Raw genomic sequence first — 144,179 nt, forward strand, 5'->3', positions numbered from 1 at the left:
GGACATACTGGTGCAAATTGACGTCCCAATACACCTGACCTGTTACAGTTCCTCTGTCAAAGACATGCAAGGGGTGTGCGTGTATTAATCATAATCTCACTCTACACCATCAAACCACGACCTCCACACAGGTCCCTTCGAAGGACATTAAGGGGTCGATATCTGCTTCCTGGTTCACGCCAGATGAAAACCTGGCGAGAATCAGTGTTCAGTCTATACCTCGACTTCTCCGTGAACATAACCTGAGACCACTATTCCAATGACCATGTACTGTGTTCTTGACACCAGGCTTTACGGGCTCTCCTGTGACCAGGGTCAGTGGAATGCCCCTTTCAGGTCTCCGGACGAATAAACCATGTCTGTTCAGTCGTCTGTAGAGTGTGTATTTGGAGAAAACTGTTCCAGTGGCTGCGGTAAGGTCCCGAGCAAGGCTGCCTGCAGTACTCCGTGGCCGTCTGCTGGCACTGATGGTGATATATCGGTCGTAAACTGTGGACGTCCAGTACTGTAGCGCCTACACACGTTTCCTGTCTGCTGGAATCGTTGCCATAATCTTATGTCTGTGTAATGTGCTGCGAACTCATAGATAGAAAGATACTTTGTCATTTAGCTACATTATAGCAAGTCATCAACTGGAAGCAGTTAATTGCTTATATTATCTGGGAGTAGGCATCAGGATTTTGTTCAGAAACTAAATGCTGCTTTATTTACCACTAGAACAGTATCTGAGATAAGTGACAGTTCAACACGAAAAGTAGTCTACTTCGCATATTTTCATACACTTATGTCATATGGTATTATTTTTTGGGGTAATTCTTCTCATTCAAAAAGGGTATTTTTGGCTCAAAAACGGGCTGTTCGAGCTTTATGTGATGTAAATTCGAGAACCTCTTGTCGACCCCTATCCAATAGTCTGGGAATTCTGACATTGCCCTCACAGTATATATTTTCTTTAATGTCATTTGTTGTTAGCAATATTAGCTTATTCCCAAGAGTTAGCAGCTTTCACTCAGTTAATACTAGGCAGAAATCAAATCTACATGTGGAATGCACTTCCTTGCCTCTTGTGCAGAAGGGAGTGCACTATTCTGCTGCATCCATTTTCAATACGCTACCACAAGAACTCAAAAGTCTTAGCAGTAGCCCAAACGCTTGTAAGTCTAAACTGAAGAGTTTCCTCATGGCTCACTCCTTCTATTCTGTCGAGGAGCTCCTGGAAGAGCCGAAAAATTAAGCAAATTTCAGAGTTACATTGTTGATTTTCTGTATTTTAACTTAGTAATTGTCGCCTGAATACGTTTCTTGTATTTCATTTAATCTGTTTCTACTATCGTGTTATATTTTCATGTATTGACTCATTCCATGACCATGGAGACTTATCCTTGATTAGGTCCCACGGAGCAATAAATAAATAAATAAAAAGTAATAAAAGAGTGATTTAAAATGGAATGACGATATGAAATTAATCGTCGGTGAAGCAGATGCCACACTGAGATTCATTGGAAGAATCCTAAGTAAATGCAGTCCGAAAACAAAGGAAGCAGGTTACAGTACACTTGTTCGCCCACTGCTTGAATACTGCTCACCGGTATGGGATCCATACCAGATAGGGTTGATAGAAGAGAGAGAGAAGATCCAACGGAGAGCAGCGCGCTTCGTTACAGGATCATTTAGTAATCACGAAAGCGTAACGGAGATGATATATAAACTCCAGTGGAAAACTCTGCAAGAGAGACGCTCAGTAGCTCGGTACGGGCTTTTGTTGAAATTTCGAGAACATACCTTCACCGAGGAGTCAAGCAGTATATTACTCCCTCCTACGTATATCTCGTGAAGAGACCATGAGGATAAAATCAGAGTGATTATAGCATACACAGAGGCATGCCGACAGTCTTTCTTTCCACGAACAATACGCGACTGGAATAGAAGGGGGAAACGTTAGAGGTACTCAAGGTACCCTCCACCACACACCGTCAGGTGGCTTGCGGAGTAAGGATGTAGATGTAGATGTAGATCTTCAGATCACACTTTGTGGCACAAGGAGGGCCCGTGCTATGGCCTGCTGTGTTTGACCAGCCTCCAGTCGCCCTAGTATTCCACCCCTCATAACGTCATCAATATGTGTTTTTTGAGCCATTTTCAACACACAGTCACCATTAGCACGTCCGAAAACGTGTGCAGGCTTACTCGCTGCATCGTACTCTGACGTGCACCAACACACCTCTGCGTATGTGGACTGTTGCCAGCGCCACCGTGCGACGACCGCAGGTCAAATCCACCTCATGCTCTTACCCCGAGATGATTTAAACCCGCAAACTGCCCACCAGAGCGTTGTTTCACCATGTACCAGCTTTATCCTTCATTTATGAGTATGGTTGTACGTTAAATGTCTATGAGAATTTGTTAAACGTACATGAAATAGCAGATATTGCTTAACGAAATCAGAATGAAGGTCTTTATAATTATAGCGACTGTATTGTAATACGATATTTGAAATTATATTTTACTTTTGACAAAGCAAAGAGCAAAGTCGGGAATCTACTCTGGGTTTTCAACCGGAGGTTTTGAGGATAACCTGGGAGCTATGTGGCGCAGAATGGATGGAAGGAAACGAAAAGGAAGCAGGTGCATGCATGTTAGTGGGTTGGTTGGGGGGAGGGGGCCAAACAGCGAGGTCGTCGGTCCCAACGGATTGTGGAAGGACGGAGAAGGAATTCGCCATGCCCTTTCAAAGGAACCATCACGGCAATTGCTTAAAGCGATGCAGAGCAACAACAGAATACCGAAATCATGATCGCCGTACGCGGGTTTTGAAACGTCCCCTTTGAACAATTATACAAGACTGTGCTTAAACTGACACACAATATTTTGTTAGCGCAACGCAATCTGACTTTCAAAATTCCCTACAAAAGAATGGCCCTGACTAACATTAAACTATACCTTTCACAAATCACTTACCTCACAAAAATCTTCGCTGCTCAAGCTACTGCAATACAGCGAGCGCCACTACTGCCAGCTAAATAAAAGATTCAAACTATGGAAGGCACTAACTACTGATAGGGATAGTTAGCAAATGAAAGATATTAATAGAGAACAAACAATGTATTTACTTTGATATCATCATATATAAATATAGCAGTTCATGACAAATTTCAAAACTCCGCCATCTCTCTCTCCACATCCACCACTGCTGGCGGCTCACCTTCAACTGCGCAACGCTACGCGCTGTTCACAGCCAGCTGCCTAACACTACAATGGCGAGTATTACAACAATGCAAAGCAGCCACAGACTGCACACAGCACAGCCAGTGATTTTCATATTGAGTGCTACGTAACGTTGCCAATAAGAAAACATAAACAGCCTACTTACATAGAGAAAACATAAACAGCCTACTTACATAGCCCCCATGCTCCCCACAAAAAATTTTTACAAATTGGATTGGGCAGTGGCCAATACAGATTTGAAAAAAATTTTTCATAATTGCAATAACAAAGAAATCAAATGCACACACTTATTGATACAATGTTGGTCAAAAGCTAAAAATTTCTCACAGTCCATAAAGACAGTCCTCATCATTCATTACGGTAAAATAGTGGTGTTTTTCTCAAAGTCTGAGCAGTAGAAGAAAATGCACACGGAAGTAGTGGATTTCCATGCAGTCTTGAAGAAGTAGTGTTGTCCTTCCAAAGGAAAGACAGTGCTGACTCTCGACATGCAGACGGGTAATGGGCCACAACAGAGCAAACCCGCAGTGGAGTCAGTCGAAATTTTGAAGCATATTGGTAGGTAGGTCATCACAGAGCAGACCCACTGTAGTCCTGGTAGAGATTACGGTATTGGTGGGCCACCAGAGGTGCAGACCCACTGTAGTCCTTGTAGAGATAATGGTAATGGTGGGCCATCAAAGATGCAGACCCACTGTAGTCCTTGTAGAGATGGCCAGCAGCCATCTGTTGCGATTGTGCAGGTGCACATTCACCATCGAAGAGTCTTGCGGAGAATATAGCAAGTCCATAAACCACCACTTGTGCACTCACAAAGTTTTTGAAATTGTCCTTAGATCCAGCAATGCTGTTATCCAGTCCCTTGCTGAATCATTAACACACGTGCAAACACTATCAGTCCCTACTTCTCACATATTGTCCATATACTATGACCAACAGAAACGTGTGCAGTGAAATGTAACTTACAAGTTAATAATAAGATGAACTGGTGTCAATTACAATTTTATAACATAAGAATTCAATAACAAAGGTACAAAACACATCATTAAAAACATAATAATACAGATAACGTTTGTAGTAATAGGGGTTTTACAAAAGAACAGAAATAAACATATACATCAGTGTTACAGGAATTATGGCATAAGTAAATACATAAAAGATCAGAATAACTTTTGAAACATCAACTTTACACATGAGCATTAAAACAAAACAGAATTAATAATATCTAACATCTTTACAAAGTAAATAACATATTATTAACGCCAATTGTATTTGAGGATAACAGTATTCCTCATCATAGTGAATGTAACTTAGTATTAGAAGAGAAAAAAGTTCTATGAAACAGTACACAGAGACAGGAAGAAAACAAATACACAAGGGTACACAAACATATAGTGGGATAACACAAAAGGGAAAGGACAGGGTTTGTTTTCAGTGTAACATTTGGTACTGCAGTCCAACCCAAAACTTCATATATCTTTCCTCTTATTTCATCCTTTGTTTCCACCAAAAAAAATTCTATCTAAGCATGCTTTCTGTACTTATATGTTCACACATTTCTTACCCCAACATTTATTTCCAAGAAAATCCTACCTAAACCTGTTTTCTGTACTTTTTTTTCGTATAACGTCTCTATGCATTTCTTCCAATTCATCGAAACTCAATCTCTTAGAGGCTACCCCCTCTTAAGCTAACTTAAATCTACTGAGCTCAGATGCTAAACTAAGGAACGAGGCAGTGCAACAGCACAAAATAAGTAACACAAACAACAATGACCAAAAAAAATGGAAAATTGCAAACCAAGTTACAGTAAATCTAAATTACCAAGCAATGCAACATTACAACTAATATGAGCCAATGTGCAGCAACAAGAAAAATGAATGAGTAGTAACATTGGCTTAGCAGAGTAACACAAAGTCAAATTCAGTAACACTATGCCTGGCAAACAGCAGCAGAAAATGAAATACCTAAACATGACAAAGCTCAAGCAGAAAAAATATTACACTAAAAATGGCCATGTCTAATACCTATGTCACATCTTAACACTAAGGTGATGCATCACGATAACTTACTCTATGAAAAAAATTACCAAGTATTGTAAAGAAAATTATGTATGCAGTTCCTGTGAAGGGAAATATCTTTTTGTGCTCCCTCATATTTTTGAAATATTTCACAAAACTATTATTTACTGGATCTGTAGACAGAAAATATTTATATTAGTACATCTATAAAATTTTATTTGAACCAATGCAGCAGTGCAGCTAGAAACTAGATATCAAATGAAATAAGCAACTATGTACACAGCAAAGCATAAGAACATCGTTCAATAGCCATGTGGCATTTCATAAGTTAGTAGAAAAATCTCTCAACTAGAGAGACAGTAGTCATAATCAGGTGTATAGACATAAAAATATTTCTCGTCATTTCATTAGGCATCCAGTGTAATCATATGTTTTCAAGTTCGACTGTGTCGTTTTTGCGATGCTTTCTACAAGGGAATGTCAGAAGCGAGGTTAATGGCGTCTTTTTTATATTTTTTTTTCTACCTGTGCCGCTGAAAAGGGCTCGCAATAATGGCTTTTCCTCCAGGCAACTGGCACACCTGGCCGCTCGCAACGCATTACGTCACGGTCACTTACCTTTCTTACCGACATATTTACGACAGCAGTTTCCGCTACAGTGACAGTCTCATATAAACATTTCACAGGTCGAAAATTTGCGTAACAAATGTGTAGAAAAAAAATCCTGTAAATATAACAGTGTTCAAAAAATTTTCGCCAGCATTGTGATACAGTCACGCATTTACACACACATTTCATAACTCTTAAAGTACGATTCTCGGTTTCCAACATCCTTTTTCACAAGTCAGCGTCCCTAACCACTATTCATTACTCCTTACCTTATTCGTCGACACTTCTTCAATATTGCATCATAACAGATAAGTATCATAATCAAATAACTCATATAGCATCAGCCTATTAATCATAAACATACCTCAGCAGCATAATACACATCGTCATCGTAAAAATAACATCATAACACCTCAGTCAAATCTCAAAATCGTCATAGCTTCCTCCAATAATTAAAAAAATTCTCTGCTCATGTCAAAAGTGTCATCTGCCTCAAACGTACTTTAAAAATCATGAATCCATACCAAATACATCATTCAAAGCTCTCGTAGTATCACAATGGTTCCGAAAAAATATGAAGAGTTCACACAGTACAGACAAAATACAATTTCGTAAGTGTGAAGTTATCCAACGGTATAATTACGTAAACATCTGTCACTGATATAGTAAAATAAATGTTTGTCTCTCTCAGTTAAATGATCAGATAGCTGTGTTATTTGTGTGTTAGAGAAATATGGTACCGATGTGTAAAGTTGTATAAGCAAATCCCATATTAGCTAGGGTTCCTTGTGGTTGCCACACACATGGTACACAAAGTAAGCGTGTACCCCCCTGAGGATTAATATAATTATACCCTCAGGTGTTACAGATTACAGCAATGGAATGAAATGTATCACGGAAAACTTTCTTTGTAATTCAAAAATCTTTAAAAATAAATGTTTTAAGTAAGAATTAATCACTCAAATACGTGTCCTGTAGCGCTAAATATGCGTCTTGCTGTAAGATAATCTCTGTGGAAGTGTCGTAGTTATCGTCCTCCGAAAGCTAAGTTCTGCAGAAGACAATGAACTCACCACATTGTAACCCGTCTGAACGGATTATGAAAGAAATCAATAAGCTTTGCAGACTTTATTGTCACAGAAAGCATCAGCATTGGGACAGATATTTACACTTATTTCAAAATGTGCTGAATGAAATGCCTCATGATTCCACTGCTTTACCACCTACTCTTGTACTAAAGAATGAAGAACCACCGAACAGAATCAGAGAGCTTGTACCTTTCCCAAATACACGTAAACTTCGACACAAAGACATAATTGATTTGGCTCTTAAAAATATAAAATCTGCAGCAAACAAAAGGAGAAAACTACACGGTAAAGCAAATGCAAAGAAATTGTATATTGGTCAGAAAGTTCTCATTAAAGCTCATTCATTGTCACATAAGAAGAAACACTTGAGTCACAAATTCTTTCTAGTTTACAATGGACCTTACAGAATCTGACGTATACCACATGATAATTGCGTTGAAGATGAAACTCTGCGTACTAGGAAGAGTAAAGGTTTACACCACATTTCACATGTAAAACCATTTATTGAAAGATAATCTGCTTTTTAACTTAGTCTTTGCCATAAAATTTTTCACTTCACATTTCTAATATGCATTGTCAGACTTAGAATCTGTTAACATACAACTATGTAAGTAGGCTGTTTATGTTTTCTCTATGTAAGTAGGCTGTTTATGTTTTCTTATTGGCAACGTTACGTAGCACTCAATATGAAAATCACTGGCTGTGCTGTGTGCAGTCTGTGGCTGCTTTGCATTGTTGTAATACTCGCCATTGTAGTGTTAGGCAGCTGGCTGTGAACAGCGCGTAGCGTTGCGCAGTTGAAGGTGAGCCGCCAGCAGTGGTGGATGTGGAGAGAGAGATGGCGGAGTTTTGAAATTTGTCATGAACTGCTATATTTATATATGATGATATCAAGGTAAATACATTGTTTGTTCTCTTTGTTGGCGCGCGTCATTATTGGGGTTTGGAGACCTAACTTCTACAAATTCACCGTGACGAGAGGGCCCTGCTCTGTTTGAATCCCGCCAGTTCTGATGCAATTCAGGTCTGTCGTTACGATCACATCGTCTGTCGTTATGTCGGTAGTTCCTGTAGTTTCTTTCTTGTCGGTTAAGTGGTGGAGAATTTCTCCCTGAATCGTAACTGCGCGCTGGACCGTTGCGTCTCAAGTTATTCTGTCTCCCGTAATAATAATTGTTTTGGTTCCCATATTGTCTGTTTCTCTGATTGTCTCTGTGATAGTCATTACCGCGGAGAGGTGATCTTTCCCTGTAATTATTACTACTCTGCCAACGGTTGTCATACGGGTGGTGTCTGTTTTGGTCACGATTTGTGTTGTGAGAATAGCCTTGTCGCGTCCAGTTATTATCGAGGAATTCTGACGGATGTGACCTGTAATTGTTGTGTTCCTGTTTCCGCATTCCGCGATTGTCAGTGTCAATTTCCAATTCTTGTAACAGTCCCTGAAAAGCTTCAATGTCGTCTTTGCAACGTCCTGCCAAAATAATGTGTCGTAAATGTTCAGTCAATTTGATTAAGCAAATGCGGATAAGTTCTGAGGGGCTGTATGGGTTTGTCAGGTACTGATTCTTGTGCAACATGTCTTCAAAATATTTCACAAGACTGGAGAATTCAGATTGTTCGAAATGTTTCATCATTATGATGCCATGTTTTACGCGGTCTTGTGTGGCTTGAGACCAATATGCTGAGAGGAAGGCATGGTAAAATTCTCCTTCACTGTGGCAATCGTGAATGACCGATCGCATTCTTACAGCTGGTTCATTCTCTAAGTAGCCACACATAAATCCTAATCTGTGTTCCAACGACCAGTTGGGAGGAAAGCAATGAGAGAATTGATGGAGCCATGCTTGTGGATGAATGTCGTTGCCTGAATTCTTAAATGTTTTGAATTTACGTGCAGTAATGCACAGCTTGTAGTCAAAATCATCATGTCGGCGAGTCGCATATCGGTCATTGTTAGGTCGTGTCGGCCGTTCCATCTCAAAATTCGGTGCACATTGCCAATTTCTTTCATAACTTCCGAAATGCCCTGTGTTATTATTTTGTGGCTGTTCCGTATTTCTATGTCCCTCTTCCCGTATTGTGGAGCGAGTGTCCTCTGAAATACGTAATTCTTGTACTACTTGTGCCAACTGATCTTGTACTTCCCGGATTTCTCTTTTGTACTGTGTATTGATTTGATTTTGATTTTGTTTGAATTTTCTTATTTGTTCATACACTTCTGTGTCAGTGAAGGCTACGGGTCTTGTGTCATTCAGATCATCATCTACCTTTGTAGATAAGTTAGTGACCTGATCCGAAAGTTCGGCTACTTTCTCTGATAGTGTTCTTATTTCCTCCATGTGTCTCTCTGAACCAATTTTCAGGGTATCTACTGTGTCCTTTAAGTTTTCCTGAGTTCTTGCAAGTTACGTAACCGAATCGGTAGATGCAACTGAGTCAATTTTAGCCCACAAGGCCTCATGATTTTCATGAACAATGGTTTGCAGTTCTTTTATGGCTGCTTCGTGATTCTGTAATGCATTTTCATGCCGCGAAAAAATAGGTTGAAAATGCTCACAAATTTGTGTTTTTACGTCATTACAGACTTTTTGACATTTCGATTCAATGTTATGTAACTCAGTAGTTAAATCTTCGCGTGTTTGTTCAAGTGTGGTGGCTAACTTTTGAAGATTTAGTTCCATTGCGTCTAACTGTTGCTGTGTTTGTCTCTGGTGTTGTTCCATTGTGTCTAACTTTTCAAGCTTTTGTCCCATTTGTTGCATTAATTGTAATAACAATGCACTGGTGTCTGAAACATGTTCCTCAGTGCTTTTCGGCAGTGAAGTTGCACCGGCAACATTCACATTTTGACAAGCGGAAAATGTGTCTTGACTCATTTGAGAAAACGGTGAGAACCCAAAACCTGAGTCTGCAGTATTTGCAATATTGTGTTCTGTCATTCCCGATTCCTGAGGCGAGCTGTTGCCGACCAATCGATCGATAACGCCTCCCTGTTCACTACCTGTTTCACTGTCTACACCATTGTTTGCCGCCCGCTCCATTTCCCTATGCGCAATTACCAAATTACTACTTTGAACATTAGTTAATTCATTACTCTGCGGCGCTAACACACTGCTTTCGTCTTCACTGTCATTTCTCAGTTTACTTTGGAGCCAAGTATTACGTTTTTCACACGCCATTATTGTCACAGTATTTCACACGACAACACAGAAAAACACAATTTGAAGAGAAAAAATAAGAGAACACATTAACATAGCACTGAAAATAATATTTAGTTAATTGCAAGCGCAGCTGCGAAAAACTTGCTGCAAATCTACATGCATGCCACAACTGTTTTACTGTACAACAATGAAAAACTACAACTACAAAGGAAATTCTCTCTATGATTACGCGCTATCAATAAACAAAATCTACACTAATTACACAAACTACAAGAAAAAAAATCATAAGATTCCAGTGAGGTATCCACGGTTAAGGGTCGACATATGAAACGTCCCCTTTGAACAATTATACAAGACTGTGCTTAAACTGACACACAATATTTTGTTAGCGCAACGCAATCTGACTTTCAAAATTCCCTACAAAAGAATGGCCCTGACTAACATTAAACTATACCTTTCACAAATCACTTACCTCACAAAAATCTTCGCTGCTCAAGCTACTGCAATACAGCGAGCGCCACTACTGCCAGCTAAATAAAAGATTCAAACTATGGAAGGCACTAACTACTGATAGGGATGGTTAGCAAATGAAAGATATTAATAGAGAACAAACAATGTATTTACCTTGATATCATCATATATAAATATAGCAGTTCATGACAAATTTCAAAACTCCGCCATCTCTCTCTCCACATCCACCACTGCTGGCGGCTCACCTTCAACTGCGCAACGCTACGCGCTGTTCACAGCCAGCTGCCTAACACTACAATGGCGAGTATTACAACAATGCAAAGCAGCCACAGACTGCACACAGCACAGCCAGTGATTTTCATATTGAGTGCTACGTAACGTTGCCAATAAGAAAACATAAACAGCCTACTTACATAGAGAAAACATAAACAGCCTACTTACAGTTTGAACCGTCGTCCTCCCGAATGCTACTCCAGTCTGCTGACCACTACGTCAGCTCGCTCGGTTTGTAAGCAGTGTCGCCTGGTGTGTTTACGTAGCTGTGCCATATCTGACGACGTCAAAATTTTGTGGGTGCTAAAACCATAAACGAGCGAAAGTTGATGTGGCAGTAGTAAAAAAGGAAATTTTTGGTATGGACTATGGGACCTAACTGCTTAGGTCATTGGTCCCTAGGCTTACGCACTACTTAATTTAACTTAGGGGGTAGGACGTCAAACGGGCCGACTTGGAGCAGGAGAGGCACCACAGGACATTTTAATTTCCACTGTCTAAACTTTTACAAGTAAATTCATAAAACTTCGTCAGCACGACCAGGAAGGATTCCGGATTCACACTCGTAGCAGCGGAAGTTCAAATACATAACAAAATAATTTTTTTTACATGTGAAATTTCATAATCTTTCCACTTACTATTATCTGCATTTGTTGCTATAGGTACACTTTTCTTCATAAGTAGGAGAGACTGTTCGATGAATTTTGCACAGCATACAAACCATACTTACAGGTGTCTGAAACTCTAGAATCTATTTAATTTATGAAAAAATGAATGAGCTGTTACGTTATAAACTTTATGTTTAGAAAAAAATTAAATTTTGTAGTTAATTATCTCAATTTTGACCACAGTTTTTTATAGCTTTGGAAACTTCTAGAGTTTCATACACCTGTAAGCATGGTATGTTTGCTGTGCAAAATTCATCGAACAGTCTGGCGGTGGTATTTGGTCGTAAAGTCGTCTCCAGAAATTTCGGTTTTTGAAAGCCTGAAATGTCCCACATTCATCTACGATGCTGCCAAGTATTGGAATGAAGCACTTGCGAAACGGTTTGAATTTACGAAATGCAGGGAGATATGGCACTGTATGGCTTTATTTTGAGAAATGTATTTGGGGCTTGGAAATGGCATAGTGGATTGCTGAAACTGGTTGTCGTCAGAATAAAATAAAATAACATCTTAGTTACACGGATGTTGCAGAATTTCATTGATACTCATAATTGCTTAAGCAGCTGATGTCGCCGGTCCGTGATAGACCAACAGAAATTAAATTACCTGGTCGCTTGCTTAATTCACTTAATGCTGAAGTTTTTGCAATTACTTTCACTTAAGCTTTAGTTATTGAATTTTCATTCACTCATAATGGCAAATTTTAAAGATGGCAGCAACTGAGCTATGACAAAATCCTACAGTTAGCATCCATCTTGATTGAAAACTAGCATAAATACGTTTCAGTAACGGTTAAATAACTTCTGACTGAATGATTTAATTTGCTTCTTCAGAGCTTACGTCTGCAACTTTCGTAGAACTAAAATCTTTTTCAGACGGACTATCGTAATTTAATATAATACCAGTCTACAATCCGTTAGCAATTACAATGAGAATAAACCTACAATGTTGGCAGTGAACTGTTCATTCACAGTAATAGCCTTTATTGCGTGCCAAAATAATTATAAATCGAGGTACAAAAAAATTAGTTGCTCAAAATTAATTAGATTCCTGTTGGCTATACATGGTCTACTCAGTAATTAAATATACATGGTCTACTCAGTAATTAAATATTTTTTAGTAACAGCAAAATAGCGACACTTGTATAGTGCAAATTAAATGTCAATTTCAGCAGAGCGAAAGGAAGGCTTTCGTTGTCTGGGAAGGGAGAGAGAGAAAGAGAATGGCGAGTAATAAGGTACTTTCCAGTAACGTACAACAGTATTCTCTACCATATTAAACATCAAAGAAAGCAAACACAGCTATTACAATAGCTAAAAATGGCTAGTTTTGTAGTTAAAGAAAAGAAATATTTTTCTTGCTACGTAAACATTGGAAAGTACGATTTCACTGCTTCTTGTACTTTAAATAAAACATCGAATCGTTCACACGTGGAATATGTGGTTTGAATTACAAACTAAAAAATGCAATGCTAACTTCTACTGTATTGTCTTTGTTATACTTTTCAATATATTCGTCTGGTTATGACTAATAGCCACTGGAAATATATATCTCCTTTTAAGTTCATTGCTTCAAACACTGCAGCAATTAAGATGATCAACCATTCCAGGTAGACTTTCCTCGGATTAAAAATGAATCCCAGTGAGCAGTGGGAACGTATCGTGAAGGTAGCCCTGATCTCTAGTATTCTGATTGCACCTTTCGTGGGAAAGATTACACGAAGTCTGATTGTATACATTGTGCGTGTCCCGAGGAACCTAAAGAAGACGACAAATGACCTAATTAAATACACATTATTAAACATAGATAATATTTGTGGAATGTCCATTGGTACTTGAAGGAACATAAATATATTAGGAACAAAAATACACCAGATTGATGTTCCACAACAATAGTTACTTAATAGTTCGTTATGAACCAATTAGCTTTCGAATTTGTAGGTCATCCTCAAATAACTGACTACTGAACAGGTAGTACATATAATAGTCAAAATTCTAAGGTGTACAAACATTGTTCTACCACAATTAGAGGAATTTGTACAGATATATGCTGCTACAAACACACAAGCATAATGAAACTCACAAAACTGCTCAGAGTAAATAAATCTTATAATATAAGATTAAAAGTACAGGAATGTACGAGATAAAAACATTGTACAAATGAATTATGACGCAGACTAAACAAACAGGCCGAGAAATAGTGGGACGGGAGAAGATGGGACAAAGTAATCTATGTCGTGTCTGTGTGGAATAGTTATAACATGCGTATTATCTAGTGGCGAAAAAAGCATTAACTGCCTTATGTTACTTAGTAAGGGTGATTAATGAACCTGTGGTCACTGAGGCTCAGCTGAGGATTCTTTGGTTGGTTTTTATTAATAATCGAAATTTCGAGGTATCTCACTTCTGTCTTTATTTCCTCTATGGAGAACATCACATTTAGTGTTATAGCAATGTCATTCATTCACAGCATGTTCCGTAAACTTGTAATATTTCTTTTACAGTCTCCAAGTGCCTTATATGGTCCGCGAGTCTTATAATTACAGCTGTTTACTGACTTACAACTTGCCACAAAGATTGGAGGAAATCTCATAAATTCCACTCTGTTCTAATGGTGGAATCTTACGTTTACTATTGAAGAGAATGTGAACAATAGTATTCCTAGTATAAATAGTCAGAGTATATTTCCTGGATTTCAGTTTCCTGGCAAGTACCTCTGAAGTCCTACCGATATTGCTCTAGAAGGCATTTGTTATTAAAGTGGTGTCCGCCCCCGGTAGCTGAGTGGTCAGCGCGACGGAATGTCAATCCTAAGTGCCTGGGTTCGATTCCCGGCTGGGTCGGAGACTTTCTCCGCTCAGGGGCTGGGTTTTGTTTTGTACTAATCGTCATCATTTCATCCTCATCGACGCGTAAGTGGCGTCAAATCGAAAGACTTGCACCCAGCGAAAGGTCTACCCGACGGGAGGCCCTAATCACACGAAATTATTATTAGAGTAGTTTAGTGCTTTGTGAGTAGGATACAGAAGTGCTGTTATGCTCTGCCTCTTCTTTCCACTGAGTCTTTTATCTGTAAGGGAAGAACTATGACTGTTGCTGTATGCTACTTTTAACCTATTTTTAATTAATTTTAAAAATCTGATTTTGTGTGTGGTATAGACTGGAAGCCTTTATGTTGGTATGTTACGAGATGCTGGACATTGGCAGGTATTACAGTGTCTTTAGAAGTTACTTCTCTCAATATATCTTAAATAAATGCTTTTGCTTGCTTATGTCACTGGTGAGTCTCCTTCTAACTACATTGTAAGTTTAAAGTTATTGTGGGGTGAATTTAAATATTGAGAAAATATAATTACCAGATCGTTGTATCTGTCTACAAGCAGAGTAAATCGTCCATACACCTATTCCAGACCTGAAGTTTAGAACTTAGAGACTATTTATCTAAAACTGTTTGTTCATAACTATCCGTAAACACCTCAGCTAATAAGAGGCTCGGAATGGGTTGCCAAGCTAACCCATCTGTACACAGATTGTTGAAACTGGAAATAGTTTTCGCTTAAGCACGTCTCAGTTGACAGTCTTAAATCCTCTGTCTCCACTCGATTTGTTTTGATTTTTTATAACAATTCCGTTAATATTTTCATAGCCTCTCCAACAGAAATAGTAGGAAAAAATGCATAAATCAAATGAGATTAGCTTACCACAACGTGGAATTTTTTTGCTTATTCACTAATGCAATCGAATTGGGGATTCCAAATATTGTCTGACATTTAGTTTTTGTTTTATTTAATGAATCTAATTGCTTGGCTAATTTTTAACGAGGTGCTGAAACTGAAGAACTGTAGGCATTATTGGAATACCTCCTTTGTGATGCTATGGTAACACATACAATGTGGGTGATAATGCGTTCATATTTCTGTGGTATCCGGAATCACTATCAGTAAATATGAAGCGCGAGGTTTTAATACCGCTCTGCACTTTGATACCATATTTCATTGTTAGATCATTAAGTAACTGGGGAAATTCTACGGGTTTGGGGTTGCAGAATACAAACACTTTTTCTGTGCATTCTTTCTTATTAAGTAACATTAAACTGTTCTCCTTGTCAGCCTTCGTGACAATAACCTCTAGAGAAGGGAGTTTTTTTTCTGTTAAAGTGATCGGCATTCTCTGTTCCCTTCAGCTAGTCTAGGATACGTTTGCAGTTATAGTTTTTGGTTTACAAGTAACAGTTCCATTCACATTGCAGATTAAATACAAGGGGGTATTTCAAACAAAAATAGTGTCAGAATGAAGCTTTCACACAACATCGGAGTGTGAGCTGTTTTAGAGCATAGTGACAGATGAGGACAGTTATCAGTTAGCATAGTCCCCCACTGAGCTTCTCAATACTCATGATGCATCCTCACGGCTTCTTCTTGCAACCTTTCTTCCAGGTGTTGTAGTTTAGCCCAATGTGTGGTTGGAAATAAGACACAGCTTTAGGAAACTGTAAAAGGAGACTGATGGAGCTAAAACTGCGAAGACTAGTATATGTTTGTACCTGGATAGCTCAGACAATAATGGTGTTGCCCGGAAAAGGCAAGATTCCAGATTGCGAGCCTCAGTCTGGTGCACCATTTTAAGCTGCATGGAAGTTAATAGGGAAAGTCAGTTTCTAATGGAAGTAAAAGTTTATTATTCGGGATCTGTTTCTAACGAAGCAACTGAAAAATGCAAGTTTTGTTTTAAAATTAATAATTACTGATTCACACCCATTGAGAGTTGAAGCTAACTGAGAAGATGGCAGAGAGTTCCCGTTGAGCAGCTGTGCAGGTACGGCCTGTTTTCCTCGTGGTGTTTAAAACAGCACGTTTCATCACACGTCACAATACGGGGTTATAAAGCAGTTATTATTTATGACGGGAAGTCACATACTCGTACATGTGCAGCGCGTGGATCCTCTGAATCAGCTACATGTATAATAGCTGACAGTGATAAATAGGACACGAATGGTCCTCGATTGGACAGAAAGCCGACTAGGCGTAATATCGAATGACAAAACACATGCTGTAAGGGCACGCACAAAAGACTGACGCCAAACAAATTGTGGAGGGCGTGCGCAAACAACTTTACATTATTAATGTTTCATACAAACTCGGTGGTAAAATAAATTCGATTCAAAACTTATCCTGATAGTAGTGTGTCTCTGGAAGTTTCTCTTCTGGTTAAAGAGAATCAATACGTTTTTCTTCAGTCACAGAGCAAAAAACCGAGATGATATTCACAATCTTTCCAAAGCTTTTACAACAGGTCGGTCGTGATAGATTCGACCTCAGCTGCGGTAAGGATTGTGAGGCAAATTCCCTGTTTCACATAAAACCGTTAATAAGTCACAATGGTTGAGGTCTGGTGATGATGGTGGGCATCTGCACCACATGTCATTATCAGGGTCTGCACAGCCGCTTCATCGTCCTCGCAGTTGAATGTTTACTTGTTATGTGTAGGGAAGTGGATATGAGGAGGTGCATTAGCTTATTGTAAGATGATGTTTTTGGAGATTCTTGAAAATAAGGAAGAAGCCACAATGAAATCATGTCGAGGTAGCAAATGCCTATGACTGTTTTCTCCATGAAAATGAAGTGATCGTAAATCTTGTCCCTCGCCACTGAGCAGAACACACGCTTCGAATCTCGTTTGTGTTCCATGGAGAAGTGAGGGTTTTATTTTCCCCAACTTGTGAAATGTTGCTTCGTCGCTAAACATTAACCTCTTGGATTATCGTTTTCTTTGTCCATCCTGTCAGTGCAGAAGTCAGGTAGCGCAGTATGACCTTCTGGAGGGAGTACCTAGACCAACTGCTACCTGTGTGGCTTCATGTACAGGCGTTAAGACAGGGTTATGGAAATGGTTATTTGTTGATCTGGAGCTCATGAACTGCTTGAAGTGTTGACTGGAGTGGGATTAGCAGTAACGTTGCTCCGCTGCAATGTTGCTCGAAACTGATCACTATTTGCTCCGACACAAAAGGCCGGCCAGGACTTTGGCCTTTCCAAATGCAGGCCTACTCTTCTAACTGTTTGTAACAGGCATAAACTGAGACTCTGCTGGGTGGCTGCTGGTGAAAGCGTCTACGAAATGCTCCTTGAGCAGCAATTACCTTCTTTGAACCAGATGGACACATCAGCTCTTCTGTGGGGGTGTCTTTGCCATTTTACTCTTTAGTACTCTACAACGGCGGCAGCCTGAAAGAAAAGAAATGCACCGATACTTAAAAAACTTCGAGATAAACTGAGTTAACGTGTTACGATAGCGAGCGAGGTGGTGCGGTGATTAGGACACTGGAAATGGATTCGGGAGTACGATGGTTCAAACGCTCGTCCGGTCATCCTGATTTAGGTTATCCGTGATTTCCCTAAGTCATTGCAGGCAAATTCCGGGATGGTTTCGAAAAGACACAGCCGATTTCCTTCCCCATCCTCCCGAAATCCGAGCATGTACTCCGCCTCTAATGACCTCGTTGTCAGCGGGACGTTAAACGCTAATCTCCTTCTCCACCACAGCACAGTTTGAAGCGAGTGGGCTGTATCGTTTCGTTTGTATGTAACTGCAGATTTCTTTTTTGCTCATGCAAACTGGTGTTACTCGTTGTGTAACCAGACGGAACTGCTGTGATCTGAGAGAAATAATCAAGGCAATTAGAATACCACAGTCACGCTACTTTTAGAAGAATCGAAGGGAAAAGAAAAGATAGACCATTCAGACAAACATTAACATACCTGAGACACACATGACCGAAAGCCTTTAGCGGACTTCCGTAGAGTCACAGTGCGTGAGCAACGATCTACTCTGAGTCAGGTGGTCCTCTGTTTGAATTGGGCGGGGGGGTGTCGGGAATTCATTTTCGCCAGGAATGTACGAAGGCAAATGTATCTCACTGCCTTTCAGTATCCGACTGCCTACCCTCGTGTCTTTGCTGACATGTCGATATGGGAGGCCAACAGTGGATCAATGATCAGTGCCTGTGTGTAGCATGATTCGTGAATCCTGGATTCATGTGCATGTTCGGTAGAGAGTGTGTAACGAATGCACAGTGAAACTATGGGTCCTGCAAGCAAACAAGGTAGTGTTCAGGCATGTGGTGCTTCTGCTTTGGCCTCTGCTATGATTACTTGATCGCAGTTAGTCATTATTTTCCAAAACCAGAGACAAATAAAACACTGTACTACCTTTGTTGCTGACCATCTGAGTCCCGTTCCGGAATTAGAGTGCCCCGACAGAGGTGCTATGCCGCAACAGTTCACCGCTCTTTGATTGAACAGACAGGTTTTTATTGATACTCCCAATAGCTCACTACCGTCTACATCTACATCTCCTGGATACTCGGTAGAGTATTGGTCCAAGTTTTGATATCCCTTATTGTAAGCATCAACTAAATTTTTTCGCATTCAGAGGACAAAGTTGGTCAGTCAAGTTTCGTGAGGAGATCCCACGGCAACGAGACACGTCTTTATTTTAATGATGTCCACACCAAATAATGTATCGCATCCGTTGACACTCTCTGTTCGACATCTCGATAGTAAAAAACGTGCAGCTCTTCTTTGAACTTTCTCTAAGTGCTCCGTTAAGCCTATCTGGTAAAGATCCCACACCGCACAGCAGTACTCCAAAAGAGGACGGGCAAGCGTAGTGTAGGCAGTCTGTTTGGGAGACCTGTTGCATTTTCTAAGTGCTCTGCCAATAAAACGCAGGCTTTGGTTCACCTCCCCCACAACATTTTCTATGTGTTCTTTCCGATTTAAGTAGTTCGAAATTGTAATTCCTAAAAATGTAGTTGAATTTAGCTCATTTATATTTGACTGATTTACCGTGCAACCGAAGTTTAACGGATTCCTTTTACCACTCATGTGGGTGACCTCACACTTTTCATTATTTAGGATCAGTTGTCAATTTTCGTATCATAAATATGTTGTTGTTGTTGTTGTGGTCTTCAGTCCTGAGACTGGTTTGATGCAGCTCTCCATGCTACTCTATCCTGTGCAAGCTTTTTCATCTCCCGGTACATACCGCAGCCTACATCCTTCTGAATCTGCTTAGTGTATTCATCTCTTGGTCTCCCTCTACGATTTTTACCCTCCACGCTGCCCTCCAATACTAAATTGGTGATCCCTTGATGCCTCATAACATGTCCTACCAACCGATCCCTTCTTCTGGTCAAGTTGTGCCACAAACTTCTCTTCTCCCCAATCCTATTCAATACTTCCTCATTAGTTATGTGATCTACCCATCTGATCTTCTGCATTCTTCTGTAGCACCACATTTCGAAAGCTTCTATTCTCTTCTTGTCCAAACTATTTATCGTCCATCTTTCACTTCCATACATGGCTACACTCCATACGAATACTTTCAGAAATGACTTCCTGACACTTAAATCTATACTCGATGTTAACAAATTTCTCTTCTTCAGAAACGCTTTCCTTGCCATTGCCAGCCTACATTTTATATCCTCTCTACTTCGACCATCATCAGTTATTTTGCTCCCCAAATAGCAAAACTCCTTTACTACTTTAAGTGCCTCATTTCCTAATCTAATTCCCTCAGCATCACCCGACTTAATTAGACTACATTCCATTATCCTTGTTTTGCTTTTATTGATGTTCATCTTATATCCTCCTTTCAAGACACTGTCCATTCCATTCAACTGCTCTTCCAAGTCCTTTGCTGTCCCTGACGGAATTACAATGTCATCGGCGAACCTCAAAGTATTTATTTCTTCTCCATGAATTTTAATACCTACTCCGAATTTTTCTTTAGTTTCCTTTACTGCTTGCTCAATATACAGATTGAACAACATCGGGGAGAGGCTACAACCTTGTCTTACTCCCTTCCCAACCACTGTTTCCCTTTCATGTCCCTCGACTCTTATAACTGCTATCTGGTTTCTGTACAAATTGTAAATAGCCTTTCGCTCCCTGTATTTTACCCCTGCCACCTTTAGAATTTGAAAGAGAATATTCCAGTCAACATTGTCAAAAGCTTTCTCTAAGTCTACAAATGTTAGAAACGTAGGTTTGCCTTTCCTTAATCTTTCTTCTAAGATAAGTCGTAAGGTCAGTATTGCCTCACGTGTTCCAGTGTTTCTACGGAATCCAAACTGATCTTCCCCGAGGTTGGCTTCTACTAGTTTTTCCATTCGTCTGTAAAGAATTCGTGTTAGTATTTTGCAGCTGTGACTTATTAAGCTGATAGTTCGGTAATTTTCACATCTGTCAACACCTGCTCTCTTTGGGATTGGAATTATTATATTCTTCTTGAAGTCTGAGGGTATTTCGCCTGTTTCATACATCTTGCTCACCAGATAGTAGAGTTTTGTCAGGACTGGCTCTCCCACGGCCGTCAGTAGTTCCAATGGAATATTGTCTACTCCGGGGGCCTTGTTTCGACTCAGGTCTTTCAGTGCTCTGTCAAACTCTTCACGCAGTATCGTATCTCCTATTTCATCTTCATCTACATCCTCTTCCATTTCCATAATATTGTCCTCAAGTACATCGCCCTTGTATAGACCCTCTATATACTTCTTCCACCTTTCTGCTTTCCCTTCTTTGCTTAGAACTGGGTTTCCATCTGAGCTCTTGATATTCATACAAGTCGTTCTCCTATCTCCAAAGGTCTCTTTAATTTTCCTGTAGGCGGTATCTATCTTACCCCTAGTGAGATAGGCCTCTATATCCTTACATTTGTCCTCTAGCCATCCCTGCTTAGCCATTTTGCACTTCCAGTCGATCTCATTTTTGAGACGTTTGTATTCCTTTTTGCCTGTTTCACTTACTGCATTTTTATATTTTCTCCTTTCATCAATTAAATTCAATATTTCTTCTGTTACCCAAGGATTTCCACTAGCCCTCGTCTTTTTACCTACTTGATCCTCTGCTGCCTTCATCATAAATATAGCTTATCTAAATCTCTTTCCGATGTCTTTTAACTTCTAATGCTTTACTAGACGATAAACGACAGTATCGTCTGCTAATAACCTAATAAGACTGCTCACATTGTCTCCTAAATCGTTTATAAAGATGAGGAGCAGCCGAGGGTCTATAACATTATCTTGCAGAACGTCATAAATCACTTCTGTTGTACTCGATGATTTTTCGTTAGTTATGCGGATTGTGACGTATCTGACAGGAAATAACGAATCTAGTGTCCAAACTGAGACGATGTCCCGTACGCACGCCATTTCATTGCAAGCCGCTTCTGAGGTACAGTGTCAAAAGCCTTCTGGAAATTAAGAGACACGGAATCAATACTTCCCCTTCAATATGACGTGACTATATGTACGATCACTGAGCCCTGAGCAAATTACACAAGAAAACTGAGAGTAGTTCTGCTAGATACGTGTGAATATAATCTCTCCAGATCGATTACAACTTCTCGTAGCGGCCACGTCTCAACTGGTTGCTGCAGTTCTGAATGATCGACCATGCGCGGCTGATTATTAACGCTACATCCAGTGCATTAGCATGACTTTTGGTCGCTGCACGTACAGCGGTTTCTATGAGGACGAGGTTTTGCAGTATTTATTTGTCTGATTATTTTGCTGGATCCCTGATGAGACACCGACAATACATACATACGTGACGTGAGTTGCTGCAGCTATGGCTAGCTACCAACTATTCCTCTGGAGCTCACAGGGAAACATTACCACCTTTAACTCATTTTATAAGGAGAGAAAAGCACGCTGGAAACATACCAGCTAAAGCAGTCGATTTTGCACAAAAATATGGCCCATAATTCTAACAGTTCATAGTTACGACTTTCTGAATGTACAGATTTTGAAGATGTGTGCACACCGTTTGTTTGTCATTCACTCTGCCCCACAAAAGCCGCTTCTTTGGCATCTCCAAGAGAGGGGTGCGGGGGAGAGCACTAGGGCTGCTGAGGGGAGAGGCGGGGTGAGGAGAGGAAAAGCTCTGCTTCCATGTACCGCAAGAGCGCATTACAAGCAACAGAAACGTGTCTCTCAAACTTCAACAAAAGCAGCTGTGTGTAGGCCAGGGTTAATCGTCAGTTAAATACTTCGTGCTATTGAAATTAAGACCACTGTCTTTATTGACACATTAAATAAAGACATTAACGTCCTACTTTATCAGTTACCTTATCAAAATGAATGCGTAATTAGAAGTAGGTTAAAGAACAATTTACGACAATAAGAATGGAAAATAACTTACTGTTTATTTTTTTATTTTACTGGATGCCACACATTTCAGCAAAGCTGTAAAACATTCAACACAAACGTGTAATAAAACAAAACTGAAACAGACGAATTTTGCTGAAGCTTCAGATAATTCCGATGCACTAACAGTTTCACTTTCGCTCGTAATCATTTTCACTGACACGTCACTGGTATCTGAAGTGCTGACATCGACAATGAGGTTGTCAATGCCTATCTCCGTCACACCATCGTTTCTCCAGAACTCCTGCTCAAGCTGTTGTGCTTTTCGCAGTAACTTTTCCAGCATTCCACAGTAACAGCCTGAAAATAAGCGCTTGCAACAGTCAACAGATTTTGAGATGAGATGTCTCCTGTAATGTTGCGCTCCAAAAAGAGTCTTTTTATTTTTGACCACACTAGCTCAATGGCATTCAAATCGAAATTACTTTGTGACCCTTTTTTGTCGCCAGTATGTTAACTGTATACGACTTCACTGCTGCCCTATTCTCCCGAATCCGAGAGTACAGAGCCTCCTTTGTCATACTCTCACAACATCGGATTTTTCTATTCTGCAGCCACTGTATCATTGATACTTTCCTATCGTATTTGGCGGGAGGTTAGCTGAGTTGTCTGCTGTGACAACATTGTCCATGATTACTACAGAGTGTGGAGGAACTGGGACCGCCAATGCACAATGTCGCCACGTTCCAATAATAATAACGTTTAAACCTTTCTCCACACGAAACAAATGGACTTTAACACTTTTCTGAGAGACGTGGTACTCCATCTCCAACCAATCTTCAAGAACCGGCAGAAGTTTTGCACAGTGGGAACAACCTTTTGCACAAATTAAAACTCTTCTATCGTGTCCCTAAAGGTTCAAATGGCTCTGATCACTATGGGACTTAACTTATGTGGTCATCAGTCCCCTAGAACTTAGAACTACTTAAACCTAACTAACCTAAGGACATCACACACATCCATGCCCGAGGCAGGATTCGAACCTGCGACCGTAGCGGTCACGCGGTTCCAGACTGAAGCGCCTTTAACCGCACGGCCACAGTGTGTCCCTAATGACTCGTTTGTTGCAGTCGTCAAAAATTGCTTCTATTTCCCCGCTTTTTCTCCTAAGTTGAAGAGAAGAAAACGCCTTTTTTACGAACTGAAATTGCATTCGAATATTTTCAGAAATGGGTCAAAGTGTACGATTAGTCATTACTGCAAGCGTCTGTCTTTCTGCTGCGTCTATCAGTAAAAGAGTACAGAATTTAAATTAATTATATCTAAATGTGCAGCTATTTATAAATAACCTCTAATAGCATTATAAATGGAAGTAACGTCTTTTTGCCAGGGTTCCTAGGTATACGTCTGGGTGATTCCTAGCAAATTCTCTAATGCTCGCAATATTACGCAGGCTCTTCCCAGTGTACGTCGCACCTCTGAGGGAAGACTGCAAAATCGGGTGTAACAGTGATTTTTGGTCTTCTTTCATTATCACAGCACTTCACCACATTCATCATCATTTTACAGCAAGCGCTCCTTATAACCGAATTCTTTTTCCGAAATGGACAATAAGTCCAGCGATAAGCTAGCAACCGGATCATTACTCCGTTTCGAAACTGTGGAAACACAGCTACTACAGACTAACAGCAACAGCATAGCTAAGCGACCGACATAGCAGGCAACAAAGCACACGACAAATGCAGTCTACTCTGCACAGATGGCGACAGGTACATACGCTACTCCACGAAATCTAACGGCTGCTGCCGATGGTTTCCGATTCGGAACTAGGGGGCCCGCTTGGCATGTTTTAGTTCCCATACAGTAATGCATGAGAGCAAAGCACTGTGCAGTGGAGTGAGTCACAGGTCTGTATAATACTGTCTCGTCATTGCTAACATGCTTTGTTGAACCTATCACACTGTGTGGTATCTAACCAGTAGCTGCCACCAGAGAAAGGTATCTTTTGTTTGAACTTCTTTTGTTGCGATTAACAAACACTCTGTAAATGCACGTCATTCAAAAGGCACAGTATCACTATTTAATTATTGATATCGGTATTGTACGTTATTTTCTTCGGATTTTAAAGCTAGCACTCGTAATGTAAGTACTTTTGTAGGAGCTCCGTTGTTCTTCAACGTGACTGGTATGATTAATATGTAGATCGGAGTCATTACCTTCATTTCAGAATAATTTTTCAGCTGCCTGGGGTTATTCATTTTGACTTTGAAGCTTACAAACGTAGCTGCAGAATACCAGTACGACAATATTGTAGAAATGGTAGTGAATGATTATGTGCGAGGGGCTACTTACTTTTTTTCGTGCAGAATAACGTGTTCTCGAACAAGGTTTCAAACCACGTAGAGCGCATGTGGCCACTTCCACTTTCCTTTGCTTCCATCATATTGGGTATAAGAATTTTTAGCATATTGCGGCCCCGCCAGCAACTGTGATAGATTAATATTTTGAGGAATCAGCTTCAGTTGCACAGATTTTCTGGTCTTTACCAGGTTTCGGCTAAATTAATCTAGCCTTCTTCAGAAGCATAAAATTACTCTTACGTGCCGGAGTAAGGCACAGTCAACATTGAAATTAAAACCTATAGTACTGTGGTACCATGTCGAATAAAACTACTTAGCTGAAGTCCAGGGCCGGCATCTCTTCACCACGCGAGGCTGGACTTCAGCTAAGTAGTTTTATTCAACACGGTACCACGGTACCATAGGTTTTAATTTTAAAGATGACTGTGCCTTACTCTAGCTGTCTAGCATGTTACAGTAATTTTATGCTTCTGAATTAGGCTAGCTTAATTTAGCCGAAACCTGGTAAAGATCAGAAAATTTGTGCAACTGAGGCTGATTTCTCAAAATATTATATTGTGTATAGGCGGGCCCTGACTGACACTCCGCTGTACAGTACTTCGCACTCGGCATTATTTTAGTCCTCAGGGATTGCCCGATTGACAAACAACCGATTTGCATGGAATATTGAAACCTTCCTAAAGAGATGCTTTACAGAGCAGAAATTATCTGAATGCTTAGCCTTGTTACGCATGCATTTAAAATAATAACTAACATGGCCCTCATCCTAATGCAGTAAAAGTTGAAGTTGCGCTCAAGGAAGCAAATACACTGGGGTTAAGAGGGCTCGAGTCGATTACCAGGTCCGGCATTTGCTGAAAAGCCAAGAGAGACCTTCCGATTTTCTTTCGTGAAATTGGGTTACAAACAATATATAATGTATTTCGGTCCAACGTTATCAACGGTTCTGGATAATACAATGTGTGTGTGTGTGTGTGTGTGTGTGTGTGTGTGTGTGTGTATGTGAGAAAGAGAGTGGGGGAAAGAGTGCATGTATGTATATTTCTATGAGTGAACATGATTTAATTAGACTATAGGCGTTGCCCTTTCAAATAGTACGTAACCTACAGCGAAAATAAATCATACGTGCTTCCCCTTATTCGTTGGAATAGTTGTAGAGCGAAAAATGAGCTGAAGGCTCCCTCCGAAACAATGGGTCATGCATTACTCATTCAGGAATTGTTGTGAAATTAACATTCCGATCTCGTACACGTGAAAGTGCTAGCAGGTTAGTTAAATCTTTGGAAAAACTTTTTCATTTCATACTTGCCACGTGACTTATGATATAAGAGTCAAGTGCCAAAACTGTATGAAGTATCTCGTACCGGAATTATTACGAGAATACCTTAGGGGCCCCTGCTCTGGTGTCATATCACCCAATCACCGACTTTTCCGCCTATTTTAGCGTCATTTAGCTCCCACGGCCAACGTAGCAATTTTCAGAAATTACTGGCTGTATTCAGTCATTTCCGCTTGGCAGCCCTCACTTCTATTCGAGTCCTAGGCTTATGATAGTACTCTGAGATATATACAAGTCACTTTCATCTGCGTAGGAAATAGGTAAATATTCAACTTAGTTCAACGAGAAATATTGGAAAATTGAGAGACCTTAACAATGGTCTATCTCACGATTCAGTCCCGGGTTATACATATATATACGACAGACAAGCAATTTCAATAAACTCCAATATTTAGATCATACTACTTGATACGTCAGAGATACTGAATGCACAGTCATGTGACTCAGCCATGTTGAATGAGTATTATAACCAAACCAAAGAAGTACAAGTGTCAATGTCCCATCTACATAATAAAGAGGTTAACAAGAAGAAACATGTACAACATGGTGGGGCCGAAGTTCCGCGTAACTTTCGCTCTAAGTACCTAGGTATCACCCTCTGCTGGATACTGTCACTTAAGCAATATTAAACGATTGTTGGGCACTTTTGTTCTCTCATTGCAACTACAAATGTGCGTGCTTTTTTCCCACCAGATGCGTTTCGCTTTATTGAGGTAAAGCACCATCAGTGGTCTGTAACTAAGTTATTTACCTTCTGATTTGCTTTAAGATCGAAAAACAATTCGTTATCAATATGTTGGTTTGTACTTACGGCGATTTTCAGTTGATTTCTCGCTTTCATCGGCAAATGCCGTCTGCTAGCACATCGTTGTTGTTTTTCGATCTTAAAGCAAATCAAAATTACAGACCAAAGATGGTGCTTTACCTTAATAAACCGAAACCAGCCTGGTGAAAAAAACACGCATTGTTGTAGTTGCAATAGTTGCAATCACAGAACAAAAATACCCACAATAATTGTAAAATAACTGCGGACAACATGGCCACAAAAATAAAGCACTAAACGAAATTTGGGAGAAAGCGTGACGGAAGACCATCTGCTCTTCAAAATAACAGGAAACAATTGGTGGCGGGGGGGGGGGGGGGGGGGGTGGAAGGGGGGGGGGAGCAAATTTAGATAGTCTGTACAATGCTCCAGTTTCACTTGTGTAGTAAGCTGTTGAATTTTGTGTCCATGCGTGGGATAGCAGCTCACAAACAATTTGGCCAGATGTACATAATTCTGGAGAATTTTGTGGTCGTTTCACTGACGGTCAAATATTTTGACTTTTTTGGCCACGTCAAGTAGCTCTTTACACTTCTTCCGCGATCGACGATTCTGCTTGCATTTTTTCAGGATTTTCGTTGAGTCCCTCGGCATCTGAACACGCAGCCATCCAAGAAGATCAGTAATTGTAAAGAAGATGTTAACTGGTGGATCGAAACGTCGAGCACTGAAATAAGTTAATGGGCGATACCGTCAAGGTGCAAATTCTTGAAGAGAAAAATAATTCCGTGAGAGTACTGTTCTTAACAGTGCTTTCCTGGATCCTCCAGCTGTCAGACAGAAGTCACGTAAGCCATCTCTGAATAGGTCTTTGTCCACAGACGTCTTCGGAAGTACGCTGGAAGGAACACCCACTTCAGAAACCGCAGTTAATTGAGATCTCGATGAGGAAATATGCAGGGTCTGTTCAACCCCGTAGCGACTAACATCAGAAACGGATGTGGGAACTTTGTCTATACCTTGAGGAAGTGCGTATGTATCTGTGTATATTCCGTTATGCAACAGAAAAATAATAACAATAAAGTGATAGTAATAATAACAATAATAGTAACACATGGAGGTAGCTCATGGACTGACTAGAAACTGTTACGACGTGCACCTCCTGGCATGCCATATTAAGATAACATAATATTGTGGTCGCAGCAGAACACCCGCACCAACTACAAACTAGAGGAGTCCCAGGAAAATAGATTCTTACAATAAACTATGGAGACAATATGGACTGAATCCGGCTGCACACAGGAGCAACAGAGAACTCTTCAAAATCTGGAAAGATCACGGAAACCGTCAGGAAGAGGAGGCTGGTACTCTTGGACACCAATACCAGATGGCCAAAATAGACCACCTAGACGAATACTGGATTATCTGTGAAACAGGCACACCACCATAACGCGGATTAAAGAAGCTCGGAGTGACCTACATCCCGTAAGACCTGGTAAGACGTGACTGGTTGGAATGGTATCGAGATGAAGGAATGAACTGCGTAGACCCGATCGAAGGAAACACACGAAACTTCAGATGAAGATCACGAAATGAAGTTGCAGCACGGCCAGATCCGAAATAAAAAAATATCACAAATAACAAATGATAAATACACATCATATCCATCAACTTAAAATTCATAATGTTCATGAAATAACGTATGAGGAAACAAACGCTCTTTTCACGGCTTTGAGACGTATTGATAAAGTGGATTTTTGTTCTGAAGACTAGAGAACAAATAGTTACGGACTTAATCTTTAATGGTGGTAAACGAAAAATAAATGATAGACGGGTGGCCAAGTCAACATATAGAAAAGTCAAAATAGTCTGTGTTGAAATTAAAGGGAAGGGTACTAGCACAAACGACGCCATGGAAACCCCACCGTTAGTCGGACAGGGCAGACCGAATAGGTGGAAAGATTACACTGAACGCCTGTTTGAGGAGGAGAACTCTCTCGACGTGACAGAGGAGCAAAGTGGCGTCAGCATGGTAGAAATAGTGGATCAAGTGTTAGTGTTAGAATTTAAAAGGGATGTGAAAGACTTGAGATGCAATTAGGCAGAAAGGATATTAACCATTCTATCGGAATTCCTAAACTCATTGGCGCTGGGGGAATCCAATCGACAGTTCCGAAGATAGCAATGGCACGTAGGTGGGAAAACTATCGCACAATCTTCTTAACAGCTCATGCATCCAGGCTGCCGCAAAGAGTAATGTGAACTATGAAGGAAAACGAAACTGGAATCCAGCTGGATTGCGATAATTTGACTTAGGAAAGTTGAAGTTGTAAGAGGGGCAGTTCTCTTGTGGCGCTTGATAATGGAGCCAAGCCCGAAGAAAAATCAAGATATGCTCGTAGAATTTGTCAAACTATAAAAAGGCGTTCCGCGGTGTAAAATGGTCTACGAAGTTCGAAATTTTCAAGAAAACAGGAATATGATATAATGAAAGACGAGTAATATATTATATGTAAAAAGACCAATAGGGAACAATAAGACTGAATAACTGTGAACGAAGAACTTGAATTAAAAACGGTGTAAGGCAGAGGTGCAGTCTTTCATCGCTACTGTTCAGTCTCTACATCGAAGAAACAATGACGAAAATAAAATTTCAAAAATGGGGTTTAAATTCAGGATGAAAGGCTATCAATGATGACAGTGGCAATGGGAGTGAAAATAAAAAAGAATAATAGGATCTTTTGACAAAACGAAGAGAGTAGCAAGTACAGTATAACGATTGTGAGTAAACTGGAAAAAGACAAAGGTAATAAGATGTATCAGAAGTAAGAACAAAGCGACACTTAACGTCAAAATTAATGATAACGAAGTAGAAGCAGCCAAGGAACACTGCTAACTAGGAAACAAAATAGGTGGACTTATTAGGAATTAAGAGACTCACCGCAGAGTCGATGAGAAACGTAAATATTGGCAAGAAGAAGGGACGGGATGATAGGACATGTGTCAATACATCAGTGTATAAACTCCATGGTACTACAGGCAATTTTAGAAGCTAAAAGCTGCAGGGAAAAAGGGTTCAAATGGTTCAAATGGCTCTCAGCACTACGCGACTTAACTTCTGAAGTCATCAGTCGCTTAGATCTTAGAACTAATTAAACCTAACTCAGCTAAGGACATCACACACATCCATGCCCAGACTGTAGCGCCTAGAACCGCACGGCCACTCCGGCCGGCGGAGAAAGGGAGATTGGAATCCACCCAACAGACAGTTGAGGACGTTGGTTGCAGTTATAACTCTGAGATGAAGAGGTTAGCGGAAGAGAGAAATTCGTAGCGGGACGCTTCAAACCAGTCAGGAAATTGACGACTTTAAAGAAGAAAAACGACGTATGCGCCATTTTTCTTTGCTCACGGTCAACAGGCATAATCGTACTAATTGGACCTTTCCTGTTTTCCGCAGAAGCGTGTTCTCCCCGAGCGCCTGCAGAGGCGCAGATACGGACGGCCCTTCATCTGCGCGCGGCGGGCGACGTCGGCGTCGGCGTCGGCGCCTTCGCGTGCGCCAGTCACGTGTGATTGATGCGCTGTCGCCCGACGAGGCGGCAGTTCGTCGTCTGTCTTAAGGCGTCCGGACGGGACAGACGGAGAGGGAGAGAAAAAGACCGGCCGAGTCCACGGCACAGCGAATAAGGGCGGGTGGAATTACGGAGGAGCGGCAGCGGCGCTCAGTTCACATCTCCCTCGCAGGGCTCGTCTCGACCTTTCTTTCCTCCTCATTTGCTATATTTATATCTACGTCAGCAGAGTATTAAGAACTGTCGATACTGACCGCAAATCAAGTTTACTTCAACGTTCAGTTTACTGCCTTTTATGTCGAAATACAAAGTTTTACGAGGGATAAACAAAGAGCTGACGGTTGGGACACAGGAACGGAAACTATTTGATGGGAATTCAAGGTCGTAGCCGGATTATTCCAGTGATTGACATATGGCGAAAAGAATGATCCTTTTTATCAGGGGTGATTCCCTAGGGAAACAGTTGTACCCAGCTACTGTGTACATTTCAAGCTATAAAGATTACAGTAATCAGCCACCCATGACGTTTGCTGCGTATCTAGATTTCGTTCACTGTGTGGCCATCTTCATAATAACTGTTGAAAAATCCTTGGAATTCAGCCACTAAGCGTCGATCTCAAAAGACGCACTGATCTGACGATAGTGATTTAGTTATGATCACACTCCTCCGAGATCGAATCTGTGGTTGACAGTTTATTAGTTTTGACACCTGAAACTGTAAATTATAATGAATTTGTATATGGACCTCACAATTCAAAACAATTTGAAGTAGACAGGTTTCCAGCCTTTCGACAAACCGCTGATTGTACAGCTATCTTACCTGTCCCAGTTCCTTCACTGTGCTTAGCTTGTAGCACGGTTTTAATAAAACTTAATTTCATTACAGTGAATTGACCATTTTTAGATCTTTTTGATAAGTATTAAATATGTTGACTGTCACGTATCTGCTGTGAGTGCCACCTCTGTGCGTCCTCTGCAAACGTTGTATGCAAGCCTCATTCCATTGCCTGTGCGCTCGCTTGACGCACCTGCCGTGAAGTTACTGCGGCAGCACTGTGTATTATGTTTAAATGAGTACACTACATTGTGAGTGTCTTCCTATCATTGCACTATTCTGGCTTGCTGGTTCGACTTTGTTGATGTATGTCCCGTTCGGTTTAGTTATTTGTTTTGTGTTCTTTCCCGCGGTTACACGATATTATATTGGTTTTTTTGACTAGGTATTTGCAGGTTCATCTAATACGACGCGTGCTTCATTCTAGCACAGAGCCGTTTCATGCTCTTTAAAATGTTGTAAAAGGAATATTTTATATATATGACGTACATTTAAGTGAGCTGTGTTATTACTGTAAACAGCAGCTACAGTATCAACTCAACCTCTGACATGAGTAGTCCAGTTGGGCCCCTGTTCATACAAAAGTGGTTTTAATGTTTTAACTTACATTTACTGGTGTGTATTTTATAGCTGACTTACATTTAAATCTTACGAAACTGTACTTTTGATAAAGCCGGCATGTTATCTAATTCTGACTCGTTGTTTACATGTTTCTTTTTAACATTAAAGGTGGCCACACAGTTACTAAAATCTAAATATGGAATAAACGTCATTTGCAACTGAGTTCTGGACTCTTTGGTAGCTCGGAATGATCTTCCTACCTAAATGCAGCTTTCTCCCTAGAAACGTGCCAATAGTCCTAAATCTGAGACATAATTCTCTGTGACAAGGTACGCTGCGGCATTCTGCACAATAGAGAACTATGAAGTCCCCTGAATGCCTCTACATATCAAAGGCATTAATTTTTTTATTCGGTAAGGCATTTTCCATTCAGTTTAGATACTTACAGCTGTGGGAGACTTCGAAGTATTAGTGCAACATGTCAGGAAATTAGAAGGAAGTTCAGCGTTGGCCGTAATATTGATGGTTTATTCATAGCAAAATCGATTTCCAATCACATAGTTATTGTGACCGTTTCCTAGCTTTGGGTACTGATAATAACTTGATACCAGTGCTATGAGTTTAATTTGTACGCCAAAGCACTGAAAATGATCACTATGTGATTGAAAATCCATTTTGCTATTAATAAACCATCAATATTACGGCCAACGCTGACCTTCTTTCTAGTTTCACGTATATGGTCGTTGTGCACACAGCACTCCATGGAGTCGCCAATCAATATCAGGAAATTACCTCCACAGATAACACTTTAAAATTAATTTGAGCAGCTGGCGAAACGTACCTAATCAAGCCCCAAAATTTACAGAATCTTATGTCGAACTTGCGTAATACTAGTCGCCTAAAACGCAAGATTCGTAGTAGTAAGATTTTTGGAGTGAATTGGAATGATTCCTGAAACGATACGGATATCGTAAAAGAAAATGTTTTATTTGTTGCAGCTGAAAATAAATTCAAATGCCCCAAAAAGGCACTTGTAGCTGCACTTGACACCATTTGTGGACGTCCTGCTATCAAGAGAAGAAAGGCAATGAACGTCTAATAGAATTCTTCTGTCTGGCTCCAAAATCTCCCACAAACGTAACCGAAAACTATGGACATCCTCTGCTCACTGATTCTCCCCACACATTCGGTCATCACTGGAGGAGACTTTAATCATCAAAAAAACATAGACATGACCACCATTTTGCAAGTGGTGGGCTTGAGAAGACTTCTTCTAAAGCAACACAAACGCTTTTCTTGGGACGTACTCAGAACATATAGTTTGTAAATGAAAGCAAATGCACCTTCCATCTTTATGGATCTCTATATTGAAATATGTTTCAATGACTTGGTGGCAGTGTTTAGAACTGTCACTACCAAAGTACAAAGGTACAAAATAAATACAAAGAAGAAGATGTAGGGTTGTAATAATCGAAGGAGGAACTTCAGAAATATATCTCTGGGTGGAAACAAGTAGAGAAATTATAGAATAATAATTAATCACATACTTTATTGATATTTACCCATACTTAGACTTCATAATGGGGGATTCTATATAACCACTGTACAGAAATTCCTAAACAAAATTGCGCAGCAAATCTAAAACAAAGCTTCGAACGAAATGTATAGAGATGCTCGATGACACTATCTATGTATATGTTAGATGTACTCAGTTAGACCAGTTTCGTATGGGTTCCAAACATTTGAACAATTCTCTAGGATGGAACACGCAAGTGATGTTAAATCAGCCATTCTTGTAAACTGCCTATGAACCGGCACATGCCTTGCGCACAATTGAGCCTATATAGTCAAATCCGTTTCATATCTCTCTAAAACTTTGTACAGAGACATTCACATTAGTTGGCTGATTGCATTTGTTATTCATTGATCTTGTAGTCATAGGATTACGCATTTGTGCGTTTTGCAATTGCGCTGTGGTGAACCACTATATATTGGTACAACTATATTTCAGCCAGTACTCTTTTGCAAATAACTATATTATCTCTTGCAATCAGTATTTGGTTACTATTAATTTCATTTGCATAATAATTAATAGACAACATGAATAACAAAGGTCTCATCACACCTCTCGAGCACACACTTGAAGTTGTTTCTACTTCTGTCCTGACCCTTAGTCCAAGGTAACATTTCGCGTTATCCCTATTAAGAAATCTTCCATCCAATCGCATATGTTTGAGACCCCCTATGGCCGTATTTTTCTGAGCCATTAATGTGGTTATGAGTCAAATGCTTTTCGGAAGTTAAGGAAAACTGCATCCACCTCACTGTCTTGGTACACTGTTTTCAGAGTGTCATGTGAAAAAAGTTTGTTAACCGTTAGTATGATCATGAATCAAATGCTTCACGGGAGGCAAGTAAAACTGCAGCCACCTAAATGCTTTTGTCCATTGTTTTAAGCGTGTTTTGTGAAGAATGTACAAGTTGAGTTTCACATAATAGATGTTTTCGGTATACTTGTTGGCTTAGTTAGCATGGAAGAGGTCATATTTAAAATCAGAATATGTTCTAAGATTCCACAACAGACGAACGGTAGTTCTGCGGATCACTTCTGTTACACGTCTTGCTGACGCGTGTGGCAACTGTTTCATTTAAATATGTGGACACAGATTTTCTTCGAATTTCTGTGGTGTATTATCATTAAAGTAAGTGTTACCTCAGCTGCAGATGCGATGCAAAAACAAACAGGGACTCCATTTAGACCTGTACCCTCGCTTAATTTTTGCTATTTCTTAACCTCAATGAAACAGGTGAGTTAATAAATTCTGCAGTGGCACAAGAAGTTAAGTCAACATGTTTGTGAATGATCCTTTGTGAAGGAATAGTTGATAATTGAGTTCAATATCTCTGCTGTTGCGTTACCACACTTAATTAAAATTCTTGTTCCCTATATGGGTGTCTGGACAATATCTTCGAATCCAAGTAACAGCCTTTACTGTGACAAGTATATCTTCGGGTTCCGTGAGATCTTTCGATTCGATCCTCTCACATTCCCTGTCTACAGTGATCCATGCGGCATCTCTCTGTTTATAGCCATATGCTTAGTTTTACATTTATTGTGGATTAATCGTTGTTTCTTTACAGAAATTATATATCACTGAGAGTCCCTCCCATCATTGACCTGCTAAACACCGTCTGATGTCTTTTGTCAGCGAGTCAGCACACTGAAATCTCTCTGTACACTCGTGGACTGATTGTCTGCATGTTTCCAGGAAGGAAATTATAATTTGAATGTGAGGTCTTGTCGTTATCTCTTTATCTGGTTTTGTGAAATGGGTGTGATTTCGATTCCGAACAAGCGACCGAAAACGTATTTATTACAAAGTCATTTCTAGCAAAGGTAAACAAACAACGTACAGCTCTCACATAAAAAAGGAAGTTACCACTCTCTACAAATGATGTTACTGGTGCGTAAGGAACTAAAGTACTCTGCTGCAATTCATTCACATTTACAACGAAGGGCATGTTAAAATCCGCTTTCACATAATGTGTTGTTTCGGAACTGTTTTTAGCTAACGTAGGAAACACAATTACATATTGTCTTCAATGTCATCCGCACTATGTACATTTCTGCGTGTATGTATTACTTGTATAAGTCTCTGAAATTTGTTTGTGAAGCTATTACTGAAAACTGGTAAGAATTTCGAAGAGTATTCAAAATGAAGTCCCTTGAGGGAAAGAAAAGTATTTGAATAACGTATTTCGTAAATATCTGCTGTCATACACAGGTCTGGGGGATGAATGATAAGCACGGGGTAAGTGAAAGTCTTTTTTTTTTTTTTTTTGAGATAATATGTCTACGGGCGCATATAACCTCGGCGTTGATCGCCCATACACTCCAAACACAAACACACACACACACACACACACACACACACATACACACACACACAAGCCCATACTCTTTGGAGCATATCAATCATTCTTTTGAATAACTAACTACAAGGGAAATTTTTCTTACTACCAGTTGAGGTAATTATTTTACATCGAGCCTGTCCTGGTTTTGATGTGTATTCGTTTTACGTACGAGATTGTTATTACAGCACACAGAAAGTATGAATTTTCTCAGATGAGAGCTGCTGTAGGGTAAATGGTATATTTCGAACAGTACCATGGAAACCGTTAAACTTTATGTTCACGCCTGACACACAGGTAACCATCAGCGATTTATAAGGCCATTATTAAATACTGGGGGATGATGCCTATTATACTGTAGATCTCTGGTATTCTTTGATATTAGGCCACCGGTTCGTACAAATGGCGAGCATTACGCGTCTAATTATTTTGAGTCAGCTACACAGTTATCATGTTCTTACGTTCGTATGCATGTCTTCTCTCATACTTAAAAATGTCAGAGCCATACTATGCAATGGATGGTGTACCACGACACGCAGGTCGATTTGAATGTGCGGTGCTGGGAATCCCTTTCCATCGGAAATGTGTGGAGTCAAACGCACCGCTTACCTACTCACTCGAAGTTTTTCTATGGTTTTTGGAAAAGGGACGGGAATAATTCAGACCTCTTGTTTTAGATCTCAGTTCCTCTTATATAAGTATTAATTTATCCAAGGCGCCCCAGTTAGGAGTCGTCAGCGGGATTGTGTATGCTGTTCCGGCAGGTAGCTGCCATTTTTCTTTCCTAATGTCTGCTAGTAGTTCTCTCGAACAAATTCAGCTCGCCACGTCTTTGATGCATTACGTAGCATTTACGGGATTTGTCAGTGTGCTTCCCAATACAAACAAAACGATTCTTAAATAAAAATTTTATTAGCACATTTGATAGAGCGGCTCAGATTAGTCTAGTGCGGCGTTCTTTTTATCGACACATAATAACAGAAACATTAAAACACTATGAAAAAGCAGTATTCCAGCAGCGACTGAGCAGCGCTGCTATAAGCTAACAGAAGTTATTGTAATCTCAGAGCCCATGTGAGCCGCTTCTAGAGTACCGGTTATTCATAGTGTTTGAATGTTCCTGCTAATATATGTCGATAAAGAGAAGGTGGCACTAGACGAATTTGAGCTGCTCTTTCAAATGTGCACGTAAAATTCCGCATTAAAAATTATTTTTCTGATAACGGAAAGCAAACCGATGCTTTCTATCGACGCTGCAAACGCGAAATTGCTAATTTCTTCCGAAGCATCACCAATAATGCGCCTGGAAACAGGTATATTGGTCAGATGTCAGTAAAAATAAATGAGTGATGATATCAATCGACACTAAATATAAGTGAAAAATTTAGTAAAATGTAGTGCAAACAGGATCACCCTTAAGACATGCTGGCAGAATCGTGCCATTTAGTTGCTCATAATGCGGCAGATGCCGCTGAGGGCAAAAAATTATTTTGGCGCTCATTAGAATATCCTAATACAAAGTCATCCATATGATGTAAAGACCGCTACTTTAATGTCAGCAGAGTCTATCCAAAAAAAAAAAAAAATACATTCCTTTGTCTGCACATGAAATACGGATCTCAGTATCATACAATAGCTGCCCAACGTACTCATGTGGTTTCTCTTACCTGTTACATGAAATCACATATCAGGGCATGCTGAATTGTGCTTCTTCGGAGTAAATACAAAACTATGTGTCCAAATGTCGAGATAAATCATCATTAATATCTGATAACTGGCATTTTGATGTGAAAGTGTGAAATTATTCATAACATAGAATTTGTAAAGATAAGACTATAGTAGATTTATTTGCTTGTAACTCACCTTTGAACTATCAACCAGTATTGCAGTTCTCTCCGAATTTGTGTTATGCTGTCTTGCGATCGGGCGATGTTACCTTGCTTCAGAGGTCTTTAAGTATGGTTACATAATGATATCTTTACAGTTTGCACTAGATCATCATGAAAAACTTAAAATACCTTCCCGCAAAATTAAATTTTGGAAACTATATTATGAACGATTAAGCATGACAAATAAATTACAAGTTAAGTTTAAAATTCAGTTTTGTTTTCCTTAGCTTTTGGCGTCGTTATCAGGACAAAGAAAACTGGCATTCTACGGATTGGAGCGTGGAATGTCAGATCTCTTAATCGGGCAGGTATGTTAGAAATTTTAAAAAGGGAAATGGATAGGTTAAAGTTAGATATAGTGGGAATTAGTGAAGTTCGGTGGCAAGAGGAACAAGACTTCTGGTCAGGTGAATACAGGGTTATAAATACAGAATCAAATAGGGGTAATGCAGGAGTAGGTTTAATAATGAGTAAAAAAATAGGAGTGCAGGTAAGCTACTACAAAGAGCATAGTGAACGTATTATAGTGGCCAAGATAGACACGAAGCCCATGCCTACTACAGTAGTACAAGTTTATATGCCAACTAGCTCTGCAGTTGACTAAGAAATTGAACAAATGTATGATGAGATAAAATAAATTATTCAGGTAGTGAAGGGAGATGAAAATTTAATAGTCACGGGTGACTGGAATTCGACAGTAGGAAAAGGGAGAGAAGGAATCGTAGTAGGTGAATATGGATTGGGGCTAAGAAATGAAAGAGGATGCCATCTGCTAGAATTTTGCACAGAGCATAACTTAATCATAGCTAACACTTGGTTCAAGAATCATAAAAAAAGGTTGTATACATGGAAGAATCCTGGAGATACCAAAATGTATCAGATAGATTATATAATGGTAAGACAGAGATTTAGGAACCAGATTTTAAATTGTAGGACATTTCCAGGGGCAGATGTGGACTCCGACCACAATCTATTGATTATGAAGTGTAGATTAAAACTGAAGAAATTGCAAAAAGGTGGGAATTTAAGGAGATGGGACCTGGATAAACTGACTAAACCAGCGGTTGGACAGAGTTTCAGGGACAGCATAAGGGAACAATTTACAGGAATGGGGCAAAGAAATACAGTAGAAGACGAATGGGTAGCTCTGAGGGATGAAGTAGTGAAGGCAGCAGCGGATCAAGTAGGTAAAAAGACGAGGGCTATTAGAAATCCTTGGGTAACAGAAGAAATATTGAATTTAATTGATGAAAGGAGAAAATATAAAAATGCAGTAAATGAAGCAGGCAAAATGGAATACAATCGTCTCACAAATGAGATCGACAGGAAGTGCAAAATGGCTAAGCAGGCATGGCTAGAGGACAAATGTATGGATGTAGAAGCTTATCTCACTAGGGGTAAGATAGATACTGCCTACAGGGAAATTAAAGTGACCTTTGGAGAAAAGAGAGCCACTTGTATGAAAACCAAGAGCTCAGATGGAAACCTAGTTATAAGCAAAGAGGGGAAAGCAGAAAGATGGAAGGAGTATATAGAGGGTCTATACAAGGGCGATGTACTTGAGGACAATTGTATGGAAATGGAATAGGATGTAGATGAAGATGAAATGGGAGATACGATACTGCGTGAAGAGTTGGACAGAGTACTGAAAGACCTGAGTCAAAACAAGGCCCCAGGAGTAGACAACATTCCATTAGAACTACTGACGACCTTGGGAGAGCCAGACCTGACAGAACTGTACCATCTGGTGAGCAAGATGTACGAGACAGGCGAAATACCCTCAGACTTCAAGAAAAATATAATAATTCCAATCCCAAAGAAGCAGGTATTGACAGATGTGAAAATTACCGAACTATCAGTTTAATAAGTCACGGCTGCAAAATACTAACGCGAATTCTTTACAGACGAATGGAAAAACTCGCTGCATCAAACCAGTCTCAGGACTGAAGACCACAACAACAACAACACCTTTTTTCTTGTTAACCAAGGTACAAAACAGGTAATTTCAAAATTAGGGCAGCCACAGCTGAAGTATTGATACATAATTGACTGATCAAACACACAGTAGAACACTGGTGTTTACACACAGGAATTAAAAACATGAAACTGAATGAAAAGTCCACTTGTGCACAATATCTGTGTCTGTTGAAGTCGTTTACACACTCACACAACCGGTTCCGCAAATTTTTAAATTGCATTTTCTGATGTATACAATGCTATGTCATACGGTGAAGGGAGCTATTTCGGAATGCCGCAAAATAACAGATGGCGTGATTGCGCCAGGTTCTCAGCCCTCTTGCATTGGTAAAAACTATTATTAGAGGTGAATGTCCATTGCTTAATATAGGCACCTGGAATACAGTTTAATCAGTCAGGTCATGACAGTTCATCGTGATGTTAACACAGGCTCACCATTCATCTTTGATGATGGTTTTTATCAATTAAACAAGACTGAGAACTTTGCTAGCTATGTCGTTACTTTGCGGCATTTTGTAATAGCTGCCTATACCAAATTACACAGTATTATATACACCAGCAGAGGAAACTTGGTAGTTTCAAAACCAGATGTGTCGATCTAATCGACTTCAGTATACACAACTATCGCTGTCTATTGGACTTTAGATTCAGTTTCATTCTTTAAGGGAAGTCGTACCACCCAAAATGAGTAGATCTGGCAGTTTTACTGTTATGCACATTCTGAAAGTTTGGATGTTTATGCTTACGTTGGTGTCTGATTCATTGAAATTTTCAGATATTTACTATTTTAAATCAATATTTGAAAATAATATTGCACAGATATTTCTCCAAATTTTGTTTTGCATCAATGGTGGAGAGTAAACCCTATGGTGAATTGTCATCTATAAAACTAGAAAGTATTAATTATGTGCAGAAGAAGATGGGCACGAGACTGCGAAGACCAAAACAGCAATTAGGAAGTACTAAGTTATCAGTGATCTAATAGTAAGTTGTCGAGTGACTGATAAAGAAAATTATCAGATTAGAGAATATTATGGTATGGCTACTAGAAGTAACTAAGATAATTTAGATGGTATGAAGAGAGTTGTTTGGGCAGCTTATTTCCACAAGCTCCCTACAGATGCTGAACCAATCCCTAATCTGAGTTCCACTGCGTTTTGTAAATACCTGATTGCCGATGGGGAAGATATATTAGACCTTTCCTCACATACAATTATTATAACAAATCCTGTTGTGCTGGTCATGCAACCTGTGTTTCAGGATCTTGCCCAGTCACAACTATTCAAGAAATGTCTGAAAGGCAAAACACAAAAGTCAACGAATCTTTTAACAATGTTGTGTGATCAAGAATACCAAAAAATGGTTTTGTTGGAAGGATAGTCTGTGAACTTGGTGGTTTTGACACTGCTCCTACTTTTGATGATGGATGTTCCAGGAGACTACAGGTTCTGGAGCTTCTTGGTGTTGATAAAAGTTAAAACACCACAGGATGGATGGACTTGGATCAGCTGCGGATCATGAAGGTGGAAATTGCAGCAAATAATACGAAAGCTATACCCAAGGAAAGGAGGGCAGCAGTAAGTGAGGAAAATGAAAAAGATCAGGAGTACCAGTCAGAAGATTCTAACATATTTTGTTGTATCAGTTGGGTGTGTTTCAGTTTGTTTCTTTAAAACGCAGTTTTCTCAAAACAATATTATTTGGTAAATTGCCCTTTTTCTCAGAAATTTCTACACCTATGAACTACCTACCTCAGCACAGATAGTACAGTGTTGCTGTAGGACTACATTAGTAACGTTTACTCTAATAGCTAGAATTCAAGAAACTAAAATTGTGAAAATTTGCACCAAAATATATGCGTCAGTAAAAATATCGTACCTTTTCCCTAAGGGTCACTTTAAAGTGATTGTAGAGCAATACTTTAACAAAACATGATAGAGCATATGGTAAAAATCTCATATTTATATACGGAAAAGTTTCTGACAAAATGGGGCAGTTATATACTCAGTTCAACAGCGTATGGATAGCGTGGGACGATTCCCCTTAAAAAGTTTCAATATCAGCATGTAAACACCTGTGTTATACTGTATAAATGATCAATCAGTTATGTACAAGGGATAAAAGTAACGTAATGTATTCAAGTATTGGGGATTCTGTATTTTTAATTTTCTTTCAAGAACGTGACAGTTTATCTTTCTACGAATCTGCATATACGATTTCCAAAATCTTTTGTGCCATGAGATAGATCTTTCTCCCTTATTTTTACTTTACGTATGGTTGCATCGGTCATTTCTTTCTTGAGAGACGGCGTAACAAACAGAAAATCCGTTAGACATCATCAATAAAATCTTTAAAATTATTAACGTGTTATGCCAAGGACCGACACAGTCAAGATACTGTATAAATGGAAACTTTCATTTTTCTTTCCGTTTGACAGAATCGCATTTTGATGCTGCTTGTTTCCTCAGTAACCACCACATACCTTCTTCGTCTATAAGCAGTCTGGTGAAAGGGATCAATTAAGGCATAAAAGTTACCGCAGTCCAGTTCAATCTCTAATCGTCCACTGTCCGTGAACTCGTCAAAGACGGCTGGTGGTGGCCGCCTTGACCAATAGACTTTGAGACTCATTCGAGAGAACAGCATTAGCCATGCACATGACGTAGCCTTTGGCGGTCTCAGTTTTGTCGGCCTCGCGTATGGTGTGTTTGTCCGGTGTATTGGACCTGGGTGTGTTGACTGCTAAGGGAGAGGCTGATTGAAGGGAAGTGACCTGGGACAGAATTGGCCATCACATGTTGGGGAAACATTATGCTTGCCTGCACAACAGCGAGAATTAACTTAATACTTGGTTTACATATCTTACCACTGCCTGATCCTCTTTCACTGTTTATCGTCTCGTATGAGAAAATGTTAATAATCTCATAGATCTGCTACCACGTGGTGACGAGAGAGAAAGTGCTTTGATTGATCTGATGAAAGATGGTACGGTTCATGAAAGTTTCAGGAGATACGAATGTTGTTTTGGCTGGTATCTTAAGTAATACCTATCTGATTTAGTTTGTAGAAGATTATAGTTTCATATAATTTAGGAAAATCAATGCCATCCTAGCAAACATATATAAGGCTTCCTATAGTGTTTTCTGTAGTATCAGTGAGGGATATATTTGGTCCTTTTAATACACCGCTTAAATGAAGATAGGTTTCGTGAACTTTTGTTGGTGAATCCCTTGTTCGTGATTGTTTCATCTTGTGAGATCTACACGTGAGATCTGATGAATACGTGGCCATTTAGTTGAAAGTGTTTCAAAAGTAAATTATCCCACGTCTGAATAATGCTTTCCAGCTTTCTCATATTTCCTAATCTACAGCGATTTTCTGCACTCTTGTTAATTACGTTTCATCTATTTCTGCAACTTCGACTGCTTTTTATTGTTATTAAAACAGACGTTCCACGAGAATACCTTACAATCACTTCGAGAAATGTTATTCAGTATTGCCATTAGATGTCTTGGTAGCCACGTGGATAGGATCATGTTAGTCTTTTGAACGATCATTGACCATAGAGTTCAGAACATCTTTCTGTTTAATTTTAGTGCATGAAGTGCTGGGATCGAGATCGGAGCTGAGTACAAATTGCGTCCGAAATTTACAGGAATTTTAAAACATCCAACAAGTGCTTGAATAGAGCATCCTAGGGCAGATAAAAGCATTGTGTACAATACAGTCACAATATATCTGTTAGCACATTTTTTTTCTGTTTAAGTATTAATTAGGATGAGATGCGAATTCATCATTAAACTGTTCCATATGCATTTAACATTAGTGTTTCCGCCGAAATTTGATACCGAAGCCTGAAATGAGAGGGTTTATGTAAAATAAGTACTATGTTAATTCTCAGTCTTGTGCACACAAGCACAGTATCATACATGCAATGCCAGGCCATTGGTGACGAAGTCTGTCCCAGGCAGCGTTCCTTAAAAGAGCCTCTCCCTCTGCAGTCAGCACAGGGAAGTAAATGTGCTATCCACGAGACTGCCAAAGAGGTTGGCACGGAGCTCTCACATCCCTTGCGTGACTAATTCTCTTCTCTGGTGTTAACCTTATAGTCATCTGTTTTCTGCGGCCATTGCCAGGTATGTGCGAGCCCGACTTTGAAATTGGGTGCGTGAGGTTTTAGCTCCTGGTTGGACAGTTTCGCAGGACCTGTTTGGAGGACGTACGCTTCTTTCTGTTACAATATTTTATTTACAGTAACCTAGAGTTTCAACAGTAATCAACTACTCCCGGCGCAGGTGAATATTTTCTAATTGCGAAGAGATGCACAAGCTTATTCTGTACCTGTCGTGATCGTAACTACGGCACCTAAGTGTTCGCAGCATCTAATGCTAAAGCATACACGTTATTGCAGGTACCCTATGGAAGAGTGTTACACTTTTTCAAATCCTTAAATTTTTGAGGGTAAACCAGAACTCCTCAGAGTTTCCAAGTGTATTGGGAGATATTTTATGAATGCATTTGTTTAAGAGACACGTCAGCTAGGGACGCTCATCACAGGGTAATTACACTACAACTTTTTTACTACCATTTATCTTTGTATCTGCGTTACACTAAAAATATCGGCACAGCAGAGCAATTGTTGATAGTTTGTGCTGTGTGTCTTTTTTGGACCAATCCTGCTCCATTCAGTCCCGGTAGTGGCCGATGGTAATAGTCAAACCCACCTCACCCTTTTGTCCTCAGTCCTGCATTCGATACCCCACCGGTTTGTTTCTACAACAGAGACAGTTGAGCGTTAGCGATGATAGCAGTTTAGATGGCTTACTGACAAAGAACCGGCCAATGCGTGCCTCGTGTATCGGTTCACTGAACGCAGTGGAATAGCAGCACAGTGCTTTGCTGCTGCTTTTTGCTATTCTCTCTGCGACCACATCCGATTCACTGTACGTTTGCAAACAAGGATTATTGCACTACTCTGTTTTGTGTTTTACATTTTGGTGATCACATATTAGAAGTTATTTAACTGTTGTGATGACATATTTACAGAAACATAATAAATTATGGTAACAAACCAAACAATGACACTTATGTTATAAATCTGTATGGAGTCTCTGTGGACTACTGGACCAGTATAAAGAATATATATCTCCTGTACCATCCTCTTGATCTCAAAGTAACGCTTGAAACCTATACCCTCAATTATTTGTTGGATATATTCCAACTCTGTCTACATTTACATTTTTTTACCTTCTGCAGCTCCCTCTGGTACCATGGATGTAATTCTGTGATGCCTTAACAAATGTCCTACCATCCTGTCCCTGTTGTCAGTTTTTTCCATTGATTCTTTTCCTCACGGATTCTGCAGAGAACCTTCTGACTCCTTAGTCCACCTAATTTTCAGCATCACCACATCTCAAATGCTTCGAATCTCTTCCTTTTCGGTCGTCCGACAATCAATGTTTTAGTGTCGTACAATGCTCTACTCCAAAGCCACATTTTCAGAAATTTTGTACTCAAATTAAGGCCTACTTTCGATACTGCTAGACTTCCCTTAGCCATAAATCCCTTTTCACCAGTGCTAATTTGCTTTTTATCTCCTTCTAGCTCCTTTCGTTAAGAGTTATTTTGTGCCTAGTTTGGAGAATCCCTTAGCTTCATTTACTCCGTGATCACCAATATTGGTGTTAAGGTTGTTGATGTTCTCTTTTCAGGAACTTCTCATTACTTTCGTTTTTCTTCGATTTCATCTCAGTGCATATTTTGCATTCCTTAAACTGTTCATTCGATTCAGAAGATATTCTAATACTTATCCATTCTGCTGAGGGCAGCGACGTCATAATTGAGGCTTCTCATTTGGTACGCTTTCACCTTGAACTGTAATTGCACCATTGAATCTTTCTTTATATTCATTTATTGCCTTTTCGATTTATAAGGGACGAAAGACGTCATTCCAGTCTTACACATTTTTAATCCGAGCATTTCACTGTTGATCTTCTACTTCTGTTGTTCCTTCTAGCACTTATTGTACGTTTCCCTATAGCTTAATCCTATTTTTCTCAGAATTTACAATATCTTGCACCATTTGAAAATTTAGAAACCTCTTTCTTGTTCGACAAATCCTACCAACTTTTCTAGATTTATCTTTAGTCTTGCTTCCATTACCAACTGCAATATCAGAACTTCATCTCTGGTCGCTGTACATTTTCTAAAGCCAAACTGGTCGTCATCTAACATATCCATAATTTTCTTTTCCATTTTTCTGATTATTATTATGGTCAGCATCTTGGATGCATGAGGCGCTAAGCTGATTGCCCGAAAATTCACTCATTGGTTGGCTCTTGCAATCTTCGTAACTGTATTGATGATGTTCTTCCGAAAGTCAGATGTTATATCGTCAGACTCATACATTCTGCGTACCAACGTGTGTAGTAGTTTTGTTACCACTCCCCCCCCCCCCTATGGTTTTAGAAATTATGAGGGAATGTTTCATATCCTTTCGATCTTAAGTCTCGCAAAGCACTTTCAAATTCTGATTCTAATACTAGATCTCCTATCTCTTCCATATCGACTTCTGTTTCTTCTTCTATCACGTCATCAGGCAAGTCTCTCACCTCAAAGAGACTTGCAATGTATTCTTTCCACCTATCTGCTCTCTGCTCTGCATTTAACAGTGCCATTCCCATTTTCGCTTTTAATTTCGCCGAAGACTGTTTCGACTTTTATATATTCTGGGACAGTCCTTCCGACAATCAATTCTTTTTCGATCTCTTCACATTTTTAATGCACGCATTTGCCTTAGCTCCCCTACCCTTCGTAAATCAATTTCCAATTTACTTGTTTTTGTAATTCAAGGACCAGTCTCAGGTAGCACCTGAAGTAGACAGCGAGGCACGCTGTTGAAATATCGTGCGAGAACGACGCGAACATCCGGCTGGATTCCCGAATTACTTGTTTTTCTTTATTTCTGTATTTTCTTAAAAAATTTTGTGCTAGGTGTTTTCATCGATCAGCAGAAGTATTTTCCCTGTTGCTCATGGTTCTTTAGCAGTTGCCTTCTTTGTAAATATGTTTTTTCTTTCCAACTTAAGTATTTGCCCTGTTTTGAGGTGACCATCTATCTCCAACTGAACTGCCAACTGAGCTATTTCTTATCACAGTATCCATAGCCTCAGAGAACCTCAAGCGTATCTAATAATTACTTAGTACTTCCGTATCAAACTTCTGTGGACATTAATTCTTGGTGACTAGACTCTTAAACTTCAGCCCACTCCTTATCATTACCTAATTTTTACCTGAGCGTACATTTACTACTGGGTGCCACTTTTAACCCAGTATTAGATTTCGGAATCTCTTCCTAACTATGATATAATCTAACTGAAATATCCTCTTATCTCCCGGCCTTCTCCATATATACCTCTTCCTCTTGTGATTCTTGAACAGAGTATTCGCTATTACTAGCTGAAATTTGTTGCAGAACACAGTCTTTCTATTCTCTCGATCCTACTACCAAATCCATATTCTCATCTTTCTTGTGCTTCTTCCCCGACAACCGCATTCCAACCCACCATGAGTATGATGTTCATCTTGCCTTACGTACTAAACTATCCGTTCAATGTTCTCGTATACTTTCAGTACCTCTTCATATTCGGCTTGCGGCGTCGGCATGTATACCTGAACTGTCGATGTCGCATAACTGAATTGTTCACAGGTACTCTTTCTCTGACTTACCTTCCAATTCTTAACGAATCCCACTCCCATTATACAATTTTCTGCTGCTGTTGATATTACTCTACGCTGCTCTTGACTTCTTTCCATTTCAGTTCACTAATAGCTGTTATATCTAGAATTAGTTTTAGCATTCCCTTTCTTGCTTCCTCATCACGTTGAAACTTCTGATATTCCACGCCTCGGACCGTAGAACGACATCCTTTCCTTGTGTATTGAATCTTTCTTAAATGATCATCTCCCGATTGAGATCTCTTCCCGGAGATCCGAATAGGGGACTAGTTCGAAATCCTCTGCCAATGGAGAGATCTTCATGACATTTTTCTATTGCAAGCCACACGTCCTGTGGATACACATGATGTATCTTTAATGCTGTGATTTTCACTGCCTTCTGCATCCTCATGCCGTTGATCATTGATGATTCTTCAGCCCTTAGGGACAGTTTACATGCCAAATGGCAAGGCAGTGCCCTGGACCTCGGTCCGCTGCTCCACTGCCTTTAACAACGCCGTTGACTGAATGAGAGTGACAACTTTTGCTGGGGGTTCCCGGCAGCCATTGCAAATGATTTTTATTCCAAATTTAAATAGTGGTGTGTCGCAATCCGGGACCGACGAGGTTTTCATTACTGAGCAGAGATATCACTCCTAGACCCCTCAAAATACACATCGTTTATTCTAGGCTTTCTATTAACCAAGAAGCTGTAAAACTGCTTGAAATTTTAGGTTATTACTGGTGCTTACTGTCAGATTTTGACGATTGGCTGTTCTTCTTCTGTAAGGGGTTCTCCACTACCGAATGTTTTGCACAAACTAGTAACTACGTGCTCAGAATTTTAAACCAATATACCCTTGTTCTGAGAAAACGACTTTATTATTAATTTTTAAAATATATTCAGTCCTGACACATGAGTAGATACAGTAAATACAAATACTCTACTCCATGAGCTTTATTGCTTGTAGGGAAGAGAAAGGATACAAAGAACTGCTGAATATTACAGAATAGTTAGATCACGAGATAACATGGTAGAAATTGCAGGAACAAAATAAATAACGGAAGTAAAGCTTGCTTGTATACCATTAATGCGCCCACGTTTCACCACTGATTTGTCGTGTTCTAAGAAACCACAAAGCAAATAGTGGTGAAGCCCAGTAAACGTAGAGGAGCCTATATGAAACAAGTACAGTGTGAAATCTCTGTATGGAAGCAGCACATTGAACAACTGCAGCTGGCCGGGGTGGAAGCGGTTCTAGCCGCTTCAGTCTGGAACCGCGCGACGGCTACAGTCGCAGGTTCGAATCCTGCCTCGGGCATGGATGTGTATGATGTCCTTAGGTTAGTTAGGTTTAAGTAGTTCTAAGGTCTATGGGACTAGTGACCCCAGAAGTTAAGTCCCATAGTGCTCAGAGCCATTTTGAACAACTGCAGACGTTACAGTACACTTTAAACATAAATTATGAAGCTTCCTGAAGAAAAACAACGCAAAACAATTGAATGTCGACTGTAATTTACCACATGCCCTTCAAAGTCAGGGCAGATAAAGATTCCAATCTTTGTCCACTTTTATGGACATCATCACACCAATCTATTATTTTTTCATCGTGGACATTAACGTTTTCTTCTCTCGTCTAATAACGACTAATTTGAAAACAGTAAAATATGTAGAAGACCTCAGGAGGGGGCTTCAAATCCCTAAGAGTCCACACAAAGTAAAGTTTGTTGAGATTCACTTACAAATTAAGGCCAATGTTGTAAGCCTGATGAAAAATCATAAATAAAAACAAAAACAAAAAAATGGCCAATTAACAGGTCAATTTTTGTCTTATCTCAGATCGTCCTCATTGATTAAAGACATCGCCGTTGAGGGTACACTAAGACTCACACATCCATTTAATCGTATTGAAGTGGAAAATTGTGATCATACGCTTATGTATGTTATATACACTTAAGATAACAGTGATACTAAAATTAGCCTGTAGTTGTATATATTACCTTTTATTCAGCAAAATAAAGCCTTGTAGAAATAAATGACTCTACTGAAAAAATTAATTTATAGATTATTTGCGTTGCAAGTGGTAAGTAACTACCTGCAACAACACTACGGGCGATAAGAAGAACAAATTGACCATAGCGCGCGAAAAATTCAAATGCACTCTAGTATATACTCTCACTCACATTCACACAAATCCACAAACGCACACACCATTCGTACATGTATATCACGTCCGGATGATGCCCTCGCCTTTTACGTTGACACTTCGTATGAGTTCCAACAAAATACAGCCGCAAAGTATATATTGATGAAATCCAATAAAGAGACAAGAGCAATTCTGAAACAAGCGGTGAAAACAACAAATTATATTTGAGGCTTTTGAAGGAATGCTGGAAAAAATCGACGGAACATATGAGAGCCACTTCCTTTTGTTGTAAACACAAAAAGCCGCTCCAGATATTCTAACCCTTAGTTAGATGACGGTTTTGGTAATATAAATTTTATCTTTACAAGAAATTAAAATAACGTTTTCATCACTAGTGTTATTAAAATCAACTGTAAAAAGTGAAAAATCTTGAAAAATCCATTTGACTTAGGTCACACAGAATCACCTACAACGAGCCATGCGCACCATGCTTTCTCGTAAAGGAATAACAACTAGGGTATTGAAACTTCCTGGCAGATTAAAACTGTGTGCCCGACCGAGACTCGAACTCGGGACCTTTGCCTTTCGCGGGCAAGTGGTAGAGCACTCGTCCTTCTCCTCTCAAAGACTGTACTTCATCTGTCAAGACTTGTAATGGATGGAACATCAAAACCCGATGTTTCTTATCTTATTTTGATACGGGAAATTTTCATCGTACGCTTGGGAGAGCTGTGATACAATTCAAATGAATCTGATACTCTACATTTTTGTTCAGCAAAACTACGCCAAAAGAAAAAAGTTATGATTCTACTGCATAATTAATTTTAAGGATTTATTCGTTGTAAGTGGGCAGCATCTATGTGTAGCCGCTATGCTTGCAATGAGGAGCTTAAACAAGCCTCTCCATTATGACAAAAAATGAACTACATTGTTGAGGCAGCAGCTTTTAAATTTACGTGAAGTCTCTGTCTGGGATAAAAGTGGCTGGCATTTAAAATTACCGCAAGAGCCTTGTTACGTCGTAATTCAGTTTCAGAACTTTCTTCGTACATTAACGTCTCGACACTGGCGCAAATTTTTTTCTGAAAGCGCTCTTTCCATTCCGGGTAACGACCGTGCATTATCTGGCCGGGTTTCAGTGATACACGCAGCGTCCGCTGTTACATGTAGCGGAGACATTATAGCTCCGCAACTCCGTCGCAGCTGCTCCCTCTTCCACAAATGTTTACCGACAGGCGGCATGTAGCCGCCGCTGCTGCGGATGTAGCTTATACAACTGGCGCGCGATCTCGTGTCGCTCCATGTGTGAATGCGGCATTCAGCGGGGTCACCGCTGAGCGTATTTGAACAGCGCTGTCTCTTTGTCGCTGAGAGATTGCCAGCTGCTAACTCAGAACGCTGCTAGCCTAGCACGTATGATAGAACCGCATATGCACTAATGCACTGGTTACAGCGTCACGCCAGCGATGTCAAAGAACACTACAATGGGGAGTTCTCTTATCTGACAGTTGCAACAACAGTTACACACAGAACGAAAGTCAGCTGACACATCTTTATAAGAACAGATGCCTCACAGAATTTACTTACTAATATCATAAATACAAGCATAAGGCAATAAACTTGTCGCAAACGCCAGAATAGGCAATATCGTTTCAAATTTCGCGTCCATACGTATCGAGAAGGTGGAAGAACATTTAGCGTGGAAGACAGCCGAGACATATTTTTCTGTAGCCATTGATTAATGACCTGCAGATCGATCAACGTGGCATATGTGATTTGAGTGTGTAACCAACTCGAACAATGCGATTTTTGAGAGCCGAGACACTATCCGCTGAGCATTTCCACTGCGGAACCTTTCCGGATATGGGAAAAGCTGTATCCCATAGAAATTTCTGTTTGGGAAGATACAGGAATTCAGCAAATAACAAAAAAAATCACAAGCAAGGAGCGTTCTAAGGGTATTTCTCTCTCCCAGGTCTCATCGGTCATGGGGGTTGTAGCAATTTAAGGAACGAAATTAACCTGTTATACTCCGGGATTAGGAGGAGGAGGACATTGGTGCTTAACGTCCCATCGACAGCAACGTCACTAGAGACGAACCACAAGCTCGGATTAGGGGAGGATGGAGATGGAAATCAGCCTCGCCCATTCGAAGGAATCATCCTGGCCGTTTCCATAAGCAGGTTTTGTGGTCTAGGGGTTCGATTTTTATATTTTCAACATCTTCTCTTGAGGTGAAATCATAAGATATGCGATCAACGCTTATATCATTTTATTCATACCTCTTTTCCTGGCATTAAAAATTTTTGTCCAAAATTATTAAGGAGCAGTTAATCAAAATGGTGCCGAAGATGGCAATGGACGCCGTGCACCGGTAGGCGGGAAGACCTGGTTCAGATTACTGGGTGGTCTCAAACACACCCGACAAAAAATTATTATTGTATATGAGTGTAACAATGGTCATAACCATTGAAAATTTAAAAAAATGTCATTTTTCACAAATTGGCAACAATTTGAACAAAAGTAAGAAAAATCAACTTTATTTGGGCATTGAAGCGTATATAAAAAGTCGATATTTGGAAAATCGTTTAACTTCTAGAGGTTCCCCCTGCAGCCAGCTCAATTCTATACAAAATTAGCAAAGCGGTATCAAAATAGTGCGAGTAGCTTTTCAGCAATCGAAATGGCCAGCAAAAAGAATATTACTTTTAGGTAATCGCGTTTAAAGCTTAGGAAAAGGTTTTCGTCGGTTTTTTGGGACTTATCATCAGTTATAGACGCCTGGAGCATTCAGTACGCCTTCCTCGATGTCGTAAATCTCGTTCTCGTGCACCGCTTCCTCCCGGGCCGTAGATCAGGCTTCTTTACTGCCGTAGATGCTCGTTGCTCTCAGCGTACAATGCGGTCCGCGTCGCACCTTCTTCAAAATTCGAACGTTGTGTTGCCAAGCTGAATGCCCATGAAAGTCATTGTCTGTGCGAATCCCATGAAGCCGTCGTTGAAGATAAGTGTAGACAAATTGATTGAAATTTTCTTTACCGGAAAATACGTGTTTTGGGGAAAGCGTCCAAATCAGCGAATTTATAGACTCGCAGTTTTGAGTGTTCGCGCCAGTACATCTGTCCAGTAAACTGACTTTCTGTAGGTCTTCGTATACAGGTCCGATCGCCTCCGAGCACCGACCATAGGCGCTCGACGACGTGGAGCTACCGGTCCTGTGTCCATATTTTTCGACTATGTGCAATAGTTCACAGAGGAAACGGTTTGTTATCCATAATATAAAGTACCGAAGTTTGCAATGAGAAATCGATTTTTTTAAATTTCTTGACCATAAATCCCGTTAAACGTTTTAGAGACACCATGGAAAACCTAAATCGGGATTGCCGGACGCAGGGTTGAGCCGTCATCCTCCCGAATGTGAAGCCAGTGTGGAAACTACTGCGCTACCCCGCTCGGTGTGTTTTATTGCGAGAGGTCACTATCTAGATGCGATAGCTGTCATAGGAATTGTATGCGCCAAACTTTTAACGCTTTGTCGAGCGTTGGGGTAAGTGTAAACGCTTACAAGGAGATGAATGTTGAAAAGGAAAATATATTTCAGGCTAGTATAAGCAGCTCTGATGTCTTTATCCCAGTGTGCAACTTACCTATTGACTCATCCTCGTATATACTGGGCGTTTAAAGAAGCATCTCACTTTTTACGGATGGTAGCATCGAACAAAACTAGGAGAAAAGTTCCTGTAATCACATGAGTAGAAATGTCACTATCTCTCTCTTCCTCGTTGTCATGGATGTATAGTCTGCTTCTCATAATCACTGGCTCTCACACACTTCCAGTTTCTCTTTATTCATGAACCCCCCTGGTACTGCCTCCATCAATCTTTTCCTAGCTTTGTTGTGTCACTGTCAACTATCTTCTACTGCCACTGTGACCAATTCTTTCTCGTACACTGTTATTGTCTCCTCTCTCCATAACATAACTAGTCTACCACCATTCAGTATTTATTGCGTTTTCGTGTCTTTGCCACTGCCACAGTCACTTCTCTCTCAGTAGGATGTTCACTTGGCAAAATTTTTGGGAACATTTTAAAGGTGCTGGATAAAAGTGGACTTTTCAGTCAGATTCTTTTAAATAAACGCGAACACATTCCCAATTTTTATGTTCTGATAGCAGCAATTTTCTACTGATCCCGTTCATTTCCCTTCTGCAGCAAGGCATGCAACTCGTATGAAAAAAAGTGTATTGCTCAGTAAAGTGCTGATAGTTTACTCAGGTGAAATTTAAGTGACGCAAAATCTATTTTACGCCTCTGACTAGATTTTACGAGCAAAATTTTTTTTATGTGCTTCGGTACTACAACATAGGGTCCTCATATGACAACGGAGACACTCTACAGCAGATTTCTCCGTGCTACGTCAATTTACAACGACGCTTTCGCGTCTCAGCCGATTTTTCGTGCACATTTAACGGGTAATAGTAAGGTTTGTTTGAACCTCTGCACCGCGGTAATGGATAAAGACATGAAGAAAATTTTCAAAGTTGTTCGAGATCAGGGTGTTAGGAATACGTCGTAAAAATTACAGCCGTTTTCTGTGCACAGCTGTCTCGGAATCCACGGCTAGGCTTTGGTACCTAAAATACTAGCTTTTTGGGTGTTTTTCGATAACGGATACAAATGGTTCAAATGGCTCTGAGCACTATGCGACAACTTCTGAGGTCATCAGTCGATTAGAACTTAGAACTAATTAAACCTAACTAACCTAAGGACATCACACACATCCATGCCCGAGGCAGGATTCGAACCTGCGACCGTAGCGGTCACTCGGTTCCAGACTGGAGCGCCTAGAACCGCATGGCCACTCCGGCCGGCGATAACGGATACAGGTTTTTTATATCAGGGAGATGGCTCTTCCTGACAGACACATGTAGAATATCCCGTTAAAATTTGAGCAATTAGCTGCTGTTATTTATTATTTACGTTTGACCTCACAAAGAATGTAGGTGTAGAAGTAGGATCACTTTGAACGTCTGCATCTTGCAAATGGATGAAGATAACAGGAAAATTTTCAAGGCTGTCCTAAATAGGGATCCTAGGAATACAGCGCAAACATTTCAGCCATTTGCTGTGAATAGCCGACTTGGAGCTCTCGGATGAGTTTTGGTCCACAGGGTACGGCAAAAATATATTGAAATGGCCCTTTTGTGGGGTTTTCCGTGGAACCACATACTAGCTGAAGGTGTTTCCATCAAATCCACCTTACACCACATTATTTGCCTAAGCTGGAGGAAGTATATAATATTCATACTTTGAGCTAGTGCTGTAGTATAGTGACACTAAGACGATCCTTCTTTTGGGTACAGAAATTCTCTCCAACCCATGGGCTTATCATAACGCTTGACCCTACCTTTTTATCATAAATAGAAACCGAGGTATGAGGACCGGAAAACGCCATTCTTATGCGCGGCATTTTACACTCCTGGAAATGGAAAAAAGAACACATTGACACCGGTGTGTCAGACCCACCATACTTGCTCCGGACACTGCGAGAGGGCTGTACAAGCAATGATCACACGCACGGCACAGCGGACACACCAGGAACCGCGGTGTTGGCCGTCGAATGGCGCTAACTGCGCAGCATTTGTTCGCCGCCGCCGTCAGTGTCAGCCAGTTTGCCGTGGCATACGGAGCTCCATCGCAGTCTTTAACACTGGTAGCATGCCGCGACAGCGTGGACGTGAACCGTATGTGCAGTTGACGGACTTTGAGCGAGGGCGTATAGTGGCCATGCGGGAGGCCGGGTGGACGTACCGCCGAATTGCTCAACACGTGGGGCGTGAAGTCTCCACAGTACATCGATGTTGTCGCCAGTGGTCGGCGGAAGGTGCACGTGCCCGTCGACCTGGGACCGGACCGCAGCGACGCACGGATGCACGCCAAGACCGTAGGATCCTACGCAGTGCCGTAGGGGACCGCACCGCCACTTCCCAGCAAATTAGGGACACTGTTGCTCCTGGGGTATCGGCGAGGACCATTCGCAACCGTCTCCATGAAGCTGGGCTACGGTCCCACACACCGTTAGGCCGTCTTCTGCTCACGCCCCAACATCGTGCAGCCCGCCTCCAGTGGTGTCGCGACAGGCGTGAATAGAGGGACGAATGGAGACGTGTCGTCTTCAGCGATGAGATTCGCTTCTGCCTTGGTGCCAATGATGGTCGTATGCGTGTTTGGCGCCGTGCAGGTGAGCGCCACAATCAGGACTGCATACGACCGAGGCACACAGGGCCAACACCCGGCATCTTGGTGTGGGGAGCGATCACCTACACTGGCCGTACACCACTGGTGATCGTCGAGGGGACACTGAATAGTGCACAGTACATCCAAACCGTCATCGAACCCATCGTTCTACCATTCCTAGACCGGCAAGGGAACTTGCTGTTCCAACAGGACAATGCACGTCCGCATGTATTCCGTGCCACCCAACGTGCTCTAGAAGGTGTAAGTCAACTACCCTGGCCAGCAAGATCTCCGGATCTGTCCCCCATTGAGCATGTTTGGGACTGGATGAAGCTTCGTCTCACGCGGTCTGCACGTCCAGCACGAACGCTGGTCCAACTGAGGCACCAGGTGGAAATGGCATGGCAAGCCGTTCCACAGGACTACATCCAGCATCTCTACGATCGTCTCCATGGGAGAATAGCAGCCTGCATTGCTGCGAAAGGTGGATATACACTGTACTAGTGCCGACATTGTGCATGCTCTGTTGCCTGTGTCTATGTGCCTGTGGTTCTGTCAGTGTGATCATGTGATGTATCTGACCCCAGGAATGTGTCAATAAAGTTTCCCCTTCCTGGGACAATGAATTCACGGTGTTCTTATTTCAATTTCCAGGAGTGTAGAACATACTGTCGCATGCATACCGACAAGCAGAGCAAGACTACGGACCGTCGGGAACAGAGTACTGAGAAATGGGTTGAGATTTTCAGTCGTCACCCGTCATTTATCCCTGCATTCCTACCTTAGATGTTAGAGAATTCCATGAAGTGGATCCAGAGCCCACTGGAAAACAAAGCCATAATCTGTGACTTCAGCGATGAATCCATTTGCGACTTCTTCGTTTTCCTAAGGTGAAAATTCTACATTCTAAGATATTCGTATCAGGAGACGTGCACATCTAGGAACAGACAATAGAAGAGTTGTTATTTTTACTGGTGTGACAAATGTGTCACGTAAATATGTGTGTATGGAGGAATGTCTCGTGGCCGCAACGAGAATTGCAGTCTTGTTGGTTGCAAATCGGCGGTGACTGGTCAACATTATGAAGGGTCTACAGTGCTACTTTTATGGAAGGCGAGGATTCGGCGAGAGACTGTTTTATCTAGCAATTTGTGGTAACGTGTATGAAACAAATACGGCGTTTCATATGTCCTGATGTATTGTTGGCAGCTCCTGACCTGCGTAGCTTGTGTAGTAAAACATTAAAATGAGACGGGGATAGAAAGATCGCGCCTGAAATGGTTTAGTATTCTCTGTCTGGTGGATGAAAATGGAGCCGGAAAGCATAAAATATGTTTTTTTTTTTAATAGGGAATCCACTTGGAAAAGACTACGGGCTTACTTGGGAATGAATTATGTAAATCGTCTAGAATGTTATACCACTACTGAAAAAAAAGAAAGAAATAATTTCAATTTCAAACAGGAAAAAGACTGACATTTCCACAAGTGGTCATCCACTCAGCACGGTCTACTATCCAATTTCAACATTTGTGGGATTATAGTTACTTTTGTTTCCGGCTGATACGAACAGATTAAAGAAATAGTTTTTTTTTACGCTATTACAGATTCTAGCCAGTATGGTAAGAAAATGCAAATGATTTTATTGATTAAATTCCATGTAACTGTACGTGACTAAGACTGTCTTTCGTAGAGAATCTCCAGATGTTTGTTACATTCTAACAGCTAAACCAGGTTTATTTAAATATACGTAACCAATTTACGAAAATAGTAGTACATATGCAGCTTGCAGACTGAGTGCATTTAGTTATTATTTAAGTATATAAAGGCAACGTCACAGAGGTTTCTTACCGAGTAATTGTAGTAACAAGATCACAGTGGCTTAAAATATTGTTACCAATTACCGCTATATTACCGCTAGCGCCTGTGATACACGTGTAGTCTCAAAACAAACGTACGCGGTCGAGTAAAGAATGAATTAAGCCGCAATATATATTAAATCTTAAAATGTAGTTACCTCACCCGTTCTCTTTCTTGGACGTATACATGAAGCAACATATTGGTAATACTGTCAATGTATGCCAGGGAGTACCTTACTGACTGAATCCATAAATCTCCCTATGTGTGTTGAGTTTACATGGCGCTAAATCAACATGACGCAAGTAAATTAGGGCGTGTTTATATAAAACTAATCTGAAGATGGGCATTATAGACCGAACCCGGTAGTCTGATGCCAAAAAAACTGTGACCACAGACGTAAAGTGAAGAAAATTTAATCAAAAGAGATATGCAGCAAAGACAAGAATGGTATATTCTGTCCTCACGCCCTTGTTGTTCAATGGGCCCAATTTTAGTGTCGCACTAGAAAATAGAAATAAAATGTTGAACTCACGAGCCGCCAAAAGCCAGGCACCGAGTTCCAATAGCAAACAAGGAGAGAAAAGAAGAGTTTAATCTACTCGATGCCACAGGCGCGCGTCTGTAAGCTTCACCAAAAATGTTCTGACTGTTAGCTCACTGCGGAGCCGGTTTTGTACATTGGACTCCGGCAGAGAACGTAGGCTAAACACCCACTTCTTGGGCATATTTGCAGCGTAAACGTCAACCGTGTATCAGTGTACCTCGCGAAAGTTATCCGTATCGATTTTATTGCGGGTCCAAGATACGAGACAATTATCACATTCGATCAGCATAATACAGGACTACTCTTAGGAATGCAAAACAGAGACGCCTTAAGTGTCCTGCAAGGTCTCCTGATTTGTCACTTGCAGAGAATCTCAAGAAAGTGAGGGGAAGAGCTATGTTTTCATGTCCCCTACCGGCAATTCACACAGCATGTGTTTAGAACAAAGCAATAACTTCATCAAGATGCCGTTCGGAGCTGGTTTGCTTCTACGTTAGCTCTCTGAGTAAGCCACACTTGCTTAGCTCCGTTAGACTTAGAATTGATTTGTGATCGTGGAATATTAATACACATCCGTAAAAAATAGTACCCCAGGAAAGACGATGTCGATTTTGATCCGATGGTGGCATATGCCACCTGGGAGATGGTTTCAAAGTCGTCCGCCAACACATACCTTAGTGGCATAGCTTCCAGAGAGCTATCTGTGTCTATCCATTTATAGGGAAAGCTCACAGCCACAAGTCTCGGTGTGGTGCAAACTTGTGAAGAAAGCAGGCAACCATTCTACGGAGACACATTCGTGCTTCCTACAACCAACTGAGCAGTTTGAAAGAGGACAAATTGTGGCCTTCCACGTGGCGGGATTATTCTTTCAAAGAACCTCCACACAACTCCGACGTGCTGCGTCGGTTCGTGCAACAATTCTGGTATCAGTGGTTACGTGAAAATTCTCACTTATTGATTAATGTCTTTCCAATGAGGAGAGGTACTTTAGCCTGTTGATTCTCCAGCGAATGTCCATTATTCGCCACCGATCCTCTGCAACATACTATGTCGCAAGATGGTGTCAGACTGAGCTGTATTCTGTTAATACACTAATGAGTATGGAAACTTTTACCCAGTGAACAGTTTCATTGGCCATTACCAAACAGTAACAGAAATATGATAATAAAAATTTTATTTTTATGTGACTCTAGTGTCGGTATTTTCAGTGCAGAACAAGCCTTTCTTGTAGACGGCAGATACTGACGGTGAATGAACACAGCTGGATGGCTGTAACGTTACTTATACTTTCCAGGTGGAGATGAAATTAAGACTGGCTTCAGGCACAGATAGTTTGTCTCTATCTCGCGGATTAGGAGAAGATTCAACTCATTGGCTTGAGGCAATTTTTGTACCCTACCGAAAGTTTGCACTGTCAGTTAGATATAATTCGGTGTCAGCGGAACGAATTGCGACGACGTGGACTCAGGGCTACCGTGTCGCAAGAAGAATGAGCACACGGTCTTCCAGAAGACGGCCTCCCTATACCACTCGGAGATAGTCGGATTGTTCGACTGGCTCTGTCGAATAGACGGACGACAAAAGTCAAAAATCGGGCAGAGGTTAGGCAAGAGGAGACCGCGAACAGTCGAGGACAGCTTTTGGAAGCCAAGCTGGTATGAAGAGTTCTCAAGCCCATTCAGTTTTACACACTGATAAGCCAAAACTTTATGAACACTGCGCACCGCAACATTGGATGCCACCTGGTGGCGTTGAGGCCACGTGCCGCGGTAACAAAAGTACTGTAAGCAGAACGGACACGGACGGGGTATCACCCTAGCGAAGATATGGGCTACAAATGGGGAAATCCATCGAGATGAGCGACTCTGACGAAGGGTAGATTATTCTTAAACACAGCCTTTAAACGAGTACCTCAAAAACGGCGAAGCTGGTCGAATGTCCACGTGCTGCTTTTTTGAGCATCTACGTATCTCATAGTGCAGCCCATCCTTAATACAAGGTATTCAATGGTCGACCTTCTTAACGTGTGATTATAGAAGCATAACTGATCGTGTCAAGATGGCTGTGTACCACGTGACTGACATAACTTTCCACGTTTCAACCGCAAAGGAGGCGTACATGTTTCCGCTAGCTGTAATGCCCTCTGAAACTAAAATAACGACGCACCAAGAAGGAATTATCCGAATGGGACGGGAATCGATGGACGTGATGCACATGTATAGACAAATAAATGATTTCAGTTTCTGAATAATTGGAATGTTTTGCAAATAAAAGCCGCATTTTCATGCTGCAAGGTATTTTATTATTCCCAGACACGTTTCGACTTTTTTACTCTAATTTGTCTTCAGTGGAATCTACAACGATACGGTTTTCTTTTGATATGTGTTATTTTAAGATTTACAGTCCCAGTGTCGTTCTTAAATAAGTTATTACTTACATTTCTTCGCGTTTTTCACTGGCGTCTGCGTTTCCTCTCATCTGGTCACATGCTGGAGGTCACACTGCCATCTCATTCACGAAACATAAGTACATTTTTATACTCCGACCTTTTTTGTTCACACTGTTCATTTAAAAAGAGGAAGCGCAAATGCAAACAAAAAATGTAAAAAATTGTAAGTAGTCACTTACTTATATAAAAAATGAGACGTGAAGTGTTTTGCAATCTAAAAATAATACGTATCAAAACAAACCTGTATCGTTCTAGATACCACTGAAGAAGCCTTAGAGTAAAAAGAAAAAATACGCAATGCATCTGAGAAAAATAAAATACAGTGCAGAAAGAAAAGGCGGTTTTTATTTACAAAATAAATATTTCTGTGCTTGCTGAAGAGGTTGGCAACGCATAAAAACACCTGTTATTGAACGATTTCTTCAAGAGAAAGAGCTCACAAACTGAGCAAGGCTGTTACGCGTTGGTCCGCCTCTGGCCCTTAAGCAAGCTATTACTCGGTGTGGTATTGACTGGTAGAGTTGTTGCATCTATTCCTGAGGGATATCGTGCGAAATTTTATCCATTTTTAATGGTTGGAAGGGTGTAGAACATAGCCGACGTACCGCTTTGTCGTATGGGTGCCGCGGATGACAAACAGATTCTAACATTACCACCACTTGCAAAGTAGGTTAGAAATCATATCAATAATGTTGCTCACGCAGCATATGTTCGCTTTATCGAGCAACAACAAAGTTGTTGACTGTGGATGGTATCGTCAGAATGGAAATAATGAAGTCACTATAAAAAAGTCATTTATTTTTACACTTATCTTGAATGTATTCCCACGTAGATTTCGTCGAAGTTGTTATGGCTCATCTGGTTGATTCTAGGGTGATTCCACTTTGAATGCTAGAAGGTCCAGATTTGTATTTTAGCAATTTTTCAGGAAATTAGCAATTTTTCAGGATATTCTTAATGATCAAACAATCCCAGATCAGAACAATGGTATGGTAGAAATAATTTTTGAGTTGGTGTTTACGATCCATATTTTTATTAAACCTCTTGTAAATTCACATATACCTCTCCTTCATTGTCACATCATCAGGACAACAGTTTTATATCAATCTTCATATATTTAATTTCCACTTTAACCAAACACAAGACCTGACTGTTCTTTTGCAAAGCGAAATAACAACTTAACTTCTGCAAAGTTTGACAAAGACTGCTCCGTGCCCTTTCACGCCAAAACGGTTACAAGTAAGTGAAAGATTATGACAGTCTCACAGAAATGATTACACACAAGAACTATATCACTGCAATATATCGATACATCGGAGTACCTATACATTAATAAAACCAAATGTGAATATTGTCACAAAAATATGTCTGTTACTTCGCAGAAAAGTAGTAAGATATTACTGGTATCGAGAACTGGGGTTGGAGTGCCGTAATGTTCACGTAAATAAAGAACCATTACAAGGTCCTGCGATGAAAATGAATATCATCCCAGGCCATGCATCACTGCTGGTTATCGATCCAGTCAGTTTAGATACCAATCATGCCTGGGGAGTCACCAGACACATCTTCGGCGTGGAATCTCAATGACTGAAGTAGAATTGCCTTCATTGATAAGTCCTGCTTCGAATCGAGCCCCGGTTACCAGCGAAGACGTGACTGAAGACTCCCCAGACTTCCGCGGAAGACTCACGAACAGCAGTACTTCGACGATATTCTACGCCCCTTTTTGTTATCATTCATAGTAAACAATCCCAGTCTTACATTTCAGCGAGATAATGCCCATCCGCCGGCGGCGAGTGTTTCTACTGCATATCTTCGTGCTTGACAAATCTTTGGCCAGCAGGTTCACTGGATCTCTCTCCAGTTAAAAACGTTTACAGCATTCTCCAACTGTCTCGAGATTTTGACGATATGACGATCCAAATCAACAGAATTTGGCACGAAGTCCCTCAGGAGAACATCCAGCAATTCTATCAATAAATGCCACACCGGATAACTGCTTGCACAAACGCCAGTGATGGAGCGACGTGTTATTGACTTGCTCATTTTGTGAAGCTCTTTTTCTTAAATGGATCATACAATTCTTCGAAATTGTAATGATAAGTCTTGTCCGCTGACGAAAGTTTTTTTTGTAGAGTGTATTTATGTGGCGACGAGGAGTTTCTCTTGCTGACCGCGGATGACCTATTACTGGGGTGAGCGTGTTCAGTGTTCCGTATGACACGGTAAGCAGTTATATGTTTGAACGGCGTTCCTGGGCCGTACGCCGCTTTGGCGCGCCATCTCCCATACTGACAGTCCTTTCTTACCGTAAAATTTCAATGTGCTCATGAACGCCACGTCAATGACACTTTTGAAGTTGTTCACTGGTTCACCAATATCGTAGCCAGCGTACTCCCACGCGTAACGAAGCATTGGTGTGTATACTCCCTCAGATAACTGATTGTAAATGACAGAATGCCCTTCGAGGCATGTTGCCAACATGAACAGTGTACGAGCTCGGCATCCATTCATAACTGGAAACACAGCTCTTTCTCTGAATAGCATACAGACTGTAGGTTTACTGTTATCTCCACTACACCGTCAGCAGACAATTAAATAAGAACAGACTGCGCAAGTCACGACAGTGGCACAGTGGCATGAAATTCTGTACAATCACAAGCACTTTATTAATTAATAAACAACTTGAATTTTATGTGTTGTCACTGCAGTTTACAGTTGTTTGCGGTTGTTTAATACTTGGTGTCCAAATAACACTGAACTCGCCTTCGGGAGGATGACGGTTCAATCCCGCGTCCGGCTATCTTGATTTAGGTTTTCCGTGATATCCCTAAATCGCTCCAGGCAAATGCCGGGATGGTTCCTTTGCAAGGGAACTGCCAACTTCCTTCCCCGTCCTTCCCTAATCCGATGAGACCGATGACCTCGCTGTCTGGTCTCCTCCACCACAACAACCCAACCCAACCCAAATAACAACTGTGCTGCCCGGTAGCGGTGTTTTGACAGGTCCGCTCCGCTGCTGCAGATGAATAGGTACACAAAACTGTAAAACACAGTGTAATACAGTGAACACTTGTAATAACTGTATGTAGAGCTATTCCTCTTGTCTGCCTGAGAACATTACGCTGAATTGACTCGACGACGGTTAACACTTCGAAACACACTGGAAGTAGGCTGTTTATGTATTTGTATGTTGGCATTAATGACTCTGACAGCGCTATGCGCACTCTGTATGAGACTCTGTGGCTGGTAGGACTAGCAGTTGAAGGGTAACAGCCAGCAGTGATGGAAGTTGGCAGTGAATAGTGACTGACTCTGAGCACTATGGGACTTAACATCTGAGGTCATCGGTCCCCTAGAACTTAGAACTACTTAAACCTAACTAACCTAAGGACATCACACACATCCATGCCCGAGGCAGGATTCGAACCTGCGACCGTAGCTGTGCGGTTCCAGACTGAAGCGCCTAGAACCGCACGGCCACACCGGCCGGCGGCAGTGAGTAGCCAGCGGTGAGGGGGGTTAGAGGTTTGAGGTGTTAGCGCGAGCGGACGATCTGGACGTGTGTCCTTCATGGAAATGTAATTTGTCGATAATTATATAATTTTTGAAACTGGAAGTGACGGACGATTATATATATATATATATATATATATATATATATATATATATATATATATATATAAACTGGGTGTCACATTATTAAGGTAAACATACATTGTTTGCTTTGCAACAAAATCTTTCATTTGCAACCACATGGCTATCAGTAGTTAGAGCTTTCAGTAGTTGGAATCATTTATTTAGCTGGCGGTATTGGTGCTTGCGACATTGCTGTAGTTCGGGTAATGAAGATTTTTATGAGATAAGTGACTTATGTAATGTATAGGTTATTCTTAGGATTTATTCTTATACAGTGCCATTCTTTTGTATTAATTATTTGAAGTCAGGTTATCATTTTTGAGCAGTCAGATAAAAAAAAATGGTTCAAATGGCTCTGAGCACTATGGGACTAACTGCTGAGGTCATGAGGCCCCTAGAACTTAGAACTACTTAAACATAACTAACCTGAGGACATCACACACATCCATGCCCGAGGCAGAATTCGAACCTGCGGCCGTAGTGGTCGCGCGGTTCCAGACTGTGGCGCCTAGAACCGCTCGGCCACTCCTGCCGGCCATTCAGACCAAGTTATCCGTAAATATTGTAATTAATGAATAGGAAAAGCTTGAGTTCTGTTTGTCGGGGCAGATTTTGTAGATCAGATATGAAACGATAAAAACAAGGTAAGTGATAGTACATTCAGTTTCACTCAGTAGTTTCAGCTTGTTCACTTGCATTCTGTTTCACACAGCAGTTTCAGTATTAAATAATGTAGAAGTTTCGCCGTCTCAGTTATTTCACCTTAATTAAAAATTAATTGAGAAGCTTCAACACTTTGCGAGGCGACGTCTAGTGAATCAGCAGAGCTGCTTGTCTGCTGCAGTCGTTCTTATAACACGGCCGCTAGGCGGGGCGCCTGGATATTCCGAGGGGCGTGGCCCGGCGTTCGTCCGGATTGCCCCAACATGGAAGCTGCACTGGCTTGCTGCATCTTTGCCGAGGTCCAGGTTTTACTGTGAATGTCGATATTCGACGACATCGCTTTCGGCATTTTAAATTTCTTTTTTTCTCTGCAGTGTGAAATAGGTAGTATATAGGCACAAGTTATTTTTAATTAATCAGTAATGTCATTCACTGTCTATGACAGCTATAAGTAGTATATAATAAGTCGTATTATGAACATACGATATTTTATCTGCATGTGGTTCCTGTTGTTTACGGATATGTCCGAAAGTTCAAACACCATTTTGATCCAGATACCACTATGGATTAAGACAAAAAGCAGGTAGATAAATTGACTATGATTGGGCATTGATTTAAATCAATGGGGAAGGGGGAAAGTTGTGCCACGCTGGGATTCGAAACCTGGTCTCCTGATTTACTAGGAAGATGCTCTGACTACTGTGCTATCCAGACACAGTGGTAATGGCAACTGCACCGTCTATACTAGCACGCTTACCGTCAGACCCAAATTCTGAACCTGTCCACGCGCTACGAACGTGGTGCCCCTAGCCGATTATCCTCATTACTCGGGGCATTTTGGTGAGCCTTTTACGCATCCATTCTGCGCATTGTCCGTTCTCGTCTGAACTGAAAATACGTGTTGTCTGTTCTTTTCGGATGTGTCCGAAAAGACCAGACGAGCTAAATCAACTACGCGCAAACTTTCAGCATTGCGATTTTACCTCTGCAAACTCACCAAGACTTCGTTGAGTGTGTTAATTAATTTTATGCAGCGCATTATGAACGATAACGGAAAGGGAAGACATTAGATTGTAAGGTGTGAAAAAAATTAAATTTTTTCACGTAATAGTTTTCGAAAATTCTGATGGTAAGCATCTCATATATGCCGCAACGCCGTCTCGCCGCACAGGCATCAGCTTTTGGCGAACAATACAGCAGTAACGAAAGTCGCCCTATGCACGGAATGCAGAGAGCACGAGGCAGCGAAGGGATTATAAGTCAATATCGCTGACACTGTTTTAGTCTAGCATAATAGGGAGAAAGAAAATATCCTCTATAAAAACCAACTTGGATTCCGTGTCAGAGATAATGCAAAACGCATAATTATGAAATTATTCATAAAATTTACCGTTATCATAATAAGCAACGAAAACAATAAGAAATGGTAAAATACAAAGAATCAATTGTTTTAATGAGGCAGTTTCACTTTGGAAACACTATGCAATACAGTTTTCAACCACCCATTATTTCATGTGCTATATTTGAAGGCTAATTCTCATTTTTCCTACACACATTCCCAATTCCCGAAACTTCCATTAATTCATAATTCCAAAAATAAATTATAGTCCTAAACAATATCACCACTATATAAAAAATATTTAAAAAAGAACATGCTCACAACACACAAAAATAACATAGCACAATTTGTGCGTCGACACTTGCTTTGGCCGTTGTAAGCGACTGCTACCATGCATTACAGTCGCAGACGTCTCCCATTGTACCACAGACGTATGTGTCTGGCGAGAGCACCGGTCGTTTAACGCTAAAAGCACTGGTACTACAGAACAAAATTAAAAATGTGGTGACTTCAGGAGGAAACCACTGATATTCAAAGTGTTAACCAGGTAATTTCTGGAGTTCCTCAAAAGAGCGTTGCAGGGTCATTACGGTTTAAAATGTAATTATGTGATCCACTGGATAACGTTAGAAGCTCTCCGAGGCATTTTGCTTATGATGCTGTTGTCTACAGCAAAGTCACTACACGGTAGAAAAATCTACAAATATATGTAGAGGATCGCAGAGTGCTCCAGGGACTCACTGTTGATCATGTACACAACTATATGTAACTTATTGCACATAATTAGGCGAAATGATCTATTAGGGTCTTTCGGTTTACGATGTTCGTGAAAGTTCGATAGAAAATGTATCAATCCTAAAATACCTAAGAGTTACCACCCGGTGCGACCTGAAGTGGAGGGATGATATAGTAGAAACTGTAGTAGAAGCGTTTATCAGGTTGACAGGGAGACCATCAGGTCGCAGAATTTGATGAGTCTTCGCTATGTTGTAGAGGGTAGCGGCCTAAAACCTTGATAGCGGCATTTCGTACGAAGTCCCCTAGTTTCCGAGAAAACTGATGTTGTCAGTTTATGCCTTCCTTCTATACTCGTAACGTTGGCCATATTTCGACCAAGCTAGCATAGTTCAGCGGCGGAGATCCACAACTAGTACATGGGAGGTAAGTGTGCAAATATTGTCCCTATATGTAAGGTTGAATAACAAGTGCACGACGCGCGGGATTAGGCGAGCGGTCTAGGGCGCTGCAGTCATGGACTGTGCGGCTGATCCCGGCGGAGGTTCGAGTCCTCCCTCGGGCATGAGTGTGTGTGTTTGTCCTTAGGATAATTTAGGTTAAGTAGTGTGTAAGATTAGGTACTGGTAACCTTAGTAGTTAAGTCCCATAAGATTTCACACACATTTTTTTTTGTAACAAGTACGCTGTGCCCAGTGAATAAATTTTTTCCAGATTTGTGACCGCATTGTCAGTATGTAAAACTAGCGACGTTTCGGTCATTATTGCAAGTGAGTTTCGCCAAGGTGTTTTTGTTTACTCCTGAATGAGAAATCTTTCTTACATAGCTGCAGACGTGGCTGTTATTTAATTCTGACAAACTGTTACGGGTAAAGGGGAGGGATGTTGGAAGTTCTTTAGTGGTGTTCTTATTGTTTCTTTTCTTTGATGGAAACTCAACGTTTTGGTTGGTGTTTGCATTGCTGCTTCTGACTGGTGGAAATCGGCGTGTGAATAAGCAGTCTGCAGTTCTGACGTGGGGTTGTTTTCGTGCTTTCTAGCGCCGGCTGACGCTGCCGTCTCCGGCGTGCCTGTGTGTGTTGCTTCACGTGAGCTGTCGTCCCGTAACGCTGTTTGTTATTGCTGGCACCCCAGTCGTCGGAAGTCGAACCCGTCTTCTCTATTCATGTTGGCGGGTCGCTTGGCTATTTTTATTGCCTCTCTAATATTCTTCTCGCAAGTAAGAGGCTGTTTCGCCAGTACGCGAGCGTCACCAAAATCAATCTCTTTGTCGCACTCATCCTGGTGTTCTGCCACCGCTGACTTGGTGTGCTGTCTTGGTCGAATATATTTTTCGTGTTCAGATCCCCGTGTGCTGATGAGTTGCCCTGCCTCGCCTACATACACTAACTCACATTTGCGCCAGATTTTGTAACCTCCGGAAGCATGTAGTTTGTCAACAGCGCCTTTCGTTGTGGGAAGAACAGCTTTTATTCTGTTACTGCTTCGGAAAATGGGCTTGATGCCTGCTCGGCGAAGAATTTTGCCAACCCGTTTATTGATATCATTAAAAATGGTAATAGAGCGATGTTTTGTGCTTCCTTCTGCCCTCCTCTATTGCCTTTACTTTTTGTCGCTATAAATTTCTCTATTAGTTTCATCCCATAACCAATGGCATCAAAAGTAGACTTGAGGTTATGTAGTTCACCCTTTAAGTGTTCCTTATCGCTGATCCTGTGAGACCTCTTGTGCAGGGCGGATTTCTTGTGCTTAGGGTGATTATGAGAGGAAGGCATGTAAGTATCTGGCAGTACTGGATGGCTTCCTATACACTCTATGGCCCAGTTTACCATCAGCTTCCTCTAAACTTCCACGTCGAGGATGACAGCACCCCATTCTTTTCTGTCTCCATAGCATATTGGATTCTGCTGTGGTGCTGGTTGAGGTATTTGTGGAAATTTCGTAGCTCTTCCTCTTCACGTGGCTGGATAACGAATGTAACATCAATACATCGGAACCAACGGCCCGGGCGTAGTGGTGCGGATTGGACCTTCAGATGCTTACATGAAGGAGTCTGTTGCAATAGGCGAGAAAGGGGAGTCCATAGCTTCAGCGTCACCTGGTGAGGCCTCACTGCAAGTCGAATACACGCACTGTCTATGTACACAACTGGCCATTAAAATTCCTACACCACGAAGATGACGTGCTATAGACGCGAAATTTAACCGACAGGAAGAAGATGCTGTGATATGCAAATGATTAGCTTTTCAGAGCATTCACACAAGGTTGGCGCCGGTAGCGACGCCTACAACGTGCTGATATGAGGAAAGTTTCCAACCGATTTCTCATACACAAACAGCAGTTGACCGACGTTGCCTGCTGAAACGTTGTTGTGATGCCTCGTGTAAGGAGGAGAAATGCGTACCATCACGTTTCCGACTTTGATAAAGATCGGATTGTAGCCTATCGCGATTCCGGTTTATCGTATCGCGACATTGCTGCTCGCGTTCCTCGAGGTCCAATGACTGTTAGCAGAATACGGAATCGGTGGGTTCAGGTGGGTAACACGGAACGTCGTGCAGGATCCCAACGGCCTCGTGTCATTAGCAGTCGAGATGACAGGCATCTTATCCGCATGGCTGTAACGGATCGTGCACCCACATCTCGGTCCCTGAGTCAACAGATGGGGACATTTGCAAGACAACAACCACCTGTACGAACAGTTCGACGACGTTTGCAGCAGCATGGACTATCAGCTCGGAGACCATGGCTGCGGTTACCCTGGACGCTGCATCACAGACAGGAGCGCCTGCGCTGGTGTACTCAACGACGAATGTGGGTGCACGAATGACAAAACATAATGTTTTCGGATGAATCCAGGTTCTGTTTACAGCATCATGATGGTCGCATCCGTGTTTGACGACAACTCGTTGAACACACATTGGAAGCATGTATTCGTCATCGCCATACTGGCGTATCACGCGGCGTGGTGGTATGGGGTGCCATTGGTTACATGTCTCGGGCACCTTGTGATGTTACAAATTAAAAGTGATGTTGTTATTCAATGGAAAGTTGGAAATTGAGATCTAGCTTACTGTTTTATCAATCACAATTGGCGTAAGAATCATGGATTGACCATTCTCATAAAATATTGCATTATGAGATGTGAATAGTTTTTTACTTGCAGTTTCGCGTGGCTTGAGGCAGTCACAACTAGCGTGCTATTGATTAAGAAATTGCGTTATCGTCTTTCTAATTACTTCATGATCGTAGATACGATCATACCCGGTTATGAAGTTATTGTTATGACAAAACAAATTCCTAAGGGCGCAAAAACAACCGTAACATCACACAAAAGGGAAATTCAATATTAAAGCTGATGCAAGAAGACGATAAAACAGTTTTCTTTTTATCAATGTAACACGCACATTGGACTGCTGATCTTGGTGTCTGTGATATTAGCAAAATGCATAATTAAAATGAAAATAATACTGAGGAGATAATAGGAATGAGCACTGCTAAATGATTCAGTATTCCCGGAACAAATATTTATTATAAGTAAAACATATATCGTACCTTAAGCTTAATACTACAATGACAGTAGATTTTTATGTCCGTATCATGTCCATTGAGCGCTCTTTTATATAGCCATTGTCTTCTTTGAGTCGCTCGTGCGTCGTCACGGTAAGTTATAACAGTTCTTTACACTTCACTCAAACTTAGACATAACACGTTTTTATACATTTAGTAAAAATTAGATCAGACAGCCACAAATCTGCGTCCGTCTTACTTGAGAAAGAAAACAGTACAAGTCTTTAGCGCTCAAGGCTTCATTTGTTCTCCAGAGAACAAAATAGTGAAGGATCGTATATGTATCCGTATTTTTCTGTTTTAATCGCAACCCAAAAACGACGAATTACATCAATAGAAAATTCCACCGTCGCTATGCGACGCCTTATTATACCTTAATCATTATTTATAAACAAGTATTTGCCTTCTGACTGAAAGTATTAACTACTCGTATTTGCTGTTTTAATGAAGTCAAAAATAGCGAATATCACATTGTCTCCCATGAGGAGAGAGGGAATGCCGAAGGATTAACTCGATCCTCATGTCCTCATGAGATATTCGTGATTTTTGGTGTCACATTTACATAATGTTACTGGCGTACTACGTACATAAATTGAAATTACATTTATAAACATATATCAGAGATTTATCATTTTTCAAAATAAAGTTTTTCATTCTTTGTTCATCAGTCACTTCATTCCATAATACCATGATTAACATTTATGTGCATATTTAAGTTTGGTCCATATTTGCTTATAACAATAAATGAATGTTCATTTCGCACATCAGGGGATAGAATTCAGAAGTTACTTTCACTTGAGCTTAACAACTAATACATGAGTACAGTGAGTGCTTATTTTCACTAAACTAGAGTGGACAATGCTCGAGCATCTGTTGACTCATTGTGGTTCAGTTACAGTTTAATAACGTAGCACTACACTTCGTGATGCTTTCACTTTCTGTGTTAGGTGTCTACGGCGTTCATCATGCAGTACATCTGTCCTTTCCACTGTGGTGCCAGGAATTCAAGTGGCTTCCCGGGTTTTTATTTACAATATGAAACAGAAGAAGTGGAAAATTATTAGTATAACTTACAACCTATTGGATACATTTGTGGAGGATCGGGACTGGTCTGGAGTTTAGGGTCTTCCTATAGTGCACATTCATTTTCCTTGTCCATCAAGAGACAGGATTATAATTCATTTTAGCAGTGTTCAGGAGTGCCGGTATTAAAGGCTTTAAGGCCTGAGTAATCTAACAATCTACTTCTCACTCATCTTAACTTCAACTCAAGAAAATTGCTTAATTTACGTATGAAAATGTAGTCACACAAGTGTACAAATGTCTTTCCTCCAGTATGTACGATGGAAGTCATGGCGGTTAGCAGTTTAAAGTTTGGATTGTTTCGTCACCCACACGTCAGCCACTCACAGCGGCTGCACAGTGTTGCGTGAGCTCCAATACTCAGTATCCGTTCGCGATCAGGCTGTAACAGAGCTGCTGGTCGTCGATTGTTCCTTTTTTTTCTTTTTTTTTGTGAACTTCGTATCACACGAGTGCATCCAAACAACCACCTCGCGCGCGTTTTCCATCGGAGGAGCCGGACACCGAAGCTGCCTCCATACTTCTCTGTCAACTGCCTCCCATGAGGCTCACAGGTAAGTGACGACGAATGTTTTAGCTGTCGCTGCACTTAGAACTTGCACCTGTTGTCGTTGCCTTGACTTCTTTTTACACTTGCAGTACAACACTACCACTAATGTACAGTGCACAGTTATTTTTATTATGCACGTTGCACTTTAGTGTGCATCTTCACACAGCATTCGTGCTTAGTTCCTTCGCCGATAGAGTTCATTTATAAAACAATCAATTTTGCAGGTTTCCTCCATTGGTACAGAAAGACTTATATTCTACTATTTACAAAAGATCACTTACGAGCTAATATTTACAAATAATGGTCACTCCTTTTGTTAAGTCCAGTGAACAACTGCTTTATGAATGGACTCTTTATATCTCAAGGTTTACTTTCACTAGTGAACCTAAAAATATTCTTTCAAACTTTCTTTTAAGGGCTCATCTCCTCATTATGAGAACTACAGGTTTCGCAACACTCGTTGCATTTATTCTTTAGTGCACCCAAGATCATTTTCTACTGCCACGCAGCATATCTACTACTTAACGAGTACGCATATAACGCTGAATTTTTTTTTTTGTGCTTGCCAATTTTTTTTTTTTTTATATTTGAGGGCAGACTGGATAACAATAGGTCTCCCTCTTCGCTTCATGTACTCAGCAATCGTTCTCTGTTTAAAAAAAATAGGGTAACGCGTGTCTACTATTTTTCGCATGAATGGAATTACAGACACTTCACTGGGTTTACGCAACCGGTCCATAACAAACATTACCAAAGCTAGTGAAGTTCATCACGCTACGTGTCTCATGTCTCATAAGCACTGCTTTGCCTCGAAGCACACGTGCCTTTTACAAGTCGACCCTTGGTCTGGGTTAATGAACCAGGATCAAAAGGAACGGGCACAAGGAAAATGGATTTCATAAGAGGAGTGTCTTAGGAGACATTTTTGGAATAAAATCTGCATGTAAATAAAATTATCATAATAAACATAGGCACATATATAAATTTCAACCTCTTTCATTACAGCATGCTTTGCTACTTCTACGTCTTACTCTGGTTATAGTCAGTATTAAGTTTAAATATCACTGCATTGCTTGTTCTTTAGATTAGCCTTCAATTACGGTATTGAATGGTCGCTAGATTACACTACAAATCTTCTGAAGATCTTTACTTGGACTTATTTATGATACAGGGGGCTTGCTGTGTGGTTATTTAGTACCTTCATTCTACTGAAATCAATTCGTCAGCTAACATTCCTCATATACTCTTTACATTGGGCTCAGATCACAGGGAAATAGTTTACTTTCATAGAAATTAATGGCGTCGTGGAGTACTTACGCTACATTATTGATGCTTCATGGTTTGCCTCTGTTTGTACTGTATTTCACCTAACTTAGTTTACTACAGCTTATTGTCTCCTTGCGTGAACACATGTGGGTTACCACTTGTTATCCCATTTAACAGCACGCTTTAACTGAACATTAAGCTATTTCTTCTACTCCTGTCCACTGTCTGGACTGTTTGAACATCTACCTTTTTTTTAAGCAGGTAATTTGGGCTTTTACAACAGAACTTCAAGTACTTACATTACTAATAATAAATCTATAAATCTTCTTGTACCTTGAGAGAAGTGCTTATTTACGCATCCTCCTCCATTTCTCACCTTTACATATTTATATAGATCAAGGCAATCGCCTCGCAAGCACTTTTTTTTTCTTAATACTAACTTAAAATTAAATTGAAATTCTTGGTGCAACCCCAATTTCCTGCTTCAGCTTGTTGAAGAAATATCAGTTCGATGTCCATCACTATAAACAATTTTTCCATACATAGCATTTAATACTTAAAGTTTACATGTAGTAGCCGTTACCATATAGTCAGTGCGCTGTTCAACACAATACTTATCATTAACAGTTCACAAAAGGAAATTTCCAGTACGCAGGAGGTAAGAAACCGAAACAGCTTCTATCTGCAGTTGGAGCTGTGTCTGTAAACTAACTCTTTGTTTCAATGGACCAATCGCTCCCGATATGGAGCAGCCCAGAATCGGCAATGATAAAACTTTTGAAACAGAAGACACCTGTCTGAAAAGACATGATGACATGACATTGATGTTTGCTCCTGTATCAACAATGGCTGTGACAGGAATGTTGGCAATAGAAATCTTAATCGAAGCCTGGACCTGTTCATCATAAATGTCATTAATGTCTTGAGCTTCTAGGTCAGGTGCAAGGTCATCTCGTAAGTCGGTCTCATGGTCGTACCGTATCGCATTAACATACTCAGAATCAGAGTATTCGTTAGAACCCCCACTGGAACCGGCAGCGTCCTCTAGGAGGCTGAAAGGCGCTGCCTCTAATTTTCCGCAGGATGTTTAACCTGTTTGTCATTCATGGCCTTAAGTGTTTGTTCCGTTTCATATTGGTGCTGGTTATGTGGTACAAATTCCGGTATAAAGGGGTAAAATCCACTGGGTGCATTCACTTGTGAATAGAATACTCGAGACGGCTGCTGTCGCCCGATCTTTTGGTTGCCGGCCAAACCATTTCTTTGTGAAGGAAAATTCGCATTTGGTTACGTTTGAAAATTGTTCCGCGGTCCTCTATCCTGTGAAAAGTTGTTCTGATGTTGTGCTGGGTGGCCTCCGCCTTGCCCATGCCACTTGCTATTTTTCGATCTATAACTTTGATTGTACACTGGCCCATTTGAAAAATTACCAATCGTTTGTGGAGAATTTCCATACTGCTCAGGCGCAGAATTAAAGGGTGGGTTTCCGTACTGATGTTGTACCTGGTGGTTGTAAATTGGGTGGTATCTCTGCTGATAACTGTAATTGGTTTTCTGCTTCCGTTTAAAGTTATTGCCGTTTGCGTTTTCATAACGGCTGGCAGGTTGGTACCCGCGGTCACAGTAGCGCAGTCTCTCTTTCGGCGCATTGTTGTCCGCGTACGATGCATTCTGCTGGCTGCCAGGGAAGAATTTGCCGCTGCCAACCTTGGAGCGCACATCCTCGCTAATTAAATATAAGGAATCCAGCACAGAAAGGAATGCATCCGTGTCTTCTTCGGACACATTTACTAGTTTCTCTCTAATAGACACAGGGAGTTTGCTTTTGTGAATCATAATTACGTCCTTGGAAGAAATCGGAGAATCCCAGAATTTAATTTTTGCTAGATACTTCTCGAAGTATCGCCGGAGACTTCCATGCTTCTCATTGAAAATTTCCGCACCATACACCTCCTTCCTTAATCTTTGCTGTACCCCATTACTCCAAAATTTTGCCAAGAACATTTTCTCAAACTCTTTATAATTCCTACACGTGTCTACCATTTCCGTTCTCCATAATGCTGCATCACCAGAAGTAAAGCCAGTGACTAACTGAATACGCTGTCTGTCTGTCCAGCTCCTGGGAAATATGCCGGAAAAATTCTTTAGGAACACGATGGAGTGTATTTCTCGCTTCTGCGGATGAAAAACAGGAAAAGTGCGATGCTTAATCACACTTTCCTCTTGCATTAAACTCACAATTGTGGGTGGATCATTTATTTTCCCTACTCGGGACTCAACAGGACTGTTGTTTTGCATGTAATCAGGCGGTGAATGATAAGGAGTTGACTGACATTCGTCACCGTCTAAAGAGTTGTTCCCTATAGTTTGCGTATGCGGGTGCGGATTTTCTACCCAGTTTCTCAGCATTCTGACTTCGTCCACTACTTGCTGCTTCCACTCGGGAAGATCCCGTGTAAGTGTCCTCCGAATCTGTCCCAATTCAGAAACCACTGTGTCTCCCGACTTACCAGGAGCTGCTAAGATTTCATAAGTTACATCCTTGACAGTCTCCCTAAGCTCCTCCCTGACCTTCTTTTCGATAAAAATATCTTTACCCTTTATCCATTCACCGTCGTGTTCCGACAATGCCTCCGCGTGTGCTTTCACGGTGCTCTTAAACTGTTCTTCAATATTGATTGAGTCTATCTGCCTCGACAGATCCTCCACTACACCTTCAATGTCAGATACTGCATTTCTAACTGAGTTTATTTCTTTGGTAGCTGCCTGAATTTTTGTGTTTCATGTTCCAGATACTTCAGCTATGTCACTTTTCACCAGTTTCTGCATTTGCTGAATTTGATCACTGATCTTAGTTTGCACCTAACCAAAATGGGTATTTAATTCAGCCGTAATTTCTTTATGCAGATCTGTTTTGATTGTGCCTACCTGTGTTTTTACTGAATCGCTTACAGCATCTAATTGGGCGTTAACAGTCTCATTTTGTGTTTTTACTGATTCGCTTACAGCATCTAATCGAGCGTTAACAGTCTAATTTTGTGTTTTTATAGTCTCATTTACTGCGTCAAACTGTTGTTTCAGCACCGAGGTCATTTGTAGCTGCAGCGGGAAGAGTTTGGACTTTAGGGTCACTTTCCCCTGTTACAGACATGGTTAATTCAGTTTCGACACGGGAACCTACCGTTCGCGATCGTAAAGGTTATGGAATACAATTAATGTCTTCACTCCCGTCTCCTGTTGTCACCTGTCTCTGTTTACTATCTGCCATTTTCGTCAGTAAATCACGTGCTACGCAAGGCTTTCGTCGTTTGTCAGTGACGTGGTGAGTCCGCTAAGAGCACCGCTCTCGCGTAAGCAACAAATGAAATTCCATCTGGCGAGATGACAAGATGGAACCTAAACATTTCAGACAAATGAATGAAGATGCTCTTCACTGCAAATTGCACACACTATACACCATGTTGAAAATGTAACACAGCTATACTAACAATAGGGAGAAATAATTTCTATTACCAGACTACGAAGAATTTTACTTTGAAAGATAAAGTCAAGCAGATTTTCTATAGCGGGAAGGAGATAGAAAGGATGTGGATCGACTTGGAAAAGCAACGTTGCTACTGAAGCACTACACTGCGTATGCAAAATTCTGACTTACTTTTTGATGGCTTGGTTACCACTATGTTGTCTCAGCAAATTCGCGTCTATTTTCTTTTATTTTCTCTCGATAAATAAACTGCGTTATTGACCAGCATATTTTCCGTCATTCTCACAGAGATGATGTGTACATGAAACGACAGAACATTTATTAACACAAGCACATAGAAAATTTTCCAAGAATTTGAACTAATTTTTGATCGAGTCCCTGTTCGGGAGCCAAGTGTGATGTTACAAAATAAAAGTGATGTTGTTATTCAATGGAAAGTTGGAAATTGAGATTTAGCTTACTGTTTTATCAATCACAATTGGCGTAAGAATCATGGATTGACCATTGTCATAAAATATTTCATTATGAGATGTGAATAGTTCTTTACTTGCAGTTTCGCGTGGCTTGAGGCAGTCACAACTAGCGTGCTATTGATTAAGAAATTGCGTTATCGTCTTTCTAATCACTTCATGATCGTAGATACGATCATATCCGGTTGTGAAGTTATTGTTATGACAAAACAATTTCCTAAGGGACCAGAAAGTTCTTAAGGGCGCAAAAACAACTGTAACATCACACATAAGGGTAATTCAATATTAAAGCTGATGCAAGAAGACGATAAAACAGTTTTCTTTTTATCAATGTAACACGCACATTGGACTGCTGATCTTGGTGTCCTTGATATTAGGAAAATGCATAATTAAAATGAAAATGACACTTAGGAGATAATAGGAATGAGCACTGCTAAATGATTCAGTATTCCCGGAACAAATATTTATTATAACTAAAACATATATCGTACCTTAAGCTTAGTACTACAATGACGGTAGATTTTTATGTCCGTATCATGTCCATTGAGCGCCCTTTTATATAGCCATTGTCTTCTTTGAGTCGCTCGTGCGTCGTCACGGTAAATTATAACAGTTCTTTACACTTCACTCAAACTTATACATAACACGTTTTTATTCATTTAGTAAAATTTAGACCAGATGCCGCATATCTGCGTCCGTCTTACTTGATAAAAAAAACAGTACAAGTCTTTAGCGTTCAAGGCTTCATTTGTTCTCCAGCGAACAAAAACGTGTTTCTGTTTTTATTGCCGCCCAAAGACGACGAATTACATCATTAGAAAATTCCACCGTCGCTATGCGACGCCTTATTATACATTAATCATTATTTATAAACAAGTATTTGCCTTCTGGCTGAAAGTATTGACTACTCCTATTTGCTGTTTTAACGAAGTCAAAAATAGCGAATATCACATTGGTTTTTCTTTTGTTATTTCAACTGGGCCTTCCCAGTGTTTGTTTCATCACTGTATTTGAAATATAAATCATTGTTTGTTATCATGTGAATTGACTATATCGGCGTAATAATGCATTGCCTTCTGGCTGAAAGTATTAACTACTCGTATTTGCTGTTTTAATGAAGTCAAAAATAGCGAATATCACAACCTCTTGTTCGCATTGACGGCACTTTGAACAGCGGACATTTCAGATGTGTTACGACCCGTGGCTCTACCCTTCATTCGATCCCCGCGAAACCCTACATTTCAGCAGGATAATGCACGAGCGCATGTTGCAGGTCCAGTACGGTCCTTTCTGGATACAGAAAATGTTCGACTGCTGCCATGGCCAGCACATCCTTCGGATCTCTCTCCAATTGAAAACGTCTGGTCAATGGTGGCCGAGCAACTGGCTTGTCACAATATGCCAGTCACTACTCTTGATGAACTGTGGTATCGTGTTGAAACTACATCGGCAACTACGACTGAATGCCCACGCGACCATCGACACTAGACGTTGGCGCAGTGGCAGAGCGTGCGTGGTCAGATGAATCACGATACCTTCTTTGTCATGCCAGCGGGAGGACACGAATCTGTGGTCTGCCTGGCAAACAACTGCTGTCGGCGGCTCCATTGTACTCTGGGGACCTTTCACGTGTGCGTACACGGGTCCAGTGGAGGTCGTACAAGGTACGATGACGCCCAAGAAGTATCAACACTGGTTGCAGATCACGTATACCTCTTCATGGCGATTTCAGTGGCATTTTTCTGTGCCATTGAGCACCATGTCAAAAGGACTGGAGTGTGATGGAGTGGTTCGAGGAACACAGTGGCGATTTCCTGTTGACGTTCTGGTCTCCAAAACTAATCAGATCCAAATCCGATCAAGCATATCTGGAATGGGATTGAACGTGGAGTCGGATCTCATCAACCCCTTCCTGGAATTTACGGGAATTAGATCACTCGGTTGTGCACACGTGGTGCGAACTCCCTCCAACTACCTATCCAGATCTCACTGCTTCAATACCACGACTCCTCGCCGGCGTTATCTGTGTTAGAAAGTGGTCATAATGTTCTCGCTGATCAATGTGCACCTCCCATTAACATCAAGATCATTATACATCGACATATGAAATTAAAAGTATTATGTACAAACATAGACATAACTATATTGCCATCAGCTGGCAACTGAGAGAGAAGCAGTTTTAAGGTTAGAGAGACCGTCCCTTGGTTCAAAGACGATTTGGTTCAAATGGCTCTGAGCACTATGGGACTCAACATCTGAGATCATTAGTCCCCTAGAACTTAGAACTACTTAAACCTAACTAACCTAAGGACATCACACACATCCATGCCCGAGGCGGGATTCGAACCTGCGACCGTGTCGCTTACTGAAGGTTATTAAGCGCAGATAGTATTACGAACAGAAAGTTCGTTCACGCAGGGTGTTAATTCCGATGAAATCTTAAATACAGATTTGAATATTTATGATACGGATAAGTTAGTCGCTGTTGGTAGGTGCTTGTTTACTGCAGAAAAGAATTCGATTACATCTAGCGAGGTTATCACGCATTTCGACTGCGAATTGATTTCGGTGAAGTAATGTTTCAAAGATCGGTCAGAAATGGTAATTGGATGCTTAGGTCAGGAGCTCTAGTGGTAGAGTGCTTCAAACAGAACTTGCTGAATGTCGTTAGTAATTTTCATGATAGTACCGTTGTAATGACTTCAACTTGCCACGTATAGACTGAGAGTGTAACACTATCAAAACTGTTGCGAGCAACTGGGATTCGTGAGACGTTGTTCTGCATGTCTTGCCCGAAAATTACTCGCCACGGTAACGCCGCAAACCTCCTTGCAAAAAACAGGCCTGAACTTATCGTATTACTTAACAAAGATGAAGGTATCAGTTATCGTTAGGTTGTGATAGCATCTATGACAACGGGTTTGACAAAGAATGTTAAGAAAGGTAGAAAGATGTTTATGCTTAGGAAGAGTGACAGGTTACAACTGTCAGAGTGTCTGAGCAGTCAGTACCAAATATTCGGAATTGGGGAAAAAGATATGGAAAACAAATGGAAAAAATTCAAAGGAATCGTGCAAGTGCCCTAGACCAATATGTTCTGAGTAAGGTCATAAGTGGTTGGAAAAACCCACCATGGTATAATGCCCGTGTTAGAAACCTGCTACGTAAACAAATGCATCTTCACCTGAGATTCAAGAGAGGTAAGAACCTAGTTGATAAACAAATGCTGAAAAAGTGAGAATGAACGTAAGGAGAGCAATGAGAGAAGCGTTCAATGACTTTGAAAGTAACGCTTTGTGAACCGATATGAGTAAGAACCCTAAGAGGATTTGGCCATATGTCAAATCAGTAAGTGGATCGAAATCATCTACTCATTCACTCAGTGACCATTCTGGCACCGGATCGACAGAGAGATGACAGAGAGGAAGCCGTAGTACTGAATTCGTCTTTCAAAATTGTTTTACCACGGTAGATCGTAACACGGACGCTCCTTTCAATCCCCGTACGAACGTCAAAATGGCAGATACTAAGATCTACACCTACATCTACATTTATACTCCGCAAGTCACCCAACGGTGTGTGGCGGAGGGCACTTTACGTGCCACTGTCATTACCTCCCTTTTCTGTTCCAGTCGCGTACGGTTCGAAGAAAGAACGACTGTCTGAAAGTCTCCGTACGCTCTCAAATCTCTATAATTTTACATTCGTGATCTCCTCGGGAGCTATAAGTAGGGGGAAGCAATATATTCGATACCTCATCCATAAAGGCACCCTCTCGAAACCTGGCGAGCAAGCTACACCGCGATGCAGAGCGCCTCTCTTGCAGAGTCTGCCACTTGAGTTTGCAAATCGTGTAATAGAAGAGCAACTACAATCACTTAGCAGTGAAAAGGCGTCAGGGCCAGGTGAGATACTTATAAGATTCTACAAAGATTATGTGGAAGAACTTGCTCCCCTTCTAGAAGTAATTTATCGCAGATCGCTTGACAGCGAAAGGTGCCTAGCGACTGGAAGAAAGGACAGGTCATTCCTGTTTCTAAGAAGGAAGGTAGGATAGGTGTACACAATTATAGAGTACTTTAAACATAGCTGCGCTACAGCAACGGTTCCACGTAAATCAGACTAAGAACAGCCGACCAGTTGCAAAGGATAAAGTAATCTTTACCTAGGTTTCAATAGATATAAATCTATCTTCTTCAGAAGACGGCAGTATTATAACATGAAGTGATATGTCCTTATCGTTTAGGCAAACATCCGCATAGTTACATTAATCATATAAAATATAGCCCTGAAAACCCTGTGTTCAGGGCTATATTTTATATGATTAATGTAACTATGCGGATGTTTGCCTAAACGATAAGGACATATCACTTCATGTTATAATACTGCCGTCTTCTGAAGAAGATAGATTTATATCTATTGAAACCTAGGTAAAGATTACTTTATCCTTTGCAACTGGTCGGCTGTTCTTAGTCTGATTTACAATTATAGAGCTATATCATTGCCGCATATCTGTTGTAGAATTATGGAACATGTTTTTATGCTCAAGAATTGTTCTTGGAGAATGAATATCTACTCTATAAAAATCAACATGGATTCTGTAAACAGAAACCCTGCGAAAGTCAGCCCGCTGTGTTCCTCCTTGTGATCCACAATGCCGTAGACAACAGGGATCTGGTTGATGCTGTGTTCCTTGCCTTCAGGAAGGCATTTGACAACTGTAAAAACTGTTAGTTCGCCTAAACAGGTCATTTCAAGGGATTTAAATATGCTACATCTCATGTTAGTATATTGTCAAAGTGTCTGTTGCAAGATGCCCGAGATACTCTCCGAAATATACTGTAGTAATGCCAATACTGTATTAGGTACCGAAAACTGGTTGAAACCAGACCTAAATAGCAGTGAAATCTTGAACTCGTATTGAACAATGCTAAAGAAGGATTGGACTGATGCTATGGGTGGTGGTGTGTTCATTGCAGTTAAAAGCTGTTTAAACGCAGTTGAGACCGATACTGAGTCGGACTGTGAAACAGTCTGGACAAAGCTGACAATCAGACAAGGAGTAATCATTACATTAGGATGTTTATATAGACCACCAGCATCTGCAAGAAACGTCGCAGAACGTGTCAGAGAAAGTCTTGAGCATATAGGAAATAAATATCCAAATTATAAATTAGTTGTAGGTGGAGACTTTAATCTGGCGTTCATTTACTTGGAAAATTACACGTTTATCACAGGGGGCAGAAGTAAACACTCATGTGAAGTTATTCTAGGAGAGCTCTCAACATGCAACCTTGAGCAATTGGTTAGAAAACCAACTCGAGATGGAAACATATTAGATATCTTGGCGACAAACAGACATGATCTTTTGGAGGGAGTAACTTTAGAAGAAAGTATTAGCGACCATAATGTCGTTGTGGCTTCTATGTTAGTGGAGAAAAAGCAGCATAGAGTTTTCTTATTGGGCAAAGCAGATAAAAGTGTCAATAATGAATATCTCTATACTCAGCTCCAAGCTCCAAGCATTGACCGCGGGACACAAATATACTGAGCATCTTTGGTCGGAATTTAAAGGTATTTTCCTCTACGTGCTAGAGGAGTATGTGCTAGCAAAAATATAGGGGAGGGAAAGAATCCACCTTGGTTCAACAAATGTAGTTTATGCCCCGTTGACAAACAGAAATTGCGCGAAATGAAAGTAGCGGTCAAAAGGTCAATGAGAGATTCTCTTATCGAATTTGAAATCAATATTTCATATGAAGATTCTAAAAATAACACCAAAAATATTTCGTCATTAATAAAATCTATGAACGCTACAAATAATTCATTACCTTCTCTTGCTGAGAGTACGAGTAATGTAACGGATGAAGATAAACAGAAGGCCGAAATTCTAAATCTAGATTTCAAAAAATCGTTTACGGTAGAGGACTGCAGCACTGTTCTCCCTTTCAATTATCGAACAAACGCAAGGATGGCTGACATAGAGTTTAGTGTATCTGGGATTGTAAAACATTGTTAGACGTCAGGAAGACATCTGTCCCAGACGGTATCCCGGTAAGATTTTATGTTGACTATGCTACACACATAGCACCATTCTTATCACTCATATGTCAGAGATCATTAGAACTGCGGGAAGTTCCACGGGACTGGAAAAGGCCCAGGTTATAGCAATCTATAAAATGGGTAGAAAATAGGATGCACATAATTACCGGCCATTTTCACTGACATAGATTTGTTGTAGAATCAACGAACATATTTTGTGTTCAGACATAATGACCTTTCTAGACTCTGAGAGGCTCATCTGCAGAAACCAGTACGGTTTCAGGAAACTGCGGTCATGTGAGACACAGCTGGCCCTCTTTCTGCGTGTTATACAACAGGAACCAGATACCGGCTCCCACGTTGATGCCATATTCCTCGACTTTCGAATGGCGTTCGACTCAGTTCCGCGCTGTCACTTGCTCCAAAAAGTGCGCGCTTACGGTCTATCCGATGACATATACGGTTGGATAGAAAGTTTTCAAATAGACAGAGAGCAGTATGACGCCCTGAATGGCGAGATTTCAATAGAAACAAGCATAACATCAGGTGTGCCCCAGGGCAGCGTAATAGGTACCTTGTTTTTTACGATTTAGATATACTATCTGGTGGGTCGTATTGACAATGGCATTAGACTGATTTCCGATGATTCTGTACTCTACAGGAAGGTAGTATCACACAAAAGTTGTGAACAAATCAATGAGGATTTGCAGAAAATAAATGTTTGGTGTAATGACTGGTAGTTATCTCTCAATATTGGTAAGTGTAACCTAATGCGTATAACAAATCGAAAATCCCCATTAATGTACGAATACAAAATAAGTGTCCAGTCTTTCGAAGCGGTAACATCCATCAAGTATCTGGGTGTGGCTATCCGAAATGATCACAAATGGAGCAATCAGATTACACAAGTAACGGGTAATGCGAGCTCTAGATTGCGGTTTATTGGTACAATCGTGAAGCGATGCAGTCCTTGAACAAAGGAAATTGCTTACAATACGTTAGCTCGTCGAGTCTTACAGTGTCGTTCGTCTGTATGGAACCCATACGAGTGGGGTGTGATACTAGATATTGAGAAGGTTCAAAGAAGAGCGGCAAGATTCATGAGTGGTACATTTAGCCATCGCGAGAGCGTTACAAATCTCATAGGAAGTTTCAAGTGGGACACACTTGCAGATAGACGGCGCGCTAAACGGAAGGGGCTGCTCACTAAATTGCAAAATCAATCTTCGCCGGGGATGTAGAGCATATTTTTATTACCAACAACTTTCAAATCGCGCAGTGATTACCACCCAAAGATAAGTGAAATTTGAGTTCCCACTGAGGCATTCAGATAGTCGTTTTCCCCTCGCGGGATCCACGAGTGGAACAAAGGGGGGGGGGGGGGGGGGGGAATATGACTTTGGCGCTAACAGTGCCCTCCGCCACACACCGCTTGGTAGCTAGCTTAATATATATGTAGATTTAGATGTCCGCCACTGCCCTTTAGTGATAAAATAAGAGCTTATCGAGTATCGGAGCAGACTTGTGACTGGATTCGAGACTTCCCTACCGACACAACTCAACACGTCGCTCTTAACGGAACAGAATCGAAAGATGTAAAAGTAATTTCCGGTGTACCTCAAGAAGGTGTGATAGTACCGTTACTGTTTATAATATATATAAAAGGTCCAGTAGAAAGCGCCGGGCGCTCTCTAAGGCTGTTAGCAGATTATGCGGTTGCCTATAACAAAGCAGCAACGCCAGAAGATAGTAACGATTTGCAGAATGACTTCCAGAGAACTGATGAATGGTCCAAGGTCTGACAGTTGACCCTCAACATAAATAAATGTAACATATTGCGCATACATACAAAATAAATCCATTGCTGAACAGCTACACTATTGATGACGAACCTCTCAAAACAGTATCTGCCGCAAAATGCCAAGGAGTAAGTGTCAGAGCGATTTTAAGTCAAATGAATATATAAATCATATAGTGGGAAAAGCAGGTGTCAGATTCATAGGAACAATATGAAGGAAATGTTAACTCATCCACGAAGGAAGTGCCTTATAAGGCGTTTGTTCGATCCATTCTTGAGTGTTGTTCATCTATATGGGAATTGTACCAGATAGGACTAATAAGATCCGACGAAGAGCGGCACATTTCGTCACGGGATAGTTTAGTCGGCACGAGAGCGTTACGGAGATGCTCAACAAACTGCAGACGTTACAAGAGAGGCGTTGTGCATCACGGAGAGATTTACTATTTAAATTTCGAGGGAGCACTTTCCATGAAGAGTTTCACAACGTATTACCTCCTCCTACATACGTCTCGCCTAATGACCATGTGCATAAAATTCGAGAAACTGGAGCCAATACAGAGGCTTACCGACAACCATTCTTCCCTCGAGCTATTCGCGAGTGGAACAGGGTTGGAGGGCTCAGTTAGTGATACAAAAACCCTCCGCCATATGCCGTTAAGTGACTTGTGGAGTACGATGTAGATGTAAATATAATGATCATCATGTACGTCCACCATGTAGCACTGTAACGGTTGACAGATTATCGTCTTGTATATAGCCTAAAACACAGAAATTCCATATACTTCTTAATAAAAGATTATGGACCCTGTTTATTTACATTATTATTCAGTCTAAAACAGAGAAATGTGGAAATATTACGTATAATAAATGTACGTACGTATGATAATTCCGTAGGATAAAATGTGTGTGATATACTTCATGGAACAAGAATTATTCTCGCAATATGCAGAAAATAGAAAAGAAATTAAGGAGAAATTTTTCAGGCAGAACGTCGTAATTCCGGTTTACTGTTTCATGTTTATATATTACATCTGAATATCCATAATTACGAAATTCTTATCAGAATGGCTAGAAAATATAATTTTTTTTATTAATTACTTTGTAAACAGCTGTATGCACACAATATCACTGTTAAGAATAACAACCTTATATAATTTCAACAATAGAGTTACGATGTCCGTGTACATCCGACTGCTATCTTCTACAAGTGCCACTTACACACCGAGTGACATATTCCTATAATGAGAAGTTGTAATACGTGTTCTAAGAACATCCATAAAACCCTTCTTTATACATGATGTAATTTGTATATAAGCTGCAAGTTAAGAGAGCAATCGCATGTTTTTCTTGAATTAAGTCGTGACGTTGGACGACAAGGAAGACTTATAATGATCTAGTGAACTCTGGAAGAAATTACATAATAATTCTGGGGTACTGATTTCGATATATGAAATGTATTAAACAGTTTTAACAGTTTTTGAGATTCTCTAAGAAAGGAAAGTCTACTCCCTTCTCAACATGATTGTTGGCAGTAGATGATCTATATCTCAATGTACTGCTTCGTTATGTATTATTTCCTGTATAAATTCTATGTACAGGTCAACGTCATTTAATTCCATTTGGTGAGGTACATCATGATGAACGATGTTCCACTCAGATCGCCACTGAGTAGGTAGACATTGGGTGACATATGCAATGCAGACGGAGTTCGTAATTCCGTGATTAAAATTATAGAGAGTGATTATTTTTAACGGTGTTCGTGTACAGTACTGTGTGTGGAGAACTGTTTTCAAAAAAATAAAAACAGAAAACGTATAGTCTAGCCATTATGATGAGAAATTCGTAATAATGGATATTCAGGAGTAAATTATACACATTAAACAGTACACCAGAATACTGACATCCCCCCTTCAGAATATCTTTTTAAATTCTATTTTAGTTTCAGAATATTGCGAGTCTAATTCTTGTTATTTAATATATGTCACACATATTTTGTCCTACAGACTTATCAAAGGTACATATGTAACGACAATTGTACATATAATAAAATATTTATTTATGAATTTAGATAAATTAATGTAAGCAATGTTTTGAACTTCTTTTTCGGTTCGTTTCGTTATGTTAAAGAAACTGTGAGTAACTTTTGAAATGAATATTATTATTTATGTTAGATTTCAAATAATGTGGTAATCAAAAGTAAGTGTATTTAATTCTAAAACTATTGTAAGATGTGAAAATTGTAATTTATACACTTGGTCCATACGTAGGTAATGCATTAGGATATGTGTAGTAGAAAACCTGTGGTGAATACCCTACCTGTAGGGGAGCGGGAAAAGGTGGAGGCAGGCGAGGCGGGAAAACGCACACTGGCGCGGTTCGGCACAACGGTCACAGTATTACAGTCGGAGGCGAGCAACAGTCGGAGTTGGGCATCGTTCGGAAGTACACGTACTGTACCGAGGAGGCTACCCAGGAAAAGTGGATTCCATTGAGCCTCGGATGAACCGATTCCGCCGACTACTTGGCATGGCTATATTCTGAGGCACAAAGTTGGAAAGATAACGACGCTAAGAAGATGGAAAGTGCCGATGTAGTGTGAGCCTTAGCCGTGTTTGTATGTGTGCCGTGCTGCCCGCTATCTCGCTGCCCGCCATCCGCCGCACCGACTTGCACAGGTCAAACATTTATTTCATCTTTAGAAGTGTATCTGTGTGGACCAGTGTCGAAACTGTTTCTAACTGTTCAATAATAACGTGACTTTTACCAGAATTGCCTTAGCCATTACTGATCCTGATCACTGTCCTAGACAGGGTCCTTACCTCGTATTGTGCAACCCGAGTATCCTGAACTGAAAGTTTAATGTCAGTGTTAATGAAAATTATCGGCAGATTAATCTATGCTATAAAGAAGTTTAAAGTCCGGTGTGTTATTGCAAATGTTGAGAAAGAACAAAAGTATGACTAAATTGGAAGAGAGTTTTTTTTGAATTCAGTTAGCCATGTTATTTAATTAATTTGATACAGAAATAATGACAGTTAAATTATTCAGAAGTAAGACAAAAGAGTAGTTATCCATAGATTGATAATTTTGAGTGTTAATTTGCCTTCAGTACTTAATAGTTTCAGTATAACGACCATTACATTTTTAGGGCCCCCTCCCCCCCTTCTCTTGTCCATTCTTTCAAACCTTGAAATGTGTTGATCAGATTTGACCAGTAAAGCTAAATTCTATATTAATCCTAAGTGTATTAGTGTTTTTCCATCATTAATAGTGATATTGTGTGTGTACTTTCAAGATTGTCGATGCTAGGGCAACCTATGCCCGATTTCAGTCTGCTCAACATACAAAATGCAGTTCGTAGTAATCATTACTGTGTGGTATTGTGTAAATTTAGCTCGTCCAAAGTAGTACAAAAACAGAAAACTTTAGATCAGTGGATTTTTTTTTTGTTTCCAAACTTTGATGTATAACGCAACGTTACTACGTGTAGTTATGCTTGTACATCCACCCACTTGTACAAGGAAAAACTCACTCATTGCCTAAGTAGGCTGGCGACCGAATTATTAATTATAGGTAGCATCTACAGTGTGTACTTCTTGTCCATGCGAACGAGTAATTATACTTTACATTTGCTTGATGCATCACTGTAGTTATTGACTGAGTATAAGTCCGATCTTGCTTCTATTAGGTACACGCGGTCAACTTATGTACTAAAATCCTTGTTTATAAGGTGAAGCCCGTGAACTTATTAAAGTACAGGCTTTATAGAGCTAACGTACGTCCGAGCAGGGCGGTAGCGTTACAAGTGGATTCCCGGTGACAGGACATCCAGATGTTGTCAGTTACAAATTAATGTAAAGATCGAACAGTGGATGTTCAGTGGCACGAATAGCAATAAAAGTCAGTAAAATAAACTACAGTGTGAGTCAAGTACGGTAGTGTGGTGTAGCGTACATTCAGTATGGACGGGAAAGTAGACGGGGTAGATGTGCCGAGCGTAATGGAAGAGGTGCATGGCAGTAGCCGGAGTTTACGCGGCCAGATAACAGATGGCGTTAGCGAAAGACAGTTGGCGTACATACAATACCACGAACATGTCAATGAACAGATTGAAAGGTTGAGATCGCCTCGGACACAGCAAGGAATAAAACAGGAAGTAGAAGGTGACTTTGTAGATGATAGTGGTTATGTGAATGAATCCACTGACATGTTTGATTCTCCACAGATAAAGAAAGAACCGAAAGAAACTTTTGAAGTAGGATCGGAATACACCGATTCCGTAGAACAAAACAGTGTGAAAATTTTAAGCATAAACGATTTATTTGAACAATTAACCAAACAAATTTCAGGACAGAGTGAGCAGATCAAAACACAGAATGATCAGCTTAAAACACATGTTGATCAGCAGCTCAAAATACAGAACGAGCAGCACAAAACACAGAATGAGCAGCTTAAAACACACGTTGACGAGCAACTCAAAACACTCGTGGATCAAATTAAAGCACAGGTCGAAGGACAGGGAATTAAAATTAGTAAACAAATAGAACAGGTAGAACAAAAAGTGGATAATTTAAGTTCTGTGGTAAATACACTGAAACTTGAAATTGTTACCATTAACAAAAATATGGATACCATGCAGGAGGAAAATGGAAACATTAATAGTAGATTCGATGTTGAAATTCTCAACATCCAAGAGAAAGTAGAACCTCTGGTTGAAACTAAGGTAGACGACAAAGTTTTCGGTCTCAAAACTGAGATCGTAAACGAATGTCAACACGGGATATCACAATTGAAAAAAGTAGTTTTAGACACTGAAAGGGATTTAAGTAAAAAAGTAACCGGATGTGTTCAAAATTGTGAACAAAATACTACGAAAATTCAAGGCAGAATTTTCGATCTGGAGAGATAAATTAAAGATAGGCCTGGTGTTGTCTGTAATGGCACACAAATTACAAAGCTGTTAGAAGGCGAGGAACGCTTCGATCCAGCGAAGAAACATAACGGGTGGCATCCGTTAGATTTTATTAAAAATTGCGAGAGAGTATTTCCTGAGCACTTGTCTGATCAGGAAAAGATAAACGTTGTAATTAGCGCCTTAGCGGGTGATGCTAAGCGCTGGGGAATAAATTTAAATACCGAACGAATGACGTTCGAAGAATTTAGGCAAAGATTTACGGAAGAATATTGGTCTGAACAAAAGCAGGACCATTTATGGCGGGAGTTCATCATGGCCAAACAGCATGATAACAGGGGCAGGAATTCTTTGAAAGATTTCTGCGAGCATTGGTACCAGAAATTGACACACTTGAGAGGTAGAAGATCAGATTCAGATATTATCTGGGAGTTATATAAAAAGCTTCCAGAAGATTCAAAGAGGTATGTAGGAAGCAATCATCGCAGCTTCCAAGCATTTCTCGAAAGAGTCGAAGACGAAGATCATTGGCGCGAAAGTCGTGCCTATTATCAAAATTTTGGTAACCGTAATAACCGACACAATGACGAACGAAATGACGGCGATGGATTTCGCGTCAATGTAATACAGAGAGGAAGAGGCAGAGGAAGAGGCAGAGGAAATTATCCAGGTCGCGGTCGAGAGCATACCGCGCAAAATAATGACGCCGCGGGAAACTAATTACCGCGAACGTTGCGGGCCAAACGGAAGCGGACATACAGGCCCCGATTTAAGAAAAGATATAGGACCGACCGTAATGTAATGAAACAGGTTAGAGACAGACATGGAACGCCGCGACGTGTTGTGGCGAAACAAGCGTCAGGTGCGAGCCAGAATGAGTCATCTCTGCCCCACAGAGCGCTACATGTTAACAGGCGAGTGGAGCATCAGAGGGCAACGGCCCAGCCTAGCAGTACACCTGTTCGGAAAGAAGCCGCTAGCAATACGGCAGCAGTAGATACGAACATAGCCGTCAGAGCTAATGAAAATTTTACGAGTAATAATTCCGTGGCAAAGGAAACAATAAATGAAACTGTGAATACACAGAGAGGTGCGGTTAGCAGTGTTTGCAATGAGATAAAAGGCGAGGATGAATTAGCAGAAGTAACTGATTGGCGTGTGCAGATCGATGATCTGTACAAGGGCCTAAAGCAATGTGAGTGGTAGGATTTTAAAAGGGAGTATGAGGCGAAGAAATTAGTTGGTGGAAAGAGAGATAGTAGGGACGTCTATAAAGTGACGTGGCCCAAATTTCAAGAGGGGAGAATAAATAGCGCCGCGCAAAGCACGCGTGCTGCCGATAGGAGGAAGGTTAATGATAGGAACGATTTGGAGTATGAAATCCTCAGCATTGACGAAGAAATAACTTCTGCTAACAGTCCGCCAATAGTACAAGCTGCTACCGAGAGACACCGTGGAGAAGGGGTAGATGATTACCTGAAAGTAATTATAGTCCACGAGGATTACACCGAATATGAAGTCATAGTGGATGTGAATAAAGCTGAAGAGGAGGTCGTTTTGCCAAAAGAGGAGATTGAATTAAAATCCAAGCCTGACGACAATACAGAGAAAGAACTTAGTGCCTGTCTCAGAAAAGCTTTTATGTTAGAACCTGAAAGCGATCCGGAATGGTCGGATTCCGACGATAGTTCGGATGATGAAAGATACACAAATACAGACGAAAATGAATGTACTAACTCTCCTTATTGTGCAAAAGTAGCGTACTTAAGTGAATCTGATGTTGAGGAACAGGGTAGTGGTGAATCTAGTGAAGATGAATTTTCAGGTGTAAAGGAAAATGAATCTACTTCTACTGAAAGAGGGTATGAGAAAATCAGTGAAAATAAAGGGGATGCAGATAATTGCGATATTGTACCTAACGATGACGACGTATCAAAACAGAATCCAGACGTTGAAACAGAACAAAGAAAGAAAGAACCACCAGACGACTCAGGGTTTATTTCGCAAAGAGTTCAGGTAATTAATAACTTTGAACTTCCGGAACCCAAGAAACCGCCAGATATATGTGAAGTGAATGTTAAAAGCATATCTTGGGACCATGTTAATGTCGACCCGGATTTGCTCAAGGAAGACCACGGTAATGAAAAACATTCGACGGTTAAACAAACTATAATACCAATTGAATTTTATAACGTGGAATTGCAAGTACTTCTTGATACTGGGTCTCAGATAAGTGCAATTTCTCAGTCATTTTTCGAACACATTTGTGATAAGCCTGGGCTAGTAATTATGTCAGTGACAGGTGTAAAAATTGTTGGTGCAACTGGTAAGGCTAGCAAGCCGGTAAAGAACCAGATTTTGGTTGAATTTAGTATAAAAGGACAAAACTTTGAACACGATTTTTTGGTTGTGCCAGACTTGAGTACTGAAATGATTTTGAGGATAGATTGGTTGGATAAAGAAAAGGTTATTATTGATTGTACTCAGGGAGTGATCAAAATAAATAGTACATTTAGGAATTTGGAATTAAATTTTGAGGAAAGTGGGAAAGTGTTTGATTCAGAAATCGATTCTTTGTTGTTGGAGATCGGCCAAGGGAATGATGGATTGACAAACATGTACGAGGTGTACCATGTCCAGAGATTATTAAATGGGAGTGACATGCAGGGGCATGAATTTAAAGGAATGGTGGAAAATTTAGAGGGAATATCTCCCAAACAGAAAGCAGAATTGATTGAAATTTTAGACAGTAACAGCCCCGTATTTTCAGACAAACCTGCTCTAGTTAAGAATTTTGAATACCAGATTGAGTCCATAGAGCATAAACCTTTCTTCATAAGACCGTTTTCGATACCCATATCAAAGAGGCAGGCTGTTCAAGTGGAAATAGATAAAATGATAGAGTGGGGGGTAATCGAACGAAGTAGTAGCGAATATAATAGTCCCCTTATCATAGTGAACAAAAGGGATGGAGGAGTGAGAGTAGCTATCGACGCCAGGACTTTGAACAAAATTGTAAAGAAGGAGATAGACAGACCTGAAAATCTGGACGAAATGCTCCAAAAATTTTATAACGTGAAGTATTTAACCAGTTTGGATATGACAGCCGGATACTGGCAAATCCCATTAAGTAAAGAATCCCGTAAATATACCGCTTTTCTATTCGCCGGGAAATGCTATAAGTATAAAGTAGTGCCGTTTGGGCTTAGCACTTCTGTGGCAGTATTTATTAGGGCACTGGACTTTGTGTTAGGGAGAGAACTGAGTTCCCGGCTAACAATTTATGTAGACGATTTACTGATTGCTACAGAAGCATGGCAAGAGCATTGCGAGTTATTGCGGAAAGTTTTTGTTGCTCTACAAGCAGGGGGCATGACACTTAAGTGGAAGAAATGTGAATTTGTGAAATCAGAAATAAAGTTTCTGGGGCACATTATTACTACAAACGGCATCGGCAAGGATCCGAAAAAGTTAAGTGCAATATCAGGAAGTCCAGCTCCTAAAAATTGAAAACAGTTGAAAGCCTTTTTAGGTTTATGTGGGTTCTATAGAAAATTCGTCAAGGGGCAAGTTTTTAATAGTCCTCATTTGAATAATTTACTTAAGAAAAATAGTGCTTTTGTGTGGACTGAAGGGTGCATGAGAGATTTTGAAAAATTGAAAAACGAACTTTTGAATGACAATATTTTGCATCACCCCATACTATCAGAACCTTTCCATATGAGTACTGACAGCAGTGCTTATGGAATTGGTATAGAAGTTTTCCAAGAAATCTGTGAAGGAAAAGAAATCGAACACAGGACTATCGCATTTGCAAGTAGAACTCTAACGAAATACGCGAGGAACTACACAATTCGGAAATGGAAGCTTTAGCCATTATACGGGGCTAAAGAAATTTAGAAATTATCAGTGGGGCCATAAGCTCATTATACATACTGACCACAAAGCTTTAACTTTTCTTAAAGATTGCCGTTTACTTAATGGTAGGCTAACTCGTTGGGCTTTGTACCTACAACAATTTGATTACGATATTTGTTATGTTAAAGGTACTGAGAATTATGTGGCAGATGCTTTATCTCGATTGCCTAATGGTATGAGTGAAGTGCCAAATGAAAATGGTGAAGAGGGTACTTTTCAGATAAGGTATATGAAAGAGGTTTCAGGAAAGAGGAAAATGGATCAGATATGTAAAATATGAGATACCATCAGAATGAGGATTCAACCTGGAAATCAGTGAAGGTAAATTTTGACAGTGTACAGTATCCTCAAATTAAGAAATATTACAAAATTTATAAGGGCATTTTATATAGGAAGAAAGATTTAGTTACTGAGGAATGGAGGGTATGTTGGCCAAACCAGTTTGACACTGAAGTCATAGATTATTTTCATTTAGCATTAGGGCATAGTGGGCCGAAGAAATGTTTGGATAAATTGAATAATGTAATAGTGATTACTGGTAGTATAAGTAAGAAAGTAAAGGAACGAATTAAGTCATGTGATGTCTGTCAAAAGGCCAAAGTGCCGAACAAAACTAGTAGGGGACCAACGCAAAGTACATTACCTGAAGACACCCTAGACTTATTATCGGTAGACTTATATGGTCCCCTCCCAAAGACTTAGTGCATGTATTTTGGTGATTTTGGAAGTATTTTCAAAATTTGTGAAATTATACCCCTTGAAAAAAGCAACAGCGAAAGCTGTATTTAGTAGGATGGTCGAATACTTCAGGACCATCGGGAAACCCAAAGCAGTACTATCTGACAATGGACCGCAGTTCATATCCAAAATTTGGAAAGAAGGAATGGAGAGAAATGATGTGGAGGTTAAATATATCTCAGCTTATCATCCTGCTAGCAACCCGGTTGAAAGGTACATGCGAGAAATCGGGAGATTGTGTAGAACATACTGCAGTCACAATCATAGAGCCTGGGGCAGGTTTATACCGGATTTTGAGAATGTCATGAACACATTACATGATGAAACTACAGGATTTCCACCGGAAGAAATTTTGTTAGGCAGAAGTAGTAAAAGTTTAATTGAAGAAAAATTAGAGTTTTCACCTTGTACAAGTTTGAGATTGGATCAAAAGAAAGAATTGGTGATAAAAAGGGCAAAGCAAAAAGCTGAATCTAGATCTAAAAGACACAATAAAAATTTAAAAGTTTCAAAATTTAAAGTTGGAGATTATGTTCTCTTAAAAACTCACGAAAAGTCTAGTGAACTAAACCATGAAATTTCAAAATTTAAATATATTTATAATGGACCATATATAATGCAGAATATTCCACATGACAATGCTTACTACCTGATCTACCCAAAATCCAAAAGACCTTTAGGTGTAAGAAATATTGTGGACTTGAAACTGTATGTTCCTAGGAACGAGTAAATGTGCTGTATCTTATGCTGAACCCAAGTTATTCTAAATATATCTAATCTTTGTAAATGTCTGTATACCCTTGAAAGTGTGCTAATGTAGTTATGTGAGTTTCAGATTACCAATTGTACTGTAACTGTAAAAATGTATGGAGAAAAGGACTGAAAAGAAAGGATAAATCCTATCAGCCAGATAAAAGATGGGACTGTCAAAAATGAAAATGGGCAGTGTATGAACCATAATATGAAGGACTGCCAAATACCAATGAGGGCAGATAAATAATCGATGGAAAATTGTAAATGTGATCCAGGAGATGTGACAATATGAAGTGAAAAGGACTGCCCAAATCCGCATAATAGGCAGCAAATATGTGTAGTTAATCTTCTGAATATATGTGTGTGTGTTTTATTTAGTAAGTAAGAAAATGGACTGCTATTCAAAGCAAGCAGCGACAAATTATCTTATAGTGTATACAAAATATGAAATTGTTTTTGTAGTTAAATGTCTCTATTCCAGAATTTTAAATTATTTCTTTGAGAGATTTAGAAAAAATGATTAAATTGCTATTTCAGTGATGTTATGATGGGAAGTTGGACTGTGCAAAAGGCACTTGAGTATATGACAAGCAATTATTCTTGATGAGTTAAAAAAGTGTAAACCTATATACAGTGAGTAAAAGGAAATATGTAGTGTAAATCTTGTTGGACAATTAAGTAAAGATTCGGAACCACTGTATAATTGTAAGATTTAGTGTTCCCATAAAATTAGGACTCAAGAAAATTTTCTGGAAACAGGGGCATGTGTAACGACAACTGTACATATAATAATTTTTTTATTTATGAATTTAGATAAATTAATGTCAGCAATGTTTTGAACTTCTTTTTCGGTTCGTTTCGTTATGTTAAAGAAACTGTGAGTAACTTTTGAAATGAATATTATTATTTATGTTAGATTTCAAATAATGTGGTAATCAAAAGGAAGTGTATTTAATTTTAAAACTATTGTAAGATGTGAAAATTGTAATTTATACACTTGGTCCATACGTAGGTAATGCATTAGGATATGTGTAGTAGAAAACCTGTGGTGAATACCCTACCTGTAGGGGAGCGGGAAAAGGTGGAGGCAGGCGAGGCGGGAAAGCGCACACTGGCGCGGTTCGGCACAACGGTCACAGTATTACAGTCGGAGGCGAGCAACAGTCGGAGTTGGGCATCGTTCGGAAGTACACGTACTGTACCGAGGAGGCTACCCAGGAAAAGTGGATTCCATTGAGCCTCGGATGAACCGATTCCGCCGACTACTTGGCATGGCTATATTCTGAGGCACAAAGTTGGAAAGATAACGACGCTAAGAAGATGGAAAGTGCCGATGTAGTGTGAGCCTTAGCCGTGCTTGTATGTGTGCCGTGCTGCCCGCTATCTCGCTGCCCGCCATCCGCCGCACCGACTTGCACAGGTCAAACATTTATTTCATCTTTAGAAGTGTATCTGTGTGGACCAGTGTCGAAACTGTTTCTAACTGTTCAATAATAACGTGACTTTTACCAGAATTGCCTTAGCCATTACTAATCCTGATCACTGTCCTAGACAGGGTCCTTACCTCGTATTGTGCAACCCGAGTATCCTGAACTGAAAGTTTAATGTCAGTGTTAATGAAAATTATCGGCAGATTAATCTATGCTATAAAGAAGTTTAAAGTCCGGTGTGTTATTGCAAATGTTGAGAAAGAACAAAAGTATGACTAAATTGGAAGAGAGTTTTTTTTGAATTCAGTTAGCGATGTTATTTAATTAATTTGATACAGAAATAATGACAGTTAAATTATTCAGAAGTAAGACAAAAGAGTAGTTATCCATAGATTGATAATTTTGAGTGTTAATTTGCCTTCAGTACTTAATAGTTTCAGTATAACGACCATTACATTTTTAGGGCCCCCTCCCCCCCTTCTCTTGTCCATTCTTTCAAACCTTGAAATGTGTTGATCAGATTTGACCAGTAAAGCTAAATTCTATATTAATCCTAAGTGTATTAGTGTTTTTCCATCATTAATAGTGATATTGTGTGTGTACTTTCAAGATTGTCGACGCTAGGGCAACCTATGCCCGATTTCAGTCTGCTCAACATACAAAATGCAGTTCGTAGTAATCGTTACTGTGTGGTATTGTGTAAATTTAGCTCGTCAAAAGTAGTACAAAAATAGAAAACTTTAGTTCAGTGGATTTTTTTTTGTTCCAAACTTTGATGTATAACGCAACGTTACTACGTGCAGTAATGCTTGTACGTGCACCCACTTGTACAAGGAAAAACTCACACATTGCCTAAGTAGGCTGGCGACCGAATTATTAATTATAGGTAGCATCTACTGTGTGTACTTCTTGTCCATGCGAACGAGTAGTTATACTTTACATTTGCTTGATGCATCACTGTAGTTATTGACTGAGTATAAGTCCGATCTTGCTTCTATTAGGTACACGCGGTCAACTTATGTACAAAAATCCTTGTTTATAAGGTGAAGCCCGTGAACTTATTAAAGTATAGGCTATATAGAGCTAACGTACGTCCGAGCAGGGCGGTAGCGTTACACATACACTAAGTACATATAAAATTTCTATTTCCTCTCATTTGGATTTATAATAACATAAATAAAAAAGTTCTTTAATAATGTATTTTTCTATGATCCATGCTACATACAACACGATAATCTGTCAATCTCCACAGTGCCAACTCGTGGTCATATCTGGTGGTATTTGTATTTACAACATTTCTCCCAGTGGCCAGTCAGTGGTGAACATGAGCACCTATAATCGGCGCAATACAGTTATGCTTATGTTTGAGCATAATAATTGATACATTTGACATGCCGATGTGTAGTGCTTTTCATACTGGTGAGAAGTCTATATACAGACTGAAGAAACTTGCAACGCTGATTGACAACATCTAATAAAAAATTTTAAAGCATAACATATATTATTATTCTGTATGTTATACAACAAAGCAGTTTATCAATGTCTAGTATCTTTATCGTCAAACTTTCCTATCAACTTCAGTTCATTCTCCTGCAGATCTGATGATGACAGCCTAGCTCTGTCGAAACTGGTCATCCAATAAAATGATTTCCTTATGATCTTCACTTGTGCAGTTTTCTTCAAGCATCATATATTTGAGATCGTCCACACAATGACCTTGTCAGGAATATATTACCTTCACAAAAGGCGAATTTAAGACATGCTTGTTCAACAAAATCTGTGTTGCTGCTTTCCATATATATATATCTGTAGCATGTTCAATAACCATACGATATTTGCACATACACCTTGTTCATTCCCATTGGTATGTCTTCTTGTCTCATTCTGAGAAATCCACTTGTAAAGTAGGATGCAATACTCCCATTAATATGTAACAAGTGGATATAATATTTATAGAAGCTGTTAATTACATTTGAAGTGTTCCACTTTCTCGAAGAAAGAAGACATGATAACGATTTTTTCTGAATAATTTAAACCAATGTCAAACAAATATGGTCTATGGATAGGGAACATTACAGAGAAATCTATACCAAATGTTATTACTGACATTAAAAATTAATGTGATAAATCGACGTTTGTGAGTCACCAACATGGATTTATGACAATTAACATGCAAGAAGTCAGAAAAACCATAAAAATAATTTTTAATTGTACTTTCGTTCTACAAGGACCTACTTCTATAACACTTTTTCTGTGTTTTCTTTTGTTTAGAGGTTCTTTATTGTCATGGCAAATGATAAAAACTATGTTACAAGCGTCCTGGGTTGGGTCATTGATTTATTTTTATGACTTCATACTTCAGTCAGTAAAATCGGAAACCTTATAAGATCCATCTTATAAGACCGCTTTTTCTCAGGTTTTGGTAGAGGTATCAAGTTTAAATTTATGTCAAATAATAAACTCTGCTCTTGGTTGTATAAAATTTTTGGCTTCAACATCAATACAGTCAAAAAATTCGGCCATATCAGTGGCATATTCTTATACTCATAAACTCACTCATCAAACTCTACATACACATAATTCAATTTGTATGAAATTGGCAGCTATTACTACTCGCACTTGTCATGTGATAACAACAGGGCTGCAACTGAATAAAACGCCCTAGAGGGCTCAGTTACGTTTGGTATTTGTGTATGACCTCCTATGACTTTTCATAGGTTCTCATCATTATATTTTACTAAGCCATGTATGTACATTTTTGTGATTAATATTGTCATTTTGATTTTTAATGCCACTCACATGACATTGCAGAGATTTCTCTCTAATGTTATCCACCCTCAACCCTGCTATGAAATACTGTGAAAAAAATCATTTTAAAGGATACTTTCTTCAAGAAAGTGGCCCTTCATGAATGTCATTAAATATTTTCATGAATTTATTTCAGAAAGTGTTATTTATAACCAATTAAATCCTTTCAGTATTAAGAAAGAAACACTTCCTAATGTTGTGCAAATCTTTATTCATTTGTTCAGGAACAGCCTTCCGGTGTCTTCGCCCACTATCAGATGACAAAAAAAATAATTTAGCAAAATACTAGCAACTGTTTCCCTTTTTACATTGTTGGAGGAAGATACGGTGGTGATTAGTTTATACGTCCCGTCGACAACGATATCATTAGAGACGGAGCACAAGCTCTGATTGGGGAAGGATGCGGAAGGATATCGGCCATCCCCTTTGAAAGGAACCGTCCGGGCATTTTCCTGAAGCGATTTAGGGAATTCACGATGGACGTAAAACAGGATGGCCTGACGTGTGTTTGAACGGCGTCCTCCCGAATGCGAGTCGAGCGAGACTTAATATTGTTATTACGTTCTTCCATCAAGCGACGTCAAAGTCAGATAATATTGTATGCCATTTCCTTACCTTGAATTTATATAAATCAATGTAAATTTGCTTGTATGTTTTACAAAGTAGAGCAGATAAAGTCCGCATGAAAGCCTCGTTTCATATGCCAGGAAACCAAAAAAAATAAAAGTAAAGTTCCCCTACAACCATCCACCTACGTTCGATCAGGTGCAAAATACAGCACTTGTCACAGGACAAAATGAAAGTATGGGTGAAAAATGGGTGAAAAAAGTTATAAATTTCCGGAGTAAAATATTAAACACAACTTGGTTTTATCTCTATAAAAAATAACATCGCTGGTTTGTTGTTAAAAGTTAAATGACAGATGAAAGGTGATAAGCGAGAATAGGAATGTCCACCCTGACTTTACGAAGCAGAAAAAATAGATACCAGGAGTAGTTTTCTGTGAATCCTGAACCTACTAACGGTGAAACAGAGCAATTTTTATAGTGTATAGACTTCATACACGACGATGATAACTTCAGACTGGGAAAATTCTGCAGAATTTGTGCTGTGCTTGAATCTATTAGTTACTCACAAGTAGTTACATTGTTTCTTGGGTAGTTGTTAGCTAAAATGTCTCTTAACATAACACCAGAGGTATACAAGAGCATCTGCCGTGTCGGTGTAAGATTTTTAAAATCATTTGGTATTCCAGAAGAATTACTGATTCTATTGTGTACTGCAAGCTAGCGATGGGGAATATTAGTCACAAATAATCTTTGCTTGTGCCATTAATAAGTATACTCTTTGCTTTCATGAGCCAAGATAATATTAGCGCCAACGCACACCCATCAGATCACACAGCACGAAGACGGTTGCTGCCAAATGTGTGTAGCCAATAGATGACTGAGAGAAATATTACTAATTAAATTTAATTAGCCTTTTGCTGCCCCTACAGTGACGTCTGGAAAACAGTAATGCCTGGGAATAACATTTCCAATTATAGACCCTGGTTTATATTTGTATTCATATTGGAATTTCCTGTGTTTGTTTATATAAGAAATGTTGCTGCATAGAGAGTTAGTTTCTGTGGCTGCCACAGTAACAAAATGGATAGCCACATTTTATCAGTATTAAACCTGGAACAAGATGAATGAAATACGTCAGTAATTAATCGAATCCTCATGAATTTTGTATCTTTCACCCAACCCTGTATTTGACAAATATATTTACTGTCTTCTGTTCCATACGTTGTACGAGATGAGCTGACGTTGTGACGAAGTTTTATTCTTCCTTGGCATTCAGTGTTCTACCGATGACCGACACCGCGCTTCTAGGAGAATACAATTACGAGCGCCGCTGTACTGGGGTCAACAACATATACGGTCCCTGCAGCCAACTAGTGACGTCATACTAGTAAGCTTGTCCGCCACACTTCGCGAAAGCTCGACACCAGGCAGGGCCCGCAGTAAATCATTATGTATTTTAAAAGTTATCCACTAATGGTCTTACATTTGTCGGGTGCTATCGAGAGCTTAGATGCATTTAAACAAGGACTCAAGAATTATTAAATTAATCTGAAATTACTCGCTCGAGGCCTGAATCTGCTGCTGGCACTCGTTAACACGTACAGTGTCATGTGCTGTGACATACGCACCACGGTCTGTCTTTCTCATGAACCTCGCGCTGCAGAGGGTGACATTTTGGTTCCTTCCTTTCGGTAAACACGACTTCCATTGACTACAGAAGACATTCCATCTCCTGGGGTAACACTTATATTGATTAGGAGTAGGTTTATTTTACGTCACTGTCTATCTGCAGTTTATGAACTCCTTGATCTATGGCAGGAAAATTAGATTTTGGTAATGCATATATGAAAAAGGCAGAAGAATATGTTGAAATGGTAAATTATTATAATATGAATATGTTCATAAAAGGAAAATGTTTGTTAAAATCTGGTTCATGCTTAAGGCAATTGTATCTGTAACATGTAAAAGCTGTTGGGAAGTCCTGCTGCAACGGGAGTGGAGTGGAGCGATATAAAAGGTGGGTTTGGCGGTCTAACTCAGCGGCTCCTTTGTGTGAACAACACGTAGTATGTGACTAGCCTTACCACAGTATACTTCGACGGTGCCTAGAGAGGCAATTGGAATCAGCATTATAAAGGATTTATCTCGGATGTGGATCTGGCTGTTATTTGGCGTTCACAGTATGGCTCTAATATGTTGAAAATCCGACGCCAAGAAGAGATATTATAGAGCATTCGTACGGCAAGCGCCGTGAGAACGGTTAGCCACCATGTCGCGTGCCATCAATCTTCGCCACTGCTTCACAATCATCCTACATTCAGTTAAGTAATGTATATGGGCATGGACCAGTGAATTTGTGTGTTGTTTCAGTAATAACCATACGAAACATAAATTTGTGTCCGGTATCATATTTTCAATCTCGATCACCTAAGTGCTACTAAAACCGAGTATCCTGTTTTAAATTAACAATTCTTGCATTCATGTGTTCGAAAGTGATGTTTTTGTCTAAAGTAAAAGGAGTAGTTAAGGTTAAAGCTAAAACCACAAAAGTGAAGTTGGATGGGCTTTTGCTATAGTATCCTCAGTTTATTATAAAATGCAGTTCTGTAGGATTACAGTGCAAAATTGTGTAAATACTGAAACTTCCTGGCAGATTAAAACTGTGTGCCGGACCGAGACTCGACTTCTCGTAATTAACTAACGGTCCGTAAGTGTGATCGATGACTATCTCGGCTTCTTCGTCTATCTCATTTCTCACCCGTCACACCCCATCTGGCCGGCGGGTCGGTAAATGTAAGTCGCTAGTAATTAGCGAAGTCTTGCCCATATTTCTTATGCTGTTGCAGCTTCGTGTGTCCATCCAGGAGAAAATGCCAAAAACCAAATTTGTCCTTTTCCGATTCGTACCATTCCCCGTACCCATGTCACTGCATTGGTTTTTTGGACCGGAAAATAAGATTCTTGGGGGGAAAAAAGTGTGTCTGGTGAAATTGTATGAGGAGCGGAGCGTAACAGGAACGCCAATATCTGTTGTGCCAAGTGCCACACCGGAGCCGTCCCACTAATGCTAAACGATGTTCATCAGTGTCCACTGTTGCGCAGCCTAAACATAGTGGAGTGTCTGCCAAATGAATCGCGTGCCGCCGTTGATTCGTTGCGAACTTCCTATTTACCACCACATGCCATGTTGAGCGTACCGACGTTGGGAGGTAAACGTTCCGTATAACGCGCCGTATCTGTCGCCAGTTCTTGTCTGGGTACTTCATTTCCAGGGTAATCCTGGGGCACCGGCGCAGTAAGAGTTGGTATACATCTCGCGTCGTCGGTAGTCGTGTTGTTGGGATGGAATCTCTGACATAGCTAAGATCCAAACAAAAAAAAAAAAAAAAAAAAAAAAAAAAGACTGGAAATATGACAGCTTCGGTGAAATATGGCCCACATTGACTGGGAGCAGCATTGAAGTGGGCGCTAGTACATCGGCCAATGCACCCGAGATATTGCGAAATTGACCGTGCCACTGTCGGAAAATCGTACTGACGAATAACGCCCGTGCCTTTTCATATACGTTCACTAGAACAAGCCCACCCTCTCCAGGTCGTAGCGTAAGCGTTGTGTATTGGATCTTAAACAGGTGTCCCACACTCACGTAGGTTCCGAAAGTTGCTTGTATCCGTGATGCCATTGTGCGTGTTAAAGGCAGGACATGCGCTACGTGAGTGAGTCTCGGTGCTAGGTATACGTTAACATAGGTCACCCTCTGAGTCATATCCAACGCTCTTATTTCCTGTACCAGCACTATTGTCCGCATCAGCTTCAATATGCGTAGGTAGTTATCTGCTGCTGTCCTCTGCACATCCATGTGGAACGTAATACTTAGACATTTTATGGTCTTAACTAACATGAGCGGGCTTTCCTCCCCCGGTTGTAACCCTCAACCTACATTCATGCAGCGTGATTTCTGTAGATTAAGCATGCTTCCTGCCGCCATCCCGTATCACTGTATCCATGCCAACGCCGTACGTACTTCTTCGCCTGTCCGTGCCACCAGCATCACATCATCAACATAAGCGCGGCAATGAAAGGTCAGTTATGGCAACGGCACACCCTCCAACCGTCTTCGGAGACCATATAGACAGGATTCCAAAGCCATTGCGTACAAAAATATCGAAAGGGGGCAACCTTGACGAAATGACCTTGAAATAACAATGTAGTCAGTGCCCCGCCATTTCACCGAGACCTTTGATCGCACGCCGCGTAACAGTCGCATGATCACTAGAATGAAGGCCTGTGCGATTCCCAATCTGCCCATCACCGCATGCAAAAAGGTATGATCCACTCTGTCGAACGCATGATCGAAGTCAATAGCGACGAGTGCCCCACGCACTCGGCATGCCGCTGCTAATGCGATGATATCTCGGTGGTCACCGAGCGCCGTATGTACGTTCTCTTACCGCCGAGGCCAGTTTGATCTATGAGGAGTCTATCAGAAACTGAAGACCACAGGCGAGCCCAAAGGATGCGCGCGAAAATCTTATAGTCGCAGTTCAAGAGAGTGAGTGGTCTATAATCTCCTGGCCTTCTGCCACCGCGTGATTTGGGTATTGGGATGATGATACCCCCCGTGAATTCGGCAGGTATCTCAGTCTGCGGTACATCTGAATCCAGGTCCGTCCCATGAGGTATGCAAAGGCGCGGTAAAATTCAGTTGGGAAGCCGTCCTGCCCTGGGGACTTGTTCGGAGCCCCCCTGGCAATTGCATCTGTCAGCTCGTCCTCTATTATCGCTGTGATGAAAGTCTCTGCATCCAGTGGTGGTCCTCTATCTGGCATTTCCGAGATGACATCATGTAGTGTCTCGTGGTTCACTTGTACAGGTCCATATAACCGGCGGAAATAGTCAGTAAACACATGCGCAATATCACACTGGTTCACAACTTGCTGGACAGTTTCAGAGATTAGTTCCCTGATCAATGTCCAGCGTCGTCGTTGGCGTTCACGTACTAAGTGGTGCATGGAGGGGGTTTCGGCAGCAACTGTGTCCGCCAATCTCGCCCGGACCGTTATACCTTCCATTCTTAGTCTCGTCAGCTGTAATAACTTGGCTTTTATCCTGCGCATGGGCGTGTACCTTTTCGGCGATGGTTGTTGGGTCATCAGCTCCGTCAGGGCTGTAAAATAAAAATCAGCCGTCGCGCGGTTCCACTGCGATTTGTCCTACCCGTATCGTATCAACGTTCTCCGTAACGTTGGTTTTGCGCATTTGATCCACCACTGGAGAACCGAGGTGTATGCTTGTTGGCGGCGAATGCAGGTCTCCCAGGCCGCCTCTATCGACCGGCGACATTCAGTGTCACGTAAAAGTGCACAATTCATTTTCCAGTGACCCTTACTCCGCCATATCTTCTGACGCGTTAGTGAAATCGTGCAGACGTACGCTATATGATCCGTAAAAGCCGCTGGCCAGATTTCGGCATCCAGTATCGCCGTCCGTAGAGCTCGTGTCACATACACTCTATCAAGTCTACTCGCCGAGTGTTCCGTTACAGACGTATAACCCGGTCTGTCGCCATGCTGCAGTTCCCAGGTACCCAGAAGCGCCATTTCGGTAATCAACGCACGCAGTTCCATGCATGGCACATAATGAGGTACTTGGTCCTTTTTGTCGACGACACAATTAAAGTCGCCGCCCACTATATAGTTATCATAGCGTCCAGCGAACAACGGTGCTATCTCTTCGGTGTAAAAGGTCGCCCGTTCTCTTCGTTTTGTGGAGCTAGATGGCGCGTATAAATTGATGAAACGAACGCCGTCGACAGTGATCGCTATGCCACGTGCCGAAGGGAGAGACATGACGTCCTCCAGTCCTATTCCTTCCCTGGTGAGAATCGCCATACCGCATCCACTTTCATCGTGCACTGAATAATGTGCCCTGTAGCCGTAGAACTCTGGCGGCGATGTGAAATGCACTTCTTGTAGGAGTACAATATCCACGTCCGCAGCGCGTAACAAATCTTTCAGCATTTGAATTTTAAGCGGTGTCCGAATGCCATTAATGTCTATCGTTGCAATGCGGCGTGTGTTCATCAGTTGTAGGGCGGTGTCATTAAGCGTCTATCTGCACCCCCGTCGCTCCCCCCCACACTAAGTTGTTCAACATTTCTCGACCCCTCCCGGCCTCTGGCCAGGACTATCCTCAATCGTCGCGTTCGTATTTTCATTCTGTTCCTGGTGGTCCATTTCTGGCGCCCAGTCCCCCAGCATATTTCCGGAACTGGTCGAAGGATGGGAGGCAACGTTGTCACCGCTCTGATGTTGGACAACTGTCATCTCCACTTCTGCCTTCTGGTCACCAGAAGGAGAGTTCAGGTTATCGTCGCTGTGTAGTTCCTGCATCGTCATCTCGGTATCTGTTGAATCCACTGGTCTCAGGTCGATACTGTCGTTGTCGTCCACTGTCCCCTCGGGACTATGGCTATCGTCAGCAGAAGTCAGTCGACGCTTCTTTCTTCTCTTCGGTGAACGCTGTTTCCGTTGCCTTGCTTCCGCATCGGCTGTTTGGGTTGCGTATCCTCCGTCTTGGTCCTGGCCGATCACGCTCTCGGTGGAAGCACTGGCAGCCACCACGGATGAGCCTGGAGCGGCCGTCAGCTGCATCTCTTGTGTGGTGTCGTTTCTGCTGTGGTGGAACCGGTGGTCGGAGTTCCAGTCCGCTGGTGTCCATGTTCTCTATAGGGGGCAGCTGCTGGTGCCCATCGGAAATCTTCCTCACATCGCCTCTCAGGGCTCCCACAAAGGTCAGCGGTAAGACAGTCATCTGTTGTGGCGCATGAACGTCATCCCGTGGAGTTTGCACTAAACGTCGCTGGAGGACGTGACCTTCTTTCCCTCACCCCGAGCAAGTGCGAGGTTGCCCATCATAGATTATAATCGCTCGACAACCTCCTATGTACAAATAAGAGGGGACGTGCTTTCGCAGTTCTATCCGTATTTGTCTAACCCCATTTAAAACGGGGTACGTGGTAAAACTCGTCCATTTTTCGGCCACATGGGATAGAACTGTACCGTATGGTCGAAAGGCGTCGGTAACAAGTTCAGACGGGACCTCAAACGGGAGTTCGAAGACTCGTATAGTGCGGATCCCCATTCCCGAGTGATCGACTGTAATCGCACCAACATTCCCGTCGGCATAACAGAAACGATACCCGTTCGGTGATCGTTGTAGAAGTCTTTCGCAAGCAGCCTCGTCAACAAGCTTGACATAGACGACGCTTGAAACGATCGATAAATTGATTCCCACGATTTCCTGTGGATCGATTTGTACCTCTTCTCTTAAGAAACGTTCAATCTCGTGTGCCTTTGGTCGTGTATAGTCGTTCGCAAAACTGAACTTCAAAGTCGTTTTTCCGTACGAGTGTGCCATCTCGCTCTAGACTCACAACACCGCACACGCGAAGCTGCTCCGGCGTAAACAAACAGGCGCGCGCACCACAGCGCGCCGGCAGGCAACACGGTCGGCACTGTGTCACTGCCGAAGGCACCATCTGAGCTACCGAAGCACGACTCACGCCCAGTCTTCACAGCTTCACTTCTTCCAGTATCTCGTCTCCTGCCTTCCAAACTTTACGGAAGCTCTCCTGCGAACCTTGCAGGAGTGCTAATTCTGCACCCTCTCAGAGGGTAACATTAGTGTGATTCACTGCACGTTAGTGTTATACCGCGTATAAATCACTTCCGTCAAACATAAAAACAGAAAATTGTTAGAAGTGACATCGCTTCGACCTGAAAACTCTTACCGTATCATTTCTATGAAGTATCGTTTGTCTAATAAAGGAAACACGTGTTTCGTCTCACCCGAAACGCGGTGGTGCACGTCAACTAAAACTTTACCCATAGTTTCTTTATGCCCATTGAGTTTAACTAGTCTCTTTTCAACTGGATATAAACGTGCTCATTCCACTTCTCCTTTAGGACACGTTTCTGGTTGCGGTACGTTTCATCAAAAATTGTAAATGAGATCGCTCGCGCTTTAGTTGGCTTGCAGTGGTCGTGATGCGGTTGCGTATTATACGTTCCCTAACTTTGCTGTATGTTTTATTCACAAGATATCTCCCGTCGGGAGTGACTAACTTTGCAACAATCTTGTGCCTCGCGTACTTCTCACAGGAGATGGCCCAATTTCTTCCGGTGATTCCTTTTTAACTCTCTGCTGCCAAATATTTCAAAAGCAATGGTTTCGAAATTTATGTAGTTGTCTTCTGTAGAGTGCAACTCAATCCCAACAGAATTAAAAATTACGTTATGTTAATACAATGAAAATCATAGTACGAAATAACACACGATTTCAGAAGGAATACTACACTGCGCAGGAGTGGATTGTGTGCAATTTTGGTCCTTTCTTGCAGAATAAAAATGTCTGCCGTCTTGAATTGGATCGATGAGGCTTGCGGTCTTTCACGGTCAATGTTCACACCTAATTCGCTTTCTGTTGCTGTTGTTTTTTTCCTTCTATAAACGAATGATTTGTCCACCTTTTAGTTAGTCAAATTGTGTTGGGGGTCATTTGGCTAGTTGTACGCAGTGATTAATCAAACGTCTTAAGTACTTTAAACTCGCGATAATCATGATGACGTTCAACTGCTTCTGCTATCTCATCATTCATGGAAACAAAAAACAGGAACACGAAGACAGGTGGCTTGGGATCTCTGAAATGCATATGTGTGAAACATGCCAACAGGCTGGGCTCTTGTTATTTTTAACAGACAAGTAATAATTAGGTAAGGATACAATCATGTGACTGTGTTATTAAAACCTGTAATTCATTGTATCATTGCCAGAATTTCGTTTCTATCCATAACAGTTTATCATAAATAATGTAATCGCCATTAGTATCCAACTGCTGACTTAGGGACTAGTGCCCTGAAAGAGAACACGTGCGCACCCCTGTGAAAAAGATGCTGGAAAGACCTGAACGGAAAAATAAAGTAAGGAATGAAAAGAAGTAACAGACAGAGTAGAAGAACAATAACGAGAATGGTGTCGTGGCTACTTTACTGAGCAGGCAGAAATGAAGAAGAAGAAAACTGGAAGTGCGGAGGAAAGAGCAGTCATCGGAGGTGTCGAATACTTCCACTATTTCTCATGGTTAGACTGACTACTATTCCGATAAAAAGTTCATTGGCGTTTTGAAATCACTATCTAAGTATGCAAAAGAACCTAATATGTTATATTGCTTCTGTGTAGAAGCAAGTGAAGGAAAAATGTATGATACGGGTGCGTTGGTTGCTGTTTGGAATCAAGTTGCATCTTCTGAAGAAGACAACAAGAAATATCTTCTTCATGATTGCTTATCCATGAAATGAACATTCTAAAATGTGTTGAAATGTGAAAATCAAAGTGATTACACATTTCATGTTACTTTTTAAATAGGATTAAGGACTGCTATTTCCTAAGAGGCATTGGAAGAATGTTTAAGCAACAGTTTAGAAAATTCATGTAGATTTAAGCCTAACATGAAATTACTTTGTCAAGCGCAAAATTTCCTAAACCATTTTGCCTATTTATCCCATGGATTAAGGTATTATACACAATCCCATCTTTGTAATCTACTGTAAGACTTCCCTGTGGTGTTTTCTACATTTAAACTGATTTTCTTAAATAAAAGTAGGGAAAAATTACAGTTATTTCAAAAAGAGTAATTATGAATGCGTCAGAATAATAATTATTACTTACATGTTCACTGTTACCGCTCTTCATCTTACCCGCAAAAATGAAGACAGGCAATAAAGTATATATTATTCTTGTCTTCTTCAAAAGAGACTAGTCGAAATTGTACAAAACGATACTCTTTTCCCGATAGCATCCTCACATGTTACCTCAAAGCAGTCTGCATTCCGCATTCCGAATTTTAACTGTATTTTCTTTGTTGTTCCAAGAAAGAAGTTCTCCACCGTCTAGTTGTATCAGCTGATGGTGTCAGTTGCTTGAAAGTGGAAAATAAACAGTACTCTTCCAGGCACTGATCACGAATGCCACTGCAGATGGTCTGTACAGAGCTTCAATCAGCCAGTAAGTTTCTAATTCAGACCGTTCGTTATGGTTTCAAAGTTATTCTGAAATGAAGAAAATATATGTCGATGCATGTATTTGCGCACTAAAAACAAGAAGATCATAATCAAAAATGTACTAGACTGAGCTTTATTCCATCTCGCAGGTATCGGGTGGATATAATTAAAATGCTAACAGAGGTCCAGTGTAGGATGTAATTATCGTATGGCAGAAGAACTTAATAGAAATGCTAATCCGTTAAAGCTGAACCGATATATGCTGGAAAAGAGAGTTCCACTTTTGGCTATCAAGTGGCTCTAAAGTATATCGTCGATGACCTCGGCTTTCATATCGAATAAACTGTGTAAGCGGCGGTTGTTAATAATATCAACATTATGACTTTCACATTTATTTGATCCTTTCTGCCCACTTCCCGTTTATAACACATTCCACACGAAAACATTTCTAAAATCATTTCTTGCATTCAAAGCGCCAGATATGCACCTGGTAGTCAAAATTGGAACTGACTTTTTTTCCAGGGTAAATCGGTTCCACATTAGCGTATTGAAATTCTACAACGTTACGCTGCCATACGCAGTTACGACCACACTGGACCTCTGCGAACAGCACCACTTTAATTATAACCAACCAGTGCTTTGTTATACACGCATGATTGTGATTGATTTTCTATAGCACTATTTCATTATAATGTGAACTTCCAAGATGCAACAATGAGAATAAGTAAGAGCCCTACATGGCATCAGAGACGACCTATGTATGCTCCTATCGGCTTTCCCAAGCCGCGACTCAACCAAACGACGTGACGCAGTGATAGCACACGGGATTGACACTAAGGGTGGGGTGGATGGGGGGGGGGGGTGGAGGCATTGACACCCACGTCCAGATATTAGGTTTAGATCTTCCGTCATTTCTGTAAGTTGACAAACACAAGGGTGCTGGCTTTGATTAAAATTGAGCCGATTTCCGTCCAGAAACTTCCCTTGTCAGACCTTGAAGCGATATGTACGATCTTGCTCATCGACGAAGTTGGTTGGTTGGTTGGTTGTTTGGAGGAAGAGACCAAACATCGAGGTAATCGGTCTCATAGGATTAGGGAAGGACGGGGAAGGAAGTCGGCCGTGCCCTTTTAGAAGAACCATTCCGGCATTTGCCTGGAGCGATGTAAGGAAATCACGGAAACCCTAAATCAGGATGGCCGGACGCGGGATTGAACCGTCGTCCTCCCGAATGTGGCCGACCGGAGTGGCCGAGCGGTTCTCGGCGCTTCAGTCTGGAACCACGCGACCGTTACTGTCGCAGGTTCGAATCCTGCCTCGGGCATGGATGTGTGTGATGTCCTTAGGTTAGTTAGGTTTCAGTAGTTCTGAGTTCTAGGGGACTGATGACCTCAGATGTTAAGTCCCATAGTGCTCAGAGCCATTTGAACCAATTGAGCCCGAATGTGAGTCCAGTGTGCTAACCACTGCGCCACCTCGCTCGGTCATCGACGAAGTGCTGAAAGCTAATCTTCCTTGTAAAGGGTGTTCGGGAAGTAGGGACGAATATTAAAATGTCATAGAACATGACTAACGAGGAGGTATTGAATTGAATTAGAGAGAAGAGAAATCTGTGGCACAACTTGACTAGAAGAAGGGATCGGTTTGTAGAACATGTTTTGAGGCTTCAAGGGATCACCAAGGTAGTACTGGAGGGCAGCGTGGAGGGTAAAAATCGTAGAGGAAGACCAAGAGATCAATACACTAAGCAGATTCGAAAGGATGTAGGTTACAGTAGGTACTGGGAGGTGAAGAAGGTTGCACAGGATAGAGTAGCATGGAGAGCTGCACCAAACTAGTCTCTGGACTTAAGACCACAACAACAACAGAACATAAAAATTTTATTGAAAATGTATTTTTTTGCAAATATATTAATCAACTTATCCCATCCATGTATGAAACATCATGTCCTCTGCACGACCACACAAGGACGCGCGTCAACGAGCAATGCGCCATTGAAATTATGGGTGACGCGTTAAAAACATCTGGTGGAATGCCTTTAATAATCATTTTAATTTCATCCTTCAATTGGTGTATTGTTTGTGGTTTGTTCACGTAAGCGTTTCATTTCACAAGGCATAAGACCCATGTTCTCCAGGCCATTCCTGATTGCCACGTAAAGAAATAATTTTTTTAGGAAGCTATTCATTCAGCCTAGCAAACGTTTCATGGGAAATGTGACACGTCGCACCATCTTATTGAAACCAAAAATTGTCCTTTTCATTAACAAGAAGGAAACCAGTCACAAAGCATGTTTCGGTAACTGTTGCCATTCACAGTTACGGCAGCTCAGTCACCATTTTCAAAAAAGTACGGGTCATTCACTCCTCCTACCCAGAATCCACACCACACAGTCGAGCGTTATGAATGCATCGCGCAGTTACTCGCAGATTTTCGTTACCTCAAATTCTGCAGTTCTGCTTATTGACGTGCCCACTGATGTGGAAGTGCTACTCATCGGAGAAAATTATCGTTTTTGTGAAGTTCATGTTCTCCGCATGTCGAGTAAAGAGCCACTGAACAAATCGATGTCTCTTTCCATGATCAGAAGACTTTTGTATAAGTTGAATCTTGTACGCATGAATTTTCTGATCTTTTGAAAGGATTCCATGCAGTGAACTTCGTGATGAATTCCATTCTTGAGCTCGGCGGCGGACAGATTTTCTGAGGCTTACGGTCACGACGACAAAATTGTTATCTTGTGTCCAAGCAGAGCGCTGTCGTCCTGTTTTCCTAACGTTTGAAACAAAACCTATCGTCTCAAACTGATGATTCCCGAAGTAAGCAGTGTGGTACTAGGTGGTATAATTTTTAGGCGCTAGTTGTTTAACTTAATAGCACTTCCCCTCGTTTCTCCCAGATGAGCGAAGTGCTCAGTCCAATGCAATCGTCGTTGTTCACTCTTACAACCACTTGAAATGAGACTACCTCAGTTTATTTTCACGGGTTTTAAAATATTTAAACGGTAGCGTGCTTAAGTTAAAATAGCTGATGCATTTTTCCACTTCTCGTCTTTTTTATATCGCTTCAACATAAATCGAAATAGCTCAATTACTGACGAATGTACTTTAATATAGTCATATGTCGCTTTATATATAAAAAAATAGCTAGAACGGATGCTGGAAAGTAAAATAAATTTTTATACTACGTTTGGAGAAATTTGTTCTTCGATTTAATAGAAACTTTAAATATTATATCTCACTTACCGAATTTAATGCACAGGAAGATACAGTTTAGGACCATTGTAGGAATAATCAGCATAATATTTCCTGATTTACATTTTTCTTGCCTCAGATTACGAAAAGTTAGCAGCACTATTTTAAGCAGGTAAGGTAAAGAGATAGCAACTGTATTCGGCAGAAGAATTATTTATTAACGCTATTTCTGATTTCAGATATTGGCAGAAAATGGTGCAGACCTGTGGGTGATGTTCAGTGCCAAATATGGGCTTCAAAGTGTTACTAATATGTTAGTCTTAAAGAATATATTTATTGCCATCAAACGTACTTGAAATAACGTCATAAATTTAGGATCATTGAGCACCTCGGAAATTCGTTACCAAACATTTCTATTAGTGTGGCGTTTTCTGTTGTCGATCTATTGCATTCTGCAAGCACAAGTAGTACCTATATTTTTATGTTAACGCGTAAATGGAAACCACGCGAACTTCCTTTTGATGTTTCGCTGGATAACTGATAACCTGAGGCACACTCACGAACAGATGTAAATAAGAACCGAAAATGAACAAATGATGTTCCTTATGCTTGATGATCTCAAAATTGTCGGAACTGTTGTCTTACTGAAACTATAACCTTAACACTAGAACATTTTATTCCTATGCAATTACTGCAAGACATAATACTACAGCTTCATGTAATAAAACATACTAAAAGACAGTGCTGCATAATCTACTTGTTGTTGATTAGTTATTAGTGTTGGATTTATTGATTAGTTGATTAGTTATTTAGTGTTGGAATTATTACTTTACATTTTCTTCAATCGCGCTCGCAGCATCGCCTTTATCAATAATTATCTGCAAGAAATTGCAATTTCCTTTATAATTAACAAGGGATTGTGCCTTCGCGTACAAACAGCTACAGTGGTACACTGTAGAGATCATTTCTATATATTCACAACATTACTCATCTTCTCTCGCATAGTTTGGGCATACAATGTGGTATCTTTGCCTAAGATTAACATGAGCTGTTCTGGAAGATGTATGTATTTCCTTGATAAAAATTCTAGTAGGCAGCCTTGTACAGTAGAATATAACTTGTAACATGGTCTCTTTAACGCAGGTTGGGAGGAAAAATGGGTTGTTTCAATCAGTCCGTAAATGTGGAACTGTAAAATTGGCACCAGTGAATGTTCTGTTATATGTTTCTGTAACATTGGCAGCACTGAAAGTCTGTAATGTGTGTCAGGTAGGTACGGCATCTGCTGAGATGAGCACTGGAGCAGACATGAACACGCTGTTTTTGGGAAGGTCGTTTACAAAAACGGTGACCGTGTTGTTGGTGCCGTCACCGTTTCAGCCGTAGACAGAATAATCCTGTACCATAGGCACATGCAGCCAGATTACGGGTGAAAACCTTCGAAGCAATAGAATGTGCGTTTAAGCTGAATTCACCGGGAGAGCTCAGAAGTTTGGGCTCACAGGAAGAAATGGAGGAAGTGCGAAATGTTGTAACCAACAGTCCAAAGCGTACTGTGAAACAAATTGCAGCTTTAGTGCGAATGTCCAGTCTTAGTGTGCACAGAATTTTACGGAACTGTTCAAAGTGGCAACCGTACTAGAATACAGGCTCCGCAGCAGTTACGGGTGGGAGAAAATGATGATAATAAGCGAATGGCTCCGTCCATTGAAACGATGACTAAAATTAGATATAGTGAAGGCTTCATAAATATTCTCTTGATGAGAAAAGAGGCACATTTCAACTCATTTTTTATGTTGACAAACAAAACCGCCGTTACCGAAGCGAGGATAATCCTCACGAACTGCATCAACGCCTCTTACACAGCCAGAAAGTCACTGTGTGGTGCCCTATTTCTTCAATGGGCGTAATCGACCCTTTCTTGTTTGAAGATGAGCGTGGACTAGCAAACACAGTCACGTCTCAGCGGTATGTTGCCATGTTTAACACATTCCTCGCACCTGAACTAGACTAGTTTCCGGCAAATGAGTATTGGTTTCAGCAAGATGGTGCTCTGTCTCACTGCACTCAAATTTCAATGACTGCAGTGAGTAGAGTGTTTGGTAACCACATCATTTCAAGGGATGCGGACATTTTGAGGCGTCCCAGATCTCCCGAGTTACCGGTCTGTGATTACTTCCTTTAGGGTTCCTGAAACACAGGGTGTATGCTACACATCTACACGTAATTGCGGAACTGGAAGACATAGATAGTGCAGAAATCAGACATGTTCCTATAGAGATGGCTCAATGTGCCGTGAATGATTTTTACGGCATATTCTCTGAGCGTCAACGTAACAATGGTGGCCACCTACAAGAGGTAGGATTTTCGTTGTGTATGCAAATGTCGTACAGTACAGTCCTTGGTATGTTTCGCTATATCAAAGTAAGCCCGTTTATCTGCCACATCTTGTTTGAGTTGACTGGTTGTTACATTACCGACTGTGTCTTGGAGAGGACTGGGATGGCTGATCTATCTACACTATCGTATATAATATTTTCGAAATATTTACTATAGGATCTAGAGATATATATAACAATTCCGTCCTTATTTATTTACTTTCAGTCATCAATCTATAATGTACTAATATGAGCAGCAGATACATATGAACTGCCCTGGGTACTCATTTCGCCCACTATGCAAGACTAAACCGAAATTAAGTTCGCCTCCGGCGTCTGTTTGTTTCCAGTACTTTCAATTACTTTGCACCGGAGGCGCTTATTTCAATGGCACTCATTTGCAAGTTTATGTCGCAGTGCAAGTTGCACGAACTTTCTGCGAGAACGGACTTTTAAAGTGGAGTTTAGCGTTTCAAGTTTCTTTTTGTTGACATCGTTTCGGCATCAGACTGGTCCAAGCTTCTTTCGGTCCGCTAATGGTTTTAAATAGAACCGGACTATACAGTAATTTCCGTTACATATCTGACACATGAAAGTGGCGTTTTTTATGTTTTCTATTTAATTTTTCTTTCATTTTGGTTCTTCTAAGAAAGAAATATGTTTCTTCGGACTTTAGTTCGTTAGTCGTGTTGTATTCTCCCAAGTATTGCAATAATACGTGTTTCCTAAACTTCTGGAAAGTCTTACAATGAATTCAGCGGATTGTTTCGTGTCGTGGCGAGACTGTACATCATAATCCAGTTCTTCTGAAGCTTCATATTTTTCATTTTGTCATGTTGGTCGGAGATTAAGAACTATTTATCAATTGTGAATGTCCTACTACAGCCCTTCGAATTGTCTCCAGAACTCCAATTTGCCAATAACATTATATCTCTCTACACAGACACTTGCGCACACATACCTAATTTAATCGGATGAGCATTGCAGCAATGCTGTCATTCAAAAGACATGTGACTGCAGTAGAACCATATTTGAAGAAAAGTTTTATTTACTTCTTGTGGACAACATTTCTATTAAGCCTATAGGACATGAAATATTTATTTTAAATGTGGCCGAACTGTCTGCTACAGTTTTGGAGAAGCACTTCTAATACAGAAATACATTTTTCACTCTACTTTGGACGAAACAACAAGACACAAAACCCAGTCAACGTGTTAATCCGTAAGGGAGTACAACATCAGTACCATTTCCTACCAAAGCGTTGCGTAACAGTCGACGTTAAGTGCTTAGCTCTTCTATCCGTTGCTTGAAGATTAATGCAACTTTTCGTCTGATCTACCGGGTGAACTGTAGACCACATATTTCTGACTCCACCCCTATTGTAAGGTACCCTCATAGGGATGAAAATGCTCTCATTTTCAGTTCATGTACATTTTATCGGTTTAATCTCGTTCAAACTAGTTCGTTATAACAAATGTTTCAAGTAACTCTGCGAGTGCCGTGAACTGTCACACATTTCATAAAAGAAAAAGTAAGAATCTACCTGTGCATCAGCATGATGTTTATGTTGATCGAATATGGTGGAGCCACACTGCTCCTGTTGCATGGAGTGCTTCATGCTTAGATGTGAGAGCCTAGAGCACCACAAATTCAAATGGCTCTGAGCACTATGGGACTTAACTTCTGAGGTCATCAGTCCCCTAGAACTGAGAACTAATTAAAGCTAATCAACCTAAGGACATCGCACATACCCATGCCCGCGTCAGGACTCGAACCGTAGCGGTCGCACGGTTCCAGACTGTAGCTCCTACAACCGCTCGGCCACACCGGCCGGCGAAGGGCACTACATCTTCCTGTTTCTAACAGCTCCGAGAAACTCTAAAAGAATTTACAAACTGAGAAGGTATAAACATACAACTGGTCTTGGGAACGAATGCAAACGTTTTGGACAGCTGTTTGACGGGAGTGCAAAGTGTTCCCTTGGAACACTTGTCGCACTTTCCCCACGTAATAGAAGTTTAATATACTTTCTAGCTCCATTTTCAAATTATTGCATATAATTTATCTGTGCTGTAGTCATTTTCTGAAATTACGAGGATTACTCTGGAAAAATGAGGTTTTTCCAAAAGTGAAAGATTTTGGTACAGTGTATAACATGGCCCTATACCTAGGAAAGAAGTATTCTATTAATTATTTTAAAGTGCTGCAATCGGAAAAATGTTGTCAAAATTATGTTTAATCGCCTGTGCGCTAAATTATTGTCTATTACATACATGTAACAAGCAAGTGAAATCAGAGGAGTATTAATAAAAACTAGTTAGAAATTAACAACGTTTAGAAATAGTAGACATTGGTAACTAATGCAAATATCCGTTTTCGGAAGACATTAAAGACACTCAACTCATTGGCAAATATCACATTTTCCATGGTAAAAAGACCTGTCTCAAGGTACAAGGTGTGCACAACGGACGGTATAGGGCTTAGACGTCCGCAAGCGAACCAGTTTTTAAAAGTGAGTCGAATTTTACTTACCATAATACTCTTTAAATGTAGAAACACCAACAACCTGAAAACAGCTTTAACATGCGCTACTGGAAAAAATTACTATACCAGGAAGAACAACAGCAATTTTGATCTGGTGATGGTATGTGCTACTGGGGGATAGTAGATGTACTGTTAATGGTTTCAGCATTGTCCGTCAACACCTATCTTAGGGGCATAGCTGCCAGACAGTCATCTTTGTCAACCCTTTAATAGGTAATGCTCACAGCCAGAAGATTAAGTGTCATGCAGACGTTTGAAGCAGGGAGGCCCCCATGCCACGGAGACGCACTCATACTTCCTATAGCCAACTGAACCAGTATGAAAGAGAACACACTGTGGCTTTCCGAATGGCACGGTGGTCCTTTTGGAGAACTGACACACAAGTTAGATGTTCTGGGTCTGTTGTGCTATGATGCTGGTAGCGGTGGTCACATGACCTCTCTCACACCCATACATGAGGTTCTGGACACCCACGCTTTACAGACGCCCGCCAGGATAGTCGTTTTGTAAGGGCATCAGTATCAAATCGTACATCTATCACATTACAGATAGGAGGGCTTCTGAGCCCAGACGTGCCAGTGCGAACTGTTAAGAACTGGTTATTAACAGTGGGACTATGGGCACACACACCTCAAGCCTGTCTTCCAATCACGCCACAGCATTTACATGCATGGCCAGACTGCTGCCGTCGGAAGATCACCTGGAATGCCATTCCATGCTCTTCAGTGATGAAAGCACATTCTCCCTGCACACAAGTAATTACAACTCTCATTCAAGTTTTGGGGAGGAGGGGGGGGGGGCTCACCAGCGCTCAGTAGGTGCAGAATGCTATTAGACCCGCTCCTTTGCTGTTCTTCTGACAAGTAGACGATGCATTGTTCCAACACGATAATACTCGCCCACACGCTGTCCCTGAAACTCAACGTGATCTGCATGACATGAAGCAACTTTCGCGGCCAGCATAATCTCCAGACATCTCTCCAAACGAGCATTTGTGGGATATGGTGAGGCAAGATGGGCCTGGTGCGATTGGTCAAAAATCGATGCCTACAGGACTATGTGAACAGGTCGAGGGTAGTACGACAAGGCCAGCACCACCCCACTCTGCATTAGTGGCAAATTTAATTACGATGGTGGGTCCAAGATAGTGGTGACAGATGTGGCAACGTCGCAATGACGTAATGGCAAGAAATACAAATTTTAGTGGGAAGAAAGGACAATTGGACAACCTGCACTAATCTAACCCCCTCTCCCAGAAAATGATGGGAAAGTTTGGCAAGAAAATAGGCCACTTGGAATAACTCCACTCATTTAAGTCATCTAACCAACACCTCTTTCTTCGAATTGGTGGGAAATTTCTTCAACTGTGCTGGGCTGTAGGATAGGATGGAAGTAAGTCTTAATGATTCATGCACTGCTTATTTAAACAGTTTGTGTTGTCAAAAGCAGTAGCTCCATCCAGTGTGTTCACCAAGAGGGCTGGAGCCCAAATGAACTAGTGCAGCCGGCCGGAATGGCCGAGCGGTTAAAGGCGCTACAGTCCGGAACCGCACGACCGCTACGGTCGCTGGTTCGAATCCTGCCTCGGGCATGGATGTGTGTGATGTCCTTAGGTTAGTTAGGTTTAAGTAGTTCTAAGTTCTCGGGACTTATGACCACAGCAGTTGAGTCCCATAGTGCTCAGAGCCATTTTTTGAACTAGTACACAGTACTGCCACGTAATCCAAGATGGCGGTCTGGGGAAAAATGGCCGGAAAAGGCCTCAGTCTGTGTCCATCTGCTGGAGAAAGGAAAGAGTGTATTTTATTAATTTTCAGTAGGAAGCTGGATCAATTTATTTAAGAATGGATTTCACATAGTTTATTTATTTATTACGCTGTTAGAAAACACTCGCCCTGACGTGCTAGTGGTCACAATAATAGTGTACAGAACTGCAAACTGCTTATAAAGTACCGAAATAATACAGTACACAGATGTACAGACACGCAAACAACTCGTAAGTTGTCAAACTAATGCATGTAAAACGCTCTGCAAACACGCTCACTAATTGTAAATTGTCAAAATAATGGATTGCATAGCCTACAGACCTGCAAACTACTCTTAAATTACCAAAATGATACAGCACGCTGACGTAAATACACGGAAACAACTGGTAAATTCTCAAAATTATGCATGTAAAACGCTCTGAAAACACGCTCACTGATTACAAAGTGTCGAAATAATACACTGTACAGCCTACAGACATGATGACAAAATATTTCAGTACACTGACTCACAGACATGTTCACTACGCGTAAAACTGTCAAAATATAATGCTTGTATAACGCTCTGCAAACACCCTGACAATGCTTAAACAGCCGAAATAATGTAGTGCACAAACACCCATTGCGTGTAAAACGCTCTCGAACTATCGCTAAGAAATTCGACCGCAGCGTATCAGTGAACTGTTCTCTTCAGAGTTCCCAAAGGTACTCAGTCGGGATGGTGCGCTCACGACAGTCCAATCCGTCCCACATACGAGACACATCTGGCCGCATACGCTTTTACCGTTGCTGGCACACAGGTTTTGTACCTGCGAGTCCAGTGTAGGCCTAACTGCCGAGTGAGACATGTTTGTCTAGCGACTCACTATTGCAAATGCAACTAAAAGGTTTTGAGTGCTGTACTGAACATGTGTATTTAAATAACAGACAAGTCTTCCTCTGGAAATGCCACAGAAATCTGTTCCAATGCTTTCAGAAACTGTTTATGAAAATACCCCAGAATATTACCTAGCAGTCCTATCAGACAGCCCGTTCCCCTTTTGAGACGTGTTGGGCTGCTTACACGTGTTTACTTGAGAAGTGTGGCTGACACATAGGTGCGAAATGTTAGCGTAGTATGGCTGGAATTTTTTGTGTCCTTCAACTACTTGACTAGAGATGTCCTAATGTGATAAAAGCGGAGGAAAGGACAGTATTATTATGAATGGTTTGCTTGAACTTTTCTTTGAACACTTGAGCAAAGAAGACATCACGTTACTCTCACAACACTCTGTAGATATCTTGCCCCCACCTTATTCAGACCAATTTGTACAGTCTCCTATGACCCAGTACTGACGATATCTTGTGAATGAATGGAACATTCTGATTGGCTCTTACTGAATTTACCCGCCAAACTGCTGCTGCTGCCTGTGTGGGAGCACTGTCCACTATTTTTTTTTTCTGCAGACGAGACTTTCAGCACCAAAACTATTTAGATCGCCGCATTGCGCTGACAGTTGACCCTGCAAAAGTCGTCTACATATCCTGAAACACGTAAAGACACTCCCTCCATTACAATGCTCCGTTATTGCCGATTCAAGCTAGAATATTTCAGCGTGAAACCGATCTCCAGCCCAGCTATAGGTCACCATGTACAATATTGATCTAGTAAACAAACAGTCCGAATCCTGCCCCATACAAAATGGCCACTTCTGTATACTGCATATAGTTATCGACCACCAGACACTCATCATGTACCGCAAATACAGACAGCATAAGCACATGCACGTATATACTAATCACAGCACTACATATTTCCTGAGAGGTCGGACTGTCACCCACCACAGCTGACGGTCACAAGTCATTCGACCCGTTATACACTGGACCAGCATGTGACTAGAGTGCCCTCAGTGGACCAAGGTCACTCTCCGAATTGTTGTACATTGGCTGGGTCGGTTCCCCTCGGCAGAAACGCGTTACTGTTTCTGGCCCTGACTCGCTTGGTTACTTGCTTTCTACACCCATTTCCAGACTCTGTGATTACTAGAGGATACGTATTCTCACATGGTTTGACAGAAAATCATACAATTTTCGCAATACTTCTTGATATCAAGCACTTCGCAGTATGCTACCGATGGCTTTAACAGTATCATTCCGAAAATGTAGACTGGAAATTATTTCTCTAGAAACCCGAAACTTCAGCGAGGTGGAGCGTGCTGTAAACTAGAAACTTCTCTCATCTGTATAGACCTTTACGTGAAAACTCGAAACAAAATATAGGAAAATGATATTTCCACTTGCAAATACCGATGTCGGTGATATAACCGATTACAAATCATCCTTATAATTGAGAAGTCAAATAAGGTAATTCTCATGTCTAGAGAACAAGCAAACATGTCTTCCACCTGCCAGATGCACACACCAAACACCACAATCGATGTTCTCTCAACGAAATAAAGCTGTGATATGTACAGAAGTAGTCAACCGGACAATTTACATGGGACGGGCCAGCACACTCACACATCCATATTGAATCTTTTCAAACTTCCAAGAAGAACACATGCGATCACGAAGGCTGCGCAACACTTGCTGAGTATTAGTTTGCTATTCAGCTGTCTAAAAGGCGACATGGTTATGATTTATGTACACCAACCAGCCGTTTAATTCAGACAATTCCTGCCGTTAACCGGAAACGTGAATCATTCCCACTACAGGCCACCGCCGCCACGCACCGCTCACCACCAGACAGAATCGTCCAAGAAAACTGGCCACATGTATACTTGATCGCTATACTTACAATTAAATATTACGATTGCGGACTCAGCTGGACGACATTCGATAACGAACGAAGTATTGGAAGTGGTTGTGGCTCTGGAAATAGAAATATCTGTACCATTCTTATGACTTGTCATAATTATCCAGGTAAAAAAGATATTCCATTCCCTTTGCGGCTATCGAAGTATTTCACGTAAAATCCACAGCTTTCCTTATGACAGGACATGGTCAATGCGTTTGCACATGTCGAAAAACACCCACACACACACACGCACACACACACAAACACACACGTGCACTTTACAAGCCTAATGCTCAAGGCAAACCTATCACACCTTCCTTATTACTAAGCATAATACTTCGAAAATAACTGATTTCTGGCGATACGAAACAATACTGAACAGAAATCAGCGATGGGTGGACATGTCTCATAAACCTTTCTTGCTAGTGGTAACACAGTGTCTTAGAGGTGTAATCGTCTAACTAGCAACCAGATGTTAAAAACACGATCGCAACGACTATGTTACTGTCACAAGCGGTCTTGGTTCTATAGGTGCTCTCAAGTATTGCGAACGATACGCGTGTTACAAACTGTACAAGCCTTATAAATCGTGGTATGGTATATCCTCCGAATGAAAGGTCTTTCCACACAAATACGACGACACTGAATATAAACTGTGATGGCCGGTCTGTATATTAATAGACAGAAAGTGCTGGTACACGACGCCAACGGTGTAAGCCTGTAATAAAATCACCGAATTTAGAAAATGATTCGGCTAAGATGCATGGTATGAAGCCTTCATGCCGACACTAGATATTCTTCCAGTATTTGTAACGTATTCAGTCTCGACACCACGTCAGTGGTTCTGCAGTACATCCACAGTGCTATAGGCGATGGTTGATAAATGCAGTAGATGGCGTGCCGATTGAGGTCGAAAGAAATATAAACTAGTTTTTAAGATCTCTATTGTTACGCTTTTGGGCATAAATGCTGTCTGCGGTTTGGAATCAGATTCTTCCATTCAGCCACATACCTGTATTGGATTATATGTAGAAGCCCTTTAATGATTACAGCTACTAGTGAATCATATTCGTGGCACTCTCATATCACGAAATGAATCACCTTTTTCGGACCTGTCTCATAGCAAAATTCCAACGAGGTTTTAGTTAGTCACTATGCATCTTGTAACTGCTCTTCAGACTCTGCCCTGCTTTTTCTGCAGCTTTGCGCATGTGATCGTTCCAATTTACATCATAACTGATCACAATTCGGAGAGAACTATATCTACCACATTTTACAATCCGTGTAGAAAAAGGATAAGGTGATTTAGTATGACTGCACTATGTTTTGACCATTAGCACTGGAAATAGGAATGTGTTGTCGTAGCTCAGGCAGCCATGTCGGATGTGTAAGGTCAGCGTCAAACGAAGCCCACTACAGCAACACAAGGTACTATAGAGACAGTGCGAACAGCTACGGTGGCATTTTTATCGGGAAAGCTAGGAAGACTCAACATCATACAAGTTCTGTAGTCCGAAGAAGATCCACGCCTCTCAGGATCCATTCATGTCTACCACTCCAACATTTAATCATTGTTATTCTGTACCATCCAACAGAGAAAAATTATGAGCCATAAAAGCTCCATTAACTTTATCTGATTGAGAACTTAGTAAGATTTTTTCCACATCTCTCTCTCTCTCGATATATAGAAAACAAATACTATCTGCATCCTGGCATCGAGCACAAGATGCGATCCTTTTAAATGTACACGTATTCAGGTATTGGCCAGTGATCGAAATAGCTTGCATACAACAGTGTAATGTAATTACAATGAAATATACCCTTAGCTGCGTACAGGCGTTGATATGAGTCAATGGGGACAGTTGAAAATGTGTGCCCCGAGTGAGACTCTAACCTTGGATCTCCTGCTTATATGGCCGACGCTCTAGCCATCTGAGCCACCGAGAACACAAAGGATATTGCGACTGCAGTTACTTATCTCTGGCACCCCTCCCGCGAGATCCACATTCGCAACTAAATTCATAGTGCCGCCGCCCATTACACTCATTACTCGCTGCTTTACTGGCGATTCCTGTGGGATTTCGGGCACTGTTTGTGCATCTGCACAGAAAAAGATGGTCAAATGGACGGTGAGCCTTGTGCCAACGCCTCTACTGTAGGAGGAGGATGACCATATCCCACAGACTATACTATCAGTCGCAAAGGGACTCTCTGTATCATTGTTTGAATCACTGTTTTTTTCTGCTGTAAAACGTTTTGTACACTTTCACATGTTTTGTCTTTTCTGCAGAGACTTCAAGTTCTGTGTCAGGTTCTACACTGGTACGAATACATTCTCATTCATTGCCTCTCACAGAAAACTGGATTTCTCATGGAGTAAATCATGTTGTTGCTGCTGTTACTACAACACAAACACACACACACACACACACACACACACACACACACAAACGATCACTTTATAGAAAAGGCAGTTACAACAAAAGGAAACTGGAAGAGCTTTGCAATGGTGTGGAGCATTTCCGCACTGGTGTCTGCAGGTAATGACAACCTCTACATTTAAACACATATGTCACAGTGACAGGACAGCAGATGGCTCTGTGTTCCGTTTCGATTGGCTCAAATGGTTCAAATGGCTCTGAGCACTATGGGACTTAACATCTGACGTCATCAGTCCCCTAGAACTTTAGAACTACTTAAATCTAAGTAACCTAAGAACATCACACACATCCAATCTTGAGGCAGGATTCGAACTTGCGACCGTAGTGGTCGCTCGGTTCCAGAATGAAGATCCTAGATCCGCTCGGCCACACCGTCCTGCTCCGTTTCGATTGATTCCTCGTATTTAAGTCTGGTATGCAATCTCTGTTTCGGTGCTAGCTATAACCAGAAGGTGTCATCCCTCCACCATGTCTCTTTCTCCATCGAAACGTGTGATGTCAGTCAATCAATATGTGATAAGCAACAGTGTACCAATGGACAGATGAGATGGGTAAGACACCGCCGATGTATTGTAGTAATAGCCATACAGATGTTAGCGCGAACAATTTTAGCTATTTTACAGAAACTTCAACATCGATGAATGTTGCAACAGCATGCTTCCCAGTTCCAGTATCAACGCTAAACAACCCCTCCTGTACTTTGCGAGCACCATTGCGAATATAGATAGATTGCTGTACAGTACGTCCATTCATTCTTAATTCTCGAGCATATATATCATCAAAGTATACCAGACAGCAATCTACATATTTCTAGCACCTCGAATATAGAGCATAATTTACGATCATTATCTATGCAGGTTGGAGTCACAGGGCATTCTCATAGTCTTAGGATAAAGTTATCAGGAGAAAGAAAACTGGCGTTCTACGGATCGGAGCGTGGAATGAAAGATCCCTTAATCGGGCAGGTAGATTAGAAAATTTAAAAAGGGAAATGGATAGGTTAAAGTTAGATATAGTGGGAATTAGTGATGTTTCGTGGCAGGAGGAACAAGACTGTAGGTCAAGTGAATACAGGGTTATAAATACAAAATCAAATAGGGGTAATGAAGTAGTACGTTTAATAATGAATAAAAAAATAGGAGTTCGGGTAAGCTACTACAAACAACATAGTGAACGCATTATTGTGGCCAAGATAGACACGAAGCCACGCCTACAACAATAGTACATGTTTATACGCCAACCAGTTCTGCAGATGACGAAGAAATTGAAGAAATGTATGATGGGATAAAATAAATTTTTTTGATAGTGAAGGGAGACGAAAATTTAATAGTCATGGGTGACTGGAATTCGATAGTAGGAAAAGGAAGAGAAGGAAACGTAGTAGGTGAATATGGATTGGGGCTAAGAAATGAAAGAGGAATCCGCCTGGTAGAATTTTGCACAGAGCACGACTTAATCATAGCGAACACTTGGTTCAAGAATCATAAAAGGAGGTTGTATACATGGAAGAAGTCTGGAGATACTGACAGGTTTCAGATAGATTATATAATGGTAAGACAGAGATTTAGGGACCAGGTTTTAAATTGTAAGACATTTCCAGGGGCAGAAGTGGACCGTGACCACAATCTATTGCCTATGAACTGTAGATAAAAACTGAAGAAACTGCAAAAAGGTGAGAATTTGAGGAGATGGGACCTGGATAAACTGAAAGAGCCAGAGGTTTTAGAGAGTTTCAGGAACCATTGACAAGAATGGAGGAAAGAAATACAGTAGAAGAAGAATGGATAGCTTTGATGGATGAAGTGGTGAAGGCAGCAGAGGATCAAGTAGGTAAAAGACGAGGGCTAGTAGAAATCCTTGGGTGACAGAAGGAATACTGATTTTAATTGATGAAAGGAGAAAATATAAAAATACAGTAAATGAAGCAGGCAAAAATGAATACAAACGTCTCAAAAATCAGATCGACAGGAAGTGCTAAATGGCTAAGCAGGGATGGCTAGAGGACAATTGTAAGGATGTAGAGGCTTACCTCACTAGGGGTAAGATAGATACTGCCTACAGGAAAATCAAAGATGCCTTTGGAGAAAAGCGAACCTCTTGTATGAATATCAAAGGCCCAGATGGAAACCCAGTTCTAAGCAAAGAAGGGAAAGCAGAAAGGTGGAAGAAGTATATAGAGGGACTATACAAGGGTGGTGTTCTTGAGGACAATATTATGGAACTGAAAGAGGATGTAGATGAAGAAGAAATGGGAGTTATGATACTGCGTGAAGAATTCGATAGAGCAATGAAAGACCTAAGTCGAAACAAGGCCCCGGGAGTAAACAACATTCCATTAGAACTACTGATAGCCTTGGGTGAGCCAGTCCTGACAAAACTCTACCATCTGGTGAGCAAAATGTGTGAGACAAGCGAAATACCCACAGACTTAAAGAAGAATACAATAATTCCAATCCCAAAGAAAGCAGGCATTGACAGATGTAAAAGTTACCGAACTATCAGTTTAATAAGTCACGGCTGCAAAATACTAACGCGAATTCTGTACAGACGAATGGAAAAACTGGTAGAAGCCGACCTCGGGGAAGATCAGTTTGGATTCCGTAGAAGTATGGGAACACGTGAGGCAATACTGACCCTACGACTTACCTTAGAAGCTAGATTAAGAAAACGCAAACCTACGTTTCTCGCATTTGTAGACTTGGAGAAAGCTTTTTACAATGTTGACTGGAATAATCTCTTTCAAATTCTGAAGGTGGCAGGGGTAAAACACAGAGAGCGAAAGGCTATTTACAATTTGTATAGAAACCAGATGGCAGTTACAAGAGTCGAGGGACATGAAAGGGAAGCAGTGGTTGGGAAGGGAGTGAGACAGGGTTGTAGCCTCTCCCCGATGTTATTCAATCTGTATATTGAGCAATCAGTAAAGGAAACAAAAGAAAAATTCGGAGTAGGTATTAAAATCCATGTAGAAGGAATAACAGTTTTAAGGTTCGCTGATGACATTGTAATTCTGTCAGAGACAGCAAAGGACTTGGAAGCGCAGTTGAACGGATTGGACAGTGTCTTGAAGGGAGGATATAAGATGAACATCAACAAAAGCAGAACGGGGATAATGGAATGTAGTCGAATTAAGTCGGGCGATGCTGAGGGAATTAGATTAGGAAATGAGACACTTAAAGTAGTAAAGGAGTTTTGCTATTTGGGGAGCAAAATAACTGATGATGGTTGAAGTAGAGCGGATATAAAGTGTAGACTGGCAATGGCAAGGAAAGAGTTTCTGAAGAACATAAATTTGTTAACATCGATTATAGATTTAAATGTCAGGAAGTCGTTTCTGAAAGTATTTGTATGGAGTGTAGCCATGTGTGGAAGTGAAACATGGACGATAAATAGTTTGGACAAGAAGAGAATAGAGGTCTTTGAAATTTGGTGCTACAGAAGAAGGCTGAAGATTAGATGGGTAGATCACATAACTAATGAGGAGGTATTAAATAGAATTGGGGAGAAGAGGAGCTTGTGGCACAACTTGACTAGAAGAAGGGATCGGTTGGTAGGACATGTTCTGAGGCATCAAGGGATCACCAATTCAGCATTGGAGGGCTGCGTGGAGGGTAAAAATCGTAGAGGGAGACCAAGAGATGAATACACTAAATAGATTCAGAAGGATGTAGGTTGCAGTACGTATTGGGAGATGACGATGGTTGCACAGTACAGAGTAGCATGGAGAGCTGCATCAAACCAGGCCCAGGACTTCAGTTAGAAATAGAAAGAGCCCCTCGTGCTGTCTGTGGCCAAACTGCCCTGCAGCACTGTTACCGATTTTTCTGCAAATGATCAGAAGTAGACCACTGCATTATGTGTCCCGTGAATGAATGGCGCGTGCCGAGTCCGTAGCTGCTGTTCCGCAAACACCCAAGTGAACAAGGTTTCTCCAGATGGGCGCATGTACAGGAGGTTAGCACCCCATGTCAGTGTATAGTAGTAGATATGACAGTGATGTGATGTCATAGCAGGTAGTTTAGAACAGCAAGAAGCAGGTGGTTTTTATGCATGATGGAACTCCAGACAATGGAGTTCAAAGCATTTTGCTTAAATCAACTGCTGTATCAATTCCAATGTAATGTTATAGTTTCTGAGATTAGTACCAGGACGGTATTGGTGAAAGAGAACATAAACACACGCACTCTTAAGGCTACACAGTTCTGCACATAAAACAGGTTATAATATTAGATAGCTGCATTTTCCGACCTATTAGTCATGTTAATATTCCAATGTCGCATGCAAACATCTCTACTATAAACTATGGTTAAAGAAACTGTAAAATGAAAAAAAATTAGTGCCTTAAAACATCGATTCTGTGTGATACACACGCCATATAGCTTTCCAGAGATGTTTAGCATCCATTGTTCACATCCGATCAGAGTCCAGAAATTATACTGTGCTCGCATCTGCCCTATACAAAATGATCGTTAGTAGCACAGAATAACTCTTACAAGGAAATACGCATAGCAGCGGCATTTGACATGTGAAATTACTCGTCATACTGCCTCTAACTCTCTAAACAGGCCATCTGTCAAGCAGATGGGCACATGGGGATTGCAGTGCCTCTGAAACCCCTGTCACTAACTTAGAATCACCTTAGTTATGAAACTGCAGCCTCAATTTTATACCAAAGATGTGACAGGGGAATGGAGTACCTCGTATAAATCTTCGTTAGTTTAGAGGAATGTGTCGAAACAGGATGGTCACGTTTCATCACACATGATCGAGGTCCTGTGATGACCGAGAGGTTTGCTATTAACGATCGCAAGTAGACGGTGCTGTAAGTCATACACGAAACACGCAGTTGTATATGAGTCGAACGCAGACTACGTCACAAAACTGATGCATCCCCACAGAACAACGGAAAAAATAGTCAAAATGCCCTTGCAGCAACATATGCATCTCTCTATAGAATGCATCATCAGTTTACCATTAAATCGTACCTAAATACAAATCCATCTCAAACGATCATTCCATTTAACAAAAATGCAAGTAAGTTGAGAAGATGATGATTTTCTGTTTTCCTGGAAAGAGTCAAATACAGTGACCAAATTGCGCGTATCACTGTTAGCTCAATTGACATACAGTAGAATGTTGTCTCGAAAGGAATAAAAATGACTGTTTACGTGGTACCCAGCACTTCCATCTCAACGTTTTCTCGAATTCCTCTTGCTATCGCATACTCGTTCCCATGTACAGAAATTGTTCGGCGGCAGACAGGAGACACACAAGTTCTTCCTCCATTTCCTCACATTTCTGTGTATTTTCCCTCAATTTATACGTATTTTCCGCCATTTTTCGTAATTCCATTGATTTTATGTCACCTCTACCAATGCGATCATGCGATCACTTCTCGTTCTGTGTTCCTAAATTGCTTGTATATGTAGTACAGCTACCAACACCTAGCACTACTGTACTGTATTTCTGGTTGGACGACATAGTATAGCACTTCTCTCGTGTGTATCCACTCACCTCCAGCCACATATTCAACTTTTACAGTGTGTTTGGTCTGTTTTCTGAATATGCAAAACTTCGTTTTATCGCTGGAAAAAACACTATTTGGAACTAGGACGAACAGGTAAAGATGAAATTTGATTCTTAAGTGCTACTCAATTTGCCATCTAAGCTCACCCAGATCTGTCACAGGATTTTTGTCTTCTTCTAAAACTGGTCTTGGTGCCCATTTATTTCAAGAAGCTATAGAAAATGACATTACTGTTCAGAAAACCATCGCTTTTGCTAGCCACGTACAAACAAAATCTGAAAAAAATTGTTCCGTCAATGAATAGGAAGCTTTAGCTATCGTTTACGCATTTGACAAATTTCGTTTCTTTCTATCTGGCAAACGTGTAAAAGTTGATAATGAACATCGAACATTGTAATTTCTTATGTCTTCAAAATTAAATCATGACATGTTGAAACGTTGGGCATTATTTCTGCGAGAATTCCGCTTCACAATAGTCTGCATTCCTGGCACGGAAAACATTGTTGCGGATGTAGTTTTACGTGCACAGAATGGCAACATAGACGCTAACCTTGAGAAAAATTTCAGTATCCTTTACATTCAAAAACTAGATTTTGAAAACTTCATCACTGCATCACTTGCTCATTAGCAAGACAAGCATCCGATTTGGAAAGATATTAAAAGTAAATGGCATGAAAAGACACAAACGCAGATTCGTCATTATTACCTGGTTAAATATGACGTACTCTTCTAACGTTGCTCTATTGATGTTAAGGTATGGGTACTTTGTATTCCTGACGATTTGGTTAATAATCTCATCTGGTACATTCATTTCAGCTACGCACATTTTGGTCCACGAAAATGTTATCGTGTTCTTCAGACGACTTGTTATTTTAACAACAAGGAAAAGAGAATTAGGAGAGCCTTGTCTATTTGTAAACTTTGTCAAAAAGGTAAACCGTTTACCATCTCATTTCGTCCTCCATTGTTTCATATTATTCCTACTAGGTTAAAAGAATTAGCTGCTCTTGGTCTTTTGGGACCCCTTGTTAAAACATTGAATGGATTTTCGTAAGTTGTCGTCGCTGTTGAACTTATTTCAAAATTTGTTTCTGTCACCCCGTTACGCAAAGCCACTGGACATTCTGTATGCAACGCTTTTTTTAAAAATTTCTTACATGAAGTTGGACAGGCTGACAATGGTTCAGACTTCTATTTGGTCACGCATGTTTCGGAATCGTAAAATCAAACCTGTTTTTATTTCATTGTACTCTCCACATTGGAACCCGTATGAATGCATTCTGAAAGAAGCTTTGTAGACTTGATTTTTACAGGAAGCGTCAGTATTGGGACAGATCCTTACACTTACTTCAAAATGTACCGAGTGAAACGCCTCATGACTCCACTGCTTTACCACCTCAAAAAAAAAAAAAAGTTCGAATGTATGTGAAATCTTATGGGACTTAACTGCTAAGGTCATCAGTCCCTAAGCTTACACACTACTTCACCTAAATTATCCTAAGGACAAACACACACACCCATGCCCGAGGGAGGACTCGAATCTCCGCCGGGACCAGCTCCACAGTCCATGACTGCAGAGCCCCTGACCGCTCGGCCAGTCCCGCATCTCTACCACCCGTTTTTGTACTGAAGAATGAGGAATCACCGAGCAAAATCAGAGAGCTTATACCTTTCTCGAGTATATGCAAACTTCTACATAAAGACATAATTGATCTGGCTATTAAAAAATATAATTTCTGCTGCAGTCAAAAGGATAAAACTATACGGTAAGACAAATGCAAAGGAACTATGAATTGGTCGAGAAGTTCTCATTAAAGGCCATTCACTGTCACATAAGAAGAAACATTTCAGTCGCAAATTCTTTCTGATTTACAATGGACCCTATAGGGCCCGACGTATACCGCATGATAATTGCGTTAAAGCTGAAACTCTGCGTGCTAGGAAAAGCAAAGGATTAAACCACATTACTCATGTAAAACCGTTTATTAAGAAATAATTAGCTTTCTGACCTAATCTTTGCTATAAAATTTTTTCTAGTCAAGTTACTATTACGCGTTGTCACATTTATAAAATGTTAGCATTCTGCGATGTTTTGAAGTCAACTATCCAGTCAAGAATCTATTGAACGTATTAAGAGAGTAATTTTACGGGTTTACTTTTATAGGGAACAGACGACACAGTCTTACTGTGAGTACATTTTCGCTCGTCAGTTAAACGATTACGTCACGACTACAACACTCTCATGGTTGGAACATATACTACTAATGAGGTTTTACTGCAACATTTTGGTTTACTCTAAAATACATTTTAAATTTAAGTCTGACAGGTTACAGGTGACGCAATATTTGGCTTGTTTGACAGCTACACGATTATTCTACGACGCTACTTATGAGAGACACAATTTTCATTATTGCTTTTACGTTGTATCTGTTTTATGTCTGCACAGTCTCGCATCAATACGTCACAGTACAGTATGTTCAAGGTCACGACAGTGCACGTAATAAGTACCACATTTACACGCTAAGCACTTTATTTTTGTGCATGACAAGGTAAGTACATTGATTTTAGGAGATCTTTGCTAATGAACGACGATAACTACGACACTTGGCACATTTTTACCGATGAGCAATGACAGAAATTTTGTCACAGCAAGAAGCACAATTTAGCGCTACATGACATGCATGTGAGGGAGCTTTTTGTTTTTGGAACATTATTAGAAATAATTTTCAACTACAATGATACAGAGAAGGTTTTCGGTGATACATTTTATTCTGCAGTTTGAATCTGTAAGACATGAGGTATAATTACATTATCCTACAAAGGGGGTACGCTTTCTGTGTGTACCATGCGTGTGGCAAGCACAAGGAGCCCTAGCTTTTATGGTATTTGCTTATACAGTTCTATGTTTTATACATCGGTATCCTATTTCTCTGACGTAGTATTACACAGCTATATGGTTATTTAACAGAGACAAATGAACCTTTTTACTACATCACTGACCCAAATCTAGGTAATTACACAGTTGGGTTAGTTCACATTTATGAATTTGTACGTTGTCTGCATTCTGTCAATGCTTCACATATATCTTCGGAACCCCTGTGATACTGCGAGGGTTTTGAGTGATTTATATTGTATAGGATTATGAGTTTTGAAGTACGTTTGAGGTAGATGAAACTACTAAAATGAGCAGAGAGAATATTTTTTAGGGATTTAGAGATTATTGTAGAAGGCTACGAAGATTTTGAGATGTGATAGGTGTGTTATGATGATATTATTACGTGGACGAAGTATCTTATGACGCTCTGATATGGTTATGATCAATATGAAAAGTGAGCATATATGTGAATGTGAGTACCAGAATGCCGACGGAAATTTTTGGACCGTGTTATTGATGAGATTTCGTTTCTACACACTTCTACCGTAATTTTTCAACTTGTGGTTTTTTTATGAAACTGTCATTGTAGCTGAAACTGCTGTCATGAATATTTTGGTAAGGAGTATATGTGACCTTGACGTAGTGCTGTGCTGTACTGGGCTGCGCACTAGCCTCCTTGAAATATACCCATTGTCGTCTTACCGTACATCGTTACTGGTGCCGCTTAAGCTGCTTTGAAGCTGGGCGCTCTCCCGCAAGCGCTCGCATAGCTGTAAAAGAGAGAGGTCGTTGACCTCGCTATTGACGTTTCTTTGCTGAACACACCACAAACATGACATACTTCATTTCTTGTAAACATGTGATTACGCTTTCGAGTTCCAACTTTGTGATACTTACTCAAATGCTTAGGAGTTAATAAGAAATATTCTTACGTTTACAGACCCGATTATGATAAATGTCTCTCTACAAGAGTTGAGAGAATTTTTACTAACTTATTAAATCTACCATGGCTATTGAATGATGTTTTTATGTTTTGCTTTGTACATATTTGCTTATTTTCTTTGATATATGGTTTCTAGCTACGCTGCAGTATTGGTTTTATAAAATAAACATATACTAATGAGAAAACTTTCTGTCAACAGATCCATTAAATAATAATTTTATGATCCACACTCTTAAAAGAGAGCACTTGGAGAGGAAAGAACAGTAAGAAGGAGAAAGGACTAATAACCAGAACTGCATACATAATTTTCTTTTCAAGAACTTGGTGACGTTTTTGGTAAAATAAGTTGTTGTGCTGCACCACTTTAGTGATAAGATGTGACATAGAACCATTCCATTTCGCATGGGAGATAGTATAAATCTTGTTCCTTGTGCTGGTGGTTTGCATAGTTTTGATGATCAAGGATGCACATATACTATTGTAAGCTTACACATATATTTCCCTTATCTGCATTGCTGTCTTTGCTGTAATATTTTTTCTGCTTGTGCTTTGCCATGTTTAGATATAAGTTATTGCATTTGCTTTTGCTCTTTGTCAGACAATGTCCTACTGAATTTTACTTTATATTACCATGCTAAGGCAGTTTTACCAGTGATTTATTTTTGCTGTTTGCTGTATATAGCCTTATATTAGTTATAATGTATCATTCACTTCGGTAATTTAGATATACCGCTGTTTGCTTTGCCAATTTTCATTTTTGTTGTTTTTTTTTGTTTTTGCTGCTGCATTGCCTCATTCTCTAGTTTATGTATCTGAGCTCACTATATTTAAATTAACTTAGGAGGGGGTATGCTATATAAGAAAATGAGTCGTGATGAGTTGGGAGACATGCATTGAAAAGTTACGAGGAAGAGGTCTGGCCGAAGAGTATGGCATAATAAGGAAATTTTTTTTGTTTTTCAAAGAGGAAACGAACATGTATAGAGTATAGTGACAACAGGTTTTGGTAGGATTTTCTTGGAAACGAATGATGAGGTAAGAAAAATATGGAATTATAAACACTGGTTGAAAGTATAAATACAGATAGCAAATGCTGAAGTAAGAGAGTTCTTCGAGAATTAAATGAAGATTTGGTTGGAAATGAAGTAGTTTTGGTTGAAAATAAAGGAGGTATGAGCATGAAATATATTCCTCAAAAGAAAAAAATGAACGAGAGGTGTAAAATGCACACCACAAATACACCAGTATCAGATGTTACACTTACACTTACACTTTGACACATTTACAGCTGAGAACAGATCCTGTACTTTCCTTTGTGTTATTCCAATATGTTTACGTGTACTCTTGTGTCTTTGTGTTCTTCCTATCTCTTTATGTTTACCGCATAAGATAATTTTGTTAGAACTTTTTTCCTTCTAATACTAGGCTGGATTCATTATGATGGGGAGTACTCTTATGCTCAAACCTAATCTCTGTCTTTGTACCAGGTTCTTTACTTTAGAAAGATGTTCAGACGTCAGTGTGTTGCATCATTTCGGTAATTTAGGAGTAGTTTTCAAGTCTGTAGACTGTGCAATGCATTGTTTCGACAGTACACCTACATCTAAAGCGGAACCAGCAGTGACTTTGAAAATGCAGAGAGCCATCAATCATCTCGGACGTGTTGGACGCAGAAGTGACGTCCTGTAACTTGTTGGTCAGGAAGCATCGTCAGAGAGCTTCAACCAGTCAGGGATAGAAGCATCAATATTGTCAACGAAGACAGGATGGGGGTAAGATACGAAACCAAAGTGCACAATGCACAGCGCTGCACTTTGCAACAGAACAGCAATGTGATAACATGTGAAAACTACGAGAATTCTTAAATCAGTCGGTCTGCCACCCTGCAATGGCGTCGTTCGAGATAACAAGCCTGGTGGAATATGACGAGTGTTAAAATTAGTGAGCGTGTTTGCAGAGCACTATACGTGCATTATTTTGACAATTTACGAGTTGTTTGATGTCTGTACATCAGCATAGTGCACTATTTCGATAATTTACGAGCTATATGCAGGTTTGTAGGCTATGATTGCGACCCCAAGCACGTCAGGACGACTGTTTTGTATCAGCATAATAAATAAGAGAACTACATGAAATCAATCCGTAAATAAATTGTTCCAACATAATACGGAAAATAAATAAACTACACTCTTTCCTCTCTCAAGCAGGTGGACACAGACTGAGTCCTTTTCCCGCCATTCTTCCCCAAACCAACATCTTGGATTATGTCATGGGAAGGAGAACAGTGCCCTCTGGTGGCGTTATTGTGTATTAGGTCGGTTGGACTCCAGACCTCACAGTGAACACACTGGATGGAGCTACTACCTACGACAACTCAAATTGTTTAGATAAACAATGCATGCAAAACACTTATGTCCATCCCACTGAACAACCCAGTGCAGACTGAGTCCTTTTCCCACCAATTCCAAGGAAGAGATGGTGATTGGGTGACTTAGATTAGTGGAGGTAACCCAAGTAATCAATTTTCCCGCCATGAGGTCATTGCAATGTTGCCACATCTTGGACGCGTTATCTTGAATAAATCTGGCAACAATGCAGAGTGGAGTAAAGCCTGCCTTGCCCTTCTACTGTCGAGCAACCATGGAAAAACGTATTGAGAACAGATTTCGTCACCTGTGCGATCGCCTGGATGCCAGAGTCAGCACTTGCATTGCTGCTGGGGAGACCACATAATACACTTACATGAGTTCTTTAGCATAGATCGATATCTGGTCAATATCACTACATGCACTCCACAGGCACTGCTGCAAAAACGAATCTGAAGTGAACTGGCAAACTATAACAGGGTGTACTATCTTTTCCCACCATTGTATTATTGAGAACTTGTATGAAGATTTCGTAATATTCACAAATGGTACACGAAAAAACCGCCTCATTTCACACGACAACAAGCACTGCAGAAAATCCCAGCAACTGCTTATGTCGATCAGTAGTGTGCTTTCCTTCATGCGATTCTAATATCGGCGGCGACTTGCACCGACCGGGACAAATATCGTATTCCTAGGTGCTGTCGTAAGCCGACGTGGGATCGCAACAGACTTACTTTTCCTCATACTTAGTTCAAATGGCTCTGAGCACTATGGGACTTAACGTCTGAGTTCATCAGTCCCCTAGAACTTAGAACTACTAAACTTAACTAACCTAAGGACATCACACACATCTATGTCCGAGGCACGATTCGAACCTGCGACCGTAGCAGTCACGTGGTTCCCGACTGAAGCGCCTAGAATCACTCGGCCACTGCGGCCGGCTTATCTTATGATTAGATCAGAGGCGAAGACAGATCTTTGGTCACCTGTTTCCTGGTACGCGTGAAGGTGCGTAGAAGAGTCAAACAGCGAAGAGCTCACATTGAGATGTCTCTGTGATGGGAGACAGTACGGAATGACTGAAACGTTAGGGTAAGGAGTTAGGTATCGTGGTGATAGGAGATGTAAACTCTGTGTTGGCTTACTGGTCTACTTTCCACCGCATCTTCAAGTGTTAACAACGAACATGCAGAAGATCACAGTCATTAGTTTACAACTTCAGTAGGTGTAAAACATAGTTGACGTTCAATAGAACCAGTCAGAGTTGCAAATATTTTATTTCCGTTGGGCGACTAGTTTCACACCGAAACATTCACAATGCGTGTAGATTACACATTTTGTTGACATCTTTGGAAATGCCATATTCGACTTTGTTATGTTGATTTGAAAATGGGTCTCGGCCCAAACTAGTCATCGAATGAAAATCAATATATTGGCAACTTTGACTGGTTTTTCGATTTATTGATTAAAAAAAGTTGCTAACCCAAGCTACTCCATCATGCTGGAATTTCGTAAACAGTCGAGGTTTACAACTAATTACAGGAACGAGTGGCCACCTTGTCCTATATCTTAGTTTAAAAAAATCGGGTATAGACAGTAATGCATGGTGCTACAGACCAGGAACCATAGAAGTGCGAGATTATTTTGCTCTAATCAAACCCCTCAGATTCTAGCACTCGTTGGGTTGGGTTGATTTGGGAGGAAGAGGCCAAACAGCGAGGTCGTCGGTCTCATCGGATTACTGAAGGATGTCCTGTCAAACGAACCCTCCCGGCATTTGCATGAAGCGATTTAGGGAGATCAGAGAAAACCTAAATCAGGATTCCCGGACTCTGCGTTGGCTCCCGAATGCGAGTCTAGTGTGCTAGCAACTGCGTCACCTGACTCGATAAGCACTCGTCTCGAAGTAGGTAACAACGGACATATGTGCGAGCATACAAATGTACAACGGAAATCAATAACCCCAACCGTGAGGTGCGTAACGTTTGCAAAACCTTCTTAGCGCATAAAGTTAACTGAATCTGAAGGCTCACTTGCATATTATCTGCTATAGGTTCCTGCATTCAAGGCAGCCGTCGCTCACTGAAACTCCCTAACTCGCCAGAGCTCTGTCTTTCATCTTTTATTTTTTATTTTTTACGTCTGACTGCTAATATACTGAGGTGACAAGTCATGAGACACCTCCAAATATCGTGTCGGACGCATTTTGCCCAGTGGAGCAACTCGACGTGGCGTGGACTCAACAAGTCGATGAAAGTCCCCTGAAGAAGTATTGAGCTCTGAGGCCTCTATAGCATCTACAGTCTTTAAGTGTTGCCGGTTAAGAATTTTGTGCACAAACGGACCTCTCGATCATTTCCCATAACTGTTGGATGAGATTTATGTCGAGCTATCCGGCTGACTAAATGAGTCACTCGAATTGTTCAGAATGTTCTTCAAACAAATTGCAAACAGTTGTGGTCGGCAATATGACATCGTTATTTTGGAACAAGAAGTCCATGAATGCATGCAGATGGTTACCAAGTAGCAGCCGTTTCCAGTTAATGTTCAGTTCACTTGTACCAGAGGAACGAGTCCTTTCCACGTAAGCACAGCCCTCACAATTATGAAGCCAGCACCAGCTCGCAGAGTGCCTTATTGACAACCTGGGTCCATGAATTTGTGGGGTCTGTGCCCCAGCCAAACCCTGCTATCAGCTCATACCAACTGAAATGGGGACTTATCTAACCAGACAACGGTTTCCCTGTCGTCTAGGATCCCACCGATATGGTCACGAGCCCAGGAGAGGGCATGCAGGCGATGTCACGGTGTTAACCAAGACACTGGCGTCGGTCATCTACTGCCACAGCCCATTAACACCTAATTTCTCGTACGGATGCGTCTGCTTTACTCCCACATTGATTTCTACGGTTATTTCGCCGACTGCTGGTTGTCAGGTAGCACTGGAAATTCTGCGATTTTTGAGTGGATGCCGTCAGCCTCTGTGTAGTCCCTGCTGAGAGGTAGCGTCTGAAAGTTGGTATTCTCGTACCACTCTTGACACTGTGGAGTTCGGAACATTGAATTCCCCAACGATTTCCGAAGTGGAACGTCCGATGCTTCTAGCTGCAACGACCATACCTTGTATAAAGTATGTTAATTTTCCTCGTGCTACCATAAACACGTCAGAAAGCCTTTCACACAAATCATCTCAATACAAATGACAGTTCCGCCAATGCACTGCCGTTTTATACCTTGTGTACGCGATACCGCCGCCATATGTGCGTATCGCTATCCCATGACTTTTGTCACGTCAGTGTATACACGGTGATTAAGGCTGTTTGGGGCTGTTTGATCATAGTTGATATGAGACTGCGTCGCTTTGTACCTCCAAATTCGCAGTCGGTGAGCGTGAAATTGGCAGTATCGCATTGCGTATGATCTCATATTGAACTGAGGGAAGCAATTTGCACTTTGCGCGTCTACCTAAGTTACAGGAATTACAGCTAATATTGAAAGTTGGACGATTTTTCACGATTCGGTAATCAAAGCACACTATCATTTAAGTACAATACTGTCAGCTACAATTAAATACGTATTTTGGTCCATTGCATAAGGAATTTTTCATTCATTTAGATATTTACGTCCTACTAATTCCTTTTTATGATAATGTTGTAGCATGTTTCTTTAATTTACTTCCTTGTTACGTGCATTATGGCGTAATCGAACATATGAGATGACAGATAAAAATTATAACCACTGATCTGTAACAATGGCTTCGGGCTACTAGGTTGTGACTTTCACCGTAACGCCCAGGAGGAATGCTTTCCCTCTCTCACAGTTTCTCCACGTCGACTAGACAAGAGGCTTGCTAACTGCTAAAACTACTGGTATAGGCGCGGAGTGTTTCATTCCAGAATATGGCACTGTCTGGAATAAAAGTATAGCAGAAAGAGGGGAGGACAAGATTAGCAGCTCTTACAAACTACGTAATAAGTAGCAAAACGTAAAGGGTGTTTCAGAGGTGATGGTCAGTATTCAGGGATATGACAGGAAAGCTCATTCTAAACAAAAAATTGAATTAAACATGGCCTCTACAACGCATACCTAAAGAGCTATGATCAATTCATGATATTAGATACTGTGAAACAAATCTCTTCTCCTGCAAGCTCTTTGCTTTGCTTATTTAGAATATTTTGGAAGTGGGAGTGTGGACCAAAACAAGATAAAAAGGTCCACTAAACATGTGTTGTGAAATGCACACCTTAAGAGCTATGAGCACTTTTTTTTATCTTCGCTACTTTGAAACACAATTCTTCTAATCAGCAAGTGCTCATAACTTTTTTGTTTCGAATGATCATTCTTGTCATATCCCTGAATATTGGTCTTCACGTCTGAAACACCATGTATAGAAATCATCACGGTTGTATTCTTTGTAAGTAGGCTGTTTATGTTTCCTTATTGGCAACGTTACGTAGCGCTCTGGCTGTGCTGTGTGCACTCTGTGGCTGGTTTGCATTGTTGTCTGCCATTGTAGTGTTAGGCAGCTGGCTGTGAACAGCGCGTAGCATTGCGCAGTTGGAGGTGAGCCGCCAGCAGTGGTGGATGTGGGGGGAGAGATGGCGGAGATTTGTAATTTGGCATGAACTGCTATATTTATATATGATGATATCAAGGTAAATACATTGTTTGTTCTCTACTAATATCTTTCATTTGCTAACTATCCCTATCAGTAGTTAGTGCCTTCCATAGTGTGAATCTTTTATTTAGCTGGCAATAGTGGCGCTCACTGTATTGCAGTAGCTTGAGCAGCGAAGATTTTTGTGAGGTAAGTGATTTGTGAAAGGTATAGTTTAATGTTAGTCAGGGCCATTCTTTTGTAGGGATTTTTGAAAGTCAGATTGCGTTGCGCTAAAAAAAATATTGTGTATCAGTTTAAGCACAGTCTTGTATAATTGTTCAAAGGGGACGTTTCATATGGCAACCCTGCCAGGATACCTCACTGGAATTTTCTGATTTTTCTTGTAGTTTGTGTATTTAGTGTAGCTTTTGTTTATTGCTAGCGCGTAATTATAGAGAGAATTTCCTTGGTAGTTGCAGTCTTTCATTGTTGTACAGTAAACCCGTTGTGGCATGCATGTAGATTTGCACCAAGTATTTCGCAGCTGCAATTAACTAGATATTATTTTCAGTGTTATGGTAATGTGTTCTCTTATTTTTGCTCTTCAAATTGTGTTTTTCTGTGTTATCGTGTGAAATACTGTGACAATAATGGCGTGTGAAAAACGTAATACTAGGCTCCAAATAAAACTGAGAAATGACAGTGAAGACGAAAGCAGTGTGTTAGCGCCGCAGAGTAATGAATTAACTAATGTTCAAAGTAGTAATTTGGTAATTGCGCATAGGGAAATGGAGCAGGTCTTGTATAATTGTTCAAAGGGGACGTTTCATCTTCAATAAATAAAGAGAGTCATCGAGAAGCAAACAGTGACGAAATATGAGGCCTTTTACTATACAAAACAGGTGGAGCACATTATGTTTAAAGAACGTAATTTTAAAATTAATCATAAACTGATAATAGGGCTGTTCCTATCTTTACGTGGGTAGTCAACGCAACAGTCATCATTTCAGACCGTGGCCTACGTCTGACGTGTATAACTCTTGAAAATTCTGCGAGTCTAGATCATAAAGCCCAAATATTGACATTTGGATGGAAATAACAAAGACAGCATAGCAAGGATGACTGTTCGTATGGAGAACTTAACTCCCGATACAGATTCTTCACCTAGCATGGCTGGAGAATGGGAGGCTGCATCAGACGTTGTGGCAGCTACAGCGGCAGTGAATAGCTAATAAAAATCACGACGAATTTCATAAAAAAATGTTCTGTAAATCCCGGCTTCAGACTAAGGAGTGCCACAAGTCCTCTGCTAGACAGTTCTTCCTAAACATGTGCTTCAGTCAGAACTGGAAAAGAGACTAAGATGGACTTCCTATGCTAACAGCTCTTTTACTATCAGTTCGCCTACTTTGTTCTACAGAGAATGACTCGGCTTCACCTAGGTCTAACTCGCGGAAAGCGCAGGCACAAAGACCTGCAGCACCCCACTAGACCTCTCAGAGATGGTGATAGTGCACGCGAGTGTCGCCCACTGTGGGATGAGGAGGGAGCCTCAACAGAGCAGTAATTTTCTGTTAAGTAATGGGTGTTTCTCTTTAGCTGCAATCTTGTGATCTTCATTAATGAATTACCGAAAAATGCCATCGACCCGAAATTTTGGATACAGTGATTCCTGTACCTCGGGTGTTATTTAAAGATCTCTTTGCTGATTCCAACAAATCAAATATGTAAAATACGGTCATAACATTTCCTTGGTTCTAAATGAATCAGTATTTCGAAATCTCTATTGTGTGACTACCTTCCTTAAATTTTATTTAATGCTAGCCAGTTTTTCCTAAACAGGCTTTATGTGTAGGGAGACCAAGATTTTAATACAATAAATGTATTCATACGAATGTAAAGTGCCGCAGCCATGTAGGTATGGAAAAAATTGAGCAAGATTCAGTTCGTCAGACTGCCATTTGCACAGATGACTAACGACAGCATAATTTTAGCTCAGTTCCAGTTTTTTGTGGAAATATTGAGAGTCATAGGCACAGGTCACTGATCGCTTCTGTTTACATTTTCGTATTTTCCACGTTATGGTTACACCTGTTAAGAAAAGCAAAG

This window comes from Schistocerca americana, chromosome 7 (assembly GCF_021461395.2).
Source record: "Schistocerca americana isolate TAMUIC-IGC-003095 chromosome 7, iqSchAmer2.1, whole genome shotgun sequence".
Lineage (NCBI taxonomy): Eukaryota > Metazoa > Arthropoda > Insecta > Orthoptera > Acrididae > Schistocerca > Schistocerca americana.